This window comes from Dermacentor albipictus, unplaced genomic scaffold (assembly GCF_038994185.2).
Source record: "Dermacentor albipictus isolate Rhodes 1998 colony unplaced genomic scaffold, USDA_Dalb.pri_finalv2 scaffold_44, whole genome shotgun sequence".
Taxonomy (NCBI): domain Eukaryota; kingdom Metazoa; phylum Arthropoda; class Arachnida; order Ixodida; family Ixodidae; genus Dermacentor; species Dermacentor albipictus.
In genome coordinates, this window is record NW_027225598.1 from 814,501 (window position 1) to 953,728 (window position 139,228).

General features: G+C 45.0%; 1 protein-coding gene and 4 long non-coding RNA genes across 6 annotated transcripts; 2 read left to right on the forward strand and 3 right to left on the reverse strand.

The window, feature by feature from the left end:
• Positions 1-4,240: 4,240 nt before the first annotated feature.
• LOC139052934 (uncharacterized) lies at positions 4,241-11,791 on the reverse strand. The gene is made up of 4 exons (XR_011510125.1): positions 11,525-11,791; positions 10,504-10,577; positions 9,095-9,142; positions 4,241-4,711 (listed from the first exon to the last, which is right to left on the reverse strand). It is a non-coding gene; the product is annotated as an uncharacterized lncRNA (long non-coding RNA).
• Positions 11,792-24,753: 12,962 nt separating this feature from the next.
• LOC139052932 (uncharacterized) lies at positions 24,754-32,681 on the forward strand. Its single transcript, XR_011510124.1, has 4 exons — positions 24,754-24,897; positions 25,755-25,843; positions 28,293-28,340; positions 32,384-32,681. It is a non-coding gene; the product is annotated as an uncharacterized lncRNA (long non-coding RNA).
• A 14,477-nt stretch (positions 32,682-47,158) lies between these two features.
• LOC139052919 (uncharacterized) lies at positions 47,159-54,653 on the forward strand. Its single transcript, XR_011510117.1, has 4 exons — positions 47,159-47,349; positions 48,060-48,148; positions 50,741-50,788; positions 54,351-54,653. It is a non-coding gene; the product is annotated as an uncharacterized lncRNA (long non-coding RNA).
• Positions 54,654-60,678: 6,025 nt separating this feature from the next.
• Positions 60,679-100,554, reverse strand: LOC139052920 (uncharacterized). Its single transcript, XR_011510118.1, has 4 exons — positions 100,422-100,554; positions 70,727-70,806; positions 70,199-70,324; positions 60,679-61,491 (listed from the first exon to the last, which is right to left on the reverse strand). It is a non-coding gene; the product is annotated as an uncharacterized lncRNA (long non-coding RNA).
• Positions 100,555-113,442: 12,888 nt separating this feature from the next.
• Positions 113,443-134,230, reverse strand: LOC139052927 (uncharacterized). Of its 2 annotated transcripts, none has more exons than XM_070530073.1 (4): positions 134,063-134,230; positions 123,945-124,039; positions 122,265-122,321; positions 113,443-113,804 (listed from the first exon to the last, which is right to left on the reverse strand). In XM_070530073.1, exons 1-4 carry the CDS (start codon positions 134,094-134,096, stop codon positions 113,511-113,513), a joined length of 480 nt encoding a protein of 159 aa, XP_070386174.1. In that variant the 5' UTR covers positions 134,097-134,230; the 3' UTR covers positions 113,443-113,510. The 2 variants fall into 2 exon arrangements, with proteins under 2 accessions (XP_070386174.1, XP_070386175.1); XM_070530074.1 differs by having other exon boundaries at positions 123,945-124,027; positions 134,063-134,225.
• Between the last annotated feature and the right edge of the window lie 4,998 nt (positions 134,231-139,228).

Sequence of the window (139,228 nt, forward strand, 5' to 3'; positions counted from 1 at the left end):
ACCCTTAATGACCATCGGTTATCTTCCCTCCTCATTACATGTCCTGCCCATGCCCATTTCTTTTTCTTGATTTAACTAAGATGTCAATAACTCGCGTTTGTTTCCTCACCCAATCTGCTGCTATCCCTTAAAGTTACACCCATCATTCATCTTTCCATAGCTCGTTGCGTCGTCCTCGGTTTAAGTAGAACTCTTTTCGTAAGCCTCCAGGTTTCTGCCCCATAGGTGAGTAATGGTAAGACACAGCTATTATACACTTTTCTCTTGAGGGATAATGGCAACCTGCTGTTCATGATCTGAGAATGCCTGCCAAACGCACGCCAGCTCATTCTTGTTCTTCTGATTATTTCAGTCTCATGATATGGATCCGCGGTCCCTACCTGCCCTAAGTAGATGTGTTCCTTTACCACTTCCAGTGCCCTGCTACCTATCGTAAAATGCAGTTCTCTTCCGAGACTATTAAACATTACTTTATTTTTCTGCAGATTAATTTTTAGACCCACCTTTCTGCTTTCCCTCTCCAGGTCAGTGAGCATGCATTGCAATTGGTCCTCTGAGTTGCTGAGCAAGGCAATATCATCAGCGAATCGCAAGTTACTAAGGTATTCTCCATTAACTCTTATCCCCAATTCTTCCCAATCCAGGTCTCTGAATACCTCCTGTAAACACGCTGTGAATAGCATTGGCGAGAACGTATCTCCCTGCCTGACACTTTCTTTATTGGGATTTTGTTGCTTTCTTTATGGAGGACTACGCTGGCTATGGAGCCGCTATAGATGCCTTTCAGCATTTTTACATACGGCTCGTCTATACCCTGATTTCGCAATGCCTGCATGACTGCGGAGGTTTCGACTGAATCAAATGCTTTCTCGTATTCAATGAAAGCTATATATAAGGGTTGGTTATATTCCGCACACTTTTCTATCACCTGATTGATAGTGTGAATATGGTCTATTCGTGAGTTGCCTTTATGAAATCCTGCCTGTTACTTCAGTTGACCGAGGTCTACGGTGTTCCTGATTCTATTTGCGATTACCTTAGTAAATACATTGTAGGCAAGGGACAGTAAGCTGATCGGTGTATAATTTTTCAAGTCTGCGGCGTCCCCTTTCTTATTAATTAGGATTATGTTGGCATTCTTCCAAGGTTCCGGTGCGCTCGAGGTAGTGAGGCATTGCGTATACAGGGTGGCTAGTTTTTCTAGAACAATCGGCCCACCATCCTTCAACAAATCTGCTGTTACCTGCTGCTCCCCAGCGGCCTTCCCTCTTTGCATAGCTCCCAAGGCTTTCTTTACTTCTTCCGGCGTCACTTGTGGGATGTCCATTTCCTCTAGACTTTTCGCTCTTCCATTACTTTCGTGTGTGCCACTGCTACTGTATTAATCTCTATAGAACTCCTCAGCGACTTGAACAATCTCATCCATATTAGTAATGATATTGTCGGCTTTGTCCTTAACGCATACATCTGAATCTTTGCCTATTCCTAGTTTCTTCTTTACTGCTTTTAGGTTTCCTCCTTTCCTGAGAGCAGGTTAAATTCTATCCATATCATACTTCCTTGTGTCAGCTGTCTTACGTTTGTTGATTAACTTGGAAAGGTCTGTCAGTCCTATTCTAGCTGTAGGCTTAGGGGCTTTCATACGAACGAATCAGCGCCAAGTAAAGGTCGGACTTAACCCTTATACACACAAACTTGCTTTTTTACCTCGTTGGCCCACCGCGGGTGTGGTTCGAGACGCACGATGTTGACATCACGAGCTGGGATTCTTTCAAGAGAAGATGCGTGCCATTTTAGGCGACAGCACTGGTCGGCAGCTTGCCGTTCGGAATGAACAGGCGACCCGTGCATAGATGTCTACAGAGTCATTGGTCGCTTGCACTCAGGACGTTATCGCTCTTTGCCGCAGGGTTGACCAGTACATGGCCGAGTCCGAGAAGCATTGTCATGTGCTGAAAAGTGTTGCCGACAAAGCTTTTATCCTGCTGATTTTTACCAACGTTGATACCATAGATACTATATCAAACAGTACCAGCGGTTCGAACAAGCCAAGAGCCGCCGTATATCCCACAGATTCACACCACTGCCCAACACGGCCGCAACTTCATCGTTTGATGCCGTTTTCCCGCCGCCCACCTATGACAACGTCGCGCGCAGTGTCCGTAGCGAGAATGAAGCTGCTTCAAGTACCTTTTCAACCTCCCGTATTCGCGATGCCCACCAGCGATTCATCTCCACCATCGGTGCCCCTCATCCAGACTGTATTCGGGCAGGAGTTTGCAAATCGCGACCTTCCATCAGCGTGCCCACTGGCTCGTGTTTATCCTCGGCCTTATTCCACCGGCACCGCTCGACACTCCCACACTTGTCCTTTGCACTTCCATAATCCTACAGAATAGAGAACGCCCAGTGAACAGCCCATCTGCTTCTTCTGTCATCAGGCCGGGCACATTGCTCGTGATTTTTGTTGCCGTAAGACCTACACACCTCGACAAACCTTACCTACTGTGGTGCGTCATACTCTTTCAACCTGCTCAGCCGCTGCCTCCGCGACTTATTATTCGTCATCCTCCCACGCGCCTCTTACCCCTGACGCCCTTCCCGTTCACCGCTTCTGCCACTGCCCATCGCCTCAATGCCGCCAGTCCCACTCACCGCAGCCTTGTCGCTTTTCCTCGCCGACCTTCTCTTGACCCGAGCAGCGATAAATCTAGATAATGCTGCAAACGGAGGTGAAGCTACAATGCCGTCGCCTCCTGCAGATCTTCTACTGACACACCCACTCACCATAGCCTCCTAGGAAAGAAATTCGGCAATGTTCCTGTATCCGCCTTCATCGATACTGGCGCACACCTATCCATTATTAGAGCCCCTTTTCGCCACCGCCTGCAGAAGATTATGATGCCGTCTGCACCATAAACTGTACGTGTCGCCAATGGTGGTGCTGTTGCAGTGACAGGAATGCTTACTGCTCCACATTTACTCTGACCGCCGGATGTAGTGAAACAAAAGTAAAGAAAGAAATGGTGAAACCAGTACCCACTGACCGTGCTAGCATTGCCAGCTGTCACACTGTTCTTACCATCCTTGCTCGCTGCCCAGGTGACCTTATACTTGGCCTTGAGTTTATTTCCGCAAAATAGGCCTCAATTGATTGTTCTGCTACACTCTCCCTTCATCCTCCCCTTCAATCGGATGCCCGTGGCACGCCCGTCAGCCGCTTAAGCCCAAAGCTTTCTTTTCGCCTACCACCTCAAGCCGTCATGTGTTTGTCATCGCCCCCTCCCGTTCCTGACGATGATTATATCATCACTCCTATTAGTGACTTAGGGCTAACGCTTAATGTCATTGTGCCACACACCAGTGCCACAATGGTAGATAACTGTGTATCCCTCCCACTCCTAAATTTTGGTCTGAGCCTTCAAGTGTCTCGCCAAAATATTGTCGCTTGCCCAACTCAGGGCTAGAACAGACAATGGCGTGAAGGTTGTCGCCATAAATGCTCGTGATGAAGCTAAGTTTTCCCGGTCACCAGGTTCTGAGGACACTATTTTTCGAAAAATGGTGTCGTCCGCGCCTTTACAGGGTCGTCCGCCAGGTCACGGACGTCACCTTCGAGATTGTTCCCGTCTCGCTTACTGTGCCACCTACGATTGCTCTAATTGGCATAGTTCCAGTCAGCAGACTGAAAGCATACCGCCCTCTTTCTAATATCAATGTTTAAACGCCACTGCGGCTGCGCTCCTACCACTGGGAGTGATGTTACCAAGCTATCTCATTCTGAGAGGGACATTTTGCCTCGAGCAGATGACGAATAAGACGGGTCTGCCTGGTGTGCACGCAACCCCCCATCTTGGTTGCTGCTGTGTACGTAATTTTAGATGCATCGCAAATAGTCACGCCTCGCGTCGTTTTACGTAAAATTTTGGAGCAGTAAACGACGTTTCTCCAGCCTTCGTAGCCATGTATCAAACGAACTATGTGTGAGCACATATATGACCTATGTTACAGAAAATTGAGAATAGGTGTCACTGAACGCAGTAATACCTGGGTAACTGTTTTTTCTTGTATATTGTAGATTGTTTTATTGTCCACCGTCTAGTAGTTGCATTGATGCCTCGTCAGTTGGTAATAAACAGTTTGGAAAACATGGGCTTCGAGTCTGCGTGCCATCATAGTATAATTAGCCGACTCAGGCACTTCACATTTTAATGGGTCTAAAGACGTGATTACTGGCCTTAGTCGTCACATTTTGATCTGTCTGTTTGAATCAAGTCAACACGCTAGATTATTACGTATTCTATGTAGCGGAAGTCAGAGCTGGCTTTTCCTCTAATAGTTTTTTTCAACGAATGTTTTATTTCTTTATGGTATTGGTTTCATTCTTTATTTTGAGGGTTTTCAGCCTTCCCAAGTGCGAGAAGAAGGGATTAGTTTTCTGCTGATTAGCACCAGTGCTTTAATTCAACATTAATCGAAATTTGCGAACGAGAGAAGGAACGGGCGTCGGGGGCATCGGCGGCAATCTTGTTGGTCGCGTAGTTGGCGTCGGAGCGGTAGTTGGTTGCGTTATACAGGTTGGAACTGTGGTCGTGGTGGTCTTGGGTGGCGACGTCGTTGTTGGCGGTAGAAGGCAAGGGTTATATCGGCCTACACAGACGCATTCGTAGCGGCAGCAGTAGCCATGACCTGCATGGCACCATGGCGGGAGCTTTGCGCGAACATGAGGTGGAAAGAGGAAGAAGAGTTAGCGAGCAACTTTCTTCTTAACAAAAAGGACACACACATGCGTTAGGTTCGGCATTACAATTCTAAGTAGGTGATGCGGTCTTCCGTGGGGCACCGGCTGGAGTAATATATTCGACTATGGGCGCGAGCACTTGGCTTTAAAGAAGACGAACGCTTTGCAAAACATCCGCGATTGTTATGACAACGCACTAAAACACCAAGACGGCCTGAAAGCCAGCGCGAAATGGAAAAAAGTAGAAGATGAGTTGGCGTCAGCCAATCGTATAAATTCTCCGGCGTAGTTTTGTTCCCTGCGCGTGCCCCGGTGACGCTGGTCGAAGGTACAAACTGCAAATATGGTTCTAGTACAAGGAAAACTAAGCCCAAAGAAGGGACAGAAAGATCGCCATTCTATGAACCCAGAACAAGTGAAAAGGGCTATGCGCCGACGTGTCCTCGGACTGCGCTCGTGAAGCCATGCGAGCACACGATGGAAGAGAGCTTTCACTTGCGAGAATCGCAGCATGTTGCAGCCGGTTTCTCCATCTCATCCATAATTAGTGTGTCCGAGATGCTGCTCCAGAGTTTGAAGGACGTTAGCAGAGGGCCCGACCAGCTGCACGGAAATAAGAAGACTGCAAGCTGTGCCGTATATGCACAAGGTTCAGCAGAATCTAAAGAATCCTCCGAATCGGAATGACGTGCCTGTGGTTTTCTCCGGGCCGAATAAGCTGTCGGTGCTCTGCGCCCGCGTTGCCTGTCGAAGCAAGGCCCAGCCTGAGTTCAGAAAGAAGCACGCTTGGCCTTGTCTGTGTTGTGCCGTCGGCACTATTTAAGAGATACCTCCAAGTCACGGCCGAGTACACATCGACCGAACTTAACGTTGTACTAATGACGGATTAAGGGAGCACAGCTTATCGGTAAGAAATGGTAGAGGTTCGCTGCGTGTTGCTGTTTGGGGACCCAAGTCTGCTAGGTAAGAGCCTGGATTCTCTGGCATGTGAACTGCTGGCAGCGTATTACACAAATAAAAAGAGCGACACTTATATCCGTGTCCGTCCGTCCGTACATCACGTAAGTCGAATCGCTATAAAGAAATTATTATACACAACAAAACAGGAAAGCAAAAACGTTCACGGTGATGAGTTTCGAACTTTTGACCCCACGTTCAGAAGACGAGCGTAATTACCTACTGCGCTAAGCACCTACGCTTCCAGAAGGTGAATATAACTGAACCATATGATTGAGTTGTACCTGTGGTACATAACAAATGTCATAAGGATAACACTTTATATGATGGCTTTGTAGAAACATGTCGTGATGATGGAATAAAAGCCATCTCTAGGAATAGATATAAAGCCAACTCGGAGCATTTTGGACATCAAGAAAACTCCGATTTTGTAAAAATTTAATGCCAAGCACGCAACATCCTCGAGAGGCTTCGCTGGTCGTGGGATTCCCTTTCAGTGGGGACATTCCTTCGCCGACCGGAATGCCACTAATCTGTGAGGTCTCTCGCGCTTCACGTTACGCAATATAGAGAGATAATGACTGCATGAGGTGAGCAGGATGATTAGGAGTGATAAACTTTTGTGTGGGTCTCATCACGGTTAATAAATGTTCTAGGTGGATGGATAAGGTGCTAAAAAGCGATAAAGGCCTATAATCGTGGGAGCAGTTTTGATAAGGAGAATAAGCGCCGATAAGGCTTGATAAGAGTTGCATCAGGTGCGATCAAGTTTATAAGTACCAATAAGTGTTGATAAGGGCCAGATCATGTACGATTAGGTTCATAAGGACCGAGAAGGCCTAATAAGCGTCACATATTGCGATACGGCTGATACGGGCCGATAAGGCTTGATAAGGCTTTGACTGAGTCCGATAAGATCGATAACAACTGATGATGGTTGGATCTATTTCGATAATGTTGATAACGACCGATAAGAGTTGATAAGGGTCTATACAAGTGAGATCAAATTTTATAACATTGATAATGACATGGAGCTTCGTAGTAGTAGTAGCTTCGTAGTAGCAAAGTGGTTGCGCACACTCAGACAAATCCCAGAGGAGTTTCTGCATGAATTTTTATTAGTGTAGTGCACTTGATGATTTTGCGCATGTAAATGCTCCTTGTATAAAATATCGGTGTTTGTAATAAATTCAGTTGCAAGTTAACGCTCTTTCTGTCCTGTGTTCCTTCCCCTTAGTTTTCTTGCGGTAGAACCACATTTGAAGCATGAACCAACTAGTTCGACACTGCATTGCTCTGAAATGTACAGCTTAGGCGCTATACCGTAAAGCTATTTCAAACTTTTCTATTCCAATTCTGCAATAAGCCCTGTGCGATTGGTCAAGAACTTTTTTGGACCACCCCAACTTCGTCTGTCTGTCATGCGACGTCACGAAAACCGCAATAGCTCCCCATCTGATATGACGCGTCCACACTGATTATGCATGGCTGGACCGAACAAAAGAAAAAAAAAGTTATTTCTCATTCGACGCCTTTTCGCTATTAGCCATCGGCCATTGGTCAAAAGTTTTCGGGCTTCACCCACTACACCTGCCTGTCACGCGACGTCACAAAAACGCGAACTTACTGCGTCAAAGTGGCATGTATACATTAGCAATGCATTAATATGCCGAACAAAACTGAATTTTCTTCTGAATAGCAGCCGGCTGCCCCGTTCCGAACGGAATAACATATGCCTGCCGCCGATCGCTCAGGCACTGGCTACTTGCACCTGACGGAGAGCTTGGGTTTATTTGCGTACAATAATACTTTTTGCGTGGCAGCGTAATGCTTTCGAGCATTGTCGGCACGTTTATGGCCTCACTCTGCCAGCTCTTCTTTTCTGAGGATTTGCTTTAGTGGCATTCTTATCCTTCCGTTGCATGCCGCCGCGACTTTCGATCAGCCGCCGCAACCTAAGTAAGGGTAAGCGGACCAATCGCAGACGGCGACACCACCCTGCTCCTCCGGTTATCGATTTTCAGTGCAGTGGCACGACCCCATTGAATCTCTCTCCCTTTGAGCGTGCTCCTCACCTATTCCTTGCTGTTTGAGTTGGTCAGTAAGCATTTTTGATAACCACCTTGCACATACTTTCTAATATCCGAGCTTCTCAGTCTCAATCGCGTAAATTGTAGTGAGTCGAACAAGTGCAAGTTGATCAGACAGACCTACAACTGTCAGGTGTCGATCTAATCGCAATTGCCGGTTCAGTTGTTGAAATTTCATTGGTCTGGACGCTGGGTCCGCGACTCCACTCGTCATCGTGCACTTCTGCGAGACCATTTCTGAAGTCTCGACACCATTTTCTGACCTTTCCTTCACTCATCAGTGTAAGTCCATAAACTAGGCACAATTCCCCATGAATATGAGAAGCTGATGATGCTTTTGCGTGCAAAAATTTAATTACAGCTCGCACTTCACGACAGGCGGGAGAAATTATTTTCGCGGACATTGTAGTCTCGATTCAGAAGACTACTGGGCCAAAACAATAACTTCATTACCGTCCCGAAGACTCAGCAAATGCAGTTGCATAAATAAAGCTTTCATTTGGCATGTACATACTTAAATATAAGCAAGCGGCCCTTGCTTTTTGAATCACCTTTGTATCTACAAGTGGGCTCCCTGCCCGGCGCTCAGGTGACTATGAGAGTTCCACACTCTTTGAAGAACAGCCATCTATTGTGAATGTGGTGGCATGTGAACACGAGAATTCTCTTTTGCAACAAAATAACGCAAGATAGGTGTTGGTGGTCCCATGGGCAGCAACATGCGAATATATTGCTGTCGTTCGAAGCGTCTGGAACTCCCGGAGAAGTGGAGCACTTGGTCTGAAGCACGCATGTACCCGTTTGACCATTAGGTACTCGGCGGCGGCACACGTCTGTCTGCCACAGAAGCAGAGGTCGCTCGACTATCTGGCCAAAGCTATGGTGGAACAATGGACGCCCTGAGACTTTCGCAGGTCTCTATAGGGCCTCGTCTCAAGATGAGAAACGAGGCCCTATTGATTTGTCTCAGGCCTGGCGGCACTTCTCAAGGCCAATGGCTACAGAGGTATTGCTTCTATGACAAACGTGAAATCACCAACTTCCTGTGGACCTGCGTTATGTATGACTTAGCGATTGGGTTTTATATTTGCCGAAATAATACTGTAATAGTGACAGTGTGTTCAGGTTTTGCTCATTGATCAAAACAAAGGAAATTTTAAGATTCTCAGGTGCATACAGCGAGCAGAACATTACTCGGCGGAAACTGAAAACATTGAGCAGGACTTTAATCGGTAGTTGCTAAAATAGAGAAACAATGACGAGAAAAAAAGGGGGGGGGGGGAGACGGAGTGAGAGCTTCACGTACCTTGCATTTTGCTCTGTCCCTTAGGTCTTCTCCACATATGGGATATGCCTATTCAGAACACGAGTTAATAATTGACCCAGGGTAAGCTCTATATTGAGGCAAGTTTTATGAGTTCTTCATTGAATTATGACCAAGCGAAACGTTCATTTAGCTGGACTGAAATAACGCCGGCTGCTTTAAGTGTTTCAGGGTTTCTCAAGCACTGGAAAAAAATGTATCCTTCTTGTTGAATTCATAAAATTCCAAATGTATTTGTGTGCGAATGCTAGGCACAGGCAGGGAAGATGTTGGCACAATGGAATTTTGACACGGACTAGGCTTGGTGTAATAGACTACAAAAAAAAAACAACTGGCCTCACTGCTTGGTGCTGCCATGCACACTGACAATGAAGACACTATGGAACATTGGTATTTGACTCAAAGAAAGGGATGTGTTTAACTCCAGAAATTAAACAAAATATAGAAAAAAATTTCGAGTGGCTTACAATTGCAGCGCATGAATCTCACTAAAACTTCAGCCTTCAAGTATGAGTAAGATTGTAGAATGAGTACATGTTTTCAAAATTGCATAATTTTAATGTAAGATGTTGCATACTCTTTAACAAAAGTAATGAGCTAAGAATATTTTTTGAGGATCTTGTAGAGCAATTATGTAATTACATAGCAAATCGAATTCAAACTTTTGTGCCATTATTTGCATCGCACTTTTCTTTATGTACAAATATCCATACCTCAGGCCCCAACCACATGTATAAGATATTTCTGGATTAATGCATAACGACAAATGAAAACCTGCCATGTCATCATTGCTGACGGAAGGCAGCGCATCGAATATACAGTTAAAGACGGTAATGCGTTAAGCTAAGTGGTCACATGTACGAATACCCTGCAGTGTAAATTGAAGTGGAGTAACACATGATAATCAGGGCTGAAATAACACTTAACTCAGTGTTTCTGTGCTTCATTCTTATTTCGCTACTGCGGGATGAAATTGCCAAAAATGTGGAGGCCGTGCCTGAAGAACTTCGCAAACATATTTTACCCTCAGCAGTTCTACATGGATAAATGCCTTTGTAAACCCAGAAACGTCATTAAAATTGTCCATTTGGCTCCCCAATAAGAAACTTTGCGTCTTTTGCATTTCTCGCTTGTTTGTTAAGCAGTTCTGTTCTCACCCTTTCGTTGCAAACAGCACCGTGACAAACACATGAACGAGTCTAATACTACCATTCAGATAGCGGGATGTTCCATTAGTAACAATTAGCCATAGCGATGCGTTTTTTCCTGGCGATACGCATATTCTTGCGGAAGGCGCTGGTGAGAACGTGAATAAAGTCCTCACACAGGAAAACATTAAAGAGGTAATAATATTGAAAAGTCAGGTACAGAAAGAGATATCAATTCCCAACCTTGTCTTTGGGCGGTTTCCACACAGGAACGTAGTGGTGGAAGTGTCCATTGATGCTCTGAATGCACATGATAACTGCAACAAATAGAGATTATGTCAATTGCGCTGTTCCATGGAGCAGTTAAATGCTTCCTGGAATGCGACACGTGACACATTTATACGTCACTGTATCTGTTGTAACACAAAGAACACAATGTGGAGGTTTTAGCTCCTAGATGCGTAATATTATATAATGTCAATATATTCGAGCTGTTACACATTGTCGAGTTCTTCCCAGGCCAGCTGTCATGGCGGTGCTTTTCTCCTATGCAATGCAAACATTATTTCGCCACTGCCATTGTCCATACAGTCCAGTGGCCTATAGACACCCATAGAAACTCTGACACCGTGAATAATGTGCCTGATAAAAAAAACTGCATTCAGTCATTTTCTGCGACGCCTTCTAGTGCCGCATGACGATATTTAGAACTGCAACACCAACAACTGAGAATGGGACACTGCTGTGGTTGTGCAAGCATTGATGTAAGTCAATACTTTTAAAGGTTCACATCTTCCACTGAAACCTTCCCGCCTGTATGAAATATTTGTGAAGGGGCAAAGCTTACAGCAAAGTTTGCCGCAAGAGTCCCGAAGTTTTCGGGCCCATTAAGTCGCTTTCAGTGTGGTGAATATTGTGGAGCAATGCCTATAACAAAGGTCGCGTGGAACTGTAGCACTTACAAAACACTCCTCGAAACAGCAATAAATGTTCGTAGATGTTACACAGAGCGTCGGCAGTCGCCCCGCCCTCCTGCCTTCGTAACAACATAAAAACAGTAACATGAGATTGCAAATGCTCAAATGAACTTTCTCGGAGGCCATGAGATGTGGTCATCGCTGCGGAAAGTGCAGAATCGGCCTCTAGATGCTCGGACTGTCGTTTAAAACAAGTATATCCAAAGCATACCTAAATATTTAGCGCCCCTACCAATATGTCACAAAATCGGCATACGTAGCCATCGTGCCGTTTCGAAACCACTCACCGCTGAACACACACAGGAAAACTTTCACTGACGCTGACTGCGTCATTGGATGTTTCTTGAGCACTTCGCTAGTAGAAAACCTGCACTGAGAAAAATATTGCTAGAAGGGAAAGACCAAAGAAACTAATTAAAACGGCATCTATGTGGCCGTGCACTTATGACATATCAATTCGGGTTTTAGAAATGTTTCCAATTTCATGTGATGCTTTGACGCGCAACCAAGCACTCTGATCTCGAGATATGCGCAGACCCGATTTACCTTGGAGCCTTCGCTCATTGCGAGCTGATGCGAGTGAACAATCATCCCAATTTTGTTTCACTCGCTGACTTCGAAAGCAGGCAGGAAGACAAGCGTAATTTTGTGAGCCAGCTGCACCAGCTGCAGAGCAACCGAGCACAAGCTGAGAACAAAAAAACTTTATTTTTCCTTTTTGTGTGATGGCTGTTAGCCTGAAAGCTACTGGAATGGTGCAATCCCCTGGTAAATTCTTTGTGTGTTGCGTGAGACGTGATACGGGTATGCGCGTCGTGTATTCAATGTTCCGACAATCCGATACACACTATGTACCCTTCGGTGTGTGACAAAAAATAATAACGAATGCGCTTGTCTTCCGCTTTCTTCCCAGCCACTCGGTTTATTAACCACGTATTGTCCACATGCAGTGCCAGAAGGCAGGCTAATTTCGGAGCGCGTGTATTCACTAAGGCTATGCAGTCAGCAATAATTTTTGCTTGTATCTCGAGCTTTGCCTCGATTAATATTTTCTTTTTTCCCAGGTTTTCCCAGCTCCATTTACGGCGTCACCAGATGTTGCGTTCGCATAATAATGAGGCCGAAGGTCGTGCTCCTGGATGCGCTTTTCAACAGAGCCTAAAAGGAAATACTGAAACATTTCAGTAGAGTAGGCTAAAATTAGAATGGTTGCCGCCTTCCAGAAGGAAGTAGTCGGTTAATATTAAAGTGAGTGAGTGAGTGAGTGAGTGAGTGAGTGAGTGAGTGAGTGAGTGAGTGAGTGAGTGAGTGAGTGAGTGAGTGAGTGAGTGAGTGAGCGAGTGAGCGAGTGAGTGAGCGAGCGAGCGAGTGAGTGAGTGAAACAATTTTATTTGGTCCACTATAGATGCAAGCAAACTCAACGTCACCTGGCTAGGCCCACTCTGGGACCATCAAGTGAAACCTGACTGCCCTCTCGCGAGCCCTCTGGACTGTCAGGATTTGAGAGGTCTGAACAAGAATTGAAAATAACGCTTCTCTTTCTTTTTGTACATGTCACGAAACCGGATTTTGGCAATACAGCTGTTCTTCAGCAAATGTTTTTACCCTATACCTGTTTATAGGCGCATATATCAGCTTATCGAGACCATGCACCCCTTATTATCGATTGTAACCGGCGAATGGGAAACAGCACTACCAATGGTATAGCTTTCTGAATATGGATCTATCTGTAGGACATCTTTTGTTTCGCACGCAATGCGTTACAAAAATGCAACAAATATTCTACAGATGCCTCAAAGAAGCCCTCTAGTGGCCCGAAACAAGTGGGGCGATGTGATCGTGGCAACAAATTACGCGTTATTAATTTTTGTCGGCAAAATTTACTGAGGCGCAGGATGCTGTGAAATACCGTTATAATCAAACACAGTAGTGTAAACCAGAGTTGTGGTGTAGCCTTTATTTTTGTATAACGCATTCAATGGACATCATGAGCAGATTTTCTGGCGAAGCTAGTATGGTGCGACTAGAAGCGTTCGAAAATGCTATAGCCGTGTTTGAGCGGTATTCTGAATAAACAACATCACTCGATGACAATGAATTCAGATGAAATACAGACCACGTGCTAAGGGCTGTGTGCGGACAAGTCTGCAAGTGTGTGGGTATCTATGAGCTGAACTATGATTTCTAAACCCTTAATCATTGACTACTTTAACGTGGCATGTGAAATGCTTGGATGGTTCATACGCTGAGCAAAGAGAACCAGATTGGTAGCAATAGTACATTAAAAAAATGTGACAAATGACATGGGCGACCAGTATAGAAACTTTGAATTGCACACGTTAATTGTTGTCTTTCCAGTAAATTAGATTTGCAAATGCTCCATAGCTTTACAATAATACCTTTTTAACGCATCTAAGTTGGCCCAATCCTCTGAAACGAGTCAAGGTGCCACAAAGCTGCCATTTTAGCGAAATAGATGACGTTTCAGCTGCTTCAGGTATTTACTCATTTATTTAAGTCCTGACATAAGCACCTGAAAGCATTATAGGGAAGTTATCCACAGGGTTTACATGAGCTAGGAAAACATATTACTGAGATTAACGTTCGGTTGAAATAGGGGCCATGTTAGGTATGATGCGTGGAGACGTGGTTTTTTCACATTAACTGATCTCGCATTTTTCTCTACATTTATGCTATAAAGAGGCTTCGCTGTAGGTATTTACGATGCCTTCAGTGAAAGAACCCCGCCACACCCATAAAAAAAATATAAGCAAAGTGAAATTACCGTGGGTGTGGAAAACTGACTTCCTGTAAGGAAAGAGTTCCTCCACCACTGAACAAAAGCGTCACGTGGTAGGCAAACGTTTACCTTCCCAGTGTTCCGAAAGACCTAGCGTGACATTAACCTTAGATGAAGTACAAAAGTGTGCCGTCATAAGGGTGATTTGTGGAGAAAGTACGACGTTGATCACCTAATTATTAGCTGTTCAAACATTTATTAAACACTCGCTCTGTCTCAATTTTTTACTTTTTGAAGCTGGTCCTCACGATGTCGTTGGGGAGACAAACTAGTCATTTTGTTTCTATATCGCAGAACAAAGGCGGCTTTTAAAGGCTGACATGTATGCAAACCACAGGTGTGGGGTTTCCTACATTGTTTTCAGTAACTAGTGTTAGTAGAACTTTTTCATCGCTTCATGTGCCAGGGAGAGTTGGAACAGCAGGTAGTGTGATATCAGAGGCAATGAAATCAAATGGTACGATCGACAAGCGATAAGAAGATTACCGCTAGTTCTTTGTTCCCTCTGCTGTGATGCTCTCTTCAACTACGTTTTGGTGCAAGTAATTTTAGGCATCGAAGGATGTCATAGTGCTTTCGACGAAATATGCCTAATTTTTTCTGACGTCCAGGGAATAACTATACCTGTAAGGAAAATATTATTTATTGAAAGTACCAAAATAATGATAGTAAGCGGGGTAAGTGGGAATAAATGACATCATTTTAATGAAATAGTGTTATGGGTGGAAAGCGTTATTTAGTGATTCACAGGTATCTTCACAAGGGGCGCAATAAGGTAAAGCTATTTAAAAAAAAATCAATTGCAATTCCGCAATCAGCCATCCACGATTTGTCAAACATTTTTAAGGCCACCTCCACTTCCCCCGGCTGTTACGCGACGTGACAACATCCGCGACAGGTCCCCATCGGATATGACGTGTACAGAGTGATTGTGGATAAATAGACAGAAGAAAAAAAAATAATTACTTCTGATTCGACATCTTTTCGCCATTAGCCCTCTGCTATGGGTCAAATGTTTTCGGGCTGCGCCCTGCCTGTCATCCAACGTCACAAAACTGTGACAACTCTTCTCGTCAAAGTGAAGTGTGCGCATTGAAGATGCAATAATATGCCGAACAAAACTGTTTTTTTTTGTAAATAGCCGGACACTACCTCGTTCAGAAAGGAATAAAGATGGCAGCCCGCCTATTCCTCAGACACTCGCTACTCGCACCTACCGGAGGGCATAGATTTATCTGCATGGAAAAAACTGTTTGCATGGAAATATAACGTTATCGATCCCTTTCGGCACCGATACATAACCATGCCAACTCTGCTTTGTTGAGGATCCGTTTTAGCGGCATTTTTAACCTTCCGTCTCACGCCGCCATTATATCCACTAGCCACCGCAAGCCAAGTAAGGGGAAGCAGACCAATCGCAGACACCGGCACCACCCTCCTCATGCGGTTATCTATATTCACTGCAGTGGCTCCGCCCCATCGAACCCCTCTCCACTTTAGCGTGCTCTTCACCTCTCGTCAACCAATTAGGTAAAAAAATTGCTCGATGTAGGCACTTTTATTCGTTTCGAAAGCAAACAAAAGTGACCTACTATAAACGAAGCGAGCGTTTGATTGGCCTCTTTTGACAAGGCTTCAGGTCACCCACTGATGCTTGTGTCAGCGGTTGCGTAAATTTGACGTTAGGAGCTTGGGATAAAAAGAGAAAGGAATAGTTTTACGTTGTAGGGCCCAGTTTTCCAATAAAACGCCACGCTGAGGTAAGATTTCAGTCACAATAGAGGTCATGCTATGTGCTATCTGTGGTCCTATATGATCCTAGGAGTCAACAATCATGCTTTAGGTGGGCTTCCATAGTGACACCGTGTTCATGAGAAAAAATTATATATGCGGGGTGTGGCTCTCATGGAGGAAAATATAATGAACATGGCTACACGTAAGGGGCATGCTTGAATGGAAAACTTCCCCCTTTTGAGATAGTCGGAGGTTGAAGGATTCAAAGGTTTTAAAATAATTTTTCGAGCTCGGATAAATAGCAGACCTCCTGTAGCCACAATCACCTTTACGGCGTCGAATTCTCCATTACTCTCTGTACGCACTGTCACTGCACTGGTAGTCGCTGGAAAGCACTAAATGAGCGGCTACCTGCACGTAATTTAAGTATACATGCACAGTGCGCCGGTAGGACGCTGGGAGCTCAGCATGGGCCAGGCTAACGCATTTCGCATGTAAACAATGCGAGACGTACTCAAGCATACTACGGACAAACATTTAATTCAGGAAGAGACGAGCCCACTTCTGGCCGTTGCGTGGACGCTGGGAGATGAATTTCTGACCGATTCTGTCTCATGCAAACGAATGGGAGAGTGGGCTAGTTACGCTTACGTATCGCATGTTTTGGGCAATAGTGGTTTTTTAACTCTGATTTCTTCCGCTGCTCCTAACCACAGCGCTTCTTCCTCACATATTGAGAGATTCGAACTGCCAGCGATGAGCGAAGTGTGTTGGCGAAATGAATCGGTGCTGAAATGAGCAACGAGGCACTGCAGCAGGATCTTGGCGAGCCACGAATTTTATTAAGGCGAGAGCCTGAAGGGGATCGTTGCAATGGCTTATACCAAAAAACAAGCGGCGTCTAGTTGAGTGGTAATAACAAAATTATTATCAAAAATGGCTCATAGCCCCGTAAGCAATCGAAAGATGCAATGGCTAAATATGAATGAAGAGACAAAAATAAGAAAGAACGAAATAGAGAACGAAAGAAAAAAAGAACGCATTAATGAAGGGAACAAAAAAAGTTAGATATAAAGAAATACGTCAGAGAACGAAAGAAAGAACGAAGAACCTTGAGAAAGTGCATTTGGTTCTCGCACGCATTGTTGAGGAGGTCGACCTGCAGCGCTTACGCACAGCGGTAAGTTTGGATCACACTACTGCTCGTTTTGCCTTGTAAGCAGCCTAACCCCTCCGATTGTATAACTTAATGCGTTAGCACGTGTGCAGCATACATTCGCCTGCACGTGTTACCGGAGTGCAATATGCCGCCGAACTTTTTTTAAAAATCTTGTAGCCAGAAGTTATCATGGAAACATGTCCCAGATAACACTTTGCCATACTAAGAATAAACGAAAATTTACGCAGGCGACTTCTCCTCTACTGACTACATCAGCTGTATCACCTATACTATTTAGCATAGTTCAGAGGTAACTCACATTTGCTTCTATACTAAAAAAAAGAAATCAATGAAAGGTGTGAAGCGTCGTGGTACTGTTGGTTAGCGTCTTCATTACATGCTGCTGCACTGCATATACTAATACACTTTTTTGACAAGTATTACCGACGCCGTTCATCGTTAGTTTTGAATTTTTACTTACCCAGGCACGCACACATTCATGTTGTTCTTGGGAGCGACGTAACGCGTGTAATACTGCCACACACCAAGAATCAATGTCACTTGTACTACGCGTGATCGAACAACAAAATGCGAAAAAGGCGACGCGAAATTCTACGCGGCACTATCAGTCGGATCTATTTACCGACTCATTGTCAGACCCGCACCTGCGGACACGCAGACTGTTCTATGCCGATTCTCGGCAGGCGAGCCATCTGAGTTGTACGAATGGATCGGGGCACTGCAAAACACGAAATATGAGCAGGGGTTTAGCTGTGATAGTTCCGCCATCCTTCGCAGTAATGATAAAATACCCCTTAATGGACGTCGTGTCATTAGGTTCTATTTTTGGTGAGTCAACTAACGCAAGTGTTTTCACCTCAGCAACTTTTCTGAGACTTAGGGCCAACGCTTGGTCTGTTGTGTTTGGCTCTCTGTAATTCAAATCACAGCGCACGCTCAATAAAAGATGAAAAAGCAAACGTTCTCCAGACTTTAGGAGTTTCTGGTTGTGAAAGTTCTTACATGAATGTAAATGGAGTAGCCAGCAATCTAGGAGGAAAAACTCGTGGACCTCCATTCACAAGAAGCTCCAGTCCTAGAATCAGTCTTAAGATAAAATTTCAGCCAATCGTGTACTAGGCTTGTCATTACCGAAGGTGGCCAGCCAATTGCAATGGACACTTACAAGCTTAAATATTTCCGAGTACGGGCCCTCATTGATCCAGGTGTTTACTCGCCCGCAGAGACTGATGTCAAATTATTTTAGAATAATATCGTGCCCTCCTTTTTAGAATAATACGATAGGCAAAATGCACTATGCTGTGATCCTATACTGTGGTCTAGCTGTGAAATTTCTTAGAAAACTAAGTATCGATAAGCATTAAACGTTTCACGTTGTCGGGCGTAAAAACACAGTTCCAGCGAAACATACCGTACCACTTGGGCATGCAGTTTGCGCACATTGCTACTTCGTGATGGCGTGCGGACCTTGCGAAATAAAAAAAAATTAATCCGTTCTCGCATGTCCAGGAGCTTTTAACTACCGTTTCCTTGTTTTTTAATGAAAATCTCTCTTAGCGAATGTCCCCTAGTTTCGTCGTCGTTCCTGCTGACACGCTGAATAGACACGCGCGTGATGCCACGTTTGCGCCAGAGAATGTGCGCATGCGCCACGTTTCGTCACGCATTGGATGCAGGAATTAGGCAGAAAACATATTGGCTGGGCCGTGGGTACCGGAATGAGATGAAAAAAAAAATAATGATCTTACCTGTCTTTCGCACCGTACTTCTTTTCGCATACATCTGTGCTAGCGATTCTCCTCTCCATAAACATCACCCTCATCCTCATCACATCTCTACGGTGAGGTCTCGCAGCATGCATTCACGTCGTCAACTGCTGTCTGCATTTCGGCTTAGATTGTGACTGATGTAGCTCGCGAGCATAACTAGGTTAGCGCGTGAAAGTTGTGACGGGTATGGCGCGTATGCATATACGTTGTGTGATAGATAGAAGTCACATTAGTCTGGGACAAATAAAAAAAATGCATCGATGCCGTCCGTTCAGGGTATCGTTTGCAGCGTGCTTCAACGCTAGGCCGATAAATTCCCCAAGGATTCGCTGCTCGTGAAGGGTGGTTCTGGCGATCAGCCATCCGGCGGAAGGGATAGGTGGGAGAGCCGAGGGTTTGCGAAAGCGGGCTGGTATCGGATGGCGTTGTCATATAATGCGGGATGTGTTGGGAGGATAGATATCACGGTTACGACAGCGAGGGTGGCCTTCAGTAAGTAAGTAGGCATTGGGTGAGACGCTTCTGCGCCGGAGTGAGCAGGGTGTTCGTCTGAGCTTGTCGGATGAGTGCCCTGTTTCCTTGTAATATCCTTGTACAACTTAGCTGTGCTTTTCCCTAAACGGGCACTAATATGGTGAATGGGTAGGTGAAGAGATTAGATTTGGTCGGGGGATGTTGAGAAAGAGGGCCACAAAGACAACGTTAGGTATCGCATAGATTTGAGTAGCCGCTTCAGAAAAAAAACTTGAATTCAGAGGGATTCCAACAGGAGTGTTGTATCTGCATATATTTTGCGTCCGTCCCTGAAACATACTCAAACTCGCCCTGCGCCATCTAGTAATTAGTGCACATAGGCATGTAATGGGTAATGAATTTTCTGGCTATAGGACGCAGCTTTGTGCTGCTGCAACAGTAGGCTTGGTTATAACACTAAAAATTATGGAGTTGAAATGGAGTTGTGGAGGTGGTTTACAAAAAGTAGCGCAGATATATATATATATATATATATATATATATATATATATATATATATATATATATATATATATATATATATATATATATATATATATATATAAAAAAATATATATATATATACCAATTGATTTGATTTGACCAATATATACCAATTGACCAATATATATATATATATATATATATATATATATATATATATATATATATATATATATATATATATATATATATATATATATATATATACTCTCTAGAATAAATATTGGTATATACAGTGAAAGCTCGTTAATTCGAACTTCAATAATTCGAATTTATGGATAATTCGAACTGTACGATTTGGTCCGGCCAAGCTCCACATAAGTCTATGTATAAAAAAGTCCGTTAATTCGAACGCGAAAAGGTTCCCTCACGGATAATTCGAACTACGCTCACCTGGCACACGGCCAGAGAAAAGCGCCTACTGCCTACACACAAGGCTGTATTGCCTCCGAAACGGAGAGAACGGCGAGAGAAGGCAAAATCGGAAAAAAAAATCTAACCGACGCGGGGTCAGCCAGAAGGAAGTGGCGGCTGCCGCCTCTCCGTTCTACGAAACCTCCAAGACTTCTTGCCCGTTGCGAATCTCGGAGGCTTTGCAAATCTTGTACAGCTGCTAATGTTGTGCGGAGATGGCACGGCAAGCGCCAAAACACAGCGAATCAAGTACGTCGCAGCTGCGCTTGCAATCAAGAACCAACGAATCAGGGCCTTCGCCACCTTCACATGTTCAGCGTCGTTGTCGCGGCAGTCTTCATCGGTTGTGCACCTCTGTTTTCAGCTTAGGAGGTATGGGCCGTCGCGAATCATTGTGATAGTGTTAAGCCTCGGCTAAGGTTCGTTTCGGTGGACATCGGTGGTGTGGCACAGTCGGACCCAGAGCTTCGATTTGAAGATGGCGTGTGCCCGCGGCACACGCCATCACTTTCTGACACGCCAAATTTCTGACATGCCCTACTGCTTCCAAATCGCAGTGTACTGTTGCTCTCCTTCACTTTCGTTAGTTCGAACTTTCGTTAATTCGAACTGAAGCGGCTTCCCCTTGCGGTTCGAATTAACGAGCTTTTACTGTATATATATATATATATATATATATATACTCATATACTGTCTAGAATAAATATTGGTGGCTGCAGCAGTTTATTTCATTTTCAGGTGTAACTTGGCCTATGTCTGTAGCAAACGAAGCTCACAGGGAACAGGTGCTTCGAGCTGACAGTTCTCAGAATATGTGAGAAACATTCGTTTCCAAATTTAGGCACCTTTTGTTGTGCGTCCTGCGCGTGAAAAGACAAGAGCTATTGGGTGTCTGAATTGAGACGACGGCGGTACTGCCGGGCATGGCGACTTTTGCACGACAGTAGAGCGAGTTTTCTTTAGCTTCGGAACAATAGAAATAAGAAAATATATAGAGGGGTGACTTACGTGCATTGCTACTTAAGCAAGCGCTGTGGTAGAATATCCGGGAAGATTGTATTCGCAAATTCTGTGTAAAGCTCGAGATTACGGGCGATATGCTCTAAGGCGCAATTCACCATATATACATCACGAAAGGCAGCCAGCTCAATAGACACAACACTTAGCAGAATTCGGAGTGGGGCATGCTGGACTAAATACTTCTATTGCAAATTAAGAAGGACCGAGCGACCTCTCTCTCTCTCTCTCTCTCTCTCTCTCTATATATATATATATATATATATGTATATATATATATATATATATATATATATATATATATATAGAGAGAGAGAGAGAGAGAGAGAGAAATGATTCACTTTGACAAAAAAAGGTTCGTAATCGTAGCTGTAATGATATTTTTGGCAGTGTAAAACCAGACGTTCTACTACTTCTTTAGCCTCTTCGCATAAGCACACAAGATGATCGGTCCTTCTTAATTTGCAATAGAAGTATTTAGTACAGCATGCCCCACTCCGAATTCTACTAAGTGTTGTGTCTATTGAGCTGGCTGCCTTTCGTGGTGTATATATGGTGAATTGCGCATATATATATATATATATATATATATATATATATATATATATATATATATATATATATATATATATGTCCGTGTATGTTTGCCGGGGTCTCTCCGGTTACCATGTTCTTGTTATTCTAAGGTGGCTCTTTGTGCGCGCCGTCCTTTTGACCAACAAGCGTCCACATATGTACGTCAACATAAACCCTCCAACGCTTGTGAAGTGGTCAGAAGAAAATGTTTTTCGTTGTGTGTATGTGAACTGAGGAACCGCTGCAATTGTTATATTTTTAATCCGTTAGCAAACTCAGTTTACTTCATGCGCTTTCTGTGATCTATCTATCTATCTATCTATCTATCTATCTATCTATCTATCTATCTATCTATCTATCTATCTATCTATCTATCTATCTATCTATCTATCTATCTATCTATCTATCTATCTATCTATGTTGGTATGTAAACGTTTACCCGCATATTTGGATCACTGGGTAGTCATGGCTTAATGAGTAGTGCAAGGGGCTGTTGTACCAAAGAAAAAATATTTGATGCGAACCCTCTGACCAACCTTCGTCACTAAGTATGTACACACGTGTCGCTCTGCAGCGAGCCTCATCCGTGCCTCTTTCCCCTCACGGTATATATGGGTCTGCGTAGTGCTCTTATCCGGTTCTAGGGTTCGTGGTTCGGACTCCGGTGTCATCAAGGGGGTGGATTGTCTACGCCGCTGGCGCATCTGAAAAGCAGTATCTCACCTGCGCCACACCGGGGTTTCACACTAACTTGCTGGCTAAGCTTATGCACGTCATCATCCGTCTATATCGCCGAGAATTGATTGTTCGTAAGGAGATGAGGTCGCGAGGTTGAAGACACGAGAATAAGGTTTATTTTACGGGTATTTACGAGTTTGAAAGTACAGTCCATGTCGCAACACATTTGATGTCTGGTCTCACAACGTATTTGAGCAAACGCATGTCAGCACACATGTCAGCCACACCTGTTATCACGAAAGACGTCCGTATTGAAAACATCCATTTTCCATAGATAGCGAGACGAGGGAGTTTGCTGACCGCGTCCAGGCTAATCAGAGGAGCGTACTGTTCACAGCACTTCGCGCATAATAGCACCACCTTGCTGGATTACGTCTCCGATGTGCCACGTCCGAATCCGCCTACGACGCAAGCATGGCGTAATTGGGGAATCCGAAGTAGTCCGCGTTCCCGCAGAAGTCTTCGACGTGGGCACTCGCATCAATTAATGGTTTTTCCACGACAATCAGTCCGAAGCGATTTAAGAAACCTACCTCGAGGATCGTTAACATTGCGCAGAATACTGCGATGGCTGTCACCACGAATGGAGCGCCTTTGTTGACCCGAGAACAGTCGGTGCCGGGTACTGTCGTCGTCTAGGTGGTCGATGGTCAACTGGTCCGTTCGTGAGAAGCATCGAAGGAATGGTCATTGCTATTTTAAGACATAACAGTAGGTACGACTGTTCTACGCAAACTTGGAGTACTAGGTCTTTGAGACTCAGTCTGTGCCCAGAACGGTACTTTATTCGAGATATTTGCAGTTCCCTCATTACGCTCATATTGCTAGATTAGTGCGCGAACACACACTTCGCGGCTGCTACGCCGTTTGCTGGCTACATTAGGGATTTACCCTTCGTCAGCGCACCTATCTTGAACTTTTGCTATTTTCTTGTACTTAGCATTATACTATTGCAGTGGCACTTTCAGCAACAGTGCCAAAATTATAAAGCACGTTGACAGTCTTGCGAATAGTACCACGTCACATTAGAGAATGCTGTCTCAGGATTGACAATGGGGAGGGAGGGATTAATGGTATCTTTCTAGCCTCAAGCAACATGCTGTGAAAGAACTCCGCAGGTGAATGTCTAAAAGATAACAGTGAGAACCCACACTGTTCTAGCTGAGAGTGAATAAAAGTGTTATACCTGAAATTGATGCATATGCAATCGCGTCCTATTTCACTTGTAGTCAGAAAAACCGAAACCAAATTTTACAGTGATAGCGGGACAAAACTATCTGCAGATGAGTGCCAGCGTTAAATCGAAATTTCGTTGTTGCATCTGAAAATTTAGACTTGAGTTTCACTCTGTAGGGGTCTGCGAATCAAAATTGGATGCTTTTGGGATGTCACACCTTTGTGGGCCTGTTTATTGGTTGCGCACAAGGAGTGTGGTGACGCTGTGATGCGTGCGTACAGCATTGCCATTAAAATTGTTAGCTCACTTCAACCATTATAAGTGTTAGGTAAAGGTGGCTTCATCAATACCGTTTGTTGCTGCATTGCTTGAATGCTAATAGCATTCACGTCGGCATTTAACGTAAGATAGACAATACCAGCAATTTTACTTCTGCACTTGAAATAACGGAACACGTAATTTTCTACTTCCCTCGGGTTCATTTTCTTTTTGCTTCATGCTGTTGCAGCTAAGAAATTAAGCCGCAGGGTTCTGTTAAGATGCCATGTCTGTTGCAGGAATGTTGTCGCTGCATGATGTCACACAAATGCTTTCTTGTAGAAGCACATGGTGGTTTCTAAAATTGTGACCAATGTCTTGGCGGTAGGCACAACGCGCTGTCAAAAAACAAGCAGTCCCCATGTGTTTGGCGACACCTGTTGATACACCATTTCTTCTGACGGTATTTCTGCTAGGATATCTCGTTCTACAAAGTGCTTTTGGAAAGTGAGTTTACAGGTTATAGTGTGCATTGCTCAATGCACAGTCGAAAAGAAGCAGTAAATATTCACGAGCCAGAATAAGACCAAATTTTCATGGCCTGCTTAGTTATTGCGCTCAGTCCATGTTAAGAAAAGTACGTAGGGCGCAGTTTTTGCTCCCATGCACCTGTTTGATATATCAAATAGTCAGAACGTATTTCAGTCTATGTTGTGCGAGCACAGACGCTGAGCACGCATATTGACCCACGATCCTGACAAGATTTACGGCAGGAAGCCGAAACCCGACTCCATCGTCAAGCAACAAAAAGTGGAGCTGTCCAAAGTGTACAGGGAAAGGTGCGCCAAAGAAAACGAGGGCAAACTCTATTGTCGACCAGATAAATAGCGATCGCGAAATCGTGTGTAGCAACTTCTAAAGGCGTGGTTTGTGTCGAAAAAGAGCGATGACTTGGGTAAAGCTGTTGCTTCTATTTTATGGTAAGTGTAGCCTCAATAGTTCATTGCCAATTTCTATTTATTTGCATGCATAAGACAAGTTGTCCTTTTAAGGCTTCCTGAGCAAAACAGAGATGAGTGTCTGCGAAAAAATTCATGATATATTTTTAAAGGTCAGAAAATGTCCAACGTAAGGTCAGTCACTAATATATTTATAGCGGAGGAGACAACACAGTAAAAACAGTTCCTAGACTTTTCTGCCAATACCTTTTATCCTTTCCCCCTTTTTATCTCGTGCTATTACCAGGCCTTTCTTTGGGAGCTCATTTATGTGTCATCCTATGTTTTCTACATTGATTTTATAGGTTTTATTTCTCTAGGCATTTCAACGGCTCTTCGTTAAACATATCGAGCTCAACTCATGTCAATACTGGCAAACATGTGGCACTTATGGCACACGTATGATTCAATGAGGAAGATGTGACGAAAAGTGTGGAGCTTCAGATGGCGCACTTCCGCCTTCGCGAAGTGTGGTGATGTAACGTTGCACATATGCACTTTGTTTATACTGTCCGCACTAAACGTCTTGCCCAGTAAGCTCATATCTCGGCGTTTTTTCTAAGCGTCTCATGAAATCACATTATCAAGAACGCAATACTGTGGCTATGCCTCTAGCGCAATGACTTCAAGTTTTTTAAATAGAAGTAGCAGAAGTACAAATGCAGGTTTTTTATACGTATTCGCACAATGAGGAGTTTTATTTTTGTGAAATGAATTTCATTGCACAAATGGACAAGACATATGTGGGTGCTAAGACTTACAACAATTTCCATCAAAAACTCCATGAGGTGCGTAATTGAAATGAATGCAACAGTTTTTCTACATCATATTTTTTTCAGTTTACTGTCAAGCGCTATGTGATGATCAAATTCCACAAAACAGAACCAAGCGTACAGTGTACCCAATCTGGAAGCCACCGACGAACAAGGTGATAACAGCAACACTTTCTTGACAGACCACTGGCAAACATATTATTTGCTTGTTAGGCATAATAAATATTCTGAACGTGACGCTTACATTGCTTAGTTCCCGATCAGTACAGGTTTGTAAAGGCTCTAAGATGCGCGCTTCTTGAGCAGTTCTACTGTTTATGAATTCAGGTCGTGCAGTTGGAGGTAACAGTAAACTTGATGTGTTCAGTTGCTCGATAAATAATTACTCATGGACATTTTTTTTTGGGGGGGGGGTGAACGGGAGGGTCAGAGGCTTGTAATATATTTCCTTTTTAAATGAAGATATCCTTAAAGATGACAGAAACAAAGTTAATAAATAATTGGCAGCTGTCCCACTTCACTTGCTGGCATAAACTCTGGAAATATATAAAGAAAACGTAATTATATCGTACATGGTGCCCTTACCTCGTAGTAAGATAAATAGGAGTTACGACTCGCCTGATAAGGTGTTCCAACTTATGTCGTGGCGAGCCAGCTGCCTCGTGGTGGAAATCACAGATGGCGCGATGAGTTGTAGCTAGCACACACTCAGATGCATTCGCTGCAGCTGCCCGATGGTGGCGTGGCTTGTAGCGAGTCATAGTGGGCCTTTTGCTTCTTGACTGTTTCGTTTGTTGTAGTCATGTGCGCGCATTACCACTGTGGACTGCGTGCACACATGCGGGCTCGCTTTCTAGCGAGCACCTGATGTCCCCAGCCGAAGTTCGCGAGATATTTCGTCGTTCTTAAATGGATAAAAGTTACTAGTGTAACTGCCTCTGTCGTTGTAGCCACTAATAAACAATACGATTATGCACGCTGACGCTCATTTAGAGTAGCGAAACGTATTAAAGAGAAACGTAGATTAAAAGCTGTAAGCTGCCTCACGTCAGTGTGCACTCAAACTGTCAATGAGAGATAATGTGGTCTACAGACTTGCTTATTTCAGCCTGTTTTACTATCTTGCCTGTGTTTATTGTCTTCAATCTGCGGCATGCTCCGGCCTCTGCCGTTGCGTGCTTCAGCTGGCACGCTACTATTTCATATGAGTCCTGGCACCAGGTGCAGGACAATAAATTCTGCAGCTACTATACAGTCTTTAAGGCGTGTTTGCCATACACGACACCACGTAGTTTGGCTACTCGTCAAAGCAGCGCGCTAAAATTAGGAAGGGCAAGCGGCTAGCGCTCAAGTACATCAGAACACTTTTGTTGTATGATGAAACTTTGGATAAAACAAACGGAATTTTATTTCCAGACATGCTCGGGACTGTAGTAGCAGACTGGCACTCACGGTGTACAAAGCATTTCGTCTTCTTTTCTGCTCAGATTAGCGTACTGCCCGCAAGCACTATCCAAGTCGAGATATCGCTACTGCAACGCCAAAACGGCGCGCTGTTATTGCCTTTATTGCCGCTAGTAAAACAGCGTTTTACTAGCACTAGAGTAAACACAATGCGTTTTCAGCATTCGAAAGCGGCTTATCCCATTATTGCACGTTGCAGTCACAATCGAGGAACCCGCCACAGTGATGTACCGCTCAAGCAAGAAGGTTAAAGAAAAACAGTTGGAGTGAAAACGATGTCCCGAAGGTGAAGCCGCACAGGAAGGACACGACAAAACTATAAATAAACTATAAAAAATGGCGAAGAAGCGCTTGTCGCACAGTTCCTTTGATCTCTGTATTATGGTTTTTAGTGTGATATCTGAATATTATGGCATTTTGTGTTGGCCAGACCGTCATAAATATTCGAGTGAAGATATCACTTTCGTTGGCAACAACCAGCTTTTGTTTTCTAGTTAGCCTACCATTACAATACCAGATCCAAATCACTCAATGTGTAAGAAGAGAGGTGAAGGAGCTGCAAGCATTGGCTTCACATTTCCTTGCGAGAATCTACGGCCGCTTCCACTCCAGCAGTTTTTCTTTAAGCTCCTTGCACTCAAGCAACGGCAACAGCGAAATCGCACCATTGAACCGCCTAATATTTTGATAGCCGAAAGGGCCCCTCGACATGTTCGTTTTTGGATTTGACCACCTGACTGTGCAAACATTTGGCGCCCACAACTAGGGAGGGAAGTATGAAAGGAAAGGAAGCGCCTTGAAAACCCACTGAGAAAAAAGGAGGTGGACGAAGTGAAAAGAGTGCAGTGTAAAACTGGGCGCCAGTTATTGTTTGGACATTAGTTTGCAGCGTCAGAAGCGTTACAAGATAGGCGAGTGGGGGCTCTGATATATTTTACTCGGTGCTCCTTAAATAAAGGAATTTCTTCCGGACGTTTTCGTTCATAGGCTGCAGTTGGATTGTTTTTTTTAAATAACATTGTCCTTAAAAGTTTTGCTAGTGCCATATAAGAAGGGCCCCTCAACGCCGATGCTGCTAATGGTTGTAAGGAAGTTTTTATTGCAGGGTTTCAATTAACCTGTGGCTTCTTCTGCATCTAGGCTTATGACCTATGTGGGTTTGAACTGAAAGACAACGCCATATGCAAGGTAAAGTTGACCTCAACCTTTTTGTATAACTTTATAAACTTCCTCTATCTACGCTTTATTAAAAGTATGTAAGAAAATATGCAATGCTGGGCCGTAACGGGTTAATAAATTATAGAATCATATATGCCATATTCAGCCCCTTACGAACGAGTGTTGCGTATGATTATTATGCCACAAAAATATCATTATTGCGTTGTTTTGGTATTGCGTGTTTTGGCGAAATTTGTGTCTTCTGCCAACACTGAATGACATACCGCAAGCGTCAGTTGTTTGATTAGAGCAGCAACACATGACGAGGAAGAAATTAAGACTAGACGAGTTCATGTAATATCTCCAGATACAAACCTGGCGCACGTGACATAAAGCAAATTAAATCTATACACGTGGTTATCACAAAGCAAGAGCTGTCCGTACAAAGTCCAAGCGCAGGCTAAGGTGGTTTGGGGCGAAGCCTGCTTCCAGTATCCTGCCAGGTGGGTGTTTTCAACATCGCTGAGAATGTTCCCACAAAAGATTCTTTTTTAGTTGAACTGGTTGTGGCTACTACAACGCGTTTTCTACATTTAGATAGAAAATAAACTTCTTTATTTACATGTATGGTTCATTAAGGGTTTATTATAACAAGAGAAGTCATATAAAAACAAGTTGTCTCAATAGCGCTCGATAACATCTGCTCCATTTGTGTCCACTGTATGACGAAGGCCTCTTTCAGCAATTTAAGTTCGCAGAGGCTTGCGCCAGCTCACCGCATCTTATGCCTGTAAGTTTATTCATTTCATCACACAACACATTTCGCTGCCGTTCTCGGCTGTGCTTTCCTTCTAATATAACACTGTTTTATCTGCCCTGCGTATTACATGGAAAGCACAATGCCATTTCACCCTTCTGCTTCCAGCCTCTATCACACCAGTGCCTTTCTCTCTTAACGTCACGCCAGTAATTTCTCATTACATAGCTTGTTGCGCTGCCCTTAAGTTCTTGTCAAGCTTCTTTCTTAACGACTCAGTTTCGGTCCCATGTGTTCGTTCCAGGAAAATGCAATTGTTTTACCATTTCTAATCAAGGATTGCGCTAAATAATCATAATATTTGGGGTTTTACGTGCCAAAACCACTTTCTGATTATGAGGCACGCCGTAGTGGAGGACTCCGGAAATTTTGACCACCTGGGGTTCTTTAACGTGCACCTAAATCTAAGCACACGGGTGTTTTCGCATTTCGCCCCCATCGAAATGCGGCCACCGTGGCCGGGATTCGATCCCGCGACCTAGTGCTCAGCAGCCCAACACCATAGCCACTGAGCAACCACGTCGGGTAAATAAACTGTCAGTGATAACTTGGTAACACATATAAGAAACATCTTCATATTCTAATGTTTTATAGTTTTACGATCTCATTACTACTAAAATCAGTTAAAGGAAAACTACAAAACTATTTGAATGTTGCACCAACAAGTTTCCGGTCTGCTCTATTCCATGCCACCGTAAGGCTGTGAGAATTATAATATGGAACCTATATGCAGCCGAGAACGTGAAAGCTTGTATGGCTATTTGTTTGCCTACTGCTTTGACTTTAATATCCTCACTTTTAACCTGCCGTGTGCTAAGTCAGTGATGGTGTTATAATAGCGACGACCCACAGACGCCTACCATTGGGTGATTGCTTATGGCAATGAAGTACGAGAGGGAGGGAGATCAGGATAGTTATTCATTCTGTTTGTGGCAATAGGTGGGCGTGGTATTGCACTCCTTGAGTTGGAAGCATGACATGCGTTCTAGCTTGACGGCACTTACAGTCTCATCCTCGCCATCACCACGTCTAAGTATTTATAATGTTCTAAGATAGCGAATTGTGGGGTTGATATTGTCATGTTGTAGTTAAGTGGAAGTTTAAGGCTGTGGTACGACTGTCAGTCAAGTAAATCAACTTTTTATTTAGCGAACATGCGCACGCAAGAGCAGTTTACACTCAGGCACGCCAATAGTGGAGACAAGAAGCGTCGATCATCTAAACTTGATCCGCGAGTCGAGCACGTTAGCCATTTTTAAATGATTCGTGGAAGATTCCCGTGTTACCGCTGGTGCTCGCGTGCCAGACTGAAAAGCACTGTTCGTGTCGCGCATGCAACCTTATTACGCAAGGCCTAGTGACGACATGGGCAACACATGGAATTGGCTACAACTTTCAACACGTTTCCAATACATACAGGCGTGTCTTGAGGCGTCCGATAACTTAAACCGTTTCTAAGCTGGCGATCAGAAAAACATAAACGAGGATGCGTGTCAATATTGAGCTGCAACATTCGTAAATCAGTGGCGGTAACGTGGAAAAGCTCGTAAATGTTAAACTATATAATGCAAAAACCAGAATACACTGTTGTATTCATATATAGATGACCGCTTACACAGTGTTGTTAAAATTTCTCTGAAAGCGTTTCAGCATCGCTACTTATGTCCTTTTGTCCAATTTTCGGAGACAAGGTGAATCGATCGAGGAATTGATCTGGGAAACGCATTGTTTCTCTAACCAACAAGCAACATTTTCTTTATAGTTTGGATGATCTAATTATTTGTGAACATAATGTTGCAGTTCTCCCCTATATACATGTCATCACCCTCATGAGGGGCCTACCCAAAACAAATTTAATAACAAATTCAGGTTCCCTGTGAGCAAAGTGTTGCCAACGTTGCTTTTTGGTATTTTCTCCATTGCTACGGAGTATTCACAGTTTCGACACTCGTGGTCGTCAGGCGACGTCTGGCTACAGGTTCGCTCAGAATGTGCTTACTCTGGAGTGCTCGTAAGTTTCGGGCAATGTAGTTAGCACGATTAAAAATTTTCACGTAAAAGATTTGCCCTTTAAATGAGCGAGTGTCGCAGGAGGGATTACTAGATATTCAAAAGAAAACGTGTCAAATGTTGCTTTGCAACTATTGCAGTCAACAATAGAATTGCTAGTTGATAAACGCTATCTTAGGCTGGCTCGAGTCGAGGTAGACTGCGCAATATTGTGCTACTGGTCTTATGCACCTGTGCTGTGGAACGACGGGTTTGGTTGTAACCAGCTGCTGGACTAATTCTACAACTGTTTAAACAACGCACTCAGTTTGCGCACATAGAGAGTGCCAAGGCTGGTGGTCGATATCGACAATGAGTACAGTAAGTACGGAATGACTCACGTCTTAAAAGGAATGTAATATCAATCTGCTTTTGGTATCAGTCCTCTTCTCTACCACCTCGTAGTATAGGGTCGCAGTGCATTGAAGAAGGCATTTTTATTCGACGAATTTTTGAACACGCAAGGATACCGTTATTGCCCAGCATTAAAAAAATTAAATTATGGTGCTTTACGCAGTAAAACCACGATCTGATTATGAAGCACATCATAGTGTAGGATTCCAGATTAATTTTGACCACTCGGGCTTCTTGCACCTAAATCAAAGTACGCGAGTGTTTTTTTTTTTTTTGTCGCTCCCATCGAAATGCGGCCGCGGTGGCCTGGATTTAATCTCGCGACCTCATGGTTAGCAACACAACACCGGCACTACTAAGCAACCACAGTGGGTCCCAGCATTTCCGAGTACTAAATAGTGCCGTTTAAGTGCTATGTATTATTGCTTAACTTCGGCCGGTACAAGGTGTAGCTACAGTCGCATGCTGAAATGCTGAAAGGAATAGGTTCTGCATCTCTGAGGCCAGAAAAAAGAAAGGATGTCCCGTAAGAGATATGTTCGGTTGTTCTTTTTATTGCAACATGCAACAAAAAACAATGTTAAACTATTTCGAAATCGTGCGCTCTCGCGTCATTGCGCTTGTGCAATAGAAAACATGTTTGTGCCCATACGAATGTGTACTATCAAGAATACTGATTGACGATAGCAGAAGCACTAATTTGCACTCGTTATTTGTCAATTTAAGCGCCGCATCTTGCAAGTCCTTTGTCGCTATGATTTAATACCAAGTTACACGCTTATGAGTGTGGGGCACTATGATTTCCGTTGTTCGACTAATTATGCGTTTTCATTTGAATACATGTCAACGCCAGCTGCCACCGTGGTGTACTGGAGGCATGGGCAGGTGCTGTCGCTACGAGTGCGTCTGTCATTCGAGACTGAACCCATGCGCCTCTGGGAAATGGACACAGCCTGAAAGAACCACGGCAGTGCCTCCGAAAACGCCTGGACAGGGAGGGGAATGCACTATGAATTGCGTACGGGAATGCTTCAAGAAGTGCAAGGGTGGAAAGAAAAATCCGGAAGAATGCATAGACCATTGTGCTCCCGATTGCCAGCGTCAATGTGGTGGCCGATGAAAGCAACAATAAAAATAATCAGGTCATCGACCATTCGTGCCATAAAGATGTGCGTGGAAGAGACACTAGTAAGGCTCTTCCAGCGTGCGTACCATTGATTGAGTTAACAGAACTCCCACAAAGGAGAACTCAATACCCATTTTCTCATTCATGCAAAGTGTCTGCTACACAGTGGTTTCTATTTCCGGAAACCGCACGAAAACACATGATCATATCTTTATCGTGAGGTGCATTGACTGCTATTCTGCGAAATTCTCACCTGCCAAGCAATCATAGCCACCTAAACATCGTTTTTTTCAGTGGGTCCGCTAAAACTTCATTAATCAGTTTCCTTATTGCAAAGAGCACATTAGTCACCGTTATGAATTTTCCGTTTTTCTAATTATTGATGCCGCTATTCGTCGTAACAATCGTTTATTAAATGACGGGACAACCGGCTGATGGCAAATTATACAAATGGTGCACATGAGGACAGACATCCCTTTTTAGAAGACCAGGTCTTTGAAAATGACCTTAGCTTGCAGGGTCACGGTTTGTTCACATTTCTGAACCTTAGAGAACCCGATGATTAGTTGATACATGTGGATACTTCAGTTGCTCACAACATCCGGATGAAAAAGTGCCCGAATACATCTCTATGGAAACCGTTTGAAAGTGTTACACACAATTCTGTGATGCTTAACTATAACTAGTTTCAAATATAGCTGTTAGCGCTGGTTATTAAAGACACCGTATGCTATAGCTAATACATATTTTGTATAAACTGGGCTGTAAGACAGTGTCATCCAACTTTTTCATCCATATTTCTTGAAGGATTGAAAAGTTGAGGTATTACAATATAAAGGCACTCAGTTGAAAAAAATTCACTTATTACCCTTTATATTTTTTTGTTAGAGCGCCCTCTTTGCACAGAAATAAGGTCTTTGCCGAACGGAAATCCCGCGTCTGTCGGTACCTTCAAGATGTAATACCCATGGAGTTCCTATAAAGGAATGCGGCCGGACTCACATAGTGAAGGCTGTCGAGGGTAATGCAAATAGCAATCAAGCAATGTAGCCACAGGCCACATTCCTGAAGTCGCATTTATTTACCACTTGTAGTGGTAATTGTTAGAAGTTCTTTGCTTCGGCTATATGTCTTATGCCAGAGAAGCCACAGGGGGACAAGTGCCTACCACCCGCATACGAATTGTCTTACGGAGCAGCTGAAGAAAGAAGCAACACAGGTCATGCTGTTTTGAAAAGTCCATGGTTGGAATTTTCTTCTTGTTTTTTTCTTCTTTTTTTTCTAGCTCCTTGCTGTCTGCTGCCTTTTGGACCTTTGGGTTATTAGGACCAGTCAAGTTGCTTTTGTAACAACTTTTTTCCTAATGCCTTGGCACTTTGTACCACTTCTTTTTATGAATAAATGCATATTATTATTATTATTATTATTATTATTATTATTATTATTATTATTATTATTATTATTATTATTATTATTATTATTATTATTATTATTACATTAAGTTGGTTTGCGGAAGAAACGCAACGATGGCTCTCGATGCGATGCTGCCACAGGTCACCAACGAAGAGAACCTCGACGTCCCTGCCTATCTCCAACGTGCCCAAGAAGCCCGACAACTCGCCCCCTTGCACATCAAGAACCAGCAAAGGGTGTGGAGCCGTCACTACAATCTTAGCTAACACTATGTGGAATAGCAGCCCGGCAACCGTGTTTGTATTTGCACCTCCATACGTCGACTAGGACACAGTGAGAAACTTTTGCGCTGTTATTTCGGAGCCTAGAAGATCAGCTGATGCCTTGGCGCACTGGACTACGAGGTCCAATGTGGGAGACGATTGCGTATTTGCGATTACGTAATGCCAGACGGCATTTCGCAATTACTGCTGCGCCGCTAGCCACCTAAGGTAGTCCATGCTACGCGCCTTAAGCCCTTCCACAGCGCTAACGAACTCTCCGACATTGTACCTTTATGTGGTGGTTATTTTGCTTTAGAAAGTGTTCTTGTTTTATTGTCAAAATAAAAAATTGGAGGACGCTTAAACTTCGCCTTCAAGAGTGGAACGCGATAGCGTTATCGCATCCCGTTCGCACCGCCTACTCAAACGCGCTACGCCAGCCAAACGTCGCGATCGGCAGAGATAGCCGGGCCCTGACGCGCCATGAAGGCGGACACGGTCATGGGGCGAGTGGCGCGCCACGTGTTGGGGCAGCGCCGTACCTAGCGAGGAGGGGGTCTTGGCGTCTTCTGTGTTTGCCGCAAGATGGCTCTGCGTGTGTGCAGAGCGCAGAAGAAATTTAGTGGAGATGCACTTCGCTACTCGTGAAACTGCAACTTCTCTAAGTTACATGGTCATAATTACCGATATACACCGCAGTATAACTTTCTACGGCCCGTTTATAAGGCAACACCGCATTCACTAGAGGTGATTTTGTCCCGTTTTGAAGGAACGAGCCGTGGCTGATGGTAGCGTCTCCGTCTCACACTCCGGAGACCCTCGTTCGATTCCCACCAGCCCATCTTGCAAGATGTTTTTTATTTATGAAGTGCCTTGTGGGATTTATCGCTCATGGCCAACGCCGCTGACGCCGACACCGACGACACCGGCTTTTCTGCAACACGAGCTCCTTAACGCTGTCGCGTTAATATATGGACACCACAGGCGCATTTTTGCAGTAGGAGTCGCCCTGTTCTTCCGTATGAAGTCCAAGGGCGATAACATCGTCATAGCACGCCGTATGCGCGAGTGAAAGCTTGCGACGTAGAGCCGAAGACCACCGCTCAATCTCGCGCGGGCGTAGGAGGAAAGCGATGAGGAAGCGCGTCGTCTTTCGTCGCTGGCAAGGACCCGAAGGGTGGTTGGAGATAGGGCATTGTATTTTGGGCTGCAACTGCGTATGCTGCGGCTGCGCGGGGTCGCGTTGCCTTCATCTTGAAAGCGATCTGCTTTGTAGACACAGTCTAGGGTCGGCGACGGCTTGTAGCTTTGCGTGTGCTGTGTTTTCGCTGCTTAGATTGCGCTAAAGTGATAGACAGCACGAATGTCATATCGCTCGTTGCTGCTGCCGCGCTTCCTCACGCCGGCGTTCTGAAAGGGAATGTGCGCGGTCATCGAACGTGATGTGTGCATGTTTGTCTGTGCACGCTGACACTAAGCTCGTTAATTAATTAGTAAGCGAGTGTCTAGAAGTTTATACGGTTGTAATTAAAGCTACTATCCTTACATGTTATGGCTGACTGTAAAATTGTTGTCGGAATAGATGCTTCGCCTGTCCAGCGAAACTGTTGCTTCGTTCTTTTTTCTCTCATGTTTTTATCACCATGATGATGCTTTTAAATAGAGCTGGGGTGGGGAATTGACGCGTGTATTTAATAATGCTTTTCTGAGGGACCGCAGTTCACCCGCTGACAAGCTAAAGTTAAAGTAAAGGACAACACGCGACGGAATGATTCGAAACTTACAAGAATGTCATCGTTGTTTTTATCTATTGTCTATGTTGACGCTTAACACCCTATAGTGAGATCGCATACACGACACGAATTCTGTAGTGATTGCTGGAAGTCACTCTGGCACCAGGATTGTCCTTTAACTTTCGACGAGTCGTGTATAAAAGCCAACGAAGTTGACAAGCAGACCGGACTTCGCAATCTTTTCTCTCCGCTATTGCTGTGCTCGTGTGTTACTCGTTTTGCTGCACACAAGTTCGCCCATGAAAGCGCTAAGCTTGTTTCTCGCACTTTTCAAGCTGTGTCGTTCTTCGCCGTCACTACAGCGTGACAATATTGCACTTTGCTCTGAATGGCTGAACAGAAGACCAATACAAGAAAACAAATGTTCTTCTGTCATTAAGCGTTCCTGCTTCTACAAGCTCGCACATCAATTTAAATGCGGCAGGCAGCAAACTAGAAGAAAAAAGTCGTAGTGGGAACCGTAAAACTGTATTCACACGCCCAAAAAAGACCTCTGTCACTAGAATTGTTCTCGAGATAACATTTCAGCCAATGATTTAATGTGCCTGTCATTATCGAAAGCGGCCAGCCAATAACAAGGGACACTTACAAATGAAACTCTTCCTCAATATGACTTTTATTAGTCCCGACATTTCCTTCCTGGCAAAGAGCGAAGGCGAGTTTTTTAGAATAATCAGATAGGCACAAAACAATGTGCATAGATCACCATCCCAGAATCTCGCTCTGAAATTCGGAAGAAAAGATTGGTCAGCCGAAAATGTTCTAGGTTGTTGAGCGTAAAACACAGTTCACAAGAAGTATGCTATGACGCTTGGGTGTGAACTTCGCACACAGTACTGCTCACCGCATTTTCAACCACGATGTCCTCCACTCTCTCATTACATCTGGCAAGTTGTGCGCCTTTCAACTAGCGTTTCCTTTTTTCTAAAGAAATGCTTCCTCATCGTTCCGGCTGTCTTGCTGAACAGGCGCGTACCTCGCATCGCGTAGAACGTGCGCGTGAGACCACGCTTGCACAGGGAACGTGCCCATGTGCCAGGTTCCGTTAGGCATTGGACGAAGGAAGGAAACAGAAAAGACAATGGCCAAGTTCCCGTTAGGTTATGGATACGGGAAGGAAATGAAACAATAAAAGTCTGACACACCCTTGCCTTTCGAGTCATATTTTTTCAGCAAACGTCACCTTCATTCTTGTGACATCATTGCGGTCATGTCTCGCAGAGTGCGTTTACATGTACTGCTCTTTGCATTTAGGCTTAGATTGGGAATGATGTAGTGCGCAAGGTTAAGGTCATAGCACCTCTATAGCGGGTACGGTGTGTAGGCATAAACATTGTGTGGGACCACAAGTTTCGAGTATTTAGGCGTAACTTGCAGCAGCGCAAGAAAAGATGAGGGCAGGAGTCTAAGCAAACACGAAACGATTGTCGTTGCTGTAAAATGTCATTTGGCTCTATTTACCAGCGTGTTGCGCTGCTACCAACCGCAATTTTCTGCCTTATTGCTTCCGTTCTCAACTGCGTTCCACAGGGTCGGTACCCTTAGTCCAGGACTCCGTTGGCCGCAGCCGCCTTGCCAACTCGCTGCACTAGACCGATTTTGTCTTCGCGACGGCCGCGGGCCAGTAGTGTACCCGATTGCTCCGCCCTTGGCTTTGTAATTATTGGTGTAATTATTACACCACCAATTATTACATAATTGGTGGTGTAATTATTGCTTTCTGGCGTTCCCATGTAGCGTGATAGAGGGTTCATATTGAACGAGGGGCATTTGTCGGCGTATCGTGTAGAGGCAATTTTCTTTAGTATGTATAGGTTGCGCAAGGTGCCTGCTTGGTGTTGTCTCCTGTACACTGACTCTGTCCAAGTTATGCAGGGACTGGTATATCTTTTTGATCCTTCTGTAATGTGATAGAATAGCCGAGTGTTCCTTGGGGACTGGCGAAGGAGCTTCTAAGTGGGGTTGACTAAAAGCTCCTTTTGAAGTATAGCCGCGAGCAACCCTGCCTGCCTTCATATTCCCTCCTATCCCTGCGTGTCCCGGCGTCCATATTTTCCTGTGCTGTACTGCGGTATGGTGTCCGGTAGATTCTACAGTGTCACCACCTGCCTCGACACGGAGTACGGTAAGCGTACATGGAATTACTTACTCTGCCGTTCAGAAAATTTCGGCAGGCCTCTTGTGAATCAGAGATTAGGGGCCTTATAACGTAAAACTATTCCCCTAGGTTTTTATTCCACTCTCCTGACATCAAATTTGCGTAACCGCCGACGCAAGGATCGAGCGGTCATCCGCATGGTTGTCCGAACAGACCAATCAAACGCTCTCCTGGATCATAGGAGGTCACTTTTGCTTGCTTGAAAAACGAATAACATTACCTACACTGAGCGGCTTGTCTTATCTAATTGGCTGGCAAAAGGCGAGGAGCAGGCTTAAGTGGAGAGGGATTCGATGGGGCCAAGCCACTGCGCTGAAATTCGATAACCGAGTGAAGAGGGTGGTGCAGGCATCTGCGATTGGTCCGGTTTTCCTTACTTAACTTGAGGTGGCTGGTCGAAAATCGCGGCGGCATGCAACGGAATGTTAAGAATGCCGCTAAAACGGATCCTCAACAATGAAGAGTTGGCAGAGCGAGGTTTCAAAGGTATCAAAAGTTCTCGAAAACGTTACACGGCCACGCAAAAAGATTTATTGTACGAAAATAAACTCATGCTCTCCGGCAGGTGTGAGTAGCCAGTGGCTGAGCGATCGCCGGCAGCCATCTTTTATTCCATTCGGAACGGGGCAACCTAGGGTTATTCAGAAGACAAGTTTTGTTCGACATAATAATGCATCTTAAACCCGTACATGTCTCTTTGACGCGGTGAGTTTTCGCAGTTTTGTGACGTCGCGTGACAGGCAGGTGAAGTGGGTGCAGCCCTAAAGCCTTTTATCAATAGCCGAGGGCTAATGGCAAAAAGACATCGAATCAGAAATAAATATTTTTCTTTTGTTCGGTCAAATCATGGATAATCAGCGTGTACACGTACCATCACATGAGGAGCGATCCAGGTTTTTTTGACGTCGCGTGATAAACAGGTGAAGTGGGGGTGGTCCAAGAAAGGTTTTGACCAATCGCGGAGGGCTGATTGCAGAAATGGAATAGAAAAGTTTGGAATAGTTTTACATTATAGCACCCTATGGTGAGCGATCATCCGGCCCTAAAGCCCTCCACCACTGCTACAGTGACCAGCTAGCTCCTTAATTCGTGTTCTCGTCTTCTTTGCACACCTTGAAGTTGTATTCAAGATGAAACAGCTCGCCAAAATCAAGTGGTTACTCTTCAGGTATTTAGATAGTCGTTTCCCGAAAAAAACTTCACTTCATGCAGATTCCTGCATGAGCCTTGTCCCTTCCCTTCTTTTTTCACTTCCTCTAAGCATAACCCAACTTTCCCACCACCACCTGGTAATAAGTGACCAGAAGTATGTAATGGCTATTACAATTTCTGAGAATAAACAGCTTCGCGCTCTTGCATAAGTTATGCTGGTGATGAGACTGAAATTTAAATCTGAATTTCGCACTGACAATGTGGTTTTGGAAATGCTTCACAATAATTAGCCCTGAAAAAATATATATACGTTTCTCTTGTAGAGGGAGTATCGGTGGCTGTAGCTGTGTATCGTAAATTGTTAGATATAGCTTGGTCTATTTCTTCGAGAAAAGAAGCTCTGTCTTGCAAGTAACAGCTGTTTTCAACTGACAGCTCTCAGAATAATACTTGTTGGGGGGCTAGTTGGTGCATGTTTCCAGAAGAGGGATATAGCGCCGAAAAAACACAACACACAGCAAGCGAGACGGGACAGGCGCGCCTGTCCCGTCTCGCTTGCTGTGTGTTGTGTTTTTTCGGCGCTATATCCCTCTTCTGGAAACAGCTCTCAGAATGATTGAGAAAGATTCTGCTGCAAAGTTTAGGGAACTTCAGTTGTGTCAGTTGTGCCTTCTGTGCGTGAAGAGACAATAGGACTTCGCTATCTGGCTATAGAAATTCAAAAGACGCTTGTATTGATCACTGTTAGTAGTTGTGCATGACAGTACAGCGAGATTTCTTGAGCTCCAGGAGAATACAAACACGTAAAAAATTGAGAGGTGACATGTGCGCATGGTATTTTAAGCAATCACTGCGGTCGAATATTCAGAAAGACTTGATTTACAAATTTTGAGGAAAGCTGTTAATCATGAGCGCCATAGTTTAACATGGCATTCACCATACACATGAAAACCCGCAACTCAACAGAAACAATTCAGACACTTCTGAGTACTATACTAAATGCTTCTATTGCGACTTAGGAACAACCAATTGTGCTCTGTGCTTTTGTGGGGAGGCTAACGAAGTCAATAAGCAAGAATTATGTTCACCATAAGAGGCTTTTCAAGAAGGTACATGTCTGAATAGGGGGCCAATATCACGAAATGAAATCGGAGTTCCACAAACATCATGACCCTTGAAGGACAGCGCATCACGTCAATTAGTACAGTTTCTTGAACAAGCGCTAATATCTACAAGCAAAGAAAGAGTATCATTGTAACTAGATTACGGTGATCTATTTGTCAAGGTGAATAATTTTTTTATCATTTTTGATGGATACGTGCTCCATGTGTTCACTCCTACTATCATGTTCCTGCCGTACTTTATTTATGTGCACCGTTCATTCCACCAACAAGAATCGCTCTGTGTACGTGAACGTGGACACTCAAATACTTCTGAAGTGATCACAAACCATTGAATCCCATCCGTACGTACGTACGTACGTACGTCCGTCCGTCCATCCGTCCATCCGTCCATCCATCCATCCATCCATCCATCCATCCATCCATCCATCCATCCATCCATCCATCCATCCATCCATCCATCCATCCATCCATCCATCCATCCATCCGTCCGTCCGGCACGCATTGTCAGCTCCTGACTGGAAGTTTAGCATTATCATTGAAAAGGAAGGTGTACAATCACCGCATTTTACCAATGCTGATATATGGGGCTGAGACTTGGAAAAGAAGCTTGAGAACAAGTTAAGGACCGCGCAATGAGCGATGGAACGAAGATTGCTAGGCGTAACGTTAAGACCCAGAAATAGAGCGGTTTGGATAAAAGAGGAAGCGCGTATAGACAATATTCTAATCGACATGAAGAGAAAAAATGGAGCTGGGCAGGTCATGTAATGCGCGGTTAAAAAACCGTTGGACCATTAGGGTTACAGAATGGGTACCCAGACGAGGGAAACGCAGTCGAGGACAGCAGAATTCTAGGTGGAGCGATACTGTACAGGCACAAGAATGAAGATACGCGTCTTATGGCAGAGGCATGGCATATCTATAATGGTGAAAGTGCGTGCGTGAGTCAACCTTCGATTATTTCACATAAGGAAGAAATTAAATGCCTTAACAGCTATCTCCCACGTAGACGGGCACATGTACCCGACTGACACATGGTGACATCATTCCAGAGCTTGCGCTGATCAGTTTTGTGTCTTCTTTCTTTTTTCGCCTCAGTGCTCCATTTAGTTGATAGTTGGCGTTCGTGTGGTCCACTTCTCTTCTGATGTGTCCTGTCTGCACACCTCACCTTTTTTCCATAATGAATCTTTACCTACTAGCTCAGCTTTCTGTCGTCCAGAGCGATGAGATTAGGAAATTCGTGGGCGCTAGTTGGAATCGGTTGGCGCAGGACAGGGGTAATTGGAGATCGCAGGGAGAGGCGTTCATTCTGAAGTGGACATAAAACAGACGGATGATGATGGTGTGTGATCGGGGTGTAGGCCTTGTCAGGAGGTATGCTTGGTCAACCTCCTTTAGCCTCACCTCGAGAGCATATTGTATATAATATGGCCAAATAAACATACTACTACTACTACTACTACTACTACTACTACTACTACTACTACTACTACTACTACTACTACTACTACTACTACTACTACGACTACTACTACTACTACTACTACTACTACTACTACTACTACTACTATCTATCTATCTATCTATCTATCTATCTATCTATCTATCTATCTATCTATCTATCTATCTATCTATCTATCTATCTATCTATCTATCTATCTATCTATCTATCTATCTATCTATCTATCTATCTATCTATCTAGCTGTCTGTCTGTCTGTCTGTCTGTCTGTCTGTCTGTCTGTCTGTCTGTCTGTCTGTCTGTCTGTCTGTCTGTCCTTTTCTCTGTCTGTCTGTCTGTTTGTCTGTCTGTGTATGTTTGCATGTGAACGTTTTCGGGTCGCTAGGCATCATAAACCATGCTTAAATGGGCAGCACCCGCCGTGGTTGCTAAGTGGCTATGGTGTTGGGCTGCTGAGCACGAGGTCGCGGGATCGAATCCCGGCCACGGCGGCCGCATTTCGATGGGGGCGAAATGCGAAAACGCCCGTGTACTTAGATTTAGGTGCACGTTAAAGAACCCCACCCCAGGTGGTCAAAATTTCGGGAGTCCCCCACTACGGCAAGCCTCATAAGCAGAAAGTGGTTTTGGCATGTAAAACCCCACCATTTTTTTCAAATGGGCAGTGCATCGGGCCGCTGTGCTGAAGGAACAAGGTTCAACAACTTTCGGACAAATTAGTTAGTGAGTGTGCAGCAACGCCTACACATGTGCCGCTTCTCAACGAACCTCTTTCAAGCGGACGGGGGTCACTGTAGATGTGCGACTAGGGTAGTGTTGTAACCTGGTTCTGCGGTTCGTAGTTCGGACGCAGTCGTCAAACAGGGTGTCGCTTGCCTACGCCATTGGAGCACTTAAATAAACATGGTAACTAAGCTACGCTGCACCGCTACGACACACCAACTCTCTGGCTAAGCTGGCCCATATTGTCATCTATCTTTATCACCGAGTCTTGTTTGCTGGTGAGTAGTTGAGTTTCGGACATTGAGAGAGAGGAGAAACGGGTTTATATATATATATATATATATATATATATATATATATATATATATATATATATATATATATATATATATATATATATATATATATATATATATATACAAATCACCATTCTGAACCCTTCAGGGCTATCGGAGCACACTCTATTTCTGAGCACGTCACAGGTCTGGTCTCACTACACATTTGAGAAGATAGATGACTTCACGTCTCAGTGCACACCTATAGCACTAAAAGTGTCCTGCTTTAGAATGGCCGTTTCCTCTAAGTAACTAGACTAGCGAATTTGATGACCATGTCTCGGTCAATCAGAGGGGTCGCAGTGCTCACAGCTTTGCGCACATGGTAGCAGCGTATTGAACTCCATCTCTGATGTCAAAACTTTCGTATCAGCCTACGATACAACACGTGGCAATTGGGAATCCCAACTCGACGCCGTCCTGACTGAAGTCCCCGACATTGGCCCTTGCGTCAATTAGTGGTCTCGTGTTGAAGGGCAGCCTGTAACAATTTTAGACACCTGGCCTTGATTATCGTTAGCGCTTCCGCAGATTGCAGTGGTTGCTGTCACATAGAAGGCAGCTCCTTTTTTTTTACCCGTCAACCGTAGGCGCCATTCACTGTCACCGTCTAAGAAGGCGCTGGTAAAGTGGTGGATTCGTAGGAAGCGTCGAAAGACGCCCTTTGCCATTTGATACGGAAAAGTAGCTATCACACTTCAAAGTGTAATAAGGAAGACAAGACGACGATGAAGCAGCCATGCAAGCAAAGCATAGTTTTGGTGGTAGCCAAGGGACCCGAGCTCGCGCTTGATCAGATTTTTGGGCGCTTGGCGGCCGCCATTTCTTGACGCTTGCCTTGCACGTTCATTGTCCTTCCTTGACGTCTACACGTCGATAAACGACGTGAAATTTGGTGAACATTGCGCGCGTCCCCTGCACGCCACTGGAACTTCGTTCCTGGACGCCCTCCTCCATTCCTGCTCCCATTATCGTCAAAGAGACTTCGACTCAGACTGACCCTTCGGCTGCCCATGCCATCTGCGGCGCCATGTACCGTCAACTGTTTCCGCCTCATCTTCAACTGAATGTCATGACATCATTTGTCCCCAGACCTTCAGCACCTGAATTTCTGCCCTTCTATTGCTGCCGATCTATCGTCAGCACCTCGCAGCGAACTCCTGGCTATTCTTCTATCCTTCCGTTCCTCCTTTGATTGCGTTCAACCACCTCTGGGGTGTACAACGCGCGTAGCTCACCACATTTACACCGGTTGTCATGCACCCTTACCCCAACGACCATATCGAGTTTCAGCGAAAGAACGGTGTATAATTAATGAACAAGTGGATCATATTCTTAAGCGTGGTGTCGTTCAACTGTCCCAGGGTCCCTGGTCTTCGTACACCACCAAAAGCGCATGGAAATCTGAGCTGCCTTCTACACCAACCCGAAAAGCGGCCACGCCAGAGCTTGCAAGACCTACAACCACCTGCGGCAGTGACACTAGTGGTGGGGAATGTATACATTTGTGTGCAAATACATACGTGCTTGCATTGCCTGTCAGTGGCGCGAGGCTACGCCTCAACGCCTGGCCGGTATACTTCAGCCTCTACCTTGCCCGGTCCATCCATTTGACCGCATCGATATCACTTATACGGGCCTGCTTCCCTCGATCTGTTCAGGGAATAGGTGGATGATTGTCGGCCTGGACAGCCTCACGGGTTACGTAGAGACTACAGCTTTGCCCACAGCCCCAGCAAGAGACATTGGAGAGATTAGAAAAGAAATAGCGTCGATGCCATGGCACACGCGCGAGATACAATACGTTTGGGTTTTGCGACCGGCACGCATTTTCACTCATTTAGCGGGAGAACCGGGAACCACCTCAAAAGATTTGCGTCAATAAACATGGCATCAGCGGCCGAAGCGATAGCTCTCACCTAGCACCAAACTGGGCTCGATTCATGGTAATGCGTGACGTTCGCAAGCTAGGAGAAGTAGCTGTCGTTATCGCTTTCTCTCAACTCGCGTGTTTTATGAAGTCTGATCCATTAGACGCCGCTGATTACGCATTCGATTGTCGATTTCATGGCTCTAAGGCATAACCCAGTTTAGCTTGGCTGGTGAAGGCTCGTCAAATTGTTTACTCAGAACTCTGCCCAATTAATTGCTTGCTGCTAATAGAATAACCTCTCACTTATAATTTAACGCGAGAGCACGAAACTCAAAATTGATGTTCTTACTATAAGATGGCACATTTTATGATAAGAAGACCATTATGATTTTTGACGCCGTAGTGGCGCTGTCGGCACAAGACGCTATCCGGAAACGCAAACCCTATTCTAAAGCTCTTCACTCCTGCGTGCCCCGACGCAAACACCCGCAAAGCTCTTTGGGGCGCCAAACTTTTGGGGAAACTACTTTAAAACTCTCTATTGTGCTTTTCATCTTACGCAACTTCGACCTGGGCCACGGTGCTACATGTGAGCTTTCGAGTGACCCAGGACGTGTTTTCCTATCTGACACTATACAAGCCTTGCTCGTTCAGTGCAAGATCGTTCGTCGCATGAGATCTGCACATCAGGCGCAAACGAATGGCCTAACGGGACGTTCTAATCGCACTCTCCATGATATGTCGACAACGTGCACTGCATCGAACCATACCAATTGGGAACCTGTTCCTTCATTCATCACATTTGCGTGCAACAGTTCTGCGCACATGACCACAGGAGTCTCGGCTTTCTTTTTCTTTTATTCACGCTGGACACTGTGCCTCCCTACACAATTGACTCATCTGAATACACTCCCATTTCTGATGTTGCCAGGTAGGCCGAATACTGTCGACAATTGGCCCGTTCATTTACAACCGTAGAGCAAGGCCACCAGCAGCTAAGTTACCCCACCGACCAACATCACCCTATTTTCGCGATCGCTGCCCTCGTTTGGCTTTGGATACGTTCGAGTGCGCCCGGACTTCCGTCTAAATTACTGACCCGATATGATGGGCCCTACCACACCCTCAGTAGGACATCTCCAGTAAGCTATGGGGTTGAGCCTTTAACACCGTCCCAAGATTTACGTCGTTGTGGTCAAAAAGTCGTCCATGTGAGTCACCTCAAGCCCCATTATCACCCCGCAATACTGTCAACGCCTTCAGTCGCCAGGATGGCTACACCATTCCCCGAGGGCCAGTGTAATGAAGAAGACGATGACGAAGCAGCCAAGCAAAGAAGCCTCATTGTTGGTGCTAGCCATGCGACCTGTGCTTTCGCTGGTCCAGATTTTTGGCCGCTTGATGCCCGATGCTTGTTGGCGCTCGCATTTGAGGCGTTCCTCGTCGTTCTTTGACTTTACACGTGAATAAATAACGCGGCAGAAGAAACAGTTTGACGCCGACATGGAGCACTAAATATGTGTGACTTGGGCTACGATCACCTGCAATCATTTTATTTGATACCAACTTGGCGCATTGGGTACCTCTCGATAGGCGTGCGCCACTATTCGACGAACGTCTTGACGCCAGCGTGGGTAATTAGGTTTGTGCTGCAAGGAATGTGCCTCTCTACAACGACGTAAATTATCTGTTAAATTCCACCAATGCTGGGGGTTAAGGAGAAGCCTTCCGCATATGGGTGGCGAGAGTTGTGGCCATATCAGTTGTTGTGATCGTATTTGCGGCAGGGTATCTCGTTTTTCAAAGTGCTTTTGGAGGACGATCTTACAGTTTCTACTAGACATTGCCCCACGCGTATTCCAAATAGCAGTAGTACCTATGCAACAGACTGAATAAGGATTGTGCCTTCACGAGCTTCTTTCTTATGTCAAACAGTACCAATTTATTATCGGTCTCAGCTGTGCGAGCATGCACACTGAATACGCATAGTAACCTACAATCCTGACATAGCTTATGGCTCAAAGGCGAAGCCCTACTGCGTTGGGAAGAAAGGCGAAAAGAGAGCAAAAACGACGCGAGACGAAGGAACACACATGACAGACGCTGACTGACAACTGAAGGTTTATTGCGGTGGAGCAATATAAGAAAAACGGGGGCGGGAAAAGAACTGACACGTCATCAGCTAGCTATTGTCGCATGGCTTTCCTGCGTCGCCAAGCAGATAAAACGAAGCTGTCTAAAGCGTGCAGGAAACTGTGCGCTGCCGAAAACCAGAGCCAACTCTACTATCGACAACGTAAAAAGAGATCCCGAAAGTGTGTGGAGTAACTTCTATAGGTGAGGTTCATGTGAAAAAAGTGCGATGACTTGGATCAAACTATTGCTTCTATTTTGCGGTAAGTGCGGCCCCGCTATTTGACTACTAACTTCTATTTATTTGCATGGACAACATAAGTTACCTTTTAAGACGGCCTAAGCAGCACACAGATGCGTATCTGCGAGAGAATTTAGGACATACTAGTGAAGGACAGAATATGGCGAAAGTAAGGTCAGTCATTTATATATATATATATATATATATATATATATATATATTAGCCTGCCATCCTTTTTATCTTGTGCTATTCCACGGAAACATATCGAAGTCAACTCATTGCATTATAGGCACACGCATTATGCATGTGAGGAAATGTGTCGAACTATAGATGGCGCAGCCTGGCCTCCAACATTCGAGATAATGTAGATTTGCACTTGTTCAGTTTATTTAGGCTGTCTGCAATAACCTTCTTGTCCCGTAAATTCACATCTCAGCATTTGGCTTAAGTCCCGCATGAATTCACATTAATGGCTAAGAAATCGACATTGTGGCGATGCCTGTAGGTGAGCTACTTCAAGTTATGCTAAACGAATGTACCGGAAGCAGAAATGCAATATTTGTTTTAACGGATTTAAATAATTAGGAGTTTTATCTTTGTGGAATAAATTCGATTCCCCAAGTGGATAAGGCTTATAAATGCTAAGACATACAAGTGTTTTCATGGGGAACCTCCACGAGCTACCTCATTGGAAAGTTGGCATATATTTTACGCTATTGTTTTGTTTTCAGTGTACTGTCAAGGCTTATCTTATGATCCCATCGCACAAAACAGAGCCAAGCGTGACGTGTTCCCTATGTCGAAGCAACGGGCAGACCAGGTAATAACAGCAACAGTTTCTTGGCACACCACTGGCAAACATATTATTTGCTTGTTAGCAATAAGTGTTCTGTAACGTGCTGCCTACATTACTTATTTGCTGTTAAGTGCAGGTTTGTATAGGTTTTATCCTAATGATCTGTTATGTGAAGGCTTGAAATCCATTACACTCTTTGGAGGTGATATCCGACTTGATGTGTTAAGTTGCTCGGTGAATATTTACGCAAAAGGTCTCTTTATGAGGGGCGGGTCCTAATACAAGGTATTTTCTTTTCAATAGGAGATGTCTCGAAAGGTGACGAAATTGGAATGGTAAATAATATGCAGCTGCCACCTTTCATTAGTCGGCGTACAGTAACCTCTGGAACAATGAAAACGTAGTGATGTTCCTCACGATACGCTTACCACATCGCAAGATAAACATGACTGAGGACTCGCCTGATAACGCGTTCCAAATTGTGTCATGGAGAGCTGACTGCTTTCTAGCGTAAATTGCCGAAGGCACGACGACTTGTAGCTAGTGCCCAGAGCTGCATCACCTGAAGAGGGCGATTGAGACGTGACGTGTAATGCGGTGTATTGAGCCTTTCGCTTCCTAATTTATTTGTTGATGCATTACCATTGTGTCCCCCGGGCACCCGTGCGTGAGTGGGCGCTAGCAAGGAGGACCGCTTATTCTCTGATGGTTGATGTTTGAGGCTTAATGGCGCAGAATTTCGCGGGATACTTTGTTGCTCTTCAATGTATAAATTTTACTACTGTAACTGCCTCTGTCATTGTAATGAAGAATACGATTGTGTCCGTCGATACCCATTTAAAAAAGTTAACGTTACTAAAGAAAGCTTAGATGAAAAGCTGTACGCTGCCTTATGCCTGTGTGCATTTAGACTGTCACTGAGACCATATCTGATCTACCGACTTGCTTATTTGAGCCTGCTTTTCTATCTTCTCTGTCTCAATACAGGCTTTGAGGTGAGTTTGCAGTACACTACACAACTTAATCCGGCGACTGGTCACAGGTGTGCAGCAAAATTAAAAGAGCAAACTGCTAGCCCTTTTGCAGTATGCTGAAACATTGCTTAAAACAAATACAATTTTTTTTCGAGTCGCACATGGGAATGTAGTAGCAGACTGGCACTCACGGGGCTCAAAGCATTTCATATTGTTTTCAAATCAGGTTAGCGTAGTAGCAGGCTTCGCTGAAATGGTGTATTGTTATCGCCTTTATATCAGTTAACGAAACAGCGACGGATAATTCAGCGGCATAGTACTTTTTTAAGCCTTGGAAACTGGCTGATCGCTTGATTACCCGTTGCACTCGCTGTCCAAGAACGCGCCAAAATGGTGTACCACACAAGCGATTACAAGAGCGAAAGCACATCATCCAGCCATTTAATATTGACACAACTTTATTTGGCACAACCATAATGCAGCGGGTGTGCGCCAGTGGGGAGAACGCTGAAGTAACGCGGGTTTTTAGGTGAAGCGGGTAAACGAAGAAGAGGTTGTTGTTTTCCCTTGGACGACTGATAAAGTGCATTTCTTGGCGGTGCTGCTCCGCATACTCGTCGATTCCACATCGTTACACTGGTGGAGGTGCGGGGTATTCTTCATGCTTGGCACCCCTTCGCGGAGCCGACGATCGAGCCCGGAATCACCATCGCGCATCGAAACACCGGTCCACCGGTTCAGTCGTCGCCTGTTAGGCTTAGCGCCCGAGTCCAGTTCCCTGCAAGAAACTTCGAGAAATCGTTTGCCTCCTACAAATAACATGGCCACCACCGCGCCATCACAAGTAACACTACAGAATCATGTGGTCCCGGAGAGCTTTCATGGTGATGCCTTTGAAGACGGCCAAGATTGGCTAGACCAGTTCGAGGGCGTCGCCCATTACAACCATAAGACCAGCTCGGCGGACAAGCTCTGGAGTATTTATTTCTATTTGAAGTACAATGGTCGTACGTGGTAAGTAAACCTAAACCGGGAGAGGAGCTTTGCCACGTGGGACGACTTCCGCACACAGGTGCTGTAGACCTTTTCAAGCATCGACAGGAGGGTCTCCTTGAGGAGGAGGGTCTCCGACAGGAGCATCTCCTTGAAATCCGCGTTCCAAAACTCAATGAGAGTGTTACTATGTTCTTGGAAAACACGGCCCGTCTTTTCCCTAGGGCAGACCCAGACATGCCAGAGGAAAGAAAGCTGCGATATCTCTTGCGAGGAGTGAAGGAGCAACTGTTTGCCGGCCTTGTGAGAAATCCACCGACAACAGTGGCACAGTTCACAAAAGAGGCTACAGCCACTGAACGATGCAGCAACGATACCGCCAGCATGACATGAGCAACTCGGTGGCGAACCCTTCCGTACTGGCTGCGAGTAACGACATGTCTCTGCGTGAAGTTGTCCGAGAGGTGGTTCGAGAAGAGCTTCGGCAGCTCGGCTTTGTTGTTGCGCCTACGGAACCGACGCCAGCATTCTGCCTGTAACTTTTACTAGTACCGCATACCAAGAACCACTCAGCGCTGACGTTGCTAATGCTCATACAGAAGTTTTTATTGTATGAGTTCAGTTAATTTGTGTCTTCTTTTGCATCCAGGCTGATGTTCGATGTGGGCCTGAACTCAAGGACAACGACAAATGCGAGGTAAAGATGACTTCAGTCTTATCCATAAGTTTATAATGTTCTTCTATATAAGGCTTAATGAACTTGCGTAATACATTATGTACTGCTGTGCCGCCACCACCTAATAAGATATGCTCTCATTTATGCCATTTTTAACCGTTTACAGAGGAGAGTTACCTGCAGTTCTATACAAAAAAAAGATTATCGCCAGGTATTAGTATTAAGTAAGGCATTTCCGTCTAATGGTCTTGAGCCAACACTGAATGACATACAGTAAACGGTATTTGTTTGATTAGAGCAGGAACACATAACTAGGAAGCAGTTCAGCGGGTACGGACTCATGTAAGACCTCCATATACAATGATGGCGTACACATGATGTAAAGCAAATGAAATGACCAGCTGTACTTCACATAAGACCATAGCAGTCTGCACAAATATCAAAACGAAGCCATAGGTGATTTGGTGGAAAGCCGTCTTCCAATATTCTGCCTTGTGGTTTTCACCTATTGCCGGAAATGCTCCCCCAAAATAGTTTTTCCGTTTAATTGATTACGCCTACTACAATGTGTTTTCTGCATTTAAATATGAAATAAGTGTTTTCTTTAAGCTGTTTATACATCTTGTGATTCAAGAGTTTTATTATAACATTAGTCATATAAAAATAATTTTCTCGAGGACGCTAGATATCATGAGCTTTATTTATTTGCATTGCACGAGGAAGGCCTCTTTCAGCGGTTTCACTTGCCAGTGTCTTGCGGCAGCTGACCGCATGTTATGCCTGCAAGGTAGCTAATTTCATCACAACACACAGTTCTCTGTCGTTCTTGGATTTGCTCTCCTTCCATTGGCTCCCAATCTGTAACTATAATAGAGCACTGTTTTATGTGACCTACGCATTGCTTGGACAGACCAAACCCATTTCTCTGTTCTAATGTGAACTAAAACATTGGCTTCACAAATTTGCTGCCTCATTAACACCGGTGTCCTTATATCTTTTAACGTTAGAAGTGTGTTTTCTCATTCCATAGTTTTCTGCGCTGTCTTTAAGTTCTTGTCAAGCTTCATTGATAACCTCGAAGTTTCCACCCCACAGGTACGTACCGGTAGAATGAAATGGCTTACCCCTTTCTAGTCAGAGATAGCGGTAAGCCTCCACTTACCACGTGGTAACACATAACATCACAATATCGTTGATATACCATCGTTTTGTAGTTTTCCGATCTTACTACCACTCAGTGATGATGATATAACAGGTCCGCCGACCCACACACGTCAGCCATAGGGTGATTGTTGATGGCGATGAAGTCCGAAAAGGACAAAAAATTAGGATCGCTAGCCCTTATAGTTTGTGGCAATAAGTGGGGGTGCATATTCGACCGCTTCAGTGGAAAGCGTGACACATGTTCTAGCTTCCTTTTTCTCATTTCGCATTGTTTTTTTTTCGAAGTCTGTACGTCACATTCTTTCTCATCTTTGCCATCGCCATGGCTTAGCTTTGATGTGAAAGCATGGTATGACCCATCGAACGAAAAAGCTTGAGTCTGTAGAAGCGAAACGCCACCATGAATTTCGTTGGCTCCGACCCCACGTCACGTGTGCACCTCGACAATGCAGAGCAGGTGAAAGTGCACACCTGCTGCCGCACCGGGCGATGCGTGAAGGGAAAGGACATCGCTGCGACGCCGCGTCACCCTCACTCTCGGAAACCTGTGTCATCCGCACGTGCCGTGTGTGCGCAAGCTCTCACCTGCGTTCTAGGTTCGCTTGTGTAATCGCTGTGAAGAAATGTACAAAACAGAATACATTCCAAAGGAAACACGTTGGGGCTAGTGAGTTCCGCACTTAAGGCCCTACTCAGAAGCCGATTGTCTTACCCAGTGGACTAAACCAGCGCCTTCTATATAGCGTTGACGAAGCATCTCAACGCGCTCGCTTTCCCTTAAAGAGTTCCCAACTTGCAGGACCGCTCAGCGGCGGAATATTGGACAATAATGCTTTACTATTCACAACTCATAGGTAGAGTTTAGGTGTCCTCGAATATCTTATAGTGCGTTTAAGTTCGTGAATCGTGGGATTGACACTGTCATGTGTTTGTGAAGAGGAATGCTCAATCTGTGTGACACAACTGAATGGTAAGGAAACTAACTGCATATTGGGCGAACATGCGCCCACACGAACCAGTTACACTCAGACACACCGACAGGGGCGACAACAGGCGTCGATCGTCGAAATCTTAACTGCGAGTCAAGCGCGTTGGCTATCTATAGATGCTTCGTCGCAGATTCCCGCGCAGTCGCTGGCGCTCGCGTGCCTTCCAGACTGTGCATCACTATTCACGTCGCGCATACAATCTTATTACACAAGGTTTGCTTACAACATAGACAAGAGAAGCAATCGGCTACATCTTGCAATATTGTTCCAACACCAGAAGGCGAATCTTGAGCGCGGCGATAACAATAACAGTTTCAGCATTCGTAAATCAATGGCGAGAACGTTCGACAAAATAATAATAACAATGAATAAAGAAAAACATATCATAAACTAGAAATTTATAGATTTAGTTACATGTTTAGGTTACCTGTAAGCGAAATATTGCCAATATTGCTTTTTGCTAGTTTCTGCATTGCTACGGAGTATTCACGGTTGCGATAAAAGTGGACATCAGGCGGCGCCTGGTTGCGGTTTCCATCAGAATGCGCCTTCTGAAGTGCATGTAAGTTTCGGTCGATGTGTTTAGCACGATTAGAATAACGAGCAGTGTGGCTGCCCATGATTGAGCGAGTGTCCAGCATTGGTGGTGGCAGAGGACGCGGTTGTGTTGTAATGAGCGAGTAGACGAGGTGCACAATTGTTTAATTAACTGATGCACTTAATTTGCACACACTATCTTTGCCAAGGCTGGTGGTCGATATCAACAATGAGTGCAATGTGCACGGAATGATTCAAGTTTGAAAAGAGATTAGCCGTCGTCTTCTTCTGCTGTGAGTCAAGCACCCTAACAGCTTAATTTATAGTGTCGTTGTAGATTGGACAAGATATTCTTAATCCCCAATTTTTTTTTCACTCCCCGGGACATTTTCATGGCGCAGTATTGTTCAGCACTAAATAGTACCGTATAAGTGCTAAGTACCGTTGCTACAACTTCAGCGGGTAGAAGTTGTAGACATAGTGGCATGCCGAAATGCTCAAAGAAATGGGTGCGGGTTCCCTCGTGCCGGTAAAAAAATCGTAGCAGAGTAAAAAGTAAAAAAGAAAGTGTATCTATGTAGGTTTTCTTGCAACATGAGCTAACAAAGAATGTTGAACTATTTGGAAACCGTTCTCTCTAGCGTCATTGTGCTTCGACCAAGGAAAAAATTTTTGCGCCCACAATAATCTCTACACACAAAAATACTGAGTGAAGATAGCAGAATCACTAATTAACATAAGCTTTTTTTCTGTGATTTGAGTACTACGTTTGGCAATTTCGTAATCGCTATGAATAAATTTTAAGCTGCATATATCCACCCAAACAGCGGGTCATTATGATTTCCGGTTTCCCACTAATTATGCCTTTTTCTTTCAATGCAACTCGACGCCAGATGGTAGGGTGGTGTCCTGGAGGCCGTGGCAGGTGCTGTCGGAGCGAGTGCATCTGCAATGTACTACTAAGCCCATGCGAATCGTCCGCGATGAGTGGGCCGGTGCCTGGGCACGAAGGTGAATGCGCGCTTGAGTGCATGAAGAAATGCTACAAAAGGTGCCGGAGCGAAAATAAGACGCAATGCACAGCGCAATGCGCATCCGGATGTTACAGTCAGTGTGGTGGCCGATGAACGCAGCAGCGAGAAAAAATAACCTGGTCGTCGACTTTTCGTCCAATAAAGATTTGCGTCGGAGCGACACCGACAGGGCTTCAGCTTTTTGGGGGTACAATGAAATTTCGACGAAACAACGGGTTCAGCATTTTTGTCCAACATGCGTGTCGTCTGTGAGATATGCAGTTAAGTTAGGAAAAAGAAAAACACATCAAAAGGCACGTCTTTTTCGCGGGGTTCAATAAAATATGAAGTTCAAAATGAAGTATTTGTTAAGGGACTTTCGAACGACATCCCTTGGCACGCTTCGGCCATCCCAGACTGTTGTGCCAATAAAATGCATATATCCAAGCACATCCCAAACACACTTTGCATGTTAATGACTTACTAAGCAATGTTGTATAGTTGCGGGCACATTGCGAAGGCGACCATTTAGATTATTTACAAAATATCTTTCTCACTCAACCAACTTTTCAGTGGTAGCTTCTAGTTCTGTAAGTTGAAATAAAAAACACGTTTTCATGCACGGGAATGAGCACATTTTGCGTACACGCTGAAGCAGGTCATGCCATGGCAGACTGGCGAGTGTGGAGCGGCAAGTGGGAGGTGGGAAAAGTCATTAATTTTATATCCTGATACACTTGTATTCTGGACGCTCTGTGGATATATTTAGTCAAAAACCAAAACAAGACGATTATACTTCGCACAGCGAAATATACTTCACACCTAAAACACCACACACAAGGTCGCACAGAATACGGGCATGAAGCTACTAGTTTGAGTAACGCATTGACTAAATTAACTTCGATGACTAATCGTAGTATTGGGTTTGAAATATGGCGCGTGCTATTTGGTATGTGGGCATAAATAAAACACACATTTATTTATCTATATACATAGACAAGAAAGCCATAGGATACAGTAGCAGCAAGCGCAGAAAATGGTAGCTCCAGATCAATTATATTATTCATAACCACCACCTTTTATAGAACCAAACATGCCCCACATTAGGTAGCTACCAACTTGGGTTGAGTCTCTTTAATGTGGTAAATGTACAAATAAGCCCCATGACGCATAAAACGTCTACGCCGGTTAGGATCCACGCTTCATAAGAAAATTATTCGAACTCTAACATTTACGTTTCGCCCTGTCTTTGGAGGAGCTCTTGCGCCGGATAGATGAGTCTGTGTCTATCAGATGTTTCCCTCTTGCGGGGTAAAGGCAAATCACAGCATCTGCTCACGCCAATGACGTTTTTCTCTTTCCTTATAGACGGTATTGGCTGTGCCCCTTAAATCACGAATTATGATATTCCAGAGGGAAAATCCTAAAACTTACAGGTAATAATTTTTGTAATGCCCGGAGTGCAAAGAAACAAGATTCACCTCTGTAGGACAGTTATTATGTGAATGCGGTCGCGTCCTCATATAGAGACATCGTGACTTAACACTAATTAATTTTTTTGCAAGTAAGCTTCGGAAGAATATGGAAAGGAGACAAATTATTTATTCAAGATTGTGCGAGTGGTGCATCCACAGGTTCACAAGTCATGATGTTAGAAGAAACACTTCTTCTCAGCTACGACGCACAGGAAAACATCGCATTTCCGGCAGCGGACCCTTGTTTTCGCCGCACACTTGTATTGCTTCCCCGGCTGCGAAAACGGTGACTGGGCTTGACGACGCCAGTCGGCCTTCGCATCGCACCTCACACATAAATGATCCCAACTCGCTTAGAGCCAGGATGGTGACAGAAGATGGGCTATTGAGCAAAGACATTAAAAGGAACAATGCTAAATCGCAGCGCAGACAACATTCGCCAATACAGTATCAGTTCAGGCAGGTTCAGTGGGTCTCCTTCGCAGGAACGAGATTTTATTGCTCTGGCATCAAACTAGGGGTCCCTGATATTCAGGCAACCGCTGAAGGACGCGACAGAACTGCCTGATTGATGTCATTCCCTCAATAGTATGCGAAACGGTATCATCTACCATCTTCACGATGAAGCCACTGCACAACATGATCCTTCTTTTAGTTTGAAAAACTGTCGCTACTCAAAAAGAAAAAATTAATACTCGAAAAACAAATTGAACGTTATGCTTTGATAGTGAACTAGATGTCCAATCAAGTCTATTAAAGCGTCGGTAGCTCTAAATTATCGCGCGGTTCGTATGGGCCACCGGCTTGGAAAAGAAAGAATGAGTAAGTCATGGTGTCTCCGTATGAAGAGACCAATCAAAAGCGGCCCAAAACTGCTTAGCGACAGAACCCTTATTATTGGGTAACTGTTTTCCATGAGGTATTGCTCTTTCTTTACACAAAATAGGAGTTTTTAAATGTTCTGAATGATTGAGGCTGCAGTAAAAGAGAAATTTAACGAGCTACTCACCACAACTCCGGCAAAACGGGGATGCGTCTATCGTGATACATAATTTTCTTGAGCAGTGATTCGCGGCTTTGTATTAGAGAGCGCTCGTTACATTTATTTCTCTCTGGAATATTGGTCGTGGCAGTGCACCGCATGACTTTCGCTGTTTGATGAAAAAGGCAATGAAGAAAGTTGTGTCTCCACATGGAGAAGTCGAGACTTAAGGGGCAGGATTTATGCGTCGAGTACAGCTGTCTCTCGATTGCCAGCGTTATCGCAGAGAAAACCAGGGCCGTGCCTTTCGACTAGTTCGCTGAAGATATCCCTGGGGAGAGCTGAATGGGCTCGCGACGTCAAGGTAGGGCTTGTCACATTCTTTCCCACTGGTTACGTGCCAAGAGGAACGTGGTGTGATGTACTCAAAACATCAGAGCTGCGGCTTGATACTGCCTTGAATTTCCTATTATCCATGTCTAAAAAGGGCTTCATAATTCGTTCTAGTGTTTATGTGGCTGTATAATCATAGCTCGAGTTCCACGCCAACCCGCGTGGTTTTTCAGCAGCTTGGTGGCAGCCTATGGATACTTCTTCTTGACTGGAAAAACATACTCGATAGCGAGGAAGTTTCTTCGCCTCCTGACAAACAAAGGTGGCTTCGGAATATCTGGGCTTGCAACTTCCTGTTGCCGTATGCTTAACTTGCATGCTTTTCTAGACTTGCCTCAGAGCACATACTATACGGGTGGGCGCATCGTGCTCTACTTCTCGTCGCGCTGTCGCTTCCTAAAAGAACTGTTTGTTTGTTCTATAATTGACATGTCACTTGGCTTCTGTTGTGTTTGTAACATTGGAGTGGATTAGCAATGCACTCCCCGATGTTCAAGCCCAAGAAGCACTAGTGTCTCGACAGTGCGATATGCTGGAAGTCCAATTAGTCTCCGAGAGGGTCCGAGGTAAAACAAGTTAGTGGAGCACACTCACGTTATTCAAGCTGCCACCAGAGTTCCGAAGCTTCGGGTGGCTTTGCAGGTAGCGAGCGGAACCTGCTAACGACCGACTAGAGAATTACCACACTGTCTCTTCCGTCCTATATGCTGACAGTGTTGTCATGTAAAAGCAATAAAACGTGTGCCCTTTTATTGTATGGCTTCGCGAATTTTCTGGTGGCTAGTACCACGCACCGACTCAGATTACTATATATAAAGTATAGTTTCGCCCTATTAGGGGAACTGTGCACAGAGGCGGAAGGTAAGTATGCCTTGCCATGGATGATTTGCACGCTAAGCTGCATTGTTTCTTAGGTGTCTCTTTAACAATTACCCGTAATAGCGGCTAGCCTTTGAATGATGTCACCTCCTTAGCCGGTACATGTCCGAGAATGTCTTGAGTACTTCGGTTTCTCACACAAGGTAATTACCATTTAGAGTTACCTTCCTTGAGCATTCATAGCATTTCACTTGCGAGGGAGATAGCATTAAAGGGATACAAAATAAAAATTAAAGAATATAGAGAAAGCCACACAATTGCATTCCTAAGACACGATTGCTATGTATGTAATCATCATTCGGATTACTTTTGAGCGGAATGCATTATTTTTGACGCTGTATGAACGGCCACCGCGTCACTCGCAATGCGCTCCCGACAACAAGCCAGCGGATCTGATGTCACACATACCGTCAGCAGCCGCGGGACGAACCAACCGGCTGCACAGTTTTGTTTTCCTCGAGTTGCGCAGTGCAAAATGTAAAGTTCTAGTGAGAGTGATGTAAACACAGAGGAATAAGGTTTCAGAGCGCTAGGACCGCTAAACGCACAGCCGCCTCCGTTCGGCACTGCGTGTTGCGTATGCGGTCGCCTACTGTTGAAATAAGACAGCAGCTGCACTCAAAAATTGCATTACCAAGAAGCATAATCGCAGGCCTATTTTTCAGGCACAGCCTGTAGTATTGCCACTAACAAGGAACCCAAGTAGTGAGCAGGTAACATGCACCTCAGCACATTAACGCTAGTTAACGCGCCCGCTCCCGTTGTTTCATCGCAGCCGAGAATATCGGCGAATTTAACTTTTTTCGTCAGCCGTCGCTTCAGACGATGCGGCTTCGATTCATTCCGGCAGAATTGGCCAAATATCTGGCTGAGAACGTCGTACAAGCAACAAATTACGGTCAAACGGCACCTGAGTGCAAAACTACACCGTGAACAAGCCAGCGGTTTGCGGGAGAAGCATTAATGAGGAGCACGCGAGAAAAAGAATACCGCTGCCTGCCGTTTTCACGTGCGCATGGAGCTCGACGGCATCCACGTTGGGCGCGATGGTTGCGCTGCTCGAGTCTACATTCTGCGCAGCTTCTCATTTTTCGGAAAAGAGTGGCACGGCGTGTCTCTGTTATGGCGGCTGCATGTGCCCGACAATACTATTCTGACACCCTCTCACGCAGCAGACTGTCGGCTTTCTACGGCGTTGACATGGCTGCTCCTCACATCAATCCACAAAACCACGAGATGAAAGACGAGGTTTCTGAACAGCTCACACGAGGAAGCGGTGCAGATAGGACGGTCGAACAAAGAAAGCGCGTCGCTGCAAACGTCACTTGCCCCTTCGCGCGCTCAGTGTGGACGATCGCTCGCAAGCGCCTCGAGGAGGGTACGCGTGACGCGATATCCGGCTTTGCCGGAGCTTCCGGAGGAGGCCGGTAGGTGCTGTGGTTTGAGAAATATTCACCGAAATAATTACTTTTCGCTCACTTCTCCTGAGAAAGAGTGTTGTTTTGGTCGCTCTCGGTGCGACAGCTATCACTGGAGACAGAAATCTCTGCGGCAAATTTTTTGTTCGCTATCCCTTTAATCTTCAAGGTGAGGCTCCAAGCAAATAGGAATTCGCGGTTTGATTTTGTGCCCATCTTTTTCTGCATTGGGTCATCGGTACTATAGAAGACACAAGGCATGGTTCTTCGACGAGGTCGGCCACAGGTAGTTTTCTGCCCCACTGCCACTGTACTTGCGGTGTGTATTACTACAACGTTTGAACCAAAGTTTGTTTCGTATGGAGACGTCAGCTGGTGACGTCAGTTGGGGAGCAATGTGGGGCTAGTTTGTGCGTACTCCTGACTCCTGAAGTTGTATTGAACTCAAGCTTCTTGTCCTGTGTCCTCGGTGAGACCCCAGGGTTAAATAGCTCTAGTTAAGTGCGTTTCAAGCTTGGCGAGGGAGCGCTCCTCCGGCGATGGTTCCGACACTTCACTCATGCAGAACGAAATAAGTTGCCGGTTTATATTGCGCCATACTACAACAAAGTGTGTTATAAACTAGAGTTCAACTGTTTAGTGTAACGGTTGCGAAGGTGGTAGGTTTCCGCCCTTCCGAACACTTGGCGGTTTTTGCATGTGCACCACTGCGTGAATCGCTTTTACTTTGCTGGTACATAATGCTCCTGAACTGGGAAGCTTTGTTTGAAAGCAGGGATACTGTGCTCCTTAAAGGAACACCATTGTAGACGGCGTTCAGATTGGAGAGAATTCACCGTGCACGCCCCTAGATTTATAAATTTGGCCAATTTCCAACTTGATAAGGTTGTAATATGCCGTGCTGTGCGGCCACGCATGAGAGCGCGATAGGGAGGTCGATACTAGGCCGGTGTCACTGAAAATGGGAACCATGTAACGTGAAAAAAATAATTTTCGTGGTAACCGAAACACCGCACATAGTGCTGTGAATTTCTGGACATTGAACACAACAAAACCACATCGAAAAATGGGACACTGTATATTTTCCCGATTAATATCGATCAAATGCTGAAGAAAAATACTTAGAAATTTAATTTTTAAAACTTCTGCCATATATGCAGCAAAAAAATGTTTGTGCAAGGAAATTTTCAGCCTCTCCATTCAATCGGGTTTTCAAGTTGCTGTGAATACTTAGGAATGTCCCATGGTACAGAGAGAGAACAGCTATTTTTCTAAACGAATCTTATGGCGGCTGCATATGCCGGCCAATTAACTGCAGCATAGCTCTGCCTAAAAATGCGAGACAGCCTACGTGGATAAAATTATGCGAGGACGCTGAGAGATAATTCTGTGAAAGTAAAGAAAAAATAAACGAAATAAGGTAGACAAAATTTGGAAGCCCTGGGTGAATAAACAGGCTAATCAAGCTCTTTGTGTTTCAGGCACCGTGCAGTTCCTGGCCTTTTCTCCGTTTGCCGTTACCTCACTAGCAACGGCACAAAGGGCCGAGCCGTCGATACATGAGACCACATGCGATAGAAGATCTGTTGGTGTTTTCTGCTGCACTCCTTGCTGCATTGGACTTTGCACGTTCGCTTGCAGTTGCTGTGGCGAATTCTCTCCATGCAGATGGCCAGAAGGCAGTCGTTCCAGCACGAGAGCAAGCAGCGATTCCAGTCGGGTGGGTAGTCGGGCGTCCTGAGTCTAGTGTGACGGGGTAGCGCCTCTTCCCGTATGTTTCGGATCCATGGATTGGGCGTTGACTCGCAGACGCACCTGCCCTGGCAGCACACGATTAGCCTAGAAGGACACCGACGCATCTTCCTTCGTCGTAGCTAAGGTGCAAAACGAAACAATAACAATCAGAAAATGACCCCAGCAATTTGCGGCGAATTTACTAGCGACCGTATGTGTCTCACTTTTGCTTGGCTGATATTTTTATTGTTCTTTTCTAGATTTCCCACTCATACAGGCATCAATTACATGCTTGAAATGGCCAAAAACTTTGTTAAATTGAAAGCATGTCACGGAAGTACTTCGTTAAATCGCTAAACAAAATAAGCTTTATTTCATGAAACTAAGATCGAGAAATGGGAATACTTTGCTACATCGCGGATTTTCTTACGTCAGTGTTCGTTATATAGATGGTTGACTGTATTAACTTTGTTTACAGGCAACTCCATAATAGATTTCATGTCAACCACAGCGTTCTTGTCGTGTTTTCACGTCTTCCATGGTCGGCCATTTTGGTACGACAATTCGGCCACGCTGACTAAGACGTACATTCGCGTAATGGCACAATTATGCGCTCGCATTGATAATACCACGCCATGAAGCTACCTTATAGGCATATAGCCCCAGCCTTCTGCACAGCCATTGCAGAACAGAAAATTTCTAGAACCACTTTGTATTATTAGCGAATTTATATATTACAACTTTTAAAATTTGTATGCAGTTGGAAGGCGCCTAAATTGCCCAGCACTGAACGTTTACTGGAGTCATACCCAAAAACGCATGCAACTGGCCGCGTCCTAAAGGTCGCCAATTTCTTGTCACCATAATCTAATCGGGGAGCTTCGTCTAAGTGTTTTTCTGACCACCCAGATTCCTCAGCGGAGCGTTTCAGTAAACTACTGAACATACGGGCACTGCTCCTACCGACGCGCGCGTCACGTAGTGTGTTGCTCATAGCTGTGACGTTGCAGTCGCTAACTATTGAACGCCTCTATGAAACCATACCTATACGTACGGCAGGTAAGGAGCGCGCGTACGGTAAGACGCGTGAGGCCTGTGCCAGACCAGCCGCGGGGCAGCGCTAGCAGCATGCTTGCTCATTGCCGATTGCTGTTGAAGAAAATTTTAATTGCGCTACTAACATGACACAATCTTCAAAATACAGAATACAGAAATTATAGCTTAGTGGGGGGTGTAATATGCATCATGCCTTTTCTTTTTTTATGCTTTATGATTTCTTTTTTTTAAATTGGCCAGATATAGAATATTAAGCGTTTCCTCTGTTTCAGTTTAAACATGCAGCACCTTCTGCTTTGCTGCTGCACTTTGTGAGAAAAAAAAAAGATAAAGGAGGCCACGCGAAAACTCCGTTTCTTAACGCGTCCTTCCTCGCCAAGTAATGGAGCTTACTTCAAAGTAATTTAGTTCGCCAGTGGGTCACTCTGACCCATGGAATCATGCTACCTACCCTTACTACCAAAGAATCTAATGGGGATGTTGCCGAGTAGGCTGCGCTGAATTGACGTCACAGCTTTCGTCACGTCATATTTGGCAACGAAAATTCTAGGGCTGTTAATGTGACACCATACTACCGAGTGCATAGGCAACTAAGAAATCTGGGTGGCGTTGCTAAAATACCCTGAACAAACGAAAAGTTTGGCATGGGTCAAAACAGCTCATGCTTTAATAAAATGTCGATGGAAGCACGTCGAATGTTTCTGAGTTTCTAACGATATACATAAGCCGTGTCCTGGAAAGTTCAGAGTTGCCCACTGTTTTTCTACACGATTACCACACCAGCCACATGATGGCTGGCTTTAGTAAGTACGAAGGGCCATAAGTTCACCTTGAATTTCTTCATGCCAAACTATTTTTGTTTTTGATAGTTGGGCTGGCGTGAGAGAACGAAACTTGCGATGCTTTGTTGCCAGCATTATTTGAAAAGTGGTTGCGCACCATTACCGCCCAAGCACTGGGAAGGATGCTCACGTGGACATGTTTTCGTGAGAAAACTATTCTCACTAAACTGTCTTGTAATACTAAAGTCGTGCCGAACACCACGCTTTGGTGTTCTGTGCCCTTTTTCACTTGTCTTGTCATTTATCCATGAGCGTAGAGAGGGATAGTGCTCGTGAGAATTCTCCGTTGCTGAGAACGTTCAGATTTTCTTCTGTCGAGAGAGAACAATCGCAATAGATTTGCAACAGAAAACTAGTGGTTAGTAACTCCGATTGCTTTCGACACACTTCTGCAGTGCACTGACATTTCTTCTGGAGGCCCTTGTGACTAAGGCCCTAGAAAAAGTGAGAAGCGCAGGTTTGAATGCTCCATTTATAACAGTGAATCGCAATTTACGTTCTTGTACAATCAGGGAAGGGGCCAATTGGTAGATTAAGCTACCCAGGCTCCATCTCTCAAGCACTATGAACTATATTTTATTTATTTTCCATTGAGAGATAATCATTCGGATACTCAGTTTACATTAGGCGTAATAAATTACTTCCTACAGTCCCAACTGAACTAACCTTCCATCGAAACTACGTCTCGCGGGTTCAGCCACATTATTTCCATTCTTGAGGTGCACAAGTACCAGTCGCTCTCCATATGGCATGATAGGTAGAACGGTAATAAAATAGTCATGAGCTAGCTCTTGTTCACTCGCGTTTGTAGTCAGTACAACTGTACGGGTAGAACGCAGTAACAATAAAGCAAAAACAATCAAATGGGTTCAACATTTCTGAATGGCGGTACGCAGTGATGCAATAAAAAGCACACTGATTTCCGACCTTGCACGACGTACAGTCATCGTTGCGGGGACGACAGGCCTTGAGTGGATTCTGCGTCGAATTTGGATTGAGAAAACATCATGGCGAAAACCATTAAGCCTGAAACTCCTGCTTACAGAGTGATGAACAGGACATCAGAATGTGGGCTTAACTGAGTATCCATGTTTTTTTTTTTCTATTGCTGGAAGGGTAAGCTACTTTCTTCTTTGTGAGCGGCAGCGCGTCTCAATCGTTAAAGAAAGCAGCTAGAGCAATCATTGCTGGCGTATAATTACGCATCATTGTCTTCTGAGTTCGACAAATGTTCTTCTTGTTTTTTTTGCATGCAAATAAAAAAATACATCCCGCGCCCAAAAAAGGACAATAAAGGAGAATAATTGGTCAGTTGGGAGCCTTTATGAGACAAATTGATTCCACGAAACCTTAAGACTTCGTGATACAGAAACATCAACGCGAGTTGTAGCTGCCAACAATTCGTAGCGCTCTGTGTGCAATGAATATGAGATGATTACGCAGAATACATGTTGGTTCAATGCGAAGTGGAAGGTGTAGTTTTCACGCCAGGACCAAGTGACAGAAAACGAAAATACCACGTGCCTAAACATATAGACTGGCTGCGCATGCGTGCCACCAGGCTCTCTGTATCGGCGCAGTAATCCCGCCAAGAACAGCGTCAACAGGCACAGATGAATTCATATATCGCATGTTGCGCACCGTTTCCGATGGGCTGCGCGAATTTTGGCCTTTTTCGGCAGTCTTTCGACCGTGTTTTCCTAGGTTTTGTGCTCAATCGACGACGAATTCGAGAGGACCACGAGGATACTGCGTTTTTCCGCAAGTGGGACCTAATTTCCTCGATTTTTGGACTTTGTGTGTTCAACGCAGCACGTAGCTGAGGCGCTGAGGCTACCGGGCCCGCGGCGTCCCCACCGGAGGATCGTTTGCCGCTCGTGGTCGCGCGGAAGTTGTGAATCATGGCTACTATGGAAGGAGCGACTACGCACGAGGAATCTTCGGTTCCAGGAGAATGGTACGCTAGCGAAGGAGGGCGGTACGTGGCGCTAGAGAAGAGCGGAGAGAAAACTGCGAAACAGCGAGCCCGGCAGAGGCAAGCAGGCAGGAAAATGGCGGCCAAGTCGATCGAGCCTCAGCATACGCGCATTCCAGACGGCGCCGAGAAAATTCTTCTCCGACCACGTGGCGGTCTAGTTAAGCTTACCAAATGTGGAACAGCATATCTGACTGACATCATCAAAATGTCGGTGGGGATTCACCCACGCGAACAGAAGGAAGATATAATAACTGCAAATATGAAGCAGCACTCCGTTCTTGTGATCACTACGAGTGCGGAGAGGAAGCTGAACTACGCCAGCGTGAAACACCTCATATTCGACGGTGAACAAGTGGACACTTTCGCCTACGTGGCCACCCCCGAACACTGCGGAAAGGGAGTCATCCACGGGGTTCCACTCGGATACTCCATCGAAGAAATTCTGTACCGCCTAGACCGCAAGGATAACCCCGGTTTCGAGGCGTCCGCAGACTGGGCGAAAATTCACAGTCGATCTTCATTCTCTTGAAGGAGAAAGAAGTGCCAAGATGGATTTACCTCTACGGGGCACCGTACAGATGCCAGCTGTACCGTAAGAAATACGAAGTGTGTGCCGCCTGTCGCCGTTTCGGGCATCGCACTGACGTGTGCCCGGACCCGACGAACGTCAAGTTCCATGGCTGCGGCCTCGAGAACCCGTCAAGTGACACAGGTGTGAGCTGAAATGCCAGCTGTGCAGCAAAGGCCACGCCCTAGGAGACCCCAAGTGTCGAGAACTCTTCCGCACTCCCTATGAAGTGAAGAAGCCACAGTGGGAGAAGATGGAAGAAGCAACGACGACTGGTGGGGGACATCAAAGTCGACAACGCGAACCCAAAGGGGGAAAAGTCTTCATGTTCCGCGAGGACTCTTTCCCAAAACTGGAAGCAAATCAGAGCAGACCATCGCCGCCGCCCAAAGGACGCACCGGTTTCCGTACCAGGAGCCAGTCCAGGGGGCGCTCGAGCTCAAGGGGCCCTGCCAACCCATGGAGACGAGGCAGGAGCGAGGAGCGTAACGGTGTGAATTTCGCGGGCAAGGTCTCCCAGGAAAGTAATCAGAGGGATAAATGCGACGAGGGAATTGAGAAATTAAAGAAAATGGTCGAAAAACTAACGGGGATAGTCGATTGGCAACGGTCAGAAATCCAAAACTTAAAGAAATCACAGAGGCAGGCAACCCCTCCTCCGCAACAACCGATTAGGCAAATGCCCCCCCCCCCCCCCCCCAGCGGCACGTCAACAGCCGCAAGGAGAGGATAAGATGGTCACAGAGGCGTCCCTCCCGCCACCAACGCAACGCAAAATTGATGACGCCGGCCCTATGCAGGCTATAGAGAAAAGGGTCGTAAATTTGCAAAGGTTAGAGGCCAAGATGAATGAATTTACGAACCATATCAACATCCAAATTCTAGCTGTCCTCGGGGCAGTTCAGATACAGGCCGAGGAATGCCAAAGGCTAAGGAATGAGACGGTCGCCATGAATGGGTGGCAGCGGAATATGGAGCAGATCGTCACGCAACTGCAAAATGGCCCGGCGCGCAAATGAAAATCAGATCTGGCAGTGGTACTGTCACGGCTTCCGGCGCAAGCGGTCGATTCTGCAACAGTACCTTCCGCTATTAGATGAGACTCCTTTGGCGATTGCCCTCCAAGAAACTGGAGGACCCGCAGAACTGTCAGGCTATCAGGCATTTCATAGTGGCAGGGGGGAGAAATCCTCGGTCACAACACTCGTGAAAAGATATATCGCGGCCATTGAACACGATCTGGAGTCGAGAGAGATCGAGAACGTGTTTGTCGAAATTCTAACCGGAGAACAGAAGGACCCTAGTTTATTCCTTCTAAATTTATACAGCTCACCCAGGTAAAGGAAGGTGAGGTTGAGGGCTCTGCTTCGCAAGGCCCTCAAAATTTCAAGCAACCAGCCACTGTTGATAGTGGGGGACTTTAATGCACATCACCAGGAATGGGGGTACCCGCGCGAAAGCCCGAAAGGTAGACAGCTGTGGGAAGATACGCATGACATAGGGCTCACTCTGCACACAGACCCTGAGAGTCCAACGAGGGTGGGCAATAGTGTTAGTGAGGATACATCTCCAGATCTGACATTCTCAAAAATCGTTAAAGATCTAGAATGGCATAATTCGGATCAAAATTTTGGCAGCGACCACTACATAATTGTTTCCATACTGAAAGAGGGCCTTCAAACGCGCAGGGCTCGCGCGCCGGCCGTCGCTGAATGGGATAAGTTTAGAGATATCAGGAGAGCGCAGGAACAGGGGCCCATCAGAAACATCGAGGGATGGACGACCGCGCTCAAATCGGACGTTAGAGAGACGACAAAAACGCTCGAAGGGAATAACTCCCTGGAGAAAGCGGACAGCCGTCTTCAGCATATGTGGGAAGCTAAGCAAAGCATGGAGCATCGTCTGAAAAATCGGAAATGGAACCGCAACCTCAGAAGAAGGATTGCTAGGCATAATAAGGAAATCGAAGATTATGCTTTTACATTATGCGAACAAAATTGGGCCAACAAGTGTGACGAAATGGAGGGGAACATGAACCTCTCCAAGACGTGAAACATCCTCCGGCACTTGTTGGACACTGTAAACTCGAAAACTCAATCCGGTATAAGACTGGCAAAAGCTAGGCACGCGTTCGTAGGGAACGATGATTATTTCATGAAGAAATAATTGAGACGTTTGTGGGGGACACATCGTGAACTCCACTACCCGACTATGGTGGAGCGCCTAACGAGGCGTTGGATGCCCCCATCACAGAAGCGGAAGTGAGGCCAGAGATGGTAAGACTCAGAACGAAGTCGGCTCCGCGCCCTGACGGGGTAACGAACAAAATGCTCAGGAACTTAGACTTTGATTCCATTAGTTATCTAACGAAGTACATGCGGGAACGCCGGAATAAAGGCTAGCTCCCACAAGAGTGGAAGACGGCAAGCATTATTTTAATACCGAAACCCGGGAAGCCTCCGCAATTGGAAGACTTACGGCCAATTTTCTTAACTTCATGCATCGGGAAATTGATGGAGCACGTCGTCCAGACCAGACTGATGGGCTTCATGGAGCAGGGTGATCTGTGGCCACATGAGATGGTCGGGTTCCGACCTCACTTTTGTACGCAGGACGTCATGCTCCAAATCAAACATGATATAACAGACTCAAGGTCTAAAGATGCAAAAGCAATTCTGGGACTGGACCTCACGAAGGCTTTTGACAACGTAAATAATGCGGTGGTCCTGGAAGGGCTGAACAAGATTAATGCAGGTACCAGGACATATCGATACATCAGGGACTTCTTGACGGGAAGAACTGCCTGCATGAGGTGCCAAATGCTGGAATTCCCCACAATTTAGCTAGGAAGTAAGGGTACGCTTCAAGGATCAGTGCTGTTTCCCCTACTCTTCAACGTGGCTATGAGAGAACTCCCCGAGCAATTGGCAAAGCTCGAGGGATTAAAATTTAGTATATATGCGGGTGATATCACCCTCTGGGTCAACCGGGGAAGTGATTCCGCCGTCGAAAGCCTGCTCCAGGCCACCACCGACATCATGGTCGAGTACGCGGCCGAGAAAGGCCTAGCATGCTCGCCGCAGAAATCAGAATTGTTTATATACAATCCGAAACACTTAAGGTGCAGGGCACCGTCGGAGATCAAAATTAAAGTCGCGGGTAAGGAGGTACCAATAGTCGAGCAAATTAGAATCTTGGGCCTGATTCTCCAATCACATGGCCACAATGGCGAGACCGTCAAGAGGCTGCAGAATTACGCAATAAAGACCCTGAGCCTAATTAGGCGGGTGGCCAGCAAAGGCCGAGGGCGTACATATTCAGCCGGGTGAGCTATGCAACGCCATATTTCGATTTGCAAGGGGTTGAAAGAGAAAATATTGATTCTCTAATGAGAAAACGCGTAAAAGGAGCGCTGGGACTGCCCATGTGTACATCAACAGAGAGATTGATGGCTCTAGGAGCACACAACCCATGGGCAGAACTGGCGGAAGCGATGCGAACCACTCAAATTGAGAGACTTAGCACCACGAGGACAGGAATAGCCATATTGGCCAAAGTTGGAATAAATCCGGACAGAGGCCCCACCCAGAAGGTGGAAGTAGATATGGAAGTGAGAAAAAATCTAATTATCCCCCCTCCCCCCCTGCCAAAAAACATGCACACGGAACATAGCAAAGACAGGAAGCATAAACGAGCCGAAGCATTAAAAATTAGATTCGGCAATATTTCGGAACGTCAGGTGGCCTATGTAGACGCGGCGGGAGGTAGCGGCAGTTTTACGGTGGCAACGGCCGTCAGCGGCCGGGGTATCCCCGTGACCGCTGTCACTCTGCGCGGGCGCAACATAGAAGTTGCCGAGGAAATTGCGATCGCATTAGCTTGCGCTGGAACGGACGTGAAATTTGTGATCAGTGACAGCATAACTGCCATACAAAATTTTAGCAAGGGAAGGATCTCGCCTTTAGCAGCCAGAATCCTAGGCCAGAGAAACTTAGATAGAAAAAACCAAATAATTTGGACTCCGACGCAGAAAGGCGTCCCCGGCAACGAGGAGGCCCACGAGCTGCCTCGAGATCTCTACCGCCGAGCCGCTACGGGGCCCCTCGATGACCGAGGGAGCGGAGAGCGCATGCTAAAATATGGAGAGATCACGCAGCATTATAGATTGGCTCGTAGACTGGTATCCCCGCCAGACCCAAAATTAAAAAAAAAAACAGACAAGCAGTCGCGTGGAGACGACTACAAACCTATACGTATTCGCACCCGGTTATGGCGAACCACATATTCCCCGAGGCCAGGAGCGATAGATGTATTCTTTGTGGGGCGAGAGGGACCCTCGACCACATAATATGGGAATGTCCGTACTCTCCCGGGGGAGCGCACAAAATAGCTAGTAGAGACACCTGGAAGAACCTGCTGCGCAGCTCGAACTCTGATCTCCATCTCCAGCTCGGCCAACTGGCTGAAGAGGCTGCTGGGACCCAAGACCTCCCAGCCTGCATCTGAGGCGGCGGAACTCGCCCCCTGACCTGCGTGTCGGGGGGTGGGTAGATCACCTTATCCGTTGGACAATAAAGTTTATTATGTCAATCTTTCGTCCGTATTTTTCCGTTTTTTTTCGGCACTTCAGTGCTTCGCACTGCACAAATATTACACCATGTACTTTCTTAAGCAGGCTCACGTTAGCCTTAGATAATTGCAAATAAGATGTGTGATAGGATCCATGGGAATAATTTAGTTTGACACCAATACATATAGCAAAATAATTCTGCTGTCTATGGGTCTATACCTCTCTGCCTTTCTGTGAGTTGAGTGGCATTGCGGCAAAACCGACACTCACGCAATCCTAGAGATTACCGAATAATCACAGTAAGATTGCAAGCCATCTATGATATTCATCAAACGTTCAACGACTGAGGTACAACGCATACCGTCAGGTCTTCGAACTTCGCCATCCGGCGTGTTGCGAATGCGTCTTCCTCCTCAGGATATGCCTCGGCAAGGAAAAAACCTGTTGAAAGTATTTTACGAAAACTTAAATTTACTTGTCATTAAATGAAAATAACGTACGCGAGAAAGCAGGGCAAAACTTACCTGACAGATGTTCATTATAAAATATCAAGACGCCAAATGAACGGACATACACGTGAGAAGAGAACGGGGCAGGGTGCCCTGTCCCGTCCCCCGTCCCCTGTCCTGTCCCCTGTCCCCTGTCCCGTCCCCTCTCCCGAACGGGACAGGGCGCCCTGTCCCGTTCTCTTCTCACGAGTATGTCCGTTTATTTGGCGCCTTCATATTTCATAATAAACAGCTACCAACTAGCCCAACAAGTGCTTTTATGACAGATGTTGTTGCATTTGTCATGTCTCTTTAGGCATTCTCAAAAGTTAACCCCTGCGAACATGGATTTTATATGGACAATAATATTTTATAGGGTTATTGTGTAGAAATCGGAACTCTATACTGCTTCAGTTTTTATTCGTTGTAGTCAATAGTATATTAAACGGCGTGGCATTGAATAGACTTGATACTTACGCTTGATACGCTTCTAATTAGCTACGTTGAATAGAATTTCAATACAAGTGTTATTACGAACTCATTTCTGAGAAATTGAAAAAGTTTGCTCAAAATTAACAACAGCGGATTTCATTTACAAAAAGGTTCTTTTCGTATACGGTAGGAGCAGTTTTGCATGGTTAAGAAAATTGGTAAACGTTAAATAACGTGGTAATTTTGTTATTATTACTCTATGTGCCATAAGCTTTGCTCGTTTTCTTTTACAATGCTCAAATAATATCTGTGTACGTCTGCACGAACAATGTATATGTAGGCAGGCAGATTTCACTTGCAAAAGTCAGTAAGAGTTCATTTCTGATACAAATTGCACCTGCTTACCGGATCACTCATGTTAGTGGAGCGTATGGCTATATCTCCTAAGACAGCGGATTCTTCAATGTGTGGCAATGTGGCACTTCTATTGCCTATTTGATGTGCTCTGTGGAGCATGGTTGTCTAGTACTGTATATATTGTAGCCTTGGTGGTGACAGTGAAGAGCAAGTTAGTGCCAATACTGGCTTTTGGGGCTCTACTGCTTCATTAGCTTAGCTTTTACCCAGAAAGACAAGTAACGATAAAACACGGCGAGCGCAGTGGTCATTTAAGCTTGTTTACCAGCCTTACGGTCGAAAAACGTCGTCCATGTACATAATTAGCTTTGCTTTCCAGTGGAATCGTTGATGGTCGCGTATGTTCCAGTATGTGCATTACTATGAGCTTCGCAAAAGCCATCAAAGTATAAATTTCGGCCCACATACGGGCAGTGCTTAATGCCGGCTTCAACTCCGCCGCAGGACGGCCCGGCGTTGCACTACTTTAGAGATCGGCCCTCGTATGGGGAGCGCATAACACCTGCTTCACCTCCGCCGCGGGTCGGCCCAGCTTTTTACTATCTTCAGGATCAGCCTATGTATGGGGAGTGCTTAACGCCTGCTTAAGCTCGTCCGAGGGTCTGGTCGCCAATGCACTATCTTGGGGTTCGGCCCACGTATGGGGAGTGCTTAACGCCTGGTTAACTTCCACCGTGGGTTGGGCCAACATTGCACTAGCTTCGGCATCGGCCCACGGATGGGTAGTGCATAACGCCTGCTTAACGTGCGCCGCGGGTGGGGCCGACATTGCACTATCTTTGGGATAGGCCCACGTAAAGGGAGTTTTTCGCTTACCATAACGACACGAAAATTTCCTTGTAGGATAGAGGTATACAGCTTCGCTGTAAAATCCCGCAAAACCCATGCGAAGAATACCGCTTGCGGTAATTCACTTATCACTCATGCAATATTGCGGCACAACGCATTGCAACTGGAGAAACATCTTAAGCATGATGCGTGTACAGCAGCGGGACTCCTCTCTCTCTCTGTCTCTCTCGGGCTTTCCTATAAAGAATCTGCGCCATTTAACGCCGCAACCCCGAAGCCTCCATTTGCCTACGACATGCATGGCACGTCAATGCACGCAAAGGGAAACGCATATTGCTGCAGCGCGGCTTCTCTTTCGCGCTTTTTATTTGGACACGCTGCGCCATATAGTGTCGCGCTGTCGAGGAGCCCATGCGCATTCTCTTATAGGAGATGCGTGGTGCGCTGGTCCGTTTGAACGCCGAGAATCGCTCATGTTCTGGCTGCACGCTTAGTGGCGCAGACTACGCGACCCAAGTTGACGAGACATATATTGTCTTTTCTCATCTCTCGTCTACATTTTGCGCTATTAACAGCAGGATGGAAAAGCAACAAGCCCAAGCTGCTATTACAGCGAAATATATTGAAGAGTGGAGCAGGGCCACTCCATTCATGGCATCGGTCGCTAAAGAGTTGCCTTGCTGTCATTAAAGAGAACATGTGAAGCGAACTCGATTCTGCTCAGCACGGGAAAACTCCCGAATTTTTTCGCATGATACATTCGCCTGGTCGGAGCCATAGATCGCGAAATTGGGTAGACGTAATGACGCCGGGCTTCTCTGCCGCTACGCTGCTGCCACTGCATGCTGCTCCAGTCTGTCCATGCTGCACCGTTTAACGGTGATGTCGGCGGAGAGTATGATTCTACCGAGAATGAGAGGAATTGAAAGGATTGTTTTGGTGATTCTACAGCGGCACATTCTCACTGGCAATAAACTAGCTACAGAAGTTAGCATGAAAGATGTACATTGAAACAGCACACGTCTACTGGCCATGTGAGACGACTATTGCAGCGACCACGCGCAATTGTACATTTATGGTAGCTAGTGCCCCTGTACGCAAAGGGAATGGAGTAACGCGTGCCTTTTCCTTTCACAGCTCGAGATGATGATGGTTTATTGGCATCCCCTTCCAAACGGGGCTTACAGAAACAGTCATCTAGCCTGCTTTATTTATTCAGGTATACTGAACATGTTTTTCATTCCAGCATCTTTGTATACATATCTGTAATCGCTTTTTTTAAAGCCTATCTATTTTCCTTGTATCGCTGCCTTTGCCGCTAATGGATCCGGTCGTATCAATTTATTCATTATTTTCCTCCAATACGCTTAACGTGTCTTGCTTATCTAGTCTGTCTGCTACCGACTGGTACACGTGGAGCGCAATAACGTTCTCTAAAATGACGTAAACGTTCCGCCACCCTGCACTGAATCCTAAACACCTTCAGTGCCTCTCACATCACATCGCCATGTACCGCTTCATTAATATGCGTGGCATGATGTAAAAACAATAATGCCATGATGAGCATGACATGTCTGGCATGCATGTCCTGACATAAATGACATGACATGCCTTACAAGATATTATCAATGACATGCATGATTTCACCAATGTCATGGCGTGAATCACGTGAATGAATGCCATCACGACACGCGAAACATGGCAAAAGTAGCATGAAATAGAAATATGTCATGTATAAAATATTCCATGACATCTCACTATTCTCATCAGATGTCATGACATGTATCACATGACATGGCAATGACATGTCTGGACATGGATGAGTGACATGAATTATATCACTTGTCATGAGATGACAATGGTAACGTGTATGCATACCATGAGGAACACATGCATGTGTGGTGTCACATGCGTGACGTGTAGGTGATATGAATTACATGGAATGTCATGAACGTGCGAGATATGTATTACATGCATGCATGAGATAAGATGAATGACATGTCATGGCATGATGTCCATATACTGTGTAACCCAAACTATCATGTATATCACCATATCATGACGTGGCGCAAATATGACGACCAAATGCATGTGATGTCGTTCACGTAATCATTCATGCAGGTCACATCATGGCATGCATACCATTTGATTCATGCCATATAATGCTTGTTGGGTCATGCGTGCACAGCATAACATACATGCATGTCCTCCTTGTAGTGGCATGCCATTCATATTATAATTGCATGTAATACATATCCAGATATACTCCAGTGCAGGCTGACAGAGAAACAGTCATACAGACAGACAAGGTGCCTATTGTAGGCTAAAATGCTTCGCCATTATGAAGCATGACGGTAAAAGCGTCTAGGCGTTTCTGCAAGTTGGCACCTGCTCCCGCGTTAAGGGAGAAAGAGAAAGAACTTTAGTTCAATAAAGACTGCTTGGTTACTGCGGTTGGAGCCCTTCTTCCAAGGCACTGGTTATATTTTATTCTAGCTTTTTATTTTTGAATATATGACACCTCAGCCTGATGCCAAGGTGAGTCTTGTAATGAAACTAAGAAGTCTTCGGGAAGCTGCAACCAGTTCACAGCCCGTCGCCCCCTGTGATCTTCCCGAAGGCTACAGCTCTGCCTGAAAAAAAAAAAATTGTTACATCAACGCAAATTCTTTCATAGAAAAGCTGTCTATGGCTGAAATCCCGAGATTTTTCCGTCTTCACCGAAAGAAAAAAGATGATTCGATCAATTTAGAAGCGAAAAATGTCTGCATCTTTTATAAACTCGTAATAAACAGATACACGTACAACATACAGCTCATAATTTCTTTGAGCAAGAAAAAAGCGCACGACACGCATCCAAACCCCAGGAGTGGCCATAGGGCGTGCAAAAAATGCAAAGTACGTAGCACACCCTCGCATGAGTTACAAGTAAGACTGCTGCTACGTAAGTTGCCGCGGCAACAGCAGGGTACGTAGTGGGGAGAGACGTCACTAGCCTGGTAACAATGGGTAGCAAGTAGAGCTCCTTGCATACGTTTCTCGATTGTGGGTGCACACCCTGCCACGGCACCGGCAGCCTAAGAAGTCTCATATAAAAAATATAAAAATCAGCTAGCAGGTTGTTCTCCACAGCTTCGCTAATAAACCAGCTTCATAGAGTGCCAAAATCAGGAAAGGGGCTGACAGATGGAATAGCACACTGTGGTACAAAGGTTATAAACAGGGATAAGGTGCCTCAGAAAGGCTGGCCAACGTTTTGATAGGAGGACCTATCTTCGTCAAAGGCGGCCTCGTCATCTTCGGCATGTTAGTTTTAGAGGGTTAACGCAGCGACGTCATGTACGGTTGTCGGTGGCGGCTGGTTGTAGAGGGAGATACTTCAAATAGAATGAGCGCTGGCGCTAAGGACAAGGGCACTAACCTAAACTAAACTAAGGACAAAGACGATGTTGCGAACTGGTCACTGTGGCCGCCCCAGGTGCTCTACATGCAAACGTATTAAATCCGCTACTGCAGTAAAAAAGTATAGCGCCGAATTATTCGCAAGGTAACTTGGGGCACGTTGGGGCACAAAGTAACCTGCACATCAAGCAACGTAGTCTACCGTCTAGAATGTGCCGCTTGTAGCAAACAATAAATAGGTGAGAGTGGATAACAAATTCATGCTATACTAAACAGTCACCGCGCGGATACAAAACACAATTTACTTAAAGCAGCAACCAGCCACTTTAAAGGACATGGCCGTATATTCGATAGTGCAAGGCTCTATATATTACAAACAAATTTCCGTTGACCTCACGAAAACAAATATACGAAATCATACCTCACAAACAAGCTTATTGTCTATACCCGACGGGAAAATATTTTGGCCCGTGGCAACTTAGAATCTTTAAAAGTGGTAACTTAAATCTGAAATTCTCATATCCTCAACCAAGGCAGAAAACACAATATGCCACCAGCTAACCTTAATTCTTAGCCTCACCTATTCCAACATTTCAAATTTTTTTTCTTGCCTACTACTCAATTTAATATACTCTTTCATGTTTTTAAGTTTATACCAACTGTACGACCCCCTTTTCCAAATACACCAGCCCAAGCCCACTTCTGCACACGTCACCTTTCTACTTGTTATTTCGGTATCGGTCCCCCCCCTTTTTTGTTTTGTCTGTCTTTTGTTCTTTTTTTGAAACATTCTCACCAACACATTCTAATGTCCCAGACGGCAGTATACCTTTCTCGGCGCCTCCGCCACACAGTGTATCGCCATTTCTGTATACCGCCGTAATGACACTTACGTTGAGCTACTGGAGCTAACATCCCTTGAAAGACCATTCCACTGCCATCCAGTTACACCATGCACTCTACTCTAGACTCCTTGTCGCCATCTTAATTCCTTCAGAATTGCTCGATACATTGCTGCTACGCTACTGAAGTCACTGTTTCAAATTATGTCTTTTTGGGTCTTTCTTGTTACTCACGCAGTGACCGCCTGACCGGCTCTTCTAAAGCCACAAAGACATGCCGCCAATGACACCCTTGAATGCTCCCTAACCTCTCGCAACCCCAACACCTCCCATGCCCCTGTTTTTCTTTTCTTGTTCTTTATTTATTTATTCTTTCTTTTCGGTGTCCCCTTTTTTTTCTCCCCCGTTCCTTTCTTTTCTTTTCTCCCCACTTTCCCACCCCCCGCTCTTGTCCCCTCGTCTTGTGAAGCACGCTCACAGACGTCAGGATACAGTTCTCATTCTGTTTGAAGTCTCTCCCTTTACAACCAGCCGCCACCGACAACAATCGGACGTGACGTCACTGCACTAATCCTTTAAAACTAACATGCCGAGGATGACTAGGCCACCTTTGACGAAGATAGATCCTCCTATCGAAACGTTCACCAGCCTTTCTGAGGCACCTTATCCCTGCTGATATCCTTTATACTTCATAGAGTGCGTTAGCCTGCAGTCATTGTTCATGACAACAATAATTATTTCTTGGTAATAAGGCTACCTTATTACCAGCTTTAGGTCATTAACTAAAGGATAATGTCTTGGGAGGCTAGTTGGTAGATATCTTTTGTTAACTCAATGTGCACTGTCTTCTACATCGGTGTCACGTCTGTAGAAATGTTGAAGTTCACAAAAAATATGTCATTAGGTGCTAATAGCAAAAAGAAGTCTGTCTAAATGTGCAATAAACGTAACCTAAGGGAGCAGGTACGTCCAGTGGCATTAGTGCAAGGGCTGCAAAGAAAATTATATGGCACACCTCTGTTTGAAAGTAATTTTTAAAGGCTATACAAGAACACATGCGCAGTTTCATTGAGCCCAAGTAGTGTATATTTCAGCAAGTGCAGAAAGAAGTACAGGTTGCGCCAGCTGAACTAACGCAGAAGAGTGGCAATGGTCGAGGAGCAGAAAGGCAACGAACTTTATTGCCAAGAACGGCTTGTTCTTATACAGAAAATGTTATAACGTCACAGGGTAGCGCGGCGTCACTATATCAGACCATATTTAGATATCACAAGACGTCACACACAAAGCTTGCGCTACGACATTCCTTCCCACTTAGATTAACTCCGCACTTCACTTCCTGAAGTCCTAATGTCAAAACCAATCCGGCGGACGTCGCGCACGGCCACTTCGTCGAGGCATAACTTCGGGCTTGCTTGGAACTTCTGTGCTCTGCTCTGCTGGGGATGTTTCCTTGTGTGAAGTCGTTGTTGTTGTCGTAGTCGGAGGGTCGGTTGAAGCCCGAGGAGTTGGACTCTGCATAGAGTCCCGTAATCCAGATTCCACGGGTTCTGCTTCAGCCATAGTGAGTGTTGTAGGGGTGACTACGGGATCTTTATCTGGTGGTTGTTGCAGCTCGGCCAGGCGCCTTGCGTCGGAAAGTAGCTGCAATGGTTCAGTTGAGACAGGTCTCGCAAAGGAGTGACGCAAATGGTCAGCATGCGCAAAGCGCACTTCACCCGCCACATTCACAAGATACGTCACTGGGCTTACGATCTGAGTAACTACGCCATCTTCCCACGCCACATTACGAATGGATTTAACAAACACTATATCACTCACCAATAATCCACGTTCAGTACCCCGGTGCCTATCTTTCTACCGCTTGCTGCTCAGCTGTTTGTTGAGCATATCTTGCTTAAAATCGGGTTTGAGGAACGACAACTTGGTCTTAGGTTGCCTCTTTAAGAAGAGCTGCAGAGGAGTGCTGCCTGTCACACTAGGTGGCGTGTTTCGATAGCTCATCAAAAAGCTGTCTAACCCGGTTTGCACCGATTCTCGGTTTTGCGAGACATCTGATAGCAGCTGTTTCAGCAATGCGCGCTTCGTTGTTTGGACTAGACGTTCGGCTGCCCCGTTCGAATCTGGGTGGTAGGGCGGCGTTCTCGTATTTTTTTTATGTTGTTCTTAGCCAAGAAGTCTTCGAACCCTTGTGATACAAATTGCGGCCCATTATCACTCACAATTTCGTCGGGAAATCCGTACACCACGAAGACACTCCGAAGTTTGGAAATCGTTTGTCTTGTGATGGTGGTGGTCATTAGCCATACTTCAATGCACTTAGAATAGGCGTCCACTAAGACTAGAAAGTTAAGCTGGCCTTTCTAGCAAAGTCAACATGCAGCCTTTGCCAAACCTTGGACGGATAAGGCCAAGGCTGTAGTGGTACAGGCTGCGCGGCTGGTTGCACGACTTAGCAAACCCGACAGGCTCGTACGTAATCTTCTACTGCTTTATCGAGACCTGGCCACCAAATGAAGCCTCTAACCAGCATTTTCATCTTTGAGGTGCCTGGGTGGTCCTCATCTAGCAAGGACAACACAGCCGGTTGCAATGCCTCGGGCACGATCGCCATTGTGCCCCTCGTGACACAACCTTGCTCGAGTGATAGCTCTACACGTCTAACGTAGTATGGCTGGAGCTCGTTAGGCACTTCTGAAGGCCAACCATATCGCGTTTACTCGACCACTCTGCGCAGTTTTCCATGCCGTGCAGTGGCCTTAGCTACGTCAGAAGAGTTCAACGGAGTGCTTTCGAACACGGAAAAGCATTCCGAACTCTCAGATTTGGGACAGGACGGTAGAGGTAGACGAGACAGAGAATCAGCCACTTCGATTTCAGGCCTTTTGCGGTACTTAAGCGTATACCTGTACGAGGACATTATCAAGGACCATCTTTGCAATCTCGCAGCTGCTTGCGATGGTGTCGCTTTGTTTTGTCCCAAGGTGCTTATGAGTGGCTGATGGTCTGTGTACAACATAAACTGTCTATCGAAAAGAAACTTGTGGAACTTTTGAAGCCAAATGATAAGCGCTAGGGCATCCCTTTCACATTGTGCATAATTTTTCTCAGCTAACGTCAGAGTTCGTGAAACAAAGGCTACCGGACGCTCTTCTCCATCCGGTAGCACGTGAAAAATAACAGCTCCAATGCCGTACGCAGACGCGTCACATTGCAACCCGAGTGGCTTGCGTGCGTCGTAGTAAGTCAGAGCATGGCTGTTTACAAGCAGATGCTTAGTCGCTTTAAAAGCATTACTACACTGCTTCGTCCACAGCCATCCTACGGGATCTTGCGAATGTGGCGGGTGAAGTGCGCTTTGTGCATGCTGACAATTTGCGCCACTTCTTTGCGAGACCTAGTGTAGCAACGCCTCCGGTAGTAGTGTGGCCTCGTTAAGCCGCCGCATCTTCGTACCAAAGTGCTTGTTAAATGCGTTCGTGGTGAAAACGTGGCGTGCGATGACGGTGTGGTTACTCAGATTGCAAGCTCAGTGACATATCTTGCGAATGTGGCGGGTGCAGTGCGCTTTGTGCATGCTCACCATTTGCGTCACTCCTTTGCGAGATCTGTCTCAGCTGAACCATTGCAGCTACTACCCGACGCAAGGCGCCTGGCCGAGCCGCCACAACCACCATACACAGATCCCGTAGTCACCCATACAAGACTCTCGATGGCCACCACATCTTCGTTGATGGTGTCCAGTAGGCCAGGTCATGGTGATCCCATCTTCGTCACCAGATGAACTAACGCAGAGAAGCGACAATGGTCCAGGAGAAGAAGGGCAACTAACGTTATTGCGAAGAACGGCTTGCTCTTATACAGAAAACGCTATGACGTCACAGGGTCGTGTGGCGCCACTATATCAGACCATATTTAGATATCACAACACATCACACACAAAGCTTGCGCTATGACACCAGCAAACCAGAAGAACTCTGCTATTATGTGTATCTGATCACGCTGATAGCAATGCTGATAGCCAAAATACCACTTGTGTATCAACAACATCTGGCTTGGTGCGATGACGCTATCAACAGAAACGATAAATACTGAAGTAAACGAACTTCGACATCATAAGGACCACAAAAGGATGTAAATACAAATAAGAGACACATAGACTGGTTTGACGTAGTAGTTCTGCGGAAACCCGCAAGGAGGAGAGAAGTAATGAATAAAGGGAAAATGGAAAGACTGGTTTGGCACTAGGCATCAACTGAAGGGTTTATTGACGAAAAAACAGCACTCCACATGCTCGCGCAGAAGCACACGAAAAGATGAAGACGCGGTTGTCACTTAAAAGTATTTAAGTGCCGCTTGAGATACTTTATTTCTGTGGCATGCAAGGCTAGGGAAGAAGTGCTCACACATTTGTCAGTTTCATTGCTAATGCACAAGGTATCAAAAATTTTCTAGCTTGCTCATTGCAAAGCTGTGCAGGACGCGGGTGCCCTGAAGCCATGCATGCACGAGCACTGCCTGCAGGGATCTGCCAAATGTACGCCCCCTGCCAATAACTTAACAGTCGCGATATGCGCTCTAAATCTTTCATTGACGTATCGGCCGGTCTTGCAAAGATGACATTTTTTCACATAAAAGTCAGATCCCGTACACCACACCCATTCTGCCCTCCTCGAAACGTGTAGTGGGCTGTGTTGTGCAGCCGGTTTTGGTAGCATCACTTACGATATTGCATATACGTAGAAGCTTACCAGCCCCCCCCCTCCCCCCCCCAAAAAAAAACTAGAAGACGCCGCATTTTTCAGCCACCTTTTTGCTACTGTGAGACAGGTCATGAACATCTGACACAAGCACAGGCGCTGCCTTCTTCGCTTCAAGCTCATTGTGGCATATCTGGCTCCGTGAATTCACTTATTTAATGAGGCTTATGGCTATAGAAGCGAACAATTTTGCGGTAGTAGCGAGCATTGCTCAGGCGCAGCACATGGAAGCTGAAGGCTGCCGCAACCTGATGGTAACAAGGCTGCCGCAACCTGATGGTAACAAGAGTTTCTGCGAGTTTTTGCTATACCCATTTTCAAAGTTTTGGAATTGGCCAAATTATAAAGGAGGACTTGTTTTTTTAGGCCGTGGATGGTATCGTCAGCACGCCTGACCATTATAAAAAATGCAAAGGCATCCCTTTCAGGTGAATTTGAATCCTTTGCCAAAAGAATGAAAAAGAGAAAGTGGTTGGTTCACAGGTTCTACAAAATGCTCAGGCCACTCATCCTTTAGGATAACTAAGTAATCATCTACATATCTGAAAACGTGCAAAGCCTTAGCTGCGCATGCTGTGTGAAAACATGTGAAAATGAGTGTATCACAAAAGTACAAACGTCACTCAAAACTGGAGAAATAGATCATCGAGTACATATCCCCTCTTCTTTAAGGACAGGGGTGTGTTTAAAAGGGGCTGCTGTAGAGCACACGTAAAATCTTCAAATTTCCATAAAGATGTCAATGTTCAAACCAGTGGAATTTCGAAAAGCAGTACCAAAGTCACTGATGTTTTCTCAGACAGTGGAAAAACGTTTGCTTTGGAAATACAATAAAGAAATCTACTATATGAACAGAAAAGGTGTATAGTGGCTGCTGAGGACACTCATACTTGGAAAGATAACCTAAGACGCTCCCAGAATTGAGCACGAGGTAAAGGGCGTGCACTTAAACCAATTTGAGATGATCTTGCAATAATCTAGACACGGCACCTTGCCATGAAACTTTCTCAGCCACATGCAGCCGCAAATGGTGTCCATTTTTTGTCCGTTTTTTATGGAAAAAAACACCCTGGATCTGCTTACTTGCAACACCTATGGTCTTCAAGAGGCTTTGCAAGTTAAACTCGTCGGAAAGAGGGAAAGCTTACTGTCCTAATTCTTTCCATGACCACTTTAAGGGCAATACATTATTCGATGGGGCTTGTGGAGCGCTTCCGAGAAGACAACCTTAGGAATTGTTATGAATCCACCCTGTTTAGCAGACACCGATAGCACTAAGTTACTTTTTTTCAAAACGTTATTGGTGTCCCAAACCTGAAAGCTGAAATTACTATGGGGTCATCTGGATATAAGACAGTCAACACCTTCTGACAGGCGTCTTTGTCATTACTCTGTTCTGAAAAACAAAAACTTTGCTCTATTGGTGTCTCATAAAGGGGGTGAATTCGTGGTGACTCCAAGGGTACTCTTCTCAGAAACAGCTTAACAAGTAATATAAAAAACGTCCTGCCCATAAACTGTTCATAGATAGAATTAGAGAAGAAAGGTTTGGCTTTATGTGATGAGCTGAGCTTGCAAAGCCTCCACAAGACCACAAGTGGTGCAATAAAGATCTGGCTATGTTTTTCGCTGTAAATACAGACAAACAGGGGAGGCCATTCAAGGTGATTATGACTAAAAAATATTCGGGGCAAGGCACCTGCTCTAGATTCTCGCAAAAATATCTCAAATCGCTTTAGGTGTGTGACCTTTAACTCATGCCGAATTCGGAGAGTGTCTTAGATTATCATTACAAGTATGCGTATCCTGTTCTGCCACTATAAAAAAATTTCTACTGATGTAGTTGATCGTAGAACGACAGAAAGCTGAGCTAGTGGGTAAGGATTCATTATGCAAAATAGAAGTGAGGCGTGCAGACAGGACACAAGAGTAGAGAAGTGGACAACACGAACGTTCGAGTTGATCGTTTTGATTCTATTCCGCAATGCGAACGTTTTTACGCTATCTGTGAAAACATCAGACTTTGGCCCTGTTGCCTTTGAATATTGTACTCGTTTGAGCACAATAGAGAGGACTGATTTACAAAAATATAATTTTAATATTTTACCTGCACTCTGCAGCAGCCGCCTGAAATCACAACCCCGTCCTTCAAAAGCAGGGAATTTGCATTGAATCATGTACACTCCTGCTTAGGTAATCCATTCTTGTTATTTTGTGGCAAACATATTTCCACCTGCCTTGACAGAGTATCTGCAGCTAAGATGTTACATATTTTCAGGTGTGTTGATGATTACTGAGATATTCTAAGGCATGTGCGGCCTGAGTATTTTGAAGCGTTTGTGAACCAAGTGCCGGGTGCTTTTGATTTTTTGGCAAAATGCTCTAATTCATGTCTCAGTTACCTGAAGAGGGATCCGTTCTCATGACGGTCAGGTGTGCTATTGATACCATTCAAGGTCCAAAAAACCGGTCCTTACCTACGATGCAGCCCATTCCATGAGTGTGAAAAGGGGTATTGAGAAAAACTACACGCACACTACTCTCAAAAGTCTTCTTGTGACCATCATGTTCCATGCAGCTTTCAGGCCAATTTGCTACACCGGCAGAGTGCTGGATTTCCTGCAGAATTGTTGGCTTCCATAGCAGGAATCCTGATTACAGAAGTGAATTGAGAGACCCAGACATGCCACAATGAGCTTGAAGCCAAAAAAGCACGGCCTGCGGTTGTACCACACATTCATGACCGCACTCAACGCGTCAAGAAAGTGACTGGTAAAAGCGGCATCTTGGTCGCGCTTTCAGTGCCTGGTAAGCTTGGACACATGTTCAATATCGTTAATGGCGCTACCAAGGAAGACTGTGCAACTAACTAAGCCCACTACACGTTTGGAGAAGTGAAGAGTGGATGTGGTGTACTGGATCCCACTTTATTACGGAAAATGTTACGCCGGCCGATGTTACCGGCCGATTAGCCAATGAAAGATTGAGAGAACACCACGCTGCTGTTTAGTCGTTAGCAGGGGTGGACATATGGCAGATCATAAAAGGCGGTGCTCGTCCCAGGATAACTTTCAGGGCACCCATGTCATGCGCTGTTTTGCGAAACAAGCTAGAAAAATTTGCGAGTTAGAAATGTGTGATGACTGCTTCCCTGGCCTCGCATGGCAAGGAAAAAGCATTTCTCCAGCGGCGCTGGAATGTTGTGGATTAACAACTGCGAATTCTTCATCTCTTTGTAGGTTTCTGCGCAACTTGTGTGTTGCTGCTTTTGTCCTTAAACCCTTCAGTTGATGTCTAGCGCATATCCAGTCTGTGTCTCTTGCGTGTGTTCCTTTTCAGTTGTCATGATGTCTAAGTTCAGCTGTCACCAACAAGCCCTAAGTTATGCATTGATCAGAAGTATTCATTGGCACGCTTAAATAAAGCCAGAGGAGTATTACTATACTGACCGGAAGCTACAAATGGTAAGGATGTTCTAGCTCAAAACAACATTTTAAATTTATCTACACTAATTTACAAGTAACCGCGAAATATTTTTCCTCGCGAACGAACTGAGTACTTGTGTGTTATGAAAACACGGAGAGCACTTACGAGTACATCTTCAGCAGGGGTCATCCGAGAGGCCTGCGCCTGCTATAGCATTGAGAACGGTCCGTCGCTCCCTAGTAGGTCGTTTGATCGCCTGTCCGCTTGTTCAATATAGCACTTTCTACAGGGAAGTGGAATCTTCTATAACACATTGCAGTCAATAAAGCGTGGGACATGCTCCTTAGTGCATGTACATTGACTGTTGGTGCTGTTTAGCAACCGGCACATTCTTGCGAGCTTTAGCGGTGCTGAAGAGCAGCACCTACACCGCACTTGTGCGCCACGTTTTTTTTAGATGGCGGGACACCCCGTGTACGTATAGCACTCTCACAGGGCGCCCAATGGGACGTGCGTTATTAAACGTCCAGTGGGCGTGCATTGGGCGTGCGTGTATTGAGGGGAGTGTCATTGCTATTGGAAACGTTGAGGGTGTTTTTGAAAGGTGCGCAGTAGGACTATAGTTCACACATGAACTGCCACTAGATGATCACCCGCAATTCTTCGATATTCGTACGATTCTAAATGTAACTGCCTTTGTTGGATGTACTATCTTAGGAGCAAGAAGCCCTTGCTCTACCACCGTTTGGCGCACTCCAAGTTAAAAGATGCATAGCTCCTAACTGACCGAGAGCTGTTGTGGTTAAATCTTGAGCAGCAGGTTTCCTGCAGCGTTCAGCAACAAGTGAGCCGTTCATGCAGGGGCGGATCTCCCGATGACACCTTGGTGTCGGTCACTGGCAGCCACATTAAAGAGGTAAAACTGAACTGGCAGACGCTCAGTGCAATAATGCACGTCCTGGTGGGCGCCTGATGGCTGTGCCATACATAGACGCTGTGTCCCACCGCCGAATAAAAAGGTGGTGAACAACTGCGGTGTACGTGTTTTTAAGTGCCACTCAAGTTCGCAAGAATGAGCAGGCTTGTAAAAACGCCGGACGTCAATTAAGTACTTGCGCTTAAGAGCACGCCACCCGATTTATTTATTTATTTATTTATTTATTTATTTATTTAACATACTTTCAATGCCCGAAGGCAATACAGAAAGTAGTGGGTGGGGGTGGTATACAATATTCCATGTCTCTGTATAAAGTTCTATATTGGGCAAACAAGCAGCTGCCTGAATGACCGGTTTAGGGAGCACCGGAATGCTGTAAACACTCTAGCAGGCGCTGCCCACTTGGTTGAGCGCTGCCGAAAATGTACTCGTGAACGCTCCCCGTGTTTTTAAAACACGCAAGTGCTCAAACAGTTCTCCAGGCAGTTAAATAAAAAATATTTGAGGCGTTTCGCTTTGCAAAAAACTGCTGATGAATGCCTAAGCGCTCTATCACTGGAACCCACTGATAAAGGAATCTTGTGCCTTGAGAAGAACCTGGTGAATGATTTGTAATGGCTTGTCATGGCCACTTATCGGCTTTGTTGCGGATTTGATTGTCTCCTATGTGGCTCATTCGTTTATGATCTCTCTGCGCATTTATTTGAGCATACGGTGGCATCTTTCCAATTTTTTTCTGAATAAAGTTTGTCAGTTGAGGTAGTGCGCTTTGTCATATACCGCCTTTTTTCCGTCAGTCTTGTTCGTGTTAGTAATTACGTCAAGTATTTGTGAATACTAATGTTAAATAATGGTGAGTGCGCCGCATGCTAGAGGTCTCGTATATTTGGCCCATTACACTTCAATTCCTTACATGTGCAGAAAGTGTATGAGCGCGTAGCATAAGGAGGAAAAATGTGGAAAAGAAGCTATGACATAGGAAAGTTCCAAAGCAATAAAACATATTACCAAGTGGTAAATATATTGCGTACTAAGGAAAAATAAAATGTAGGTTGCAGCCGAGCGATTGATGCAAAAAAAAAATTCAGAAATTAAGGCATGTCTGGTCTAGCTTTGTAGTGAACAAGATAATCTGTACGTAACGCCTACAATGACAAATAAGGAACAAGTTGAATAAAGTTGAACAAATATTTAGCCTATTTAGTAAGCTGTGCTAAGTAATAAGACCATAAACTTATTCACGAACGATAGAGAGATCCTACTTTTGCGAACACATACACTTTAGAGAAACCAGACGCGATCACTGGATTACACGTCTTATTGCTGCAGCAATAGCAGTGGGGTCCCTGCTTTTTTATGTGCTCCCCCGTGACGTCGACACTGTTGTGGGTCATGGCCTCATACTATCAAGTACTGTGTTAACCTTTAGCCGTGGCACTTTAAAGCTGTCACATTGTGATCACATGCAAGGAGCAGCACAAATAGTCAGGAAAACAATGTTTGCACCACTGACGGATGGGTACCGCACAACGTCAAAGTCACTGATGAATGTCGTGATAATAGGGACTCCTTCATGACAGAACTTTTTGACAGGCAGCAACACTACAATACGAAGAGATGTGTTTTTTTCTATCACTTAGTTTAAGATACTTGGTCTTTCTTTACCTTTTACCCTTTACCCCTTTCCCAAGCATAGAGTAGCCAGCCGGTATTTGCACTGGCTAACCTCTCTGTCTTGCCTTCCCTTTTGTCTCTCTCTCTCTCTTGGTCTTTTTTGTTACTCGAGCACTGACCATCTCTTCTAAAGCCACAAAAGCATACCGCCAACGACACCCTTAAAAGCACCCTCACCTGTCGCTCCCCTATGCACTTAATTTTTTTGTTGTTTATATTTTCCCGCTTGGTCTTTTTTATGTCTTGCTTTTTATCTCCGCCTTCCCGTTCTCCCACTCTTGTCCGATACTCTTAAAGATCATGCTTGGAGACGTCAGGCGAAAGCATTATTATTATTTTTTTTGAGTCTATCCCTTTACACTCAGCCGCCACCGACAACAACCGCACGTGATGTCACTCCACTAAATCGTTACAACTAATATGCCGACGATGACGAGGCCACCTTTGACGAAAATAGGTGCTCCTATCGAAGCGTTGGCCAGCCTGTCTGAGGCACTCAATCTCTGTTTATAACTTTTATGCCACAGTGTGCTATTCATCTGTCAGCGCCATTCTTGATCTTGTATTTCCCTTGTCATGTTTAATTACGTCAAAGTTGTGTCACCCAACCTCGTCTAGTTTTCTACAATTCGTAGCTCGTCGCACAGAATTGCTGTGAGCGAGCGACTAATTAATAGCGCGAAGACGGAACTGGATGTAAATCGGTCAAGTACTACCATTTGTCGCACGGAACGAGGAAACAACGATTTTGATACGCGCTAGGATAAGAACCTACTGCAAGACTTTAAGGAATGCCTTACACTGCTCCTTACAGCAATACACATCAACTAAAAGTAATAAAGCACACGTCACGCCACTTTCGGCGTCTATTTACTGCCCTGATACAGGCAACACCAAGGACACGCCGCTCAATGTCATCGCTCGCATGGAGTATGACTTCTAGTCGACGAGCGAATGTGACAGCCATATATATCGCATTGCTTGTCACTGTCTCGTGCAAGATTGTTTCCATTGGGTTTAAATATTTCGATATAACTGCTCGTAAAGGATAAACCGCTTAACCAGAGATTATTTACAGCCTCGAAGCCTATGTAGGAGAGCAAAGGCCACTGCAGCAATAATCGGTGAAGAGGCAGATGAGTCGTTATTAAGCAACTTCAGCATAAAAGCGGCAGCTCGCGCACATGATGAACACGAGTGTTACCGTACCTAATCACTTTCACCGGAAGCAAACGCTCATCAATATTTTCAATCTAGAAGTAAGTCAATGAATTTTGTGCAACCAAATTCTGTTAACCAGCACTCAAGAAGGATCCAAAAAGGCCATTGCTAAGAAGATGGAAGCCACCATCTGACTCCGCGAAATTCATTAAATTTTCTAGAGCTCAATAAACGTTTTTCCTCCTCCTCCTCCTCACTTTCATCGTAGGTGTTCTATTTCATATGTTCGCAAGGCCCTCTAAATACACAAGAAGCATGCATAATCCGCATGTAGTTAGCAAGCATGATTACTTACCTTTTACGTGGTATATGACGTGGTCTAGAAGAGCCTTTCAAGTGGTGGTGGAGCAAAATTTATTGCAGCATATATGCCGTTGCGCAGTGGACGAGTTGAGGAACAGTAATAATCGACATTATTTCTTTGCGACGTCCACCGGACTTTCCACAACTAGGGATAAAGCGAACGCACTCCACGGCATGAAAATCGTTGGTTCACATTTGCCTGACACGTCATACATACGGCGAGTTTACCGCGAGACACAAGCTACCTTCTGATACTTTTTTGCCCGCGAACAAAGTGACATCCAATTACAACGAGCACAAAGACACGAAGAAGGAAACACATCGTAGCAGCTCGAATAACCAAGCGCACGTTGAAAACTTGAAAACGGAGAAACACGATTGATGGATGGATGCTATGAGCGACCCTCTTGAAATGGGGTGGCGGGTGGCGCTACCTGTAGACTTGTGAGGCCGAGAGGCCTCCGTTATGCCTAAAATAACCAGCACACTCTCGTTTTGTGCCCTTTTGCGCCCAACTACAGACAAATGGTGAAACGCAAAAACAACCATCGCACAGTCTATATTTTCTACTGTACTTTAGCAAAGAAGGAAATTCGATGTGTTTTCGATTTACAGTAGCTTCTGCCGCATGCAGGCAGCAAAAGCATGGCCTTCGAGATTTTGCTTTGATATTCTTAGGAGGCCGTCGCCACAGTCTGTTTTGAACAACTTGGAGTTCGCTTAGCTCTTTTTAAGCCCATCCTGGACGCCTTGCGCTACTGCACGTGCCACCTGCGTCGTCACTTCGTTTTAAATAACTTGCTGATGTCGTTAGCCGGTATTGTAGCATTAGAAATCGTTGACACGATGTCCGAGGTACACAGGTGCAATGTGCGATGCTCCCATGCGCGTTGTAAGTATTTCAGTCAGAAAGCATCAAATCTACGAAGATTCATCGTTCCATCGGTGCAGGTTACATTCGTGTCATCCTCATTGCTTTCGTGTTACTCTGTTGAATCTGCGCGGGTTGCACTCCTGTCGTCTATACGTTCTGTGTACATCGTGCGACCCACGAAGATTCCTAAGAAAAACCACGTCTCTGCAGCCTGAATTTGTCTTAGGTGGTGTATGTCAGAATTGTGCAGCGGTGTAAAATGTGTTCGCGTCTAAGGGCTACCGTGTATTTCTCTGAATAAACGAGCCTGCTTACGCGTGGTTTTCTTTACAATTTCATCTTTATCTTTCTGATTTACCTGCATCTGTGATAGAACCCACAGTGCGTTTCCATAATGTTACATTGTGATTGTGTAATTTTGTGTCTTATTTGCCTTCCTCATTGAGTGTCCTTTTAAAAATGTTCTTGCTTGAGAGTAAAACGCCTGTAGAGGGGTTGAACTGAAACTGCGATCCTGCTTTGGAAATCGATTTCGAAAGCAAAATTATCTAAACCTATTACGCTACGTCAATTTCACGATGATGTGCCAAAACATTAGCATGCTTTCAGTGCTGAGGACATTGCACCATTGCAAATACAAATGTCATTGTCTGCTTCTCTGAAGCAGTGTATATCATTTATTCATATCACTACTTCCAAGAAAACAAGAATTTTCTTATGTGCAGGTGCCTTTTCGAATGTAAGATGACATCTTGAGATATCGTTTAACAGTATTCGTCGCATTGTTTAGAAATAAATTCAGCGGTATTATATGTTGTGCTGTGTTTAATAACTACGCTCAAGTATTTATATCAGTGCGCAAAATATTATTCCTCCTTCGCCTTTAGTTTGTATGTCATGAAGCAAAAAAAAATCATTTCAGCTTGCACTGAAACAAGGATTCAACACTAAATTGTTAGTTTGATAATTGGTTCCGCAACCAAATTATTCTGTATGTGGGATGCTTATGTGCATTTGTCTAGACAATGGTAGAGAACATGATACGAGCAACAGTCTGCTCACTAAAATATCAGCTCCTATATCACACTAGTGCTAAAATTACATTTGCTGAGCGAATGTGTGTGTGCTTTTCTGAGTTACAAAACTTCCAAGCCATCTGTAAGGAGAGTGTTTGTATTTGTTAAATCCCCTTTTTTCCCTTCACATTGTGGGATTCTTATCTAGTTTTCACACAATATTTAGTATATTCTAACGGAAGCAAAATCCAACATTATCAAACACAAATCTCAGACACAAGTACCGGCTTTCACTACATCACGCAAATTATTTTTATGAAAGCTAGAAGCAGGAACTTTCATTATCCCAACCGCTTTGTTTCATGCCTTTCTGTGAAGAGCACGAATGGTACGAATTCATTAGTAATTTCAGCAATACATTTTAAAAGTGCTTGTTTTCTAAAGCTTCATATCAGGCAACCACGTTGCAATGGGCACCAAGATAAAACAAGCATAATATACCCAGGGTGTTTGTGCAACATTGCTTTACTATTTTCCAAGGAACTTCTGCTTGTGTCAAGTCAAACATGCAGCAGTAATCGAAGTGTCCGTTCCTGTCGTAAAGGTTGAATTGTAGGGAATTCAAAAAGAAAAATTTAATTGTAATTTGATAAACCCTCAAAAGATATTATACATAGAATGTATCATCGCCTTGTAAATCAGATTTGTCACGTATTCTGTAATTTGGCAAGCAAATGCGTAACTCGTGGTAATTGAAGCTTTTGTGCTTATGGTAATGTACGCGATATCACAATTCAGCTCATGCATTGGGTCGTAAGTCGCAGGGAAAGTTATCGTGAAATAGTTTCTATTCTAACAACACCTTTTTTTGAAATATTAGGCTCCATTCTCTCTACCTGTCACCACGTTGAATCATTAAAGTTTTTCCATGCAGTGTCCCTCTCCACAATTTTCTTTATTCAGCAGCTTCATCAAAACTGCTTAACACCATCCTGTCCAAATATATCTCCTTCTCATCACTGCACTAAGAAATTTAAATGTTGTTTTTCTCCACACCATACAACTGTGGAGTAGTTTACTGGGCCATGTTCATTCTTTGTCACCTGATGAATTCCTCTTTTATATTTTTTCCTGTGGTTTCGAATTGCATCTTGTTTGGCTTTCCCTTTACTTGTTTACTAAGTTTGTACTCCGTACTTTCGATTCATGCAGTAGCCCTTTTGGGTTACACTATGTTGAAATAAATAGAATAAATAAATTTCGATCTGTTGGCTGTGCTAATTTGAAAGAAGGCGAATTAGCATTTAAAAAATTGCCTACAGCTTAGCTGAGCTAACCGTAGATGTGCAAAGCGAGAGCTTGGTTTAGCCTGGTTAAGTGTTTGTTTCAATGAGTTAGCGTTTGATTTAGTTGTAATTAGTATACTTAGGTACAGGATCATTGTTAAGGCAGGTATGACGGCTGTGCCTAGCTCGCTGGCTAGACATGACTGTGATTAGGCTTGGGTCGACACACATCGTTCAACTGTCAGACACCTGTTCTGCCACAGGGAAAGCACAAGTGCTAGACATGCAAAAGAGATGTCGCGAACATGTGCAGCGTCGAAGGACAAACGGACAGGGTGCGAACGTGATTGCTACATCGATCTCGGCATTTCGACGCCTGTTGCATTCTGGACCCTCTCCAATGAAGCAGTTCGCCGGACGATATCCGCGCGGTGGTCAGACGCCGCTTGGCAACGACGGCTCAAAGCAACCAGCTCCGGCGCAACGCTCAGAGGAGACAGCCCGGCCTCGCTCCCATTCATGGCCAAGCCATCCATAGCAAGGTGCGTGGCGAGTCACGTGGTCAGGCGGCTTCCCAGCTGCGGAGAGCGCATACGCCAAGCCGGCGGTGGCGGCTATCGTCCGCAGCTGCACCGGAGCTCGGCACAGTGAGTCACATAACGCGTTGCAAAGGCTACGGTACAGCTGCTGTCAAACTAAGGTAAAATTCGCGGCGACAGTGAAATGCGGTTCGGCGACGTTACTAGAGCTTTCGCTTTGAGACATACATACACAAACAGAAAGGACGTCTATTAACCAAGGCACTAGCTGGTGTGCAAAAGCAAAGTTTTCACCGCAACACACTGGATTGCACGCATGACAAGCGCCAGAGCACATTGATGCGCACGCCAAATAACACTAAAATACTGCAGCATACCCACCAGGTATCACTACACCATCCTGGTGGGCACACTAGATGACACCAGACCACTCTGGCGTGCCAGCCAGGAAGCACCAGACTCGGCTGGTGTTTACACTAGAAAACGCTGGAATACAACAAACTGGTATGCTGTATTCTTAAACTTGGCGCATCTTGAAACTACACAGAGAGATGTAGATGCCCAGTCAGTGCAGCGAAAAAAGCATCCTAAACAACCTAAATTACCCTATTTTTGGGGACCATGTTCAGCCTGCAGAGCGATTGTGCAACAGTGAACACTAATATAGTAGCTGCCTCAAAGAACGTTGTCCTTCAGTTATTTTACAATTTTAGTTGGGCATTTTGTCTTATCACTCTGGAAGCTCTTTCAATATCGCATTCTCTCTTTATGTGCCCCATTTATGATGGTCATTTGTACCTATTACACATATAAAATTATATTAGGAAATTCTGAGTTTGCCACATCATGCAATTGGTCTCCCAACAACCATTGAGAGAGAGCGTGTGGTGCTTCCCACAGATTCATGGGCATGCAGTTTACCATATGCAGTGCAGTGTAGTAACACATACATGTCTAGCACGATCCACGATCACATCAGTGTTCCAAAGTTGAACTCATTATTAATTTTTATGCACTGCACGCAAGAAATGGTGGTAGCAAAACGAAACCAATTGACCAGCTCCCGCTGCCTAGAAAGGGTAGCAAAAGAGTGACATCTTATTTTGAACAAAAACCAACAAGAAATACGGAAATCGTTTCCAATAATAAAAAAAAAACATTATTACTACAAAAATTTAGCGGGGTATAATTTATTAATCAGACGTCACGAAATACTTGAAAAAAATGTTAGAAATGTAGATGTGCAAGTACGTTTATGTAGGTAAATATGAGCCTATAATGATGCTATTTGGGAAACCAGTCAATCACATCACATCATGAATCCGCCACCATCACTGTGTCACTTCTATTCCATAAGCCATCTTTATGTTCTAGCTGTCGTATACATTCATCTATTGTCCTCCCACTGCGTATCTCACCATCCAACCAGTGCACCCACCATACACCCAGCATGCACACTATTCACGCACAATTTATACGCCACCCAGTATGTATCCCACCAACCGTCCAGCACACCCACCATACACCCAGCTCATTCATGATTCACCCACCATTTACTCATGTCACACAGTACGTGTCCAACCATCCACCCAGCACACCCACCATTCACTCAGAATGCCCATCATTGAGACACGCCAAGCATTATGTATCCCACCAATACTTCCCATCATCTACCCCTGAACCCCCATCCACCCAGTATACCAACGATGAATTCCATCATACCCACTACGTTTTCCATCATTCTAAGTATAAAATTCGTGGTGGGCAATGCTGGGATGTTCAAGCGGTTCCCTACTGAATAATAATATTTGGGGTTTTACGTGCCAAAACCACTTTCTGATTATGAGGCACGCCGTAGTGGAGGACTCCGGAAATTTCGACCACCTGGGGTTCTTTAACGTGCACCTAAATCTAAGCACACGGGTGTTTTCGCATTTCGCCCCCATCGAAATGCGGCCGCCGTGGCCGGGATTCGATCCCGCGACCTCGTGCTCAGCAGCCTAACACCATAGCCACTGAGCAACCACGGCGGGTGTTCCCTACTGAATATCCCAGTGCGAAAGGAAATTCATGTAAATAGCAAAAGTTCACTGACTAACTCATTCATTATTTTGGAGGCATGCGCAATGAAACTTACAGTGAGAATGCACTGTTGTTGCTCCTACGTCTTTTTTTATCAAAACCTCTCTTTATGCAATGAAGCACAAAAGTAACTGGAATGCCTTCTATTTCGTCATCCACTTTGGGAAAGAATATCTAGAAGCTGGCGTAATTCTCGAGATTATTTCCAAGTCGAGGGGCATTGCAATATGACTGCATAGAGTTCGTAAATTGCAATATATGCGATTAAGTTATTATTTCGGGAGTTCATTTGTTACTTTTTGTTTAGGTGAATATTCACCATCATCATCATTTATTTACCCTTAAAGGCCCTTGGCTTAGGGCATTAGATAAGGGGAGTCGTTACATATACAATGGTCGGTAACAACAAAAAAGCAATACAAAGTGCAGGGTTCATGTTCAACATTAACATGATCAGAAGCATCAACACTAAGATAGACACAGCGGCTCAAGAACAACTTGGAAACAAAACAAAACACGCATACACAATCAAAAACACGGCAAAATAACTCAGCTCTTGAAATGTGCTGTTAATAAGTGCCTGAATTTATTAGGTTCTATTGCAGTAACTATGGAATCGGGTAATTCATTCCACAATGTAATGGAGCTAGGTAAAAAAGATTTATTAAATGAGTTTGTGGAGCCATGTATGCGCTGCAAACTTAAGGAGTTGAAAAGACGGCGTGAGGTGCGCAGCGGCGGGTGTAATACAGAATTTCTTAGCTGCGGAAAGGTATAGTATAATTTGTGAAATAGGCAAAGCTGTGAAATTTTACGCCGAACTGCCAGGGGTTGAAGAGAAAGGGATGCCTTGATAAGAGTTATACTGTGTCGTCTGTCATACTGCGATGTGATGTATTCGTTTTGATTTCGCGAGCAAGTAATGTCGGCCTCTACAGATATGTCAGCTGAAGGGCAAGAGTTGCGTCCTCTGCAACAGGCACTTTTTAAAAATTTTGGAAAACTTAAAATTGATCACCACGTGCGATAAAACACTTTGTTCCTTCTTTTGCATCTATTTAATAGGAAATTCGACTTGGTCCAAATATAAAGCTTCCTACTAACCAGAAAATGTTTATTTGAGGCGTGCTCTGTTCAGGTGTAGTATTCGAAAGAGCCCAGTATAGTGCTTTTTCGGAGCGGCTGTCGCGGAGAGCGGAAACGTAATAGCAAGTTTATTATAGAAAATGCACGATTAATATTTCGTGTTATCCTTGTGGATAGGGAACGCCTGTGACAATAACAGATCACCTTATTATTAGAAGGTCGACAGAAACTTTACAGGCAGAGTGCGTCTTGTACGCGCTTTTGCGATATTTAGACGATATAGCAATGCTCTGTACCACGTAAAATGCAGTGTCTGCCATAAGCAAGTTACAAAAGGAAGCTTAAAGTTCAGGAGCGAAATGTTTGACAATTTGATATAGTCATAATATTTCCGTGATTCTTTTAGAACGAGAGTGACCGACTTAGACAGAAAACGCCTTCATTTCGAGAGCGCTAGACTCCTTTAACTCTACGATGCTTCCAATATCTAAAGCGTAAATTATTACAACTCGCTCAGCTGCATGAAAAATGAAATTTAACTTCAAGATTGAGATCAGCCAGTGGCCGAGACATACTTCATAAAGCATGGCTTGCGCTTGTGTGGGTTCTGGCATACACGAAACGAGCCAGCACACATGAAATTCGAGCGAGCCGCATCGTGCGACACCATGGTTTCAGCGTCACTCCCGAGACATGGCCACTCAAACTTTTCGCTGTTAATAGATGTATCGTAGATAGCTGCCCATGTATTCTCGGTGAACTAACGAATTTATCTCATTTGATTTCATGAAAGTAATCAGTACGTGCAGGCGAGATATAGGGAAAGTTCAATGTATTTGCAAATACCATATGTTTGCAAGTGCTCTCAAGCATTATGAGTATGTCTGGCGAGCTGCGAAAAATTTATCCCGCTGTCTTGGAAAACGAAAAATTATTAAAAAATATATAATAAAAAATTTGAACAATGGCATAGAAAGAGTGTGCGAAGTTAAATGCATGTGGATAAATACAGCATTTGTAAGTGAAATTTCTTTAGCAACGGCTTTATAATAATAAGTCACTTTTATTGACTATAATTTTCAATCTTGCGAGAAAACTATGTTACACCAAGTTTATACTCGGTTAATATCAAGGGCATCTTACGTATAATGTGTAGCGAAAATATTACGTTATTGGCCTAATTAGATGCATTGCAAATAATTACTTATTGCTCGCGTTGTATGTGCATATACACGTTACACGTAGCTCCCGGCGGGTATTTCCAGTCTTTTTCGTGAACTAAACAAGCTGTCTTGCACATATTTGTTTAAAATTAGAAGTCGGGTATTGGCAATCATATGTAGAACTGTAAAGTGGCGACAAGTACAGCATTTACATTTGAAGTACATTACGAGTATATGTGCAAATGATCCTGACTGTTATAGATATGTTACGCGAACAACGCGCGATTTAGGCCTCTGCCTTGGAATAATGAAGAACGCTCCCGGGATCAAACTTAGGGGTGATGGGGGGAGGGGGTGAACATTTTTTCCAACATTCTCATGGACTGAATAGTGTGCGGATGCAAGCACCTTCATAAAAGATTTAGTGAACAGTACTCGACAATAATATAAATGAAAGCAACGTTTCAAACGAGCTCGTGATATGGTGGTAGCGTTTTAAATCATGTGGTTTATACACAGGCAACAGGCATATTTATTTGAACTGCTAGAAAGAAACACCCTCGCTAAAAATTGGATAGTGATCCTACGAGGTAGCATAGGAGCAATTAAATCTTTTTCCTAGTATTTCGACATATATTTAAGCAAATCAGTCGCGTTGGCTCAGTGACTATGCGTAATGCTACTGACCGCCACCTCGAGGCCTCAATAACCAGCCGCTGTGGTCGCTATCCGATTAGTGCCTAATAAAAAAAGTTTGTACACTGTCCTATGGGCAAAAGGTAAGGAATCCCTTGGGACAAAAAGTAACCAAGTGCCCCTATTCACACTAAGTGTAAGCTCGCTGTAACGTACTGTTTTCCAGGCACAATGGGGCACATAGCCTAACCTAAATGTGAACTCTTTCGAGCACGTCGTAAGGAAATTTATTTGAAAAACCTGCATTGAACGACAACTCATTTACGTTCTTACACAGATATGCCATAAGCGCTCCCCCCCCCCATTTCCTGGCTGGGCGTTTCTGCTAAATGTCATCTCGACGACATTGATAGTCATGCCAAGGCAGCGGTCTAAACGCTGAATAACCGTAAGACCCATTCACATCGTTTGGAGAATTTACGTGTGTTATTTATCGCAAAGGTTGCGTAAAGCTTTCACACCCTAGAATTTGTCTAAACATGACGAGGGCGCTGTTATCCTGACCGTGAGCACTGGCTGGTGGGGAGGGCAAGCGCAGCAGCAATAACCAGTGGACTACCGGACTAGGCGGCCCACCCACGAGTTCTATGAATAATCTGCAAATAAAGACGTTTTCAATCAATCAATCACTGCCTAAACATTCACCATAACCTGGCTCTTTCACAGAATAAAACAAGGTGTCTTATTGAGGTTCACTGAGCGCACCGGGGAAGAGTACCATGAGCTTTGCAAAACACACCTTAATACCTTACAGGTTACAGCACGTTAGTTATTTACAAAACTACTAATTGAGCAGTAAACAAACTATCGCTATGCATTGCACTTGAGGCGTCCTCCCCCCCCACCTCCAATTTCCACCAAAGATATATTTGTTGTAATGCATAGCTACACCACGACAGTTGGAAATATAGCATATAAAGGTGATGAGATGTTGTCTAGGCCTCCTTAAGAAATTTGTCTTAAAAAGGCTATATTTCATCCACAAGCACTTAACCACACTTACTAATTTTCCCTAATCTCTCTCCATCCTTGCTAAGTTGATTTCAGGGCAGCAGACTAGAATTTGGGCTGCTCGTAAATCAGACACTCATCGCCTCGCAGCACTTGTGTACGTAACTTATTTATTCAACCAATACATTGCGAAGTTTGCAAATTTTTAACGTAGATCATGTCGCCTAGTTTCTTGAAAATTGAATTTCTTAAAAACAGAGTTTCTTGAAAATTGATGTTCAGCGATACAGGAGAAAGCAAGTGCGAACCTCGTTCAGCGCATAAAAGTAGGAAAAACATGATGGTTTAATTATTATGTGCGGCACTTTCATATAAAGCATAAAAGTCAGCATTTGGCAGCTGCTGAGGTTTGACATGCGCCCCTATTTCGTAAAAAATAACTTCAATCTCACTTACAGTCATTTTGTATATTGAAAAAGGCAGAGAATACCAGAGATATGACGTTTTTATTGCTAACTCAAACTTTTCTTGCAGTGCAATCAAGTGGAAGTCTTTAAACAGGAATATTGTCATGAACAAAATTGCTATTCACTCATACTTTCAACTTTTTTACACATTGAGTTATTCGTATTTGGAGAAAACCTCCTAGGCGGTTAGTAATATACGAGTAAGATAGTTTGGTAACAAAGCTGCATAAGGTGCCGCCAAACTTTCAAAGTTCCGCCAAACTTCAAGCACAACATCATGCCCACTCTGTGCAAATATAACATTGTTAACGTTTTTGTTCCCTCAGAGCTATGGGAACACTTCGTAGCAGTTTCATATAACACCTCCAAACGACACAATATGGGGTTTAGTGATCATTATTTAATCCCTTGTTTACCCTAAACATCATTCTACTTTGCCTGCGTATTACTGTAAGCATGCCCTGCCTCTTTCTATAAATATGAATTTGGTGAAGGATGCAGTGCTTTCGTAGCATCGGTAAAACCCGCATATATTGTTTTCGAGCACTCAAAGTGACACTACAAATTCGCTGTAAAGTAACGCTGGTGCTCCTTTGTATTGCAGTATCAGTCAGAAATCAAAAACTTGCAAATTAGGGCAGATAACGTGTATGTTTTTGTGCACAAGCAAACCTGAGAACAAGACAGATAGAGAACCTATGAGGACGTGCAGAAAAGCTAGATCTTTCAACACTCAGCATGATATTTCTTTATACGCATATACGCACATATTATCAAGATTATCGCGGTTTTGCCGAAATTCAATCAGAATATATTAGCGTCGAACTTCACAAAAGCAGTTCGCCGCTATCGATGCCAATTTGTATCGATTATGAATAGCTTCTATTTGAAAAAGACATGTTTAAATACTCTGAATTGCACAACGTGTAGCGTATGCAGATGTAGCACTTCCGTTCCCATTCAACATAATGGAAGAATATTTTCAGTTGAATGCCAGCCAAACGAGATGTGCATCGAATACTTGAGCATGCAGCAATCAGAGGACGTGCACGAAACTTTGAGACTTTCGTCCTAACTGTTGTTTTCCTGAAATGCAAAAAAAAAACTTTTCGATGGCTGTGTCAGAGCTTTCATCAAACAAAATGTACTAAAGTTTAGCAACCTGCGTGAAAAAACGCATGGCAGTGACCGGTATTGTCGCTTACCGACAAGGACAAATAATGTCGTTGCTCCCTTCATCATCGCTTGATCAGCTTGCTTGCATACGTCTAGACGTGCACCTAAAGAGCTGAAACAGGCTTTTAAGCGCATCCTTCCAGAAACCACCTGCTCACGTCGACGAAGCTAGACTTTCTACATACGCTGAGACGGCTTGTTGCTGGCCGGCGTGGTTGCTTGACAACCCCTTTAAATGCGTTGAATTTTTTTCGACGGTGGTACTGACGTGTCCCGCTAAATAAAAGAAACATTTTCTGAAGATTGTTGAGCAATGCATGATTATTTAAGAAGATACGCACGGTTTCAGGATGAAAATATGTTCCAGGTCTTTCCCGTATTCAGAAGACTGAGCGGCCGTGAAAGTCCTACAGCAGGCACACCTTACAAAAGACGTCCGTTTTATTTTGTTGGATCACTGACATTAAACGGATGTTTCAAAAGATGGGACAATAAGTGAGATCCGAGGAGGCGGATTTCTTTTTACGTTATAAAACACGTGTGCATTGCACGCTCATGAAATAGAAGCAGAATCTCACTCATGAATCGTGTTACGCAACTAGTGTAGCCCTACAAATGCGTTCCGATTACATCGTCATACATAGCTTTTGCAGTTGTCTGTAAACGGCACTTACACCATATGTCTTATACTAGAATCAGTCGATCATTTAGCACTGATCAATGTATATAGATACTGCAGATATGTGTAGACAGAGTGACATCCCATAGCCTAATACTGTAAGGCAACTTCTGATGAGTAAAATTATCGCAACGGAAAGATAACGCGCACAGGAAGGCAAGACGAAGACAGGTGCTTCCTCCGTGCGTTGCCTTTTGGTTGCGCTAACTTTCGTGATCTAAAAGCCAAGGCCAAGTAGCCCAACAATTTATTCTCCTTATGTGTCAGCAGCAGTGGGACGTAAAGTGTCGTGCGGCAGATGGCGCATGGTCAGTAGGGTACAGAAATGCCATAACGAAATACACGCTTTAGAACACTTGCATGCCTAAGCTACCTTAGAGCTAGTGTGGGATCTTCTGGTCTAATTTTATAATTGAGCTCGCTCCTTATTCGCAGTGGGCCCGTTTATTTAGCAGAGAGTCAAGAAACGATCCTCCTACTGTATAGCGCCCTCCACTTCCCTGAGTCGCCTAAGGCCGCTGTACTCACACATGCTAGGGCATCCTGCACTCGCCTTCCTCTCTTGCGGTGGCACTCTCTATGGAAACGAATACGTTCATTGGTGATCAGAGTGGTTGCATGGCCCTGTGAGAAGAAGAATGAAGAATAATAATGAATGAGCAAGAATGCCTGAGTCTCTCCACGCCGTTTCTGGGCTGCACGTGTCGAACGCGAGGTAGCTTAGCCGAGCAAGCGTGAAATTTATGCCAGAAATATCAGACTTGTACGCCCTATTACTCCTAATAAGCACCAGTTTTAGTTTGACAGTTTATACCTACCATGGCTCGGTGTAAATTTCAAACGCGACCACTACCGCTCGGATGGATAACGGTCATCATCGTCATCATCATCAGCCTGGCTACGCCCACTGCAGGGAAAAGGCCTCTCCCATACTTCTGCAACTACCCCGGTCATGTGCTAATTGTGGCCATGTTGTCCCTGCAAACTCCTTAATCCTATGCGCCCACCCAACTTTCTGCCGCCCCCTGCTATGCTTTTATTCTTTTAGAATCCAGTCCATAACCCTTAATGACCGTCGGTTATCTGCCCTCCTCATTACATGTCCTGCGCATGCCCATTTCCTTTTCTTGATTTCAACTAAGATGGAATTAACTCGCGTTTTTTTTTCCTCACCCAATCTGCTCTCCTCTTATCCCTTAACGTTACACCCATCATTATTCTTAGCTCCTTGCGTCGTCCTCAATTTAAGCAGAACCCGTTTTCGTAAGCCTCCAGGTTTCTGCCTCGTAGCTAATTACTGGTAAGGCACAGCTGTTATGCACTTTTCTCTTGACGGACAATAGCAACCTGCTCTTCATGATCTGAGAATGCCTGCCAAAAGCACCCCAGCCATGGTGATCACATTCTTGGAAAAAACCGTACCATATTACATCGAATTTTCCGGCCTTCTTCTGCGGTGCTACCTCTACAAGAGAACCGTGCCACATTGTCGAACCTGCAATGAGACCACCCACAGAGAGGACATCTGCCCGCGGCCCCCCGCCTCACCCAAGTGCAGAGTGTGCGGCACTTCACTACTAACGGAGCAGCACGAGTGCCACCCTCGGTGCTCTCTGTGCAGCGGGAATCACCCGACAGCAGCGAAAACCTGCCCCAACAGGTTTCTGCCGCCCATCAACCGCCGGAAATCGCAGCAGACCCTGAGAGCAGGCTCCTCGTCTCCGAGGCCGCGTGGCGAGCACTCAGCATCCCGCAAGTCGCGGTCCCCGAAACGACGCGGAGCTGTTCAGGGGAGGAACCGTTCCAGGCCGCGTTCCGGTTCCAGGCGTAGGACCTCATCGCGACGACGGAGGACATCCCATGGCAGGACTTTGAGCCGTGGTCGTTCCGCAAGCGGCAGGAGGGGAAGCAAGGGAGCAGCGCAGGTCACGCAGCAGGTGAGATGGGCACAGGTTGTTTCTCCCGAAGCTCGCCCCCCCCCCCCCCCCCCTGTTAACACAGAGCTGGCACAGGCACATGCCCAGATTAGGCGTCTCACTGAAGAAAACGCAAAACTCAAATCAGAAATCACTAGCCTACACGCAGAAATCATAGTACTTAAAGATGAATTGCTTGGAAGAAATAGCACTACCCCTACACAAAACACTTCAACCCCACCCCCGGAGAAGCGGAAACGGGAAGAGCAGCCAGATCACACAGTCACTTCAAATCCGACATCGCAACGAGCAACCGCGCAGCCCACTGCACCGCAGGGAGTCATACCCGTCCAATATGCCACTCTCCAGAAGTTAGAAGAGGTAGTAGCAGAAGCTATTCAGAGCCTTCAGACATCCCTACAAGCTACTATGCAGCAACAACTCACAGCAATACAACAGTCAGCGGCACAACAACAATTCGCAACTCAACAACAACACTCTAACACTCAGTTGGCGGAACGCATCATGAGACTAGAGGGACGCATACTAGCACTAGAAGCTCGTCAAAGCCGGCGCCCCAAGAAAACAGCTCATCAGACCCTACCAGAATTGCCAGATTCTCTGGGCTTTCCAGAGCCCCATCTTGTGCACGCATCACCACCCCTTGATAACCAAGATGGCTCCGCCTCAAGATATATGCACTGCGTGGGGGCTCAGCAGGCGAAACGACGGTGTGGCAGTGCAATTGCCGGGGCTACAAGAACAAGCATGGATCACTGATACAATACATCACTACATCAACAAGACCACCTGAAATCATCGCACTGCGAGAAATGAACACACATGTCTGCCTACCCGGATACGTCACTTATGGCACCGATACAGGCAGCAGCCTTCACACCCTAATCAGTAAGAAGCTAGTGGCCGTTCAACACCATCTCCAGTAATCCGAACCGCTTGCCATTCTGCTCGAAATTATCCCACAGGCAACAAAGAAGGGTCCCATGTTTGTTCTAAACGTCTACTGTCGGCCGAAAAGCGCGCCATCGGCGCTCAAACTGGTTTTGGAGCAAGCCACGCACGCAGCAGGCAACCATCCGCTTCTAATTGTGGGCGACTTTAATGCAGCCCCCTCACTCTGGGGTTATACGTACACCAACCCCAGGGGAGACATGCTTCACAAAGTTATTGAGGACATGGATCTCACACTCATCAACGATCCATGGAATAGCACGAGGCTCGGCACAAGTGCTCAAAGAGACACGAACCCCGACTTAACCCTCACCAGAAGTATCCCCGAAGCTTGCTGGACCAATCTGCAGGAGTACCTGGGCAGCGACCACGCGCTGCTAGCCACCACTCTCCACGGGCTCGAATACAAAGCCAGGATAGGCACGGCTCGCCTCACGGGTTGGACCAAGCTGCGGGAGATAAGAGAAGAAAGAGCTGCGAACGAACAGAGCCAACAGCTTCAGTCAATTAAGGGCTGGATCACTCAGCTTCACAAGAATGTGAAGTCGCACACCAAAATGCTTGAAACATCCACCACCACTCCAAGCATCGTCGCTCGCTTGCTCCACATGTGGGAAGCCCGGCGCAGCCTGCTGAAGCGTTGGAAAAGGCAAAGATTAAATCGCAAGCTCAAGAGGCGAATAGCACTACTCACACAAGAGGCTGCGGAATACGCTACCACGCTATGCCGAGAGAATTGGCTATCCCTCTGCCACAGCTTGAGATGAAGACTGAGTACTTCCAAGGCGTGGAAGTTATTGAGGTTTTTAATCAAAGAGGCCAGCAGCAAAATGGAATCCCACCACAATATGGCCCGAGTAATTCACCAATTTCCTGGAAACGGGGCGGACCTCCTTTTGAATCTCAAAGCCCAGTACTTCCCCACACAGCCATCGGAGCCTCTGCCACCCTACACCGGCACACCTAACGAGCTCCTAGTTGAGGACATTCATCAACATGAGGTAACAGTGGCGATAATGGGCTTGAGACGCCACACAGCCGCGGGAATGGACCAAATTACCAATAAGGCACTTGTGAATCTTGACAGCCCCTCGCTACTAGAGCTTACCGCTCATCTTAACGAAGTATGGAGGAAAGGAAACCTTCCCGAGGACTGGAGAATAGCCGAGGTTCGTCTGATACCGAAGCCAGGCGAGCCACCAGCCATTGAGAACCTACGACCAATCTCCCTCACTTCGTTTGCAGGAAAGCTCCTAGAGCACATCGTTCTCAACCGGTTACAACCATTCCTGGAGGACTCGGGGAAACTTCCAACAACGATGATAGGATTCCGTCTACACCTCTCAACTCAAGACATCCTACTTCAGCTGAAAGAGGATATGATTGTACCAGCGACACGCAACTGCCCCACTGCTATCCTCGCCTTAGATCTTAAAGGGGCGTTCGATAACGTCAAGCACACAGCAATCTTACAGAGGCTAAACGAGCTGGGCTGTGGGGCCAGGACGTACTCCTATATCAGAGATTTCCTGTCAGATAGAAAAGCCATCCTAAAGGTCGGGGACAAAGCCACAAACCCTTTCTTACTGGGCGGGCGCGGCACACCACAGGGCGCAGTGTTATCCTCTCTCCTTTTCAATATCGCCCTAACAGGCCTGCCGCCGCTCCTCGATAATATCCCGGGCATCCGGCATGGCCTATATGCCGACGACATCACCATCTGGTCGTCCACAGGGTCCATTGGGGAAATGGAGAACCGCTTGCAGGAATGTGCAGACGTGGGGAGCGACTATGCTAAGTCATGCGGGCTCTGCTGCGCCCCCCAAAAGTCGAAGCTACTCCTGGTCTCATCGCGAAAGAAGCACACATCCAACTCGCCCACTGTCAACATACAACTAGAGGGACACACCATCGTTCCGTCTCAGAGCGTAAAGATATTGGGAATGGTCTTCCAGTCGGATCGCACCAATAGAATATTCAATAGCTTAAGAATACAACAGCCCAAGTTACGCACATGATCCGGCGAATAACAACCAAGACAAGAGGCATGGGGGAGGCGGACACGCTTCCGCTTGTCCAAGCTTTCATCGTGTCTCGAATATCTTACGGTATTCCATACGCACTACTCAACGAGACGGAAGTCAAGAAAATCAACACAATGATCAGAAAGGCATATAAGCAGGCGATGGGCCTGCCAATCAGTACGTCCACAGAACGCATACTACGACTAGGTGTGCACAACACGGCCGAGGAGCTGATCGAGGCACATTTATTCAGTCAGCGAACAAGGCTGGCGGGACACTACCTCCATTTTTATCTTCTTTAGAGGAATTTATTGCTTGGATTAACGACAATAATTACAAACCAATTTTGGGAGATGATATTAACATTGATTTCTTGAGCAACTAAGTGCCACTGGCACAACTTACGGAAATGCTCGAAGTAAATGCGTTGGCAAATGTGATAAAACAACGGACACGTATACAGTTAAGTACGTCGACATGTATTGATACTTTTACCACAAACTGTCAAAATCAAACAATTCACTCAGGAGTTCTCGGATCACATATTAGTGACTATTTGCCCATATACATAATACAAAGCTTTAACAAACCAAACTCAAAAAAACAAGCATGAAAGTTCAGTCACATACCGTAACGTAAACCAGAAGACATTGCAGTGTTTTCGTTCAATTTTACTAACTACAGACTGGCGCTCCATCTATGGCACTGGTGACGCTACTCATGTGTATGAACTACTAATAGACGAAATTAAAACAGCCTTCGCCGTAAGTTTTCGTTACATCAAAAAGACCCGTCCTCGTAAGGCAAGAAAGCTATGGCTTACTTCTGAATGCTTGAAAGCTATCATCGATAAAAATGCCCTGTTTGAAAGGTTCCTTAGGGGAAAAAGCGTCTCCGTTTTGCAAATAAATTGAAAATTTCAAATTCGATTTGCAAATCCGGAAGAAAACAAATACCATTTTGCGCCGGCGAAAAGAACGATACTTTTATACCTTGTTTAATCACGAAGTATATAGAAAACCGGAATTACCCTGGAAAAGGCTCAATTCCATCTTGGAAGGTTATTCTAAAGAAAACACTGGTCCCACTGAGATGAAATTAGATAACGATACTTTCACTGGCAGTAAGCTAGCTCAACTTTTTAACAATTTTTGTGCCTCTGTCACAAGCAGTGTTCATAATATGTCCTGCATAGAATCTATGCCTTCGAAAACACGTGACTCTGCGTATTTGTTTCCCGTCTCCCAGCCAGAAGTTGTAGCATTGTTTTCGTCCCTCAAAAATAGATACTGCGCCGATCCTGATGGTCTACAAGTTCAACCGGTTAAGTACGTGCTTGACATCATTTCCCCAGCCCTAACATATGTGATGAATCTAATCGTTTCTTCTTGTGATTTCCCTAGACAGCTTCAAGATGATAAATTCACCCTTATTTTCAAAGGCGATGACAAAAATAATTTATCAAACTGCAGGCCTATTTCCATACTGCCCATTTTTCCAAAGGTAGTGAAAAGTTGATTCACATAAGAATGAATAGTTTTTTGAGTCGCCATAATATTGCTACGGAACAGCCGCCACAGTGTGGCTGCACTGAGGAGGACGAAGACGACGTGTGTGCCGGCTTGATATAGCGTCGCCATTTTGGCCTCCGTGAGCTTACCTGTAAATAAATTGTAAATAGTATTTGGCTTCAGCTTCACGTAACAATATTGTTACGGGGTTAAAAGCAGTCAGACGTGTATTTACAGAATATTTACAATAATTATAGCACCTGGGTAGATGGTAGACAGGGCGCGGAGACCAGAACATCTTCTTCCGACGATGATTGAAACATCTTCGTTTGTGCGTCACACGACCCCCGGCGGCTGCAGCACCGGCTCGGTGCTGGCTCCGAGGCGGGCGAGTAATACCACTTAAGACGCGCGACGTGCACCACGTCGGGGTGATGCTGAGTCACGGTTGGCTCAAGAGGGGCGATTTCGTACGCGACATCAGTCACTTGACGCAAGACATGGTAAGGGCTGGAGAAGCGTGGAAGTAACTTCTCCGAGAGGCCAACGCGTCGCGACGGCGACGAAAGGAAAAGCAGGGCGCCCGGTGTGTAATGGACGTCACGACGGTGGGCGTCATATAAGCGCCGCTGATTGTCCTGCGACTCCACAAGTCGACGTCGGGCAATATGGCGTGCTTCTTGTGCTGTGAGGATGGCCTCACGGGCGTACTCGGATGTGGAATTCAGACAAGCAGGCAGAACGGTGTCGAAAGGTAACGTAGGGTCGCGGCCAAACAAGAGGAAGAATGCAGAGAAGCCTGCGGTATCATGGCGAGACGAATTATAGGCCAGTCGCGATGGTCATCGGAGACAAACATGGACAGCATGTCAGTAAGGGTTGCGGTTAACGCTCTCGCTTAGACCATTCGTTTGTGGATGGTAAGCAGTAGCAAGTTTGTGTTTAGTCGCGCATGAGTGTAGTATGGCATTGACAACTTTAGAAAGAAAGTAGCGGCCTCAGTCGGTTAGGAGCTGTCGAGGGGAGCCGTGGTGAAGGATGACGTTTTCTAGAGGAAGTCGGCAACATTGGTTGCACAGCTTGTCAGGAGAGCCCGTGTAATTACATATCGGGTGGCGTAGTCTGTTGCTACAGCAACCTACTTGTTTCCCAAAGCAGACGTAGGAAAATGGCATAAAAGATCAACACCTACACGGAAGAATGGTTCTGATGGTACGTCAAGTGGTTGAAGGCGACCAGCATGGAGTGTAGTCGGCTTGGTGCGTCGTTGGCAAAAATCACACGCAGCGACATAACGGCTGACGTCACGGTATAGACCAGGTCAAAAGAAGCGCCGACGAACGCGGTCATAAGTCCCTGACACGTCAAGGTGACTTGCAGTTGGTACATCATGAAGCTGGGCGAGAACAGTCTGACGCAGATGCTGAGGCACAGCGAAGAGTTGGGCAAGCCCGTCCGGGCGCATGTGAGAGCGGAACAATATACCATATTGAAGTTCAAACATGCGAAGGGAAGGATCAGGTGTCGTTGAAGTTAGCCGTTGAATAAGGTGTTGCAAGAAGGCGTCCCGACTTTCATCATGAGGGCCGCGGTATGGGCGGTAGCAGGGGGTCAAATTCAACGAAGACCGGCAGTGACGTGAAATATGTCAGATACGGCCACAAGTGAAGCATATAGGCCTGTCGTCTGGAGTACGCTATTCAGCCGGCTTGCGATACCGCGTTGGGGAATTCAGGTGGCGGGTGCGTATGACAGTGCTGGACGGAGTGTAGTAAGCCCGATAACTGAGCAGACGTTGGTCAATCCAACGGTGGCCAATTCTTGGCGCATGAGGGAGTGTATCAATGAGACGGTCGCCTGGAAATTGTTGGAGCCATGGGTTGCAGTCGAGACAGGAGATGCGGCTTCTATTTCACGTCGGATGACATGGAGGATGTTATCAGAGTGATTGGGTGTGTGCGGACTGCGGAGGTCTTCGCAGGTGGACTTAGCAGCCATGTTGGGAAGGCGGGCAAACGGCTGGGCAATGCGACGGCTCTTGGCTTCTTCAAACCGCCGGAATTCCGTAATGATGTCTAGCACGGTGGAAGAATTCTTGAAGACAAGGAGATGGAAGGCATCACCTGCTATGCCCTTAATGGCATGTGCAACCTTATCAGGTTCGGACAACTTCGGATCCACTTTGCGGCACAGAGCGAGCATGTCCTTGATGTACGTGAGATATGATTCAGTGCACGTCTGGACACGCGAAGCGACATCTTTTTGGGCGGCCCACTGACGTCCAAGAGGCTTGCCAAACAAATCTTTGTGTTTCTGTTTGCAAATGTCCCAGCTGGTAAGTTCCTCCTCGTGGGTCTGAAACCAGACGCGTGCCGTGCCCACGAGGTAAAATATCGCATTAGTGAGCATGATAGTCTGGTCCCAGTGGTTGCTGGCGCTCACCCGCTCATATAGTTGAAGCCACTCTTCAACATAAGTGTCGTCGGTGCCAGAAAAGGTTCCTGGGTCCCGGGGTGTTGCTAGAATGACGGTGGGCGTGGGTGCCGATGGGCGTGAAGCATGCTCGCCTTGTGCTGGCATCGTAGATGCAGCCAAGAGCGCCCGCTGCGTAAATCCGTCCTGATAATGATGCCGCAACCTCCTCCAAAAATGTTGCCGGGTTCAAATCAGTCAGACGTGTATTTACAGAATATTTACGATAATTATCGCAGCTGACAAGATGGTAGACAGCGCGCGAAGTCCAGAACATTGTCTTCTTCTGACGATGATTAAATCATCTTCTTCGTCAGCGTGTCACAATATCATAACACCGTTTCAATTTGGTTTTAGTAAAAAAAAACGTTCCACGGAATCAACGTTACTTCTTCAAAAAGAAATCATAATAGATGGTTTCGAGCGTCAACTTTACATACTTGGAATATTTAAAGACTATTCCAAAGCCTTAGATCGGATTAATCATACCACACTTTTAAAAAAGCTAGAGCATTACGGATTTCGTGGGGCATTTTACACACTTATCCAAAGCTACTTGAGTGATCGGCAGCAGCTGGTAGAACTTAACTATAAATCAAGGTTTAGATCCCTAAACAACGGAGTACCGTAGGGAAGCATCCTAGGGCCTCTACTTTTTAGTGTGTATAATAATGACGCAGTAAGAATAGATGAAAATACCCAATTTATAATTTATGTTGACGATACTAAATAATTTTTAAGGATCAGATTTATAGCAAATTCAATCCAGAGCAAATAACGTACTCGCGAAACTGCACACCTGGAGTGTGAACAACTCGCTCACCATAAATAGGTCAAGAACAAAAGCGATTTTATTTAGAGCTAAAAACAAGAAAGTCAACTTTGATTTGGCGCTTTCTCTTGGTACGTAAAAAATTGAGGTGGTTACTGCTGTGAAATGTCTTGGCCTACTCTTTAATGAAAACATGTCCTGGGATTCGCAGTCTGATTATGTTTTTTCCAGCCTTTCTCGCTCGGTTGGTTTATTATCGCGCATATGTTTTCTTTTCCCTGAGAAAGTAAAACTGTTGTTGTATAATTCATATTTCCTTTCATAACTGTGCTATTGCAACCTTGTCTGAGGAACCACCACGATTTCCCTCGTTCTGAGGCTTTCTAGACTACGGAAAAAGGCTGCCCGTTTGATTGTCAATGCTCCATATCACGCACACAGAGGGCTCATCTGTAAAAACCGAAACGTAATACCTGTTGTCGACTTGTACGATTCTTTACTAATGACACGCTAGAAACAAGGCATTAAAACACACAATCTGTGCTTGAATGAACTCGCTAATTTGACTGAAAGAATGCGTGTTTATGACACGCGCGAAATCACTTTTTGGTTTACACCACGAACCTGCACTATGGCCAACGAATGATCGCATATGCATTGCCCAATCTTTTAAACAACCAGCATTGTTTTCGGTTATGCTGCTACTGTTAAGTTTTGATTTTGTGCTGAAAAGTTTCTCCAAGTTTTCATAAATTTTGATGTCATGCGTAAAAGTAAAGTATTTCCATTTTAATGTTAATTTCAACACCTTTAGTTTTATTTTTCAAACGTATAGCTTTGGCATTACAAGCTTGTAGCATACGAACGTTTGCTGTTGCCCCTGTGAAAGTGCAACTATAGGTTACATACGCCGTCAAGCTTCTTGCTTTTAGTCTGCGCCCCCAGCATTTTTGTACATGCTGTAATGTACCGTAATGCTGAAATAAAGTGAATGAATGAATGAATGAATGAATGAATGAATGAATGAATGAATGAATGAATGAATGAATGAATGAATACTGCGTGGCAACGACGAAACGAAGACGACAGAATGACAGTGATGACAGGAAGCTAATGGACACGACGACAATTAAATCACTTGAAAACGATGACGCTGGACGATGTGATGACGAATGCATGACGACCATAAGAGTACAATGCTCGAGTGACAACGATGGCTTGAGGAGAATGACAAGATGACCACGGCATGAAATCAAGTGTTGCCATGTTAAAGAGACGGTGACAGGGAGAGGTGAAAAGAATGATGAAGTTAGAATGACAACGTTCAAATGACAACAACAGGTTCACTACACGCCACCGTGGCTTGGCGGCTATGGTGCTGCGCTGCTAAGCACGAGGTCGCGGGCTCAAATCGTGGCGCCGCATTTGGATGAGAACCAAGTGCGGAAATGCCGGCATCTCGTGCATTTCGGGTCCTTTAAGGATCTCCTGGTGGCCAAAATTATTCCGGAGTTCCACATTACGCCGTGCCTCATAATAAATTCGTATTTTTGGCACGCAAAATTCATTATTCATTCACAACAGGTCGTCAGTTGTGAAATAATTACAGTGGTATGGTGATGTTGGATTGACAGTTGCATGGCAACGACAAGGTGTCGACGACTACATGATGGTAACGCACGGACGAAGGTAAAAACATGACGGTGGTGTGACAACAACGGCATGATGATAATAAGATGGAAGCATTGGAATCACTAGGACACAATGACGACTATGGAACGACCACAATGGCATAAGGGCAAATCTTTAATGACGACTTAATGAAGACAATGGCATTACGATGAGAGGCTGATGTGGCGGGACGACGATGATGGTATAAAAATTGTGACTCGAAGATGACGGACTGAGCAGGACAATATGGCAACTGAGTGACGGTGACGGAGTGACAACTATAAAAGAATGATGATGACATGAGAACGAAGGAATGATCACAATGTCACACGGTGACAACAGCGGTGTGTTGGTCTTAAAGTGCATGTCCGTGCTTACGTGGGTTACCCACTGTCGTCGGGTGCCTCCATTTGCACCATATCCGGTAATTGTTAGCACTAGGGCCGTTAATGGCCAAACTTCTACGACCGTAGGAAGCGGCCAGCAGAGACGATCATTTTACGACATCGATGTTCGGACGGGTACATTACGCTCAATGTGACCTATGCATTCATCAAGATCCATTCTTGCAAGACAGCAGTCGTCAGGAAAACGTAAGGGAAAGGAACGGGCAAAGGAAGCTTTCCTTCAATATAAGCCGCATTTAAATTTTTTAGCACAACGAAAAATCTTATTAGTCAAATATAAAAATACAGAGGAATGGTTTATAATTGATCTTCTATACATATTCTTGGGCATTCATATACACTTGACAGTATCAACTAATGGTGTGCCTAAATATTATTTATTCTCGGAAAGAGTACGAGGAGGAGGAGGAGGAGGAGGAGGAGGAGGAGGAGGAGGAGGAGGAGGAGGGGGCTGCCACCTTTTTATCGCAGTGAGAATCGGCACACACGCGAAGCTGTGCGCAGGTGAACAGGCATCCTTTTAGTCATGATAACTTTACCTTTACCCGACCATTGAGTAACGCGGAATACTAAACTCCGAGTAGCACATGGTCCTAGAAGAGAATAACTGCTGTCAACGCTTCAGCTGTGTTGTTCATTTTTATTTGCAGACTTATATGAAGCATGCTGAACACCAAACAGTGTTCTCAGCCTGTCATTCAGCTTGTCTTTGTTGACACTCCAGGATACAAAGCGCCAAGCATTCCGGCTGGCACCGGCTGCGGCTAGTTCCTGGCAAACAGTTTGGTATCCGGCACTGGTCATTGCAGTAGTCCATGCATCTATGTGGATCACGGGTATGGCTCTGTTCGAAAACCGCACGCTTCCGGCGCCCCATCAAGTACGGACCGCCGTCTAGGATGCACGGGTTGGGATAGGAGTTGCAGACACACGATCCCCTGCAGCAGGATCCTTTCATTTGGAAACAGTCTGCTGCCAAGGGTGACACCTGCATGGATTTGAAAAAGCAGATGTCAATGTTGAGCTGAACAATTTTATCATGATCGTTGCAGATTACTTCCCACATGAACGAATCACGTTCGATAAATGGAATTCTTGTTGGGTTGGAGGCTAAAGTAATATAACGGACACCCCGTTCTGTTCTGAGAAAATCAAATGGGGTGACAGGTTGCGCGGCGTCAATAAATGAGCTTAGCGCTTGTCGCACGTGCATGAGGCGGTGATGCCAGTACCAGGCTGCGCGCGCAAAGGGTGACGCAAGGTTAAATAAAGACAGTAGGTCCAGGTACAAGTGTCGCAGCAGTATTCGCAGCCCCCCAAAACAACTTGTGAAAATGTGCCGGTGGTTATACGCGCATCTTTCTCAATAAGTGTGTTGTAAGATACATCTTTCTAACAGATATGAAACCTCTATAGGCTGCACTGTTTCAACGATGCTTCTTGCGACTACTTCATCGGCAAATGTACTGAACAATATATCTGCTAGGACATGTCACTAACTTCCCAATCGGAGCCACGTAGCACGTGTCCATGTATCGGTTCAGCCATGTGTCGTGATGAACCCCAAGATTTACCAAGCTAAAGCCGGTCACTGCAGAGGTCCATATTGCATTACTTTGATGTCAGTAAGCATTACTAGTGCAGAAGTACGCTATTTGTGTCACTGATCCCGATAACCAATGGTTTCTTATCAACGCAGAAGGTTGGGCTAGTTGGTGTTGATGCATTTCCTGAGACATGGTTACCAGCGCTAAGACTAAGGGGAAGAATAGGTGGGAGAGGACAGAGTGCTCCGTCCTGTGCCACATTTTTTTACGTTAGCCTTGTTAACGCTAGTAAGTATGTCACAGCAATTGTTTCTTATCAACTCCCCAACGCCCCTACACAGGCGTTAGTTATCTTTTAAAAGCTGATGAAACACAAATGGGTTGTGACGGCCTCAAGGCCGTGCAGCAGTAGCCAGACACCCTTTTCCCTTGTGACTCGATAAAATATTATCGCGGTCGGTGCGGGAAAGGGAAGTGGTGTGAGGGTGTGCAACCGAGCCGTAGAGGCTGAACGAACACAAAATTAAAGTTAGTTGTTGCTTGTTTTTCAGGGACGCATCACTCGCTTCTTTCTGCTTATTTCCAGCTGTGCTCGCGTCCCGCCCTAAATTAGTGACCCGGACGAGCAGCAAGCGCTATGGACACACCTCAAGGCACCGAAATTCCGACACTCTCCGTCAAACTGCCTCCGTTTTGGTCTGCGGACCCTACATTATGGTTCATTCAGGTAGAATGACTAGCGAAATTCGAGACCTGCTGCTTTCTCCACCAGCAGACGACGTTTACGAGGCGTTGAAGGCAACACTCATTCGCAGAATCACGCCCCTCGAAAGCCAACGGCTACAACAGCTTCTCCACGAAGCGAACCTCGGCGACAGGTAGCCAAGGCAGCTGCTGCGTCATAATCAGCAATGATTGGGCAGCAAATTGGATGGTCTTGACAGCCTGCTGCTCTGAGAAATATTTCTACAGAAAATCCCCCCGAACATCAGAATGGTCATGACTGCCTCAAATGAGAAAGATCTATCGAAGCTGGTCGAGTTAGCTGGCAAGCTTGGTGGTAGCTCCCACATCTGTCGCGGCCGTCGTAAAGGAGCTGTCTCCACATGAGCAGCTTCAAAAGATGAAGAACGAAATCTCCCATTTCGTGCATTCTGTGGCCACCCTCCATACCGCGTCACGGTCAACCAGCGAGAGTGCTCCGCAGTCGTCTATGAAACGCCAAAAACTATGTTGGTACCATCGCAAGTTCGGCAACTGCTGCACGCTAATGCGTACCACCCTGCGAGCTCTCAGGAAACGCCCCGGGGAGCAGCTGAGGGTGACCAGCGTTTCTACCATGCAAGAATGTCGCTCATCAGTCTTTTTGCTAACCGACCGCAACAACGGTTTCCAGTTCCTCGTCGACATAGGCGCTGAAGTGAGCGTACTTCCAGCATCGCCCGCGGACCGAAAGGAGCCGAACACATCGCCTTTGCAAGCAGTCACCAACACGGTCATCGCCACGTATGGAAACTGTTCCCTAATCGTCAGTCTTGGCCTGCAGAGAACGCTACGATGGATTTTCATAGTAGCCGACGTGAAATTCGCCATTCTCGCAGCGAATTTTTGCGCTGCTTCGCACTGGTAGTCGACGTGCGTAACCGGAGGTTACAGGACCCTGTGTCACAAAACGATGTAAAAGGCAAGCCTTCAAGACATACGCCGCTCAGCCCTTGGCTGATCAAGCCAGCAGGCCCTGTTCGTTTCACCTATACTGAGCGAATTTTCTGACCTGACACGCCAGCGCCAAGTGGGCTCCCCAGTAAAACACGACGTTTTCACCACATTACTACTACTGGACCACCGGTTCACGCTCGACCACGTCGACTGTAGCCTGAGAAACTGGTGGTGGCAGGACAGGAATTCGACTATATATTGGAGTTGGGTATCATCCAACCTTCATCCAGTCATTGGGCATCTCCCCTTAACATGGTTCCTAAGCGATCGTCGGGTGACTGGTGCCCTTGCGGGGACTATCGAGCGCTGAAGAGTGACGCAACGTCCGACAGGTACCCCTTGCCACATATTCACGACATACTGGCAGGTCTGCGTGGGGCCAAACGTTTTTCAGAGATTGATCTTGTGTGGGCATACCACCATATACCTGTGTCACCGGAAGACGCCCCCAAGACTGTTATCACTACACCCTTTGCTCTATTCAAATTCCTGCGCATGCCAATTGGCTTTCGCAACGCAGGTCAAACGTTTCAGAGGTTTATCGATGGTGTTCTGCGGGGCCTGAATTTATGTCACGCCTACGTGGACGACTTGCTTATCGCGATCACCACCCCAGAGCAACACGAAGAGCACCTGCGGATTGTTTTTGGGCGCCTATCTGAGAACGGCGTTGTAGTCAATGCAATAAAGAGCGAACTCGGCGTGTCTGCGTTATCATTTCTGGACCACATCATTTTAAGCTGGAGAGTGCGGCCCCACCCATCTAAAGTGCAGGCCATACAAGATTTCCCACTGCCAACCACGAAGCGATAACTACGTGAATTTCAGCGACTGCTAAACTTCTACCGCCGCTTCGTGCCTAAATGCGCCCATATCATACAACAGCTTCACGGACTGCGAAAAGGGCGAAAGAAGCGTAAAAAGAAAAAAAGAAGCGAAAAAGAGCATAGAAAAAATAAAACGTATTGTGAGCTCTTGTGCACCACTGACAATTTCTTTCTGTCTGCTGTTTTTTTTTTATTATTAGCTCCGCGTTATTGCTGCTACGAACTAGGGAAACACTAACAATTCAGTTTTCTAAGAGGACCACTTTTCGTTTATTCGATTCACCGTTTATTCTAACTTGACAACTAGATAACCCTTGTGATTGGTTTCACTGCCTCGTTTCTTGCTGAATAGTATAGGAAATATCTGAAACCCATATCTTTTCTGTACTTCAAACGAACATCTTCAAATCACTGTACTCCATGATGCGAGCATCGAAAAAAGCAACAAATTCCTCTAAGTGTGCGTTAACACTGTACGTGGTTTTATGTAACTCGCTTTCAAAGCCATGCGCAAAGCGGAAGCTGTAGTCCGTGCCGCTGTTATTGACGCCCCAAACATTATGGGAGCTCCGGTTATTGAAAGCGGAATGGGCGCTAGCCAGATTGAAACAGCAACTATCAAAATTGTCTTCTATGCAGTGTCTCGTTTCAGCAACCTGTCGGCTCAATTTGCCCCCATACCTGCGATTACCCTTGCTGAGACATACCTTGAGTGTTCCCAAGTGGGGGAAATACTGCATGTCCAACGCAAGTCGTACAGTACGCGAAAAAAATAAAATGACCCCGATTGCAGTACTTCCTAATGCTAAATTTGAGCGAATTTCTATACGTGTTTCCATTTCGAGTTATATTGGCTGGCACGGACTATCTGTCTTGCGCGGCACGTTCCAAACCTAGCGAAGTGTGACGCGTCTGCCTCGCTAACCGCGAGTGAGGCAGCGCGTGCGTAACGCCTGGGTGTGATTCACAGCAGCCGTCGCAGACATACCTCGGCTCACGCAGCGCTTTGTATCCATATCGTAGCCATTGTCGCCGGACAACCATCTCTTGTACAGCTTTACGCTTTTCTATTTCGGATTTCATACCACCAACGACGAGAGCGGCCCTTCGTTGCGGGGAAGTCGTGCCAACATGAAGTGTCAGCTGTGGAAGCACCCGGGGGAGCGTCAGATCGAGTTTGGATCGAAGCCGTTAGCCAATGCGCTTTGCACGAGCAGTGATTCCCGTCACACACGCTGGTACCACGCAATGACCTTAGAAGCTGACGCAGAGGACCAGTGCAGCCCTCCCCACGTCATGGCACCCTTCCCCCCTACCCCTTGAAAGCGCAGATGAGATTTCCCACGCGGCTGCAGTTGCCTAGGCCGCTGGCAACTCTGTATATGCGCACGCCGTCTCTCCTCCGCCCCTCCTCCTCTTTCTGCCTCATGGTTCCGCTGCCCGTTCTCCTGCGCTATCGCCTTTCTTTCATCTTTCACTGCGCTTCGCGTTCGTTTTCATTCTGCGCAGTGCTCGTTCGCTCGGTTGTGCCGGCGCCATCGGACAACGCCGACGCTCACCCCAGGATCGCGCACCTAAGAGCCCTACTCTAAAGAATAGATGTGTGCTCCAGAGAGGTGTCCAGGCTGAGAGCGCGTATCTTCAACTGGAAAAAATTTACTAGCTGGTAAACGAAGGTGCCTTGCAATGGGAAATGCAAGATCGCCTGGTATTTTCTTACCCCAATAGGATGTACTCTGGTATGCAAAAGGTGCGGAAGTGAAATTAGCTAATATTGTATACGTCCTGCTAAGTCTTGCAGTTTGCCAGTGTTTTTCCTTATTAAATCAATACTCACTGGATATAAGTAACCTATTTAAGAGCGCAGACGGCTTGACTTGATCTTTAGTCGATCATTTGTGTACACTGCGCGATAAATTTCGCAAGACAGTGACAATCGCACTTCTTTACATTTTAGTGAAACCTTGGTTTAAGAGCACTGCAATGTTTTTCTTCATAATTAGTGCTTTTGTTGGAAAAGCACGATAACGTTATGTCATGCACTGTACCCAGAACAAGCTAGTCACAACCGACATTGAGGTGTTTGTCGTAGCGTGCAATCGGATTGAAGAAATCACACTGGTAAAACTCGGTCCCCTGCGATGCAACGAATTGTCGCACATCCTGCTCAACCTCAGCATTGTTGTGGAAGTGACGTCCCGAGGGTGGTAAACGAAAAGTTCTACATCCGCCGCCAAGGTATGAGAGTGGTGGCGCTGGCTAACACTCCCAGTGTTCTACTAGGAAGCATAAATACCCAAGAAAATGGGCGGGGAAACGGCACCGCGGTAGCTCAATTGGTAGTGCATCGCACACGAAATGCGAAGGTTGTTGGATCGTTCCCCCACTTGCGGCAAGCTGATTTTTCATCCACTTTCATTTCCATTTTTTATCGTTTCTTTGTTTCATTTATTAGGCACTAGTAATTTCCCCTATGTTGTTTTTTGTGTCAGTGTTTGTTGGCTTCTTACGATATCCCGAGGGCGGGAATTTCAGTGCAGGGAACAGGTGCCCAATCGTACGAGATAACAGCACGCACTGCCATTGTCTGTGCACTACACTGCCATTGCGCACTGCCATTGCACGCACTGACATATCTGTCTGCCATCGTGATTTCAACTGGAATAACCTCGGACACGCCAGTCTGCTGCTACTGTCCCTTCTTCGCTATTCTGCGCATCATTGACTCATTCCTACTCCGCTGACGCTCCTTCCGTCGTTGAACCAGCAACGGGCGTGGATTCTTATGGCAATTGTTTGTTTCAGATGGTGTACCACCTCCTCTTTCAAGAAAGATTCACGAAGTTTACCATCCGAACCTCCGCGTACTGTTGTTAGGGTCTGTGACCCGCCTAGAAAAGCTAGCGCCCGTGCAGAAAATCGACGTTGGATTGGTGCAGCTATGTCTTCGCTAAAATGTGTGCCGTAACGAACCAAACGCCATCGCGTTCAACTCGATCCACGGCCCTGTTGATGTGATTGACTGAAAGGTGCATTGGTATAGCTAGCATCTATATCACATTGTTTACTCCAAGCACTCCGAATTCAATTTAGATGCCCCTTCGTTTCAACGTCTGCCACCATGTACACAGAGATCTGCACATCCTAAGAAACTTTTCATAGTTTTTCTTAGTTTCTTAGTTTTATTGGTTTTCAGCTAATAGCATCAGCTATTAGCTTCGAAATCCCCGCCTGCCGTCGCGGCAGTATGTGCACTACTTTTCGCATTGTGACCAAAAGGCGTCACTCCACCATTGTGAACCCTAAGTTATTATGTTCCCCATTCTCTCTAATCAGCGTTTCCGCCCTGCGCATGCTCAAATCCCCCAACAACGACAACTCGGCACTTTTTCTCCTCCTCGCATTTGGAATTTCCACTCGGCCACTTCACCCTTTCTGGCGGATGGCATGACAGTTCAGGTTGATGGCACTTGGCGCCGGCACGGAATAGCGTAAGGAGATACCGACAGCGGTAACGCCTTATAGACGTAAGTAGTACATCGCACCATGCTTTAGGGGAAATATTCTCATTTTCGATTATATTTTGATTACACCTTTAGTTTCCAATTATTGCTGCATATTCTCAGCATGTAGATGTATCATGTCATAGAATTTTGATATATATAGGACGTTTACATTTCACTTAACAAACCGTCGTTTTTATGTGGAAGTGACTACAGATCGGAAATTTAATTCAATCACAATCCGAAATACGTCAAGCCTGTTGCAGCGAGTTCAAAAGACCTTGTCCTGAACAGCGCATTTGTACGTTCAAGAATATTTGGATTTGCATTTATTTCTCCTGTTTGCAACAGAAAGGAGGCAGAAGCTAAAGGCCACGTGGCCTGACAAAGGCTTCTGCTCCTACAACGATTCGGCATGCGGGCCGTACGCAGCATACAAATCCTAAACATATACGGAAATCAAATGGAGTGTATGGATACGAAATAATACTTTCTTAAAAAAAGAAAAGGAAAATAAGGAACATGAATTCAAAAAAATACACTTAAGGTAAATTTTCAGGTTTTTTGTTTCAAACTATAACCCGAAAACAAATGAAAGAAAAGACTGACAATTTATATCGCGGTTCTGTTCAGACGAACTCTGTATTGATCACATTGAGAAAAGTTTTATATGATTTATCCGACCCTTCCATAATTTCATTATGAAAATTACGTAGGCGATTTAGCATTGTAGGCGCCTTGTAACTAACTAGTTGTTTTCCGTAATTGTTTCTTTTTTTAAGTGTTCTCATATAATGTTGCCGCAAGCTGTAATGCAGATTGGTAGGTACATTCAGGATATGCTGTGATTTGTTTAAACTATACCTGGTTTGCTTTCAACATAGGATGTTTTATAAAGCATGACTTGGTTCTAAAGTTTTGTACAAGGCTACGATATCCCTCGAATGCACGTATGACGTTTTTGCCCTAAAATCAATTTATTATTTTTTTGCGAAGTAGTGCCCCAAATTCATATGCAATAAGTTAAGCGAGGACAAAAAAGTCCGTAGTACAAGTAATGTTGCAACCACGGAGTAACCAGGGTGCTCAGTCTATAGAAGCAACGGACAGGTCTACTTGGTTCCATAGCAATTTTGTCTACGTGCATGTTCCAGGCCAAATCTTCCTGGAACCAGACACCGAGACCTCTTCTATCGTCCTATTTAAAAAAACATAGCTATATTGCTATTACGTAGTTTATTAGCAGTAACAATGATTAAATATTTTGTTTGAGAATAATTCATTTGCAACTTAACTTGTTGTAACCTGCAAGACAGTTGCATCAGGTAATTGTTAGCTTTTAGTCAGAGCTCTGTAATAGGAGCAGCTTTAAGTAATACGTTAGTATTATCTGCATGCATAACTAATTGACGGAATTCGGGGATGTGACACAGGTCTATAATATAATTATAACTAATTAAAACAAACGTCCAAGTATTGATCCTTGTGGAACACAAGTTATGATTTCCGGCTACGATTAAACATCATTATTTAGGCTGACATTGAAACGTGATTCCAGAAGACAAAGGAAATTTTAAAAATATAGTAGTCAGGACAGAGAAAAGAGCAGGAAGAGATAACCATCATGGTTCAGCACCCTTCCTGTTCCTTTCTGTGTCGTTCCTGAGATTTGTTTAAGTTTTTATTTTGTGCTATTCGTTTGAGAGTGCGCAATCGTTATGCAATGCCATGTACTAACATTCGTGACAAGCCACTTTTTCGAAAACGTCCAAGAAGTAAGAAAATGCAGACTGGTATATCAGCCCTATGGTATGTCGCACGTGCAAAAGCAATAAAGAACAGATAAACTTACCGTGCATGGAACCAGATCGTTCAAGTTAGCCTGGCACATCGTGAATGGTATGCGAATCTGAAGAAAACGACAACATTATTAGTAAAAATAAAAGAAAGAATGAAAAGAATTTGAGAAACCTTCATGCGGAGTCAACTCGTTGATCAAGGGAGGCGAAGCTTTGCGAGAAGCGCTTTTATCGCATGGCGAGCATTTCCTAAACCACACAACAAAGCTTCAGACATCTTGACTCGTACACACTGCGGTAAACGTAAGCGTGTGGCACACCAACAGCGCATTTAGGAGTATATCGCGTACTTGAGGCCGAGTCGAACTCCCCGTGCACGAACTATCGCTCAAAATATTGTTTTTTTTGGCACCCGTAAAATTAACGTTCACATTTTACTGCTTTTTACATCCTTGCCGATCACACTAACCGACTCCGTCTTTAAGGGTGAAATTTTTACGGCGCTACGAGATGCTAATCGCCTTGTCGACCACTCAAGACGACGGAGACTTCACTAAAACATGAAGACCTCTGTTAGCCGCTGAAAGCTGTAAATCGAGCAATAAAGTTTTTCTTTCCTTCCTTCCTTGTTTAAACAACTGTCTTGAACGAAGCTCTCATGCACACCGCCACTGTTAGGGGGCGCTGAAGACAATTCCAGCCCAAAATTGGTGGCCCGTAGCGCGAAACAGTAGAGAGCATGGGGAACTCGCGAAATTAGAGAAAGGAGAAAAGAAAGGCTTCGGCCGAGAGAAGAGAAAGACAACGAGGAAAAACGAGTGCGTTAGATTCACCCCTGAAGCGTGAGTCAGTCGCACTCCGAGACGTAAGGTTGTTAAAATATATTTTGCTTGGATGTTTCTTTCTGTTTAATAATAGTTACAATATATGGGACTTGATTCAACTTTATAAGGCGTGTGCGACAAAAATTTGAAGAGCGTAAGGTAAATACGGGCTTTGTGAAAAAAAAAATTATCAAGCAAGTTCCCGAAAGCATAAAACCGATGTTATGAGTAATATTTTTCTATGTCTCGAGAGAAATCTACCTCACAGTTAATTTATAGTTATTCAGCATGGTATCAGCGCTATGTGGACCGCGCGACGAAACTTTATCATATCTCGCCTCATTATGAGCTTTGCGAACGTTTAGTGGAGCGTTATTTTCTGTACATTTTGAAGAGTAATGCATTGCATGTGAGGTTTGTACCGTGCCTTGGTGAACTAATGGAGGTGCCTCATTTATATTTGATAAAAATGATGGGCAGGTCCAAAGTGCGTGGTTAAAGGAAAATCCAGGTTCATTTAGGACTTTTGCAACACATTCCATATTCGTGTGCTTCGGTACTCAATAGGGGGGCTTTGAGTATCACATAAAACGGGCATAGCTGCTCTGCAGTTGTTACAGGAGCCGTATAGACCAAATTTGGTGCAAAAAAAGAAGAAAGGGAGGCGGCATTGTTCCTCATGTGGATCTGGATCGTGTGGATCGTGGATGCGCGGTCCATGAAATACTGAACGCATTATTCAAGTTTTATGCTTTATTAGACTAATTGAATATCCTACAGTCCACCTTGATTTGCTCTGCATCCATTGCTCTAAGAGCAACTAGCGCTTTAAGTAGCCCTTTAGGCATTTGTTTCTGTGGGGCACCATAACCTTTATTAAATAATCGGCTTCAAAAGAATGATACTTACTGCAGTGTTCGGAAGTACTTCGGGTCCGACGACTTGTCTCTTACTTCTGTCCTCGGCATGTCCCCGCGCTCCGAGAAAAGCGACTGAAATAAAGGCCACGACAAAGTCCTTCCCAATAAGTGAATATATTTATCTCAAGCAAGATTAAAATATAGCTGAGTACTCAGCACGGTTTCATAATTATCACCAGAGAATTAACATGTCCACTGCAGGACGAAGGCTTCTCCCTGCGACTTTCCGATTTCCCCTGGTTTCGTTAGCTGATTCCAACTTGCGCTTTCAGTTTATGATCAATATTATTTGCGCACTACTCGGAACGAAGGCTGGTGGACGACCGACACAGTTCGCGTTCCAAGTGGTGCGCCAATAACATTGGTCATAAATTGTAACCAATTACCCCAAACCAATACCAGTGAACCTGCTAATTCCCCACTTTCATCACCCCACCCAATTTCGTGTCGTCCTCCACTGCACTTCCCTTTTCATGGCAACCGTTCAATACCTGTAATGGTCAGCCATTTATCTACCCTCTGCATCACATGGCCTGCCCAGCTCCATTTTTTCCTCATCTCAACTAGAATATCAACCATCCCCGTTTGCTTTCTGATCCACACCACTCTCTTCGTGTGTCTTAACGTTACGCCTAACATTATTCGTTCCGTCGCTCTTTGGGTTGCCCTTAAAGGCCAACTGTAACAAAATTTGAATTCGGCTCAATTGAACATAAATGCCCACTGTATTCTCTCAAAGTAATCTTGGTAAAGCAGCGGGGATGGCAAATGTCTAATTTTGTTATTAGCACGTAATAAATAGTATCTATGCATACGACATGTGCGCCTGGCGGAAATGCGATAGAGATGGGGATATGGTGAATATTGAAGAACTATTATTCTCTCAATTGGGCCACATCGTGCCTAGGCAGCTAGGCGCATTGTTCGCTCAACATTTGCTTGTTGAGGGCCGTATCACTCGGTGAGCGTTCTCGCTGTTGCCCTCGTGATTCGAGCTGTTACAATAATGCCGATGAGCTGCGTGGCCGTCTGGTGTTCGAATACGCACTCGAGCACGAGCAATAACTGCGCAGTACAGAACGCTCAGTAGAGGAAAGCCAAATATGTCTTTTCTGTCCCAGCGTTCAGGGCGGAAGCTTGCACCGTGGCGGAGAACGCAAGTGCGACTCGGACCAGCCAACGCCCAGAAAGCCTGTAAACTTCAGTTCTCCAAGCTGCATAAGCTACAGTTAAACAGCCCAGTTGCCTAGCACAGTCATAGCACGGTCATAGCCACCCAAAGAAAGTGTTTGCCATGCAGATCATGATGGGTGCTTCATCTTATGCTTGGAAAACGCTTTCTTGGTGTGACTACAATTACTATATGCCACGATGGCGCACGAAAACCAGAGATAACATTCAAAGGGAAGTTGTGTTCAAGCGCGATATTGCAGAGTGATCATTTCTGGTAGTGCATCACCTTGAAGTTGTTTCGTGCGTCTCTACATCGGACGTGTCGAAGTAGACGAACTAAATCCTTTATGACACAGCACCAGAAACGAGCCGGAACCTCATGGTGCATTTTCACGAAGGACAACGCGACGCGGCGGCCTGGGTGTAGATGCGGCGGCAAACGATACGAGAAACACTGCCGCCAAAGCGAAATTGGTGCAGTTTTATCACGACGGCAGTCGGCCCTGACTGGCCGCGTGTTAAGCAGTAGCACGCTTAGCAGCTAAGCCTCAGCTACTTATCATCCTTCGCTACAGATGCCGGTAGTTGTCTGATCGGTCGACGACACCGGCGCTTCGAGCTTGCCAGGCAGCGGCTGGTGATTGGTAAAGTCGGGTGTGCCATGCCGGAGGCGTTAAGCTAGCTAAATTTTTCACTGCGCTTTAAACGTGGCGCGCAGCAGCGTGGTGATCAGTTGTTGACGCAGTGAATAGCGGACAAGTGCGCGGCTAGCGGTAGCTTGTTAGCTTGCCGAAGGCACGAGCAAGATCGCGTCAATGAACCCGAAGAGCGTGCTCCTGGTCTGCAGCCAAGCTAGCGCCCGATGCAACCTCTTCCAGCTGCTTCGCCGTGCGATAGGACAAGTTCCATTCCCGCACCAGCCTCGCCATATTGTAAAGCGTCCAATTTTCGCCCATGTAGCGGAACTCCTTCATACGTGGATCACCCCCACGTTGAGCCGCACTGTACCGCACCCTTAGCTCGGCCACGCCGAGATGCGCACTTCGAGCGGAGGCGGAACGAGTCGCGCCCCTGCTCTTGAACGTAGATAAACATACAGAGAAAACCGGCGGCACTCTGAGAATACTTCCCCTTAAAGGAATATCGTGGTCGCGCAACGGCGTATCACAGCGCACGATGCAGCTAAGGAAGTGTAATAACTGTATGGCTGGAAGACCGGCGGGCCCTGTTCACTGATACAACGGAACGGAATACAAGCAAGGACAGCAGACAGCACTGGCTGCTGTCCACATTCTTCATCATACATCACTTCCCCCTAGTGATCATGGTGGCGTTTCTATTTAGTGTTGTTATGAAAAACATTGATTATAATAGCGCTTTGTGACGCATTGACCTATATTGCAAGCGTAAGACTACACAAAGGCTACTTGTTTCTAAATTATATGAAACTGCGCTTCTTACGCGTTCCAAAATTTCGTTGTAGTTGCCCTTTAATTTGTTCTATAACTTATTTGTTAACCACCAAGTTTCTGTACCATACGTTAGCATTGGTAGAATGCAATGATTGTACACTGTTCTTTTTAACGACAGTAGCAAGGTCGCAGTGTAGGTTTAGTAATGCCTGCCGTATGTACCCAAACCCATTTTTATTCTTCTGTGAATTTCCTTCTCGTGATAAGTGTCCCGTGTGGATAATTAATCTAGATAAACGTACTCCTGTGCAAATTCTAGAGGCTGGCTGGCGATCCTGAATTATTGTTTTCTTGCCAGGCTATATTACATTACCTGTGTCTTCTGCGTATTATTCTTGACACGCACTAGTACATTTTCTTGGTGAAGGTACTAGATCATTTGCTGGTATTCAAGTCCGCAGTGTTGCTCAGTAGGACAATGTAATCTACAACCCGAAAGTTCCTGAGATATTCCCCGGTGATTCTCACTCCCAAGTCTTCCAACTGTGGTTGCTGGATTACCTCTGAGCATGCAGTGAATAGCAATGGCAGTGAATAGCACTGAATAGAATTGCCAGAGCACTTTCTTGATGCTTTTCTTGTGAAGAATTCAGATACCTTTGGAATCTGTAGATATTTCCCAAAATATCCACGTATGCCTCCTTGATTACGCAATGTCTCTTTGACTGGTTTTATCTCTAACGAATCAACTGCCTCTTCCTATCTATAAATGCCATATACAGAGGTTGATTGTAATCTGTAGATTTATCAGTTAGCTGATTGATGACGTGGATGTGATTCAATGTAGAATATTTATTCCTGAAGCCAGCGTGTTAGCTTGGTTGGCAGAAATCAAGCCTTGCTTCGATTCTACTGGAAAATATCTTGGTGCAAATCTTATATAATTTTGAAAGCAAGCTAACGTGTGCATAATTGCTCCAAACTTTACCGTCTTGCTCATTATGAACAAAGTATAATGTTGGCAATCTTCCAGCTATCTGGTACACGTGAAGTCGTGAGGCATTGCCTGTAAAGGGTCGCACCCTTTTCAAGCATGGTATCCCCTCCATATTTCAATAAATAGTCTGTTATTCCACCCTCTACTGCCTATTTTCCCCCAGTCATATCTTGCAAGGCCCTTGTAACTACATCGCTAGTTATAGAAGGAGCCCATGTGTTCTGTTCACCACTACTTCGAATGAAGGTAGCGTGGCTGCTCTCGGCACTGTACAGGCTAGTATACAATTATTGTGGTGCTTTCCTATATAACCGCAATTACTGAAGAGGTTACTCTGCTTATCTTTCAGCGCATACATCTTTTCTTTTCGGATGCCAAGTTTTCTTCTCACTGATTTCATGCTGCGGTCATCTTTACAGCTTCTTGGATCCTTCCCACGTTTACGGTGGCTAGATGGGTACGTGTGCCGACAGGCGTAGTTCACTGCTTCTGGGCATCATGACAGCAGGAATGGCGCTGCGGTCAGAAGCGAGTCGCGAAACGCCCGTCGTTGTTAGGGAGTCCGTTTTATTGCGTGTCTGTGACGTGAAAATCTTCTTTGTTTTCAAAGTAAAAGCTTGAAAAAAGGTTAAATTTTGTTGAGAGAGCGCCTAAACTTATGATGTTTCTTATTATCAAAAGCGGCCATAAATATTGCCAGTTAACGCACTTACAGCATGGTGCACCAAGCTTGCAGTCGCGTAAGTTCTCCGCATTCTTGTAATTTACTCAGAAGTTTAAAGGGACACTAAAGTGAAAAAAGATTTCTTCTGCATCAGTAAATCACCGTTCTACAACACCGAAAACACCACTCTTACAAGGGTAAGACGTTTGGCAAGCTAGAAAAAGCACAAGAATGAAATACGGGTAGCGACGTCTTGTATTTTGATGGCATCTTCTAGGGCTTACTAATTATATATAGCGGTACAGATTGACTACATTGTGGCCTAAAGGGGCCAAATATTAAACATGCCAACTTTAGGGAACCTTTATTCAGCCATCGCGGCCCAAATGCGAAAACATACTTTGGAATTCCTGACGTCACGTTGACGTGCCGGCGTGGGGGTTTCGGCGCGAAATTCAAATACCTATACTTGGACGTTCATTTTCTCATCTAATAATCAAACTATTTTTTTGAAATGACTGCCTGCAGGGTTCTCGAACAATGCTTCATTAGTCTAAACTGATTTATTGCTTTGGTTTACTGTCCCTTTAAGGATTGAATTTTGAATACTGTGGCCGATGATCGGGAACACGGCGCTTTTTAGGCTGCGATACAGATGAAAGTGTTCGAGCAAAGAGGAAAACTAGCAGGAGAGGCGCTACTTGCTTTGCATATAAGCGTAATCTCGGCTACAGACATGCAAGCGATGGCTAAAATATAACTCATTTTGGAGGCACGACATTTTCCGCCACGAAAACTTTCCGAGAAACGTGAGCTTTCAGATTTCTCTGCTGAGAAAATGTTTCAACCACACTAGTCATGTGTCAGCGCCACTTCGAGGAGCAGTTCATTCAGCGTATTATGCACATTCCACAGCTATATCTGCGGCTAATGCGTGACACTGTTCCTTGGATGCTGCTCGACGCTACAGCTAAATAAACTTCCAGCAGAAGGAACAAGCAAGACTCTGACGAGATGCCGGTCTCTAAAATAATCCTGAAGAGACCGTGAGTCAAACATGAACACGCGCTTTAAGCACAGAGGATGAGAATGAAAAGGACGCACGTGTTTAACGAGTGAAGGATGACTATTTGTACACAAGTGAAGAAGTTAACCTGTCGAAAAGCAGTCGACAAAATGATTCTGTGCGAGAAGACAGAATATGTTTGGGGAAGTAGGACGACAAATGTCCACCTGTGACATAGCAGAATAGAATTCAAATTCAAGCGCATGGCGTCACTTCACGGGCAAACGACTACTGTGCGCGAACAGAGTGGCAGTGTTTTGTTCCCCTTTCCATCTCAGACCTTCTGAATTGCTCGCTTGTAAGCAGCAGAAACTTGGACTTACGAACAGCATCATCAAGCTAATACATTGCCCTCCTGCCTTTCCTTTTGAAGAGCAAGAACCTAATTGGCTCCTGAGCGTACTCAGAAAAGAAAAAGGAGCTTGCGCTACGCTTCATGCATTGTGAGGCGTTGTGTTGAAGGGTCGTGTGCTTAATTTAAGGTTATAGTTTGCCGTAAAAGCTGGACGTCACTGGTTTACGCGCGTGACCTAAGAATTGCCTTATTACATTCACCTCTAGGTATACGACCATAGGAGTCCAGACTACTTTTTGCACGCCACAAGCTCCTACTCTCATCACATATCGTTAAGTTAATCATAGGTCATCGAAGAAGGTAAGACAGCTGTAGCTGTTTCAGAAAAACGAATTTAGCTTTACAGGGAAAACAGTTGTATCTATCTATCTATCTATCTATCTATCTATCTATCTATCTATCTATCTATCTATCTATCTATCTATCTATCTATCTATCTATCTATCTATCTATCTATCTATCTATCTATCTATCTATATATATATATATATATATATATATATATATATATATATATATATATATATACACTGAAAATGCCTACAGCTCGACAGAGGTAAGCATACACCTAGTTTATATATAATAGCACCCATACGTGCAAGGCCAAAGGGTTAGTTGTGGGAATGTCAATATTTATTCTATTGTATTTTGCATTCCTTTATACCAATACATTTTCATTAAGCATATTGTACCATGAGAATGCTCCCTTTGCGAATTACGTTCGCCTGCAGCACCTGCATCCTGATTCGTAAATCAAATTTCGACTCTGGCTTTCCCTTTATAATCACTGACGAAGGGCTATTTCGTCCGTGGAGAAATTGTGCAGACCTCCGTTGACTTAATTTGATCATTTTTACCGTACAAAACAGCGTTGAGAGCTCTGTATTTTTGCCTCTCAAACAGGAAACTTTACTGCTGACGGACAAGGCAAATGTGTTACCTTCGCACGTGACACAGCTAGGCTGCATACAGACACCTATAACAATCGATGGTGTTACTGTGAAGACGTTTTCCAGTTTAGATAAAATGAGAACTTTGCCGCGTTTCGACCGTGATACGAGCACAGCAGCCCAAGAACCGCGCCGCTTGTGTCAGCCCTCTGACCACAGCGCCATGTTTGTCGTGGCGGAGCGGAGAAGCGCTGAACTACGCAGGCAGATGGGTGCACCTACCCAACTAGCGACCGAACCATGTTATAATCTGGAGTATCCTCTACTTTCTTCTTGTTGATCATTTTGGTGGTTCAACAAATTTTGTCTGATCTCATGAGTTAGACACTTCCAAGCTTTGTCCTTTCTTGATTAGGTTCTTTGTTACTTAGAAGAGCTTACCTACAGGTTGCCTTGGTGCCTTACCTCCTACTGCAACTGCTGCTTTTGAAATCAACCTTCTTATGTTTTCATTTATAACCTCTATGATAACTTGATCTTTCTGTTCTAAAGCTGCATATTTGTTTGCGAGTACCAGCCTCAATTCGTCTAACGATATTTCATTCTGTACTACGCTAGAATCGGCTGAGAGTATAAAATCTGTCATTTTTTTCTTCATTAGGACTTCTCCGGGTCAGTTTCCTCTTTCTACGCTTCCTGGAGAAGCTATTAATTATTCGGACTCTATAGCTTGCCGTGAATCCTGTCATTATCTCCCCTCTAGTGTATATATAATCTATGCCTTAGTTGCTAATTGTTTGTTCCGCAGCCTGTTCTTTCCAACTTTTGCATTGAAGTCGCCTCAGGAATACAGTGTACTTGCACTTGTCTCATTGATAATTCAGCTTCTTCATAAAACTGTTTCATTTCTACATCATCTACGGTGGGCTCGTACTACGTTTATTCTTTTCCTCCTGTTCAGCTTTTTTACGATGACTGCTACCCTCTCACTAATGCTGCAGAGTTCGTAAATGTTGCCCCCGAGGTCCTTATCCTATAAAATCCTGCCCCGTATTTTCCCTTGTCTGGATGACTTGTAATGCAGAGGAAGCTGGCCCTTAGCACCGTATAAGCGTCACAATCTCTTCTAATCTCGCTAAGGCTAAGAATATCCCACGCAGTGCCGTTTAATTCCTGAAAGAGCCACGCTAAACTAGCCTTATACGACAAGGTCCACGTTTTAAATATTGCTAATGTAAGTCTCCAGTGGAGGCCTGTCCATATCCAGAAATGCTTAGCATCTTCTACCGCCTCGCAGGTCTGGCTGTCGCCTCGGTCAGGTGCTCCGCAATCGCTGGGGACTGAGGGTCATAGGTTAATTGCAGAAGTCATGAGTGAGTTAGTGGGTAGTGGTCGAATACTGAACCAGAGAAGCCAAGTTATGTTTTGGTAAAGGATTGCCTTTGATGAAGCTTAAAAGGCCTTCTTAATGTGGCAGCACCTCGACCCAGTGGATCTCGGTAATTTCGTTTGCTGGTGTCAGGCGCCACTCCAAGCCCAAAAATGTAGTGTGCAGGAGCATTCGAACATACGGCCTTCACATTAAAAGCCAGGTGTTGTACTTCTGCTTCACGGCACCACGATGCACGTAAACATCAATGTTTATTCATACCGTATCGATGCGCAAGAATTCCCGAACACTATTTTTGTTATCTGCTCCAACTAATGATTGGACGGCTAGTATTCGGATTTCCTACGAGTAATACATCGTTCTATTCAAATACAACAGCCGCTTACATTTTACCCCAGTACTAAAAGGAACGATTTGGTGTGGTACGTATTGACGTAGTCTGAACGGATGTGTTCTGTTGGAAGCCCTTACCACTAATGAAATACCTGCCTGGCAATTACTCGCGAAGAAATTTTGTTTGTCTAGTGAGCCTTACGTCAATAAAGTGCCTTATGAAAGCTTGCCTGAGCAAAGAAATAAAACCGTAAACCGCGAACCTTAGCGCTTAAGAAAAGTATCAAAGGGTCACGCAATTCATAAGACATTCAATGGTGTTGGGGAATTTTCAAGAAAAAAATTTAAAATACTTTTACCAATCTTTTTGCCAGCGGATTGACCTCGAGAAATAGCAGTGCATAGAACGCACCGATAATCCCACAGTTCCGCTGGGGCCTGGAAAACATAGGCCGAATTTCTAGAAAACTAAATCACGGAGAACGGTTTGAAAGGTAATTTAGATTCTGTCGCCTGTAATTTCCCTTTACGCATTGTCTACCTGCACTCCACATAAGGAATAAAGATCTAAGGGGCATGGAGTTCTCAGACATCCTAAAATACACAGGTGGTCATGCATGTCACGCATGTTTTCGTTAAGCTACCAACTACAAGAATGAATCTGCAAATGAGTAGATCCACGGCTTATCATATGTCTCTTGAATATAACATTAGTACGTTAATGTTTAGTCAATAGCATACTCGTCTGAGACGCTCCCCGTCGTATTACTGTTAGTGCGAAATTGTTTCTCCTTGATAATTTTCGAACCACGCATTCTACAAAATGAGCATTTGTAGCTACCCGTTTGTCTATACCAACAACATACACGCTTGATAATCGCATGTATAGCCCTTCAAAGGGCCCGCGTAACGGCGAAATATGTTGAGAAATTATTTACTGCGAAGAAAGAAGACGTGCTGAAGGTGGCCGTATATTCTCCAGGTGGAGATAAAATGCGTTCTCAAGAAAAAGAGAACATCTGAATACGAGATCGAGTTTTCCTTAAAATGTATGCAAGAAGCCATTGGTGCCTCATAAAGGCAATAGCTGCCGTCGTGCTCCATCGTGCACTCAAAGTAAAGATATCGTTAGAAATAAAAACACACGGTGGTTCACAGAGTACTGCAGAACCCGTTACATCGAACAGTTTACGATTTGTTATAGGCAGCCTACAAATTAAAATTCGAAGTGCGCAAGTTAGACTCGAAGATCAACGAAGTCCGTGTGAAAAAACAGAACGAAAAATAAACGAAATAAATCGGCCAAACATCGCACCATACACAACAATAAGAGAGAATACAACGAAAAATTTGCGTAGAAGAAGACATCCAAGGGAACTTGTAGTCTATAGAACCGCAAGTGTCGTTAACGTCGAAACTCATACTGTCGACGAGAAAAGTGGGCGGCCTGAAAGTGCACAGCCTAGAAGCTAAAAGAACTGCAGCCAAACCGAATGGCTCAGCCCTTTTATTTCATCTATTCGTTTGCACGCTTTACCAGACTGTGCCATTCAGAAGTTGAGTGTGACAAAAACTGAACAAAAGTAGAAAAAGGGGAGTCTTTACAACGCGACATTTTGCTGGTTTGCAACATCGTTCCTATATACACCACACGCTTCCCAAGCCACCCTAGATTTTAAAATGCTGCTGTGTACGGGTGATATGAAATTCCTGGACGAAATTCTAGCTTTGAAAAGAATAGTGACAAGCGCGCTGCCATCTGGGTGCACGAATTGATCAAGATTGCTGCATTGCGTATATTATAGAGCAGTTTCTTGAATCGCTTACCTAAAAGGGCAGGTAGTACAGTGAGGGCCGCCATTGGTGTCGCGTGTTTCGCCTGCGTGGCTCACGTTTCGTTTCTCGAGTGCTTAAATTGCGCTCTTCTTCGCCGAGGGCAAAGCAGCTTTAAACGTGTCGGCCGAGCATTTTGCTTACGGAGCGCATCGGCGTACATGCCGGACAGCTATGCGATGTGGCTTTAGGCAGTGACGCGTTGTCCCGCGCGAACACGCGTTCGTGTCAAATTTACGCGCTTTCGTGTCGCTTAAAGGCGAGAAGCAAACACAAACCAGGACACGAAACTTGTCGGCCCTCGCAGGACCTTTAAGAAGACTTGAAAAGACGAAACCTTCGCTGTGCATGAAAGCACGAAGCTTCTAAATCCCGCGCTTTTCTCGTCGCAGCTCGGCTACGTCCTCAGCGCGGTCGCTAGCATCTGGAAGGGCTTTGAAGGCGTCTTCTGCTCATACGTGTCTGTTTTCGTCCCGCTAGGCACTCTTAACGAAGGAGCTTCAAGATAATTTGCGACTTGTGGAGACAAAATGCGACTGGCGTTTCAGTACGGAGGATAATAAATTATGCTTCTTATGTACTATGCTTGCACAGCCAGTAACAGAGGAGTCCACAGTGTATACAGATGTACAAATGTCGCACCACCATATCTCGTCGTTCATGTTGTCGAGAGGCTTCTTTTGCATTTAGGAACATAGACATACTTTATAGTCTGCAGGGTTGTCGGTAATGTAATAAAATTATTTAACACCCAATGTTTGTCTTCACCGACCTAAAAATTGTAAAGTGCAAGCCACATCTTCCCAATATTGCCTTAAATACACATAAGCGTCCCCTAGAAAAACTACATTATTCCGCCATGAAGCTTTCTTTGGAGTAAAAGCAGAAACATGCCCGCATGACAGCACTTTTGTTGTACAGACAGAATATAACTTCTTACAACAGTTCCATAAAAGTCTCAGTAAAACAGAGCCATATAGCTGATGTTTTTTATATATAAGCGAAAGCTGATAACCCTTGTGTTTGTCTCCTCTCATTACCGAGCCATGTGTGTAGACATCCGTGTAGCCATTACACATCCGTGTAGCCATTACAGCCTACACGGATGTGGGGTCTTATCCAGGCGAGCAGCCACAACAGGAAACGTAATCATCAAGAATGAACATCGGAGCAGCATTCCACTTCCCCCAAACAATTCCATCCAAGCTGAGGAAGCGGATGCCGTTCGCGCTTTCCCAAACAGAGGTTGACGTCATAGTGACCAATTCTGAGCAGGCATGTCGCCACTTCGCTAGTGGCAGAATTCATGCCAATACGCTTAAAACCATCAATCAAGAGCCGCCAACAAGATCAGTCATGATCTTGTTGTATTGCCTCTATTCACAAAGCTGATATCTCATATTGCCACTACAAATTAGGTTCACCACAGCAAGATTTAGCTTACTCTTCGCTGATGTAGCTTAGCAGCTTAGAATTGTTGGTCTTGTTGGTCGCCAGCTCATCACGACATTCCTGGCGATGAGGTTGCCAACCACGTGATTCGAGATTTGACCCACCGAGCGGACGCCGAAGTATCCGAACCCCAGCGCATGTACCGTCTATTCTTGTGCCAAGACATCGCGCAACATCACAAGCTAACCTGCAGAACATAAGCACCACTACACAAAGCACTATCCAGAAATCAGGAGCGATTCCTCCGAGCTCTACAAGTTAATACATTACCCCACCCAGTCAGAAATGACCTTATAGCCCCTTGACAACTCTCTCCACGATGCCACTTCAGCACAGAACTCGGTTCTTCAGGCACATGGAGAGGGTTGAAGAGAAGCACCATTACATATTCCGAACCTTTATAAAACCAACGAACTATGGTAAAGAGTCTTGGCCACCTCTCACCTCGCAGTTTACCAACGGCTGATCGAGAAAGCCCAGGACGCAGCCCGCGCTCAAGGCGTTGAGAAATGAAGGCGCCTCTCCAATGCTATATTTATGTAATAAACATGTTGATGCTCTCTCTCCGCACCGTCCCATTTAACTCTTTCCTTGAAGTTCACTCAAATGTCCTTGTCTGTAATACAATGAAACTCTTTGTACAAGTAACGATTACAACATTTTTGTTGAGGATTATTGCCGCACACCGAACAGTAGATTAAACGCATGAGGTTAGCTCAATTTCAGACATGTGCCCGGTTGTTAAGCGGTTGAGGGCTATACAATGGAGCGGTGATGTTAAACATCTTACAATGGCGACATGGGCGCAGACGTGAAACCGATTTTTCTTTTGTAGTCAGTGGCTCTTACAAATTTACGGTGTGTGGCATACAGTGTTGAGCAAATAGATGTCATACCTCATTTTTTTTAAAGGAAGCCAGTTATACATCACTAGGTATGGAAATTACTGCTGGAGTGTGTGCTTAATAGCATAATGTCTGTAGATTTTAGTCATTTTGCCATAACGTTTCTATCCCTTAGTAAATAAACTTGGTTAGAGGCTTCAAGCATGCCAAATACTAAGTCAGAATTTCTTAGCATACTTTGGGTGCATATTGCCCCGGTATTTTGGTTGAGAATTAGCCCTGTTCTAAAGTGAGTACCGCTAAAACTGCGGCCCACATTTAAGGCATTTTCTTAGAAAGAGCCTGATGCCGTAATTTCGATTGCCTATGTTTCATTCTAAGAGCGTAGTAAACGTTGTTTTTTCCTGCGATTAAACCAGACGTGCCTAGCTGATATGCTGTGAAACCCATCTTAGATCTGTCACATGAAGAATGTAGGCGTTGGTGCAACCTGTTGGCGAGTAAAACTTCGGCTAAGGAGGCTAAATAAGAAGAGGCCTAGTTTGGCCATAGTGCCATGGGGTGCGCGGTTGACAGCTGCTAAAGAAAGTTGTCCCCCACCATAGACGCCAGATGCAGGCCGCTTCCGCAGCCTCATCTCGGCGACCTCTTATTCATGTATGTGGCCAGTTGTGAATCCATGAAAAAAAATTGCTTAGGGTACCGGTAGTGCCTAAGCAGTTGGCATAGTGGTCGTTCTTCAAAACAGGCATCATTTGTACATTTTACACAACGCAAGCAATAATTTTATAATGCTTTTCTATTTATTGAGACTATTCGATGATAGCACTCAACCATTCCTAAGCTCGCACTCGATCACTGGCTTTTGGGCACACTAATACAAATTTTATGCACTATAATTCATTTTAGAGAGTTACGGAAGTATGCAGATTTATTCCGAAGCCATACCAGGCAGTATTGCCTCTATTGACAAAGCTGATGTCTCATATTGCCACTATGAATTAGGTTCACCACAGCAAGATTTAGCTTTCTATTCACTGATGGTACGTAGCAGCTTAGAATTGCTTTAGCAGGTAATTCAGTTTCCCAAATTTCAGAGGCCTATTTCATAAAATATTGATAATACAGAAAAAAATTATTAAATTGATGAGTGCATTACTTACAGTCATCTCGTACGACCGCACGTGAATATAATATAGGTGGGTTTAGGCACATGTCATTTTCAACACAGTAGTGTGATAAAAGACATTGTAGCGCCTCCTCTTCTGTGCTATCTTCAGCTTAGCGCCTCCTCTTCTGTGCTATCTTCAGCTATGCAATGCTCGAGGATGTGTGGAATTGTAAGCTACCAGGTTATTTCATTTCAGGTCATTAATTTTTGAATGCGCTGGAGAACAGCCCTACACCTTAGTATTGGTGCACTTGTGTTGCACAAAGAAAACAGAAAACACAGACAATTTGAAATACTTGTGCTACAAGGTCCAACAAAAGTTAAATTGAATCCAGGAAGGACAGGAGCCAGATAAAGAGCATGTACAATAGCTAGAACTATCAAGATCATAACGAGAACACAGTTTTGCGATTCGGATAGGGCCTGTCGTTCTCGCTGACATTCCTCTCACGTCTAAGCTAGGCGAATGCGCCTTGTCCATCGAGTCAACTTCACTGTAGTGGGTAAATGCTTGCGTAGCCCACAAGAACAAATTACGACAGCCACCCTCAATCATTTCAAGGAATATGGCCTGGAAAATGTTGGCCCAATAAATACAGCTTCAGCGCCTGTGGTTGCTTGTCAACATGCGGCGGCGCTGCTGAAGCTGAAACACACTTTATTTTAGTGTCATAGCACCATTCCGTAAATACATATATTATTTGGACGTGGCAGTGCTTCAGATGGTGCTTAAATAGGACGCGGTCGTACAGGCACTTGCTTGGCCCCAAAAGCAGCTTGAAGTAAATTTAGGACTACGTTCTTATAAGATGGTATTAATACGGTTCGAGACACTATTGAACACGCCTAATCATGAAACAACAAAAATATGTTCCTACCACTTTCCACGTTTATCAAAACTAAGAGCTGCAGAACAAGGGCAGCAGTATTCGCGATATTGGTCTAGGCCCGGTACTCACTCATGCGGTTCGTAGATCTTCTCTTTCCAGAATTGGAAGAAACGTGAAGACAGGAAACCTGGAAAACTGCATACCTAAAAAAAGCGCAACGACTGATTCGGCCGAACGCTTGACGGCCTCAAAAAAGGGAATGTCATTGCGTGGCCTGCAGGTCCTGCAAAGGAAAATTGAAGCTATTCAAATCATCGCGGACCGTGACAAAGAACGGCGTTGATTTCCTTAGATATTCGTATACTTAAGCTTGCCCAGGGCTGGCTCGCTTGGTGAGTGGCTTATTTCTGGTTGGTTGCATTTATTGTGTTATGACAGGGCATACTTACGCACCAAGTTCCCTTCAGCGAAACATTGTACCATCGTTTTCATTATTCGGCATAAGCTTTTTGGAGGTTACCATTCTTGATAAGATTTGAAGGATCAGTTTTAAAGGCAGAAAATTATGCTACACATAAAGTCGCCGAACTCGTGCGCAGACGAATCCTGCACTTACGCGAAATCCTTGACCAAGTCGCAGATGTCGTATGAGTCACTGAGCGTAAAGACATTTGTGCTAAAATTGAGGATACTGAAACAGAGACTTTCCTTCAAGAATTAACTTCACTGAGCATATGTACCTGCGCATTGTGCCTAAGGAGGCAACACCATAAGCCTAAAGCCATGTTTTTTGCCAAAGTGTATATGCGAATGTTTTGTGGCGCTCTACGGAAAAAAAAATTTAGAAATCTTGCAAAGTAAA

What these genes read in the sequence shown, in the direction of transcription:
- LOC139052927 (XM_070530073.1), bottom strand. Translation starts at nt 134,096, where the DNA reads ATGGCGGCCCTCACTGTACTACCTGCCCTTTTAG. An exon ending in TGTACTACCTGCCCTTTTAG is followed by an intron (nt 124,040 to 134,062) that starts GTAAGCGATTCA and finishes ACTTTGTCGTGG; the next exon opens with CCTTTATTTCAGTCGCTTTT. An exon ending in AAGTACTTCCGAACACTGCA is followed by an intron (nt 122,322 to 123,944) that starts GTAAGTATCATT and finishes CGTTTTCTTCAG; the next exon opens with ATTCGCATACCATTCACGAT.